At 40.7% G+C, this 144179-nt stretch overlaps 1 protein-coding gene and 3 non-coding genes across 5 annotated transcripts; 2 read left to right on the top strand and 2 right to left on the bottom strand.

The window, feature by feature from the left end:
• Positions 1–60732: 60732 nt before the first annotated feature.
• LOC136883227 (uncharacterized) lies at positions 60733–117533 on the bottom strand. 2 transcript variants are annotated; one of them, XM_067155426.2, is made up of 6 exons: positions 117456–117533; positions 87467–87626; positions 84405–84474; positions 77042–77148; positions 68305–68458; positions 60733–62733 (listed from the first exon to the last, which is right to left on the bottom strand). In XM_067155426.2, the coding sequence occupies exons 2-6, from the start codon at positions 87623–87625 to the stop codon at positions 62582–62584; spliced, it is 642 nt and encodes a 213-aa protein (XP_067011527.1). In that variant the 5' UTR covers position 87626; positions 117456–117533; the 3' UTR covers positions 60733–62581. The 2 variants fall into 2 exon arrangements, with proteins under 2 accessions (XP_067011527.1, XP_067011528.1); XM_067155427.2 differs by lacking the exon at positions 117456–117533 and adding an exon at positions 117147–117284.
• On the bottom strand, positions 90216–90286 carry TRNAG-GCC (transfer RNA glycine (anticodon GCC)). The gene has a single exon. It is a non-coding gene; the product is annotated as a tRNA-Gly (tRNA).
• TRNAG-GCC (transfer RNA glycine (anticodon GCC)) lies at positions 90569–90639 on the top strand. The gene has a single exon. It is a non-coding gene; the product is annotated as a tRNA-Gly (tRNA).
• On the top strand, positions 91565–91635 carry TRNAG-GCC (transfer RNA glycine (anticodon GCC)). Its single transcript has one exon. It is a non-coding gene; the product is annotated as a tRNA-Gly (tRNA).
• Positions 117534–144179: the final 26646 nt, after the last annotated feature.

Here is a 144179-nt window from a genome sequence, read left to right as displayed (position 1 = left end):
TTCAGAAATTCAACTTCTATAAACCTAAAGACTTCACTTCACCTCCAACAACAAAATTTTGGAACCGAATTAAGAAATTTCTCAAATACTTCTGCAAGTTATCTTAATATCAACATCAAAACTTGGAACTTATTTTCAAACAAAAGTTTATGTTCTTCTGTGTTACCCCGTGGAGGAACTTTTGGGGGGGGAGGTCTGTACCGGGCGGTACACCTCCACACCGTTTATTTAAAAGTTGCGCCAGTTGAAACTCCTCTTCTGGGGATGTCTGAACTTTATCTACGGTCTTAATTTCCAAATTTCTCAGAAGATGTCACTACCTGGAAAATTTTGAGTTTGTGAACTGTGTCATTTTCGACGTACTTTTGTCTTGCTTGTATTAAGAAGTGTGAACTTTCTCTTCTAGAGGACACTACTGAAGATCAACAATAGTGCACCCTAGTGCGGAGTCAAAGAACTATTTTGTTGGAGAAAATTTAATTTCAGGAGTTTGTTCTTTGTTAAATTTCTTTCTGTCATTGTTTAAGTTGGCAATATTTACCCCTTTCTTCCCCTTGTTTTGAATGTATCCAATCACGAATTTTTTCTATTTATTTCTGACCAATCTGGTGTATCTTTCCCCAACTTGAATCTGTTGCGGGGTCCTACCCAATAAAATCTTTGTGGGAGGGTGTTTTCTTTCCCCTAACGCCTAGAACTTTCTGCGAGAGTATTTAAACTGCTGATTTTAGGGTCTCCGGGCCACTTCTGTTCCATCTTTCAGTGTATTAAGTACATAGCAGGAGGCGGGAAGCGCCTCTTTCCTCGGCTGCGGTCTACTACCAGGTAATGGCCTATTAATAACTTCTTTTCTTGCTAAGTCGGCAGTTTAACTCTCGCGGCGGGTTCGAAGCGTTTTCCATCATGTAACCTTTTCCCAATATGTAACTACTCTTTTCATCTTTTCTTGTAAAGCTACGTATGGGGATAGAGAGTGCTTAACCCTCTCGAGCTCCCACTCACATTGTTTGAGGTGAACTTATTTTTCGCAACCTATTCTTCAGTAATGTAAGTTAGTGGTTTCTTAAGTCACCTCAGTAGTATGGGATTAGCCCTTGTATTATCGGCCTAGTGCCAAGTAGGTCTTAAACAAAGTGTATTAGGAGTGCAAGTTCGCCTCCTCTCAAATTGTGATTTTAGAGGTCATGTATTAACTTTCTTGTCATTTAACAGACCTCAGTAGATTGGGTATTTTGCCCCTGTGTATATGTCCTTTGAGGACGGCTTAAAGGTGGAGTTCGGAGTGGCCTATGATAGGCTTGTATTTTAAGGGGAAGTTGCCCTTTTTGAAAATTGTGTTTCTGCCTCAAGGAGGCTTTTGGATGTAATTGGAAGCCGGTGTTTCTGGCATGTTTGGGGGTTTTCGGCCCCTTTGTTGTATGGTGTTCATTGTAAGGTTGGGCTCATGGCTCAAGAATTATGTTTCTGACTTTTTGAAGCCCCAAATGGGGTACCTATGTAAATGTATTTGTCAATCGTGTTTCGGCTACTAAGTACCTGTTCTATTTGTTGTTACCTAATTTTGAAAAGAAAATATAACCTTGTTAAATTTTAAAATTAATTTCACTTTAGTAGCTTGAGACCCCTTCACCACCCAGCACCTTCTTTCATGTATAACTACCACCAAAACACGGTAACAATTATTATTATTATTATTATTATTATTATTATTATTATTATTATTATTATTATTATTATTATTTGAATAGAATTGAATGTACTGAATTATTAACTCTGTTGCACACCATACAAAATAAAGCCATATATGTACATGCATAATATGTAGGTACATAACAGATTTAGTTCATTGCAAAATGTTCCTGCATTGACTTCTAGAGCCCGGGTTCTTATCCAGTTACATATTCCATTCCTTCACTTGTAGACAACTGCAAATAAAAATGCCGGTGAATTGTGGTTGTGATGTGGTTATACCCGTGTTTCATGTTACATATTTTTACATATTACGTGAAGAATGTAACAAAAAATTACATATCTTGGTAATTATTCGAACAAATTTAAAAATTGTGTCAGCTCGTTTAATTTTCATACTGTAGTATTTTTTTTATGCTAGTGGCTTTACGTCGCACCGACACAGATAGGTCTTATGGCGACGATGGGATAGGAAAAGCCTAGGAGTTGGAAGGAAGCGGCCGTGGCCTTAATTAAGGTACAGCCCCAGCATTTGCCTGGTGTGAAAATGGGAAACCACGGAAAACCATCTTCAGGGCTGCCGACAGTGGGATTCGAACTTACTATCTCCTGGATGCAAGCTCACAGCCGAGCGCCTCTACGCGCACGGCCAACTCGCCCGGTAGTAAAATAATTGGCGAATTTCATCTAGTATAGAATTGGTTTTAAAATGCCTTTAAAATTGGGATTTCTAACCCTTTTTCTGTGAAATACAATAGGTCCGAGTGGCTGAATTGCATACAATAGCACTAACCCTTTCTCAGAATCTGGGATGGCTGGGTGCCTTTCATTAGTCAGAGTTTCTAACAAACTCCTTGCAGACTTGAGACGATATCTGTATGCAAGATCATCAGTGGTGAACAAGAAGAGCCCCCCGAAGATATTTCACCCAGCCAGTTCTATTTTTTTTAGTAAGCGTTGGTTACTTCCTGCGATTTTGAACGGTCCCTCTCAGTCTACAAATGAATTTTAACGGATCGGCGCCACAATGCAAAACATGGAGAAGTACTTGGTGACACACTGCGCATGACGATATACAAAAAACGTTACCGTGCTATGTATGTAACTTAATAGGAATTTAAAGAGAGATTCCATATTAACTTTATTTAGTAACATTTATTTGTTTCATTTTCAGGGCATGAGGACAGCAGGAAATTAACTACAGAAATGCATTGTGCAACATACTCTGCCATTCACAGTGCATCATAATATTATTTTTAAATATTTAAAGTATTTTCATCGTGCTTTTTAATTTGCTAATTTAATACTGTCAAAATAATGTAAATTATATAAACCAACAATCACCAACGACGACTTTGTCATAACATATGAAGGCATTTAAAACAATTTTCTTGTCTCATAACAATCAGTCAATACTGGTGTATATTTACGGCAGTCGCCCAGGTGGCAGATCCTCTATCTGTTGTATTCCTAGACTTTGCTTAAATGATTGCTAAGAAATTGGAAATTTATTGAACATCTTCCTTGGTAAGTTATACCAAACCCTAACTACCCTTCCTATAAACGAATATTTGCCCCAATTTTGTCCTCTTGAATTCCAACTTTATCTTCATATTGTGATATTTCCTACTTTTAAACACACTACTCAAACCTATTCGTCTACTAATGTCATTCCACGCCATCTCTCCACTGACAGCTCGGAACATACCATTTAGTCGAGCAGCTCGTCTCCTTTCTCCCAAGTCTTCCCAGCCCAAACTTTGCAACATTTTTGTAACGCTACTCTTTTGTCGGAAATCACCCAGAACAAATCGGGCTGCTTTTCTTTGGATTTTTTCCAGTTCTTGAATCAAGTAATCCTGGTGAGGGTCCCATACACTGGAACCATACTCTAGTTGGGGTCTTACCAGAGACTTTTATGCCCTCTCCTTTACATCCTTATTACAACCCCTAAATACCATCATAACCATGTGAGTTATCTGTACCCTTTATTTACAATCCCATTTATGTGATTACCCCAATGAAGATCTTTCCTTATATTAACACATAGGTGTGCCTTTGCTGGCAGGACCTAGTGTTTACAGTGCACTCTTCTGGTATGGGCTAGAGCAATTTTGTTACTTTCATTGATCTGTGTCTGTCTTATCCTTGGCTTTGACAATATGAAAGTGACTGAGGTATGAGCGATGCTAGTAATGCCATTCCTTGTGCAGCCAGTTCCTGCTACGAATGGTGTGAAAATGTTGCTCATAGGGTCGGTTGGTGCATGCATTCCAGTGGGCTTCGCAGACTGACATGTAATAGCAACTTCTGGTGGCTCGGTGAGGAAAGCAACGGGAAACAACCTCACTCCTCATTTCCCTAGTACGCCTCTTCAGTGATACCTAGGCCATCTATGACAGCTGATGGCAGAGCTTTTGAGGATCCAACCAGCCTTAGGGCTGAAAAATGAACATACATACATACATACAACACCCTCTAGGTGCTTACAATGATTCCCATCTTTCATAAAACTATAAGGCATAACAAAAGAAACATACGAACAGTTTTGCAAATTTAGTGCATTAATACTATTACATATTTTATTAATATTACATATTTCACTGTCGCTTTTCTGTATTACATAAAACTTCGGTTCCTACAAATAAGGATACATGATTAATATTTCGTATTGAATGGGCGTTCTTTTACTGAACATTTCTGAACGAACGATGCAATGGCTTAAATCTGTCATTGGTAGCCTATAACGAGATACATCGACTTGTTAACTGACCTGATATTATATTCGTAAACATCACTTCTGGGTTTGATTTCATCGGCCCCCTTATGTAATTTAAGAAGTACATCTATATATATAAAATAAGAATTTTGTCTGTACTTTGCTCAGAATTTAAAAAGGATGGTATTTCTGTATCGGCCGTACTCACAGTAACAAGGAAATGCACTTTTTACTTTTCCGTAATGTCTGTCTGTCTGTCTGTCTGTCTGTCTGTCTGTCTGTCTGTCTGTCTGTCTGTCTGTCTGTCTGTCTGTCTGTCTGTCTGTCTATACACGCATCACGAGAAAATGGCTGAAGAGAATTTAATGAAAATCGATATACAAAGTCGGGGAATAAGTCGCTATCATCTAGGCCATAAATAATTTTACTCGCGCTAAGTGAAATGGTAGTTTAGGGGAAGGCCTAAAATGTAATTAAATATTTGTTATTTAAGGTCGTAACTTAACGAAAATCGGTAGGGGAAGTCGAGTAATAAGTCGCTACAATCTAGGCCATAAATAATTATATTAACGCTGAGAAAATGGTAGTTTAGGGGAAGGCCTACAATGGAATTCTCAAATCTTTGTGTTATTAGTGGTCCTATCTTAATAAAAATCGGTATGCAAAGTCAAGGAATAAGTTGCTATAATCTAGGCCATAAACAGTTTCATTCTCGCTGAATGACATGGAAGTTTAGGGGTAGGCCTAAAATTCAATTCCGAAATAATTATGTTATTAGTGGTCGTATCGATAAATACTACATAACTAAAGTTATATAGTATTATATTTCCGATCATTTATGTCTTATACGTTGTTACTATACCGGCTATGATCAGGGATATTCATTAATTTGGATTTTTGTTCCTAAGTCCTTACCAGCGCCGAGTCGCGAGAAAATGGGTAGACAGGATTTAATTAAAATCGGTAGGTAAATTTGGAGAATAAGGAACTACAGTCTACTCTAGAAATAATTTTATAAAACGCCCTAAGATCACGGAGTCTAAAGAAAACTAAATGTGAAGGCCTACAATATAGAAAGCTCATAAAATTGATCAACAATAGCATTATATTGACCATTGTGTGTTGTGATGTGCTTTGTCTTTTGTTGCCACTCATCTCCGATAGATAGGATTACTGCTGCGTACCGAGTGTTTCTTTTTAATTTACCTTACGTCGCACCGACACAGTTAGGTCTTCCGGCGACGATGGGATAGGAAAGGGCTATGAGTGTGAAGGAAGCTGCCTTGGCCTTAATTAAGGTATAGCCCTGGGAATCCACGGAATAACAAGGCTGCCGACAGTGGGGTTCGAATCTACTATCTCCCGAATGCAAGCTCACAGCTGCGCGCCCCTAAACCGCATGACCAACTCGCCCAGTCATACGAGTGTAACAGTTTGCCTAAATATTGGCGGGAAGTAGCTGGAGAGTTAAGTAACTTTCTTCTTAAGCATGCCATTCCTCTGTTTCATAAATTTTCCGATACTACTGGTGCGTAACACACTGGTTCATCATAGCATTCGAGCTATTCAATCCCTACTCTAAGGCACTGATTGTAATGAGAAGTGTGCATCTTTAACGGAATAATGGCAGAAAAGTGTTCACGGCTGTCTGCGGCCTGGTCATTCCAGCTCTGGAACTTTGGACTGTTAGATCGGCAGCGTAGTACTGTTCGTTAAAGGTGAGAAAATGTGCAGTTCTTCATTTGATCGAGTGTTTTATATGATAACATTGCTTTTAAACGCTACATTCATACTGACGTTTTTGTAATGGCCTATACTAACTTCAGTTAGAAAAACCACGAAGTCAGTCTTTCTGAGAATCCCGTAGCGAAGCACGGGTACATCAGCTACTTATAAATATAGGCTATGTTTTCACATAGTTCAGGACGGACACTTTAACAGAAAGAGGCCTACCGAGCAAGTGGCTGAGTGGTTTGCGTCGCGTAGCTGTCAGCGTGCACTTGGGAGATAGTGGGCTCGAACCCCCAGTGTCGGCAGCCCTGAAGGAAGTTTTCCACGGTTTCTCGTTTTAACACTATAGTTAAGGCCACAGTCGCTTCCTTCCCAGTCCCAGCCCTTTTCTATTCCATTGTCTGTGCTATTTTTAACGAGTAAAAAATAAAAATAAAAGGACCTACGACAGAAACTTGCGGTACTCCATGTGAATGTGAAGTTAGGTCGATCGAACTCCTCCCACTTCTACCGCTTACTTTTCATTACTCAGATAAAAAAATAAAACGGTAAACTACTCATCCTTAACACCGTAGTATTCAGTTTAAATTAACAATTAATGGGAGGTCCAATTAAAGAACCCCCTGTAGGTGGGGAACGCGGACGAATAATGCACCTACGGTATCCCCTGCCTGTCGTAAGAGGTGACTAAAAGGGGTGGCCAAGGGATAATTGTATTAGAACCATGAAACTACTTGTGATTAGTACCATCACGCCGGAAACACCATGAGTTGCCTTTATTTGCGAGTAGTGCCACTATGTTAGGTACACAATAGGTTTGTGATTAGTACCACTCTGTGGGTAACACCACGGGAATTCCGGCGCTCGTGATTAGTACACCCGAACACTATGGGTTTGCGTTGCCTATGTATGGCACGATTATGTGAGCAATATCACAGGTCTGCTTTACCTGTGCGAAGTACGATACTCGTGAGTAGTGCCATAATGTGTGGAACACCGTGAGTCTACGCTACTTTTGATTAGAACCGCAACATGACAAATACCATGGTTCTACTTTATTACCACTAAGTACCATTATAAGGGGCCGTTGACCTGGATTTTGGACCCCTTTAGACATCAAGCATCATCGATTCTGGATTGTGCTTTGGATTTGCAAGCAGTCCCTTCGTCAGTAACACTATTGTTTTAAGATAGTATCTGGGAAGGTGGGGCATTGCGGGTTGGATCCACTGACTGTTTTTAAATTCATATTCATCCATTCATTCTTCACAATCACGTTTTGAATTCTGTCAGTGGACGATTTTGGACGTTTACATTGTCGTTATATTTCGTCCCGTTAGGGGTCGATATCCTAAATGTTAAACCCCTTTAAGCAATAAGCATCATCATCACCACCATCAACACCAATTAAAGACTTTGCTGATCATAACTTCCTTATTTGCTAAAGCTGAAATTGCATGTTGTAAAATAGGTTATTTAACAATCGATTTACTTTCGCAATAGCCAAATTGGTTCCAGCACAGAGGGCCAAAAAATATCTCCATAGTGTAGTATTCGAAAGATAGATCCATTCTTTGATCTCAAAAACATCATATACCGTACTAATTCGCCTACAAAGATAACTATTATTATTATTATTATTATTATTATTATTATTATTATTATTATTATTATTATTATTATTATTATTATTATTATTATTATTATTATTTCTATGTTATAAATTTAGAATACTTTCACTGCTCCACAGGTCATTATGGTCTGAAATGGAGGTGGATTTCATTTACCTTCCTTTGTTCTTATATTCCCCGAGACAAAGTTTTACTTAATGAATAACTCTGAAGTTTGTTCCTAGCGTTCTCCTCTGTGGCGCCAGACCTCGACCCACATTGAGACTCAAGTAGTACACGTCAGAGGAGACAATGTGTTCCCATTCCCATAATTGCTACAGTTGTGAAGTTTATTGGATGACTGAAGATGTGCTAACGATATCGAGCGCCCTGAGCCAAACATTGCAAATGCACCTTGAGCTGGACTTGGAGTACAGACTCATCAAAACGCTGTCATGCTATCAAAAATGAAAACCCATTATGCTTAGACCTATCTACGCAATACTTACGATCATTTGCTTTTCCTCGGAAACGGAATGTTTTTTTCGTGACACTCTTAGTTTAAGCGTTATTATTTATTTAGCGTATGATGCTTCCAAGACAATAAGGATAGAAAGGTCTACAATCCTTCTAATTCCTTCTGGAGATGCTGAGTGTAGTTCATCCAAGAAACCGGGATATGCACGTAGATGGCACTCCTGCACAGTATGCTTGATGGTTTGCAATTCAAAACCGTGACTCAAAATGATAAGTCTCCCGGTCATGGCCATCCGTCAACGGCTGCTGATTTCAGATGGCATAGCTGCACGGTTGCTAGGTAACATTGTCTGAACCGTCCCTCCATACCTTACATCACTGCCTGCACGGTTGCTAGGTAACATTGTCTCAACCGTCCCTCCATACCTTACATCATCGCCTGCACGGTTGTTAGGTAACATTGTCGGAACTGTCCCTCCATACCTTACATCACTGCCTGCACGGTTGCTAGGTAACATTGTCGGAATTGTCCCTCCATACCTTACATCACTGCCTGCACGGTTGCTAGGTAGCATTGTCTGAACCATCTCTCCATACCTTACATCATCGCCTGCACGGTTGCTAGGTAACATTGTCTGAACCATCTCTCCATACCTTACATCATCGCCTGCACGGTTGCTAGGTAACATTGTCTGAACCATCTCTCCATACCTTACATCATCGCCTGCACGGTTGCTAGGTAACATTGTCTGAACCATCCCTCCATACCTTACATCATCGCCTGCACGGTTGCTAGGTAACATTATCGGAACTGTCCCTCCATACCTTACATCACTGCCTGCACGGTTGCTAGGTAGCATTGTTTGAACCGTCCCTCCATACCTTACATCACTGCCTGCACGGTTGCTAGGTAGCATTGTCGGAACTGTCCCTCCATACCTTACATCACTGCCTGCACGGTTGCTAGGTAGCATTGTCTGAACCATCTCTCTATACCTTACATCATCGCCTGCACGGTTGCTAGGTAGCATTGTCGGAACTGTCCCTCCATACCTTACATCACTGCCTGCACGGTTGCTAGGTAGCATTGTTTGAACCGTCCCTCCATACCTTACATCACTGCCTGCACGGTTGCTAGGTAGCATTGTCGGAACTGTCCCTCCATACCTTACATCACTGCCTGCACGGTTGCTAGGTAGCATTGTTTGAACCGGCCCTCCATACCTTATATCACTGCCTGCACGGTTGCTAGGTAGCATTGTCGGAACTGTCCCTCCATACCTTACATCACTGCCTGCACGGTTGCTAGGTAGCATTGTTTGAACCGTCCGTCCATACCTTACATCATCGCCTGCACGTTTGCTTTGGTTACAGTTCTGTCACATTTCGTCGCGTTGCGTTACACAAATTTCCGGATGAACCCCAGCCATATGGCGTATTTATTCCAAAATAAATTTGAGAACACTGCCATGAATCTTACGTAGTAAGGTAGAATAACGTATATTTGGTTGACTTAATTCGTTCTGTTCCAGATGAAGCATAGGACCTTCGAGAATGATTTTCATGTATCCCTGTTTGTTGTTATATTCTTTATTTCCATCTAAGATCGTGCAAACTTTCAAACTTCCTCTTCAGTGATACTTTCTTGTCTTCGAGATTCTTGCGGATTACAATCTAGTGATTGGTTTCCACAACATCTGTCCAGTCGAGTTCCATTTCCTCTGTTGAATTTGTAGTTCGGTATGTGGATGATCCCTTCCTTTCTTCAACTCTTCGTCGGATAACTTATCTCTCTATCAAGAGCTTGGTGTCATTATGTGTTGACGGTACAAGCTGCATCTCTCCAGAACTGTCGCTTTTATACATTCTGTGCTCATTCAGTGGTCTCAGCTGGTCTGCCCAACGATTTGAACATCTCCCTTTTGGACATTTTGCCTTGAAAGTTTTCAGGACCATTGTTTCGTGTAGAAATGTACACAAAACATCGGAGAAATACCGATTTTCTTGGATATACGTGTTGTGATTTGCACTTGATTTGAAACTGATACACAAGTCTGTTACTGGGTCCATTGTATTGTTCTGAGCATTCGTCCATACATCTACATTTCCAAGTTAGCTATTTTTTCTGTGACGTGAGGTTCATGTTCCATATTTCTGAGCCACACATGGCAATTATCAGTGTTGTCATTAAGTTTAATGTATAATTTTGAAATATTGCTGAATCTTTCCACATTCTAGTTAGTCTGGTAGTTTCATTTTGAGCGGTACTAATTCTTCGTTTCTTCTCCTTGTCCGAGCATCCATTGTTTGTTGTTAGTGATCCAAAGTACACACATTTTTCTAACTACTTCAAGACTCATCACTTCCTTGCTGTTCAAAGGAGCACGGTCAGTTATCATTACCTTAGTCTTACGTTTGTTGATTAGTAGTCCATAATCCCTGCTTACCGAATTCAGTGTTCTCATGATATTCCGAAGATCTGTATAGCTGGATGCTATAGTAAGTGTATTGTCAGAATATCTAATGACTTTAGGCGATCTTAAATTCAAGATCCAGTGCAAGCAGCGGTTGACTAAGACTTCCAGTTGTTGGCTGATGAAAATTATGCTTTTCCAAGTTTGATATTAATGAAATGAAGTTGATTTCACATTGGTAATGAAAGGAAGAAACTCGCATCAAGTAGGCTATAAGAATGTTATTAATTAATAAAGAAACTTCATGTTGTATACGTGTAGATCGTCCAGCTTCAACTTTGCAACTTGCTCCTCTGCATAACCATATTTTCTTGCACTATGAGATTTTCAAGCATATTTTGTTTTTTGCATAACGTGACATTATCGGTCCAGAAGATGAATGGAACTTAAGGATTCGAAATCAAATAATGCTCTTGTTTGCATCGAAAAGGATGCAATCCCTACACTCATATAGAAGTGACCTGGGAAACTGTCACAAACGATATCAGGCAGAACTAATTTGAAGTTTCAGGCTCACGTGCTTCCCGAGTGAATGGTACTCAATGATTCAACAACTTTAGTCTGTACGAAACAGCACCTTGTTAATTAAGGAAGGAAGCGGGTGGAAATGGTATAACTTGTGGAGGAAGGTGGAGTTCACTTGAGTCAAGACTCCCCTTCTTACACCCTCACTCGTTATTTATTGAATGAGAAAAGGGAGGGGTGCGGTCACCATAGCAACACTGCTCTCAAAACACGTACACGCACGACATAGCCCGGGACTGTCTGTTGTTTTAACAGATAAAACAATGGAATTATCGCCCTCCATATTCCGTATTAATATAGAAATGATGCCCTCATTCACGATTATACTTGCATCAGTATATGTTAAAAGTATGAGTATCATAATACCAATCAGCATTTTTGCTTAAAATTAAATGTAGGAACACGTGGAGCAATTCTGACTTTACGTCTAATCTTAGAGGATCGAATTAAGAAGCACAAGCGCATGACATTCATACATCCAGAAAAGGGATTCAATAACGTTGATTGGACCAAGCAATTTGAGATTCTAAAGATACGGAGAATGAATGAATGAATGAATAGGAGTACGCCCATCCCCTAGTTCCGGATTATCCGGAATTAAAGGAGAGAGCACTCTTTTATTGCAATCTGTTCAATTTTGACACATGCCTTACATTTTCCTCTTATATTAGTTTAACTATACTACATATAATTTGTTTTGTCCTAGACGTTAGCAATGCTATATTGTCTAGGACAGCATGTATCTTACCTTAACTTATTTACACACTTAACTTAAAGCACAAATAATCATTATCAAACATACAATATAACTCCTCACCTCGCGACAAACTAACAAAAAACACACACTTCTACTTCTCAGCAGAATTAATTTACATCATTATAAATACCCACTTTCCAGCAGATACTACATATTACGTCAAACCTTTTCAGGCAAGACACCAAAGCGCCTCCACAGACATTTAAAAAACCTTTTCAGGCGTGTCACACTATTCCAATGCTTGCTTAAATGTCACCCTGTATCTTAGCTATACTATTTTTGGCGAAAGTATTATTTTAACATTAACAGTACTTTTAGTTAGTGCTAATCTCTTTTGATTTCTTTCTGCCATATACTTTTTAAAATACAAAAATAATTTTGCTATTCTTCCTGGAGTGATCCATTATTTATTTAGCAATTTAGCTATTGTATAGAATTCTTTCTCTCTTCCTACTTTTAATTGATATTCATCACCAAAATATTTAGTTCTCAGTGCATTAGTTCCGCTACATACTCTCAGTAGATGAGCCTCTTCCATTATTTCTCCACAGAATAAACAGTGATTTTCATTATGGTTCTCTCTCAGCTTCTTATGTTTATATATCCCCAAGATAAGGAGAAAGAAGGGTTATCAACAACCTATACAAAAGTCAGTCTACAGTGATAAGAATCGAGGGCTATGAAAAAGAAGCATCAATCCAGAAATGAGCTCCAGTCTGTCCCCTCTTCTTTTCATTGTTTGTATAGAGCAAGTGGTAAAGGAAATCGAAGAGTAATGTGGAAATGGAATCAGAATTCAAGGAGAGGAAATCAAACATCTGAGATTTGCCAATGATATTGTTATTTTATGTGAGACTGTAGGTCTGGAGAAACTGCTAAATAGTATGGGCGCAGTCTTCGAGAAAGAATTCCAGATGAAAATAAATCAAAACCGAGAGTAATGCAGTGGAGTCGAACGAATTCAGGTGATCCAGATAGTAGATGGAGGAGTGTTACTTGGATAGTAAAATGGAAGAAATAAGGAGGACATACAATGCATAGTAGCAGAGGCAAGGAAAGAAATTTGCACACTTCGAACATTGATATAGGAATTAGAAAGATGTTTTTGAAGACTCTCGTATAGAGCGTGGCATTGTATGGAAGTGAAACATGGACGATAACTAGCTCAGAAAGAAAGAGAATAGAAGCTTTTGAAACGTGGTGTTACAGAAAAAGATGGGTATATCGAGTCACGGATGAAGAGATACTGAATCGAATTTTTGAGAGAAGAACGATTTGGCGAAATTCGACCAGAAGAAGAGATACAATGATGGAACATATATTAAGACACCCAGATCTTGTTCAGTTAGTTTTTGAGGGAAGTGTAAACGGTAAGAACTGTAGAGGTAGGCCAAGAAATGAATATGACACACGAATTAGAGCAAATGTAGGATGTAGTAGTTACATAGAAATTAAAAAGTTAGCACACGATAGTGTGAGATGGAGAGCTGCATCAGTTAAGTATATGGAGTGATGGTCCAAACAACAGTACAAATCAGACTCGGCTTGTATCGTTGTCTGTCGTACTGCACCTCCCTGGCTGAATGGTCAGCGTACTAACCTTCGGTTGAGACTCGAGCATCTCGTCTCCTTACTCCCAAGTCTTCCCAGCCCGAAGTTTGCAACATTTTCGTAACACTACTCCTTTGTCGGAAATCACTGAGAATAAATCGTGCTGTTTTCCTTTCGATCTTTTTCATTTCTCGTATCAATTAGTCCTGGTGAGGTCCCACACACTGGAACCATACTCTTATTGGGGTCTTACCAGAGACTAATATGCCCTCTCCTTTAGATCATTACTACAACCCCTAAATAGCCTCATAACCATATGAAGAGATATGCAACATTTCTCTACAACCTCGTTAATGTGATTTCCTCGCATTTACAGTGGTTTCCATGAGGTGCGATCACTCAAGTTCACTCCCTTACTCCAAAAAGGAATATCGGGAATTCCAGCTGCAAAGGCCGGACGTAGGATTAACCATTCCACCCCTCCTAGGGCCTTCATGACTTTACTTTGCTATTCACTGGTTTACTAGTACATTCCTTCTGGTCACCCTGGTTGGCTCTGAGTGCAAATAATGTGTTACTAATTAGTTGTTGAAACGTTGTTACCTTTTATACAATTGCAGCAATAATTCCATCTAGCGGAGATGATAGGCAACAGAAGAGACGGACCACACCCCAACTAACAACAGTCAGAGTAATGTTATTATTAATCAGTTTTATGGTCTTTGGTCATTGTAGGCGATTACACTTACTTTTCTTCCCGGTTGGTGGTATTAGAGATCCGAGGTAATTTCTCCTCCTTCCGCGACTCCCTTTCTCTTATTATTCTTGTTCACGGTTTCCTCTTCACATTTAGTATCTTCCTGATCAATATGGGCTGATGCGCACGCACTTTCGCATCACATGAAAACAATCACGATGACAACAACGCCCATTATCGCCGGCTAACTCGTTACAATGAAGATTGAATCAGCCAGCCAATCACCAATAATCTGCATTTAGAGCTGTCGGCCAGGTGGTTGATACCCTATTACCTAGAATTGTCTTAAGTAATTTCAAAGTAACTGAATTTGTTGGTAAATTATTTCAATCTCTAATTCTTCTTCATATAAACGAATATTTTCCCCAATTGGCCTTCTTGAATTCCAACTTTATCTTCATATTATGATCTTCTAACCTAGCCCAACCCCATGACACTACACCCCTGAAGGGCCTTGGCCTACCAAGCGACCGCTGCTCAGCCCGAAGGCCTGCAGATTACGAGGTGTCGTGTGGTCAGCCCAATGAATCCTCTCGGCCGTTATTCTTGGCTTTCTAGACCTGGGTCGCTATCTCACCGTCAGATAGCTCCTCAATTCTAATCACATAGGCTGAGTGGACCTCCAACCAGCCCACAGATCCAGGTAAATCGAGCCCGGGGCCTCCGGGTAAGAGGAAGGTACGCTACCCCTGCACCATGGGGTCGGCATTATGATCTTCCCCAACGTTGAACACTCCAGTCAAGCTTATCCCTCAGTTAATATCATTCGTCGACATCTCTTCATCGACAGCTCGTAACACATGCTTTAGTCGAGCAACCCAGCTACAAACAGATCGAGACTGGAGAAACCTCGCTTAGCAATAATCATCTCGCAAATCGTGATAGCACTAGCGACATGTTGTCTTTTGCAGCACTGCTTTCTGTCTGGCCAACGTACACTCGAAATCTTTTGTATGTCGTGGCCAAACATATTCATTTCAAGCAAGAAATCAGAACAGCCCTCAGAACCACCCAGTACCTGCTTACACACTCTCTCTCATTGGTCACAACCATCAGACGGGTTAACACATGCACACATCTGAAGCGTGAGAGGAGGTGGAGAAAACGAACTACGACGATATCTAGCATGAACGAAACACACGCAGAGGGGAAGGTAGCAAGATACTTGCTTCCCCGCCTGCCCACACGTTCCACTGGCTCGACAATGAAGGGGGGAGGGGAATGAAGGGAGGAACCACACACCACCTTCAAAGCAACAGACGTAATGTATATGTCAACTCACTGAGGATCAAATTCTCCACTTTCTTTGTAATTCTTGTGTGCGAAGTCTGGCTGAAATGTTAGCGGTCTCCACTGTGATTTCGTGATCAAATGGCATCGCGCTCAACCACTGTAAGAAAGAATGACCCTTATTTTCGTCAATATAGGCCCTGTTAAATACTGCTACTACTATTACTAACAATAATAATATTTTTTTCCCTCAAAAACCAAAGGAAAAATAACCTAGCATTAAATAATTGTGATTATTAGAGACGCAAGCGCGTTTGGAAAACAGTTCCTATGAAGTTATTGTCAGCGCTGATCAAACAATTAAATGCTATATATTGGGGTGGGATTACATCGTGCACACTTCATCGCTATTAAATTACAGTTAATTGTTTTGCTTGATTAGGAAAAGTTAGTATAGCCAGAATATTTAACCATAGAAACATCTTAATCAGGTCCCGAAAAAAAATGAGTGCGCAATGTCGCAAGCCACACCTCTTGGAAGACGAACACATGTGACGTTGCCTTGGTTACTTCTTCTTCATCCTCAGGGTTAGCCAAAATCTTCGCCCAAACGTGACCTGTTTCCCTTTCCACCCGAAATTCTTGTGATCGCGATTGTACCAGCGCAGCTCAACGCTGCTTTCCTGCTTCCTCTCGCTTGTTACAGCTCCAAGCTTAAACCTGCTTTCTGTGGGGCCGCAGCCTTACTCCCAAGTCTTCCCAGCCCAAAGTTAGCAACGCAATGCTACTCTTGTCGGAAATCACCCAGAACAAATCGCGCTGCTTTCCTTTAGGTCTTTTTCCATTTCTCGTATCAAGTCATCCTGGTGTGGGTCCCATACACTAGAACCATACTCTAATGGGAGTTGTACGAGTGACTTATATACGCCCTATCCTTTACATCCTTACTACAACACCTAAATACCCTCATAAACACATGAAGACAGCCTCCGTGGCTCAGACGGCAGCGCGTCGGCCTCTCACCGCTGGATACCGTGGTTCAAATCCCGGTCACTCCATGTGAGATTTGTGCTGGACAAAGCGGAGGTGGGACAGGTTTTTCTCCGGGTACTCCGATTTTCTCTGTCATCTTTCATTCCAGCAACACTCGCCATTATCATTTCATAGCATCTATCAGTCATTAATAAATCACTTTGGGAGTGGCGACCCCATCGTACTAACAGCCTATAACTGATTCATCATTACATCCCTGACCCGTTCAATGATAGGAAAACAGGTTGTAGGTTTTCATTTTCAAACACATGAAGAGATCTGTAACCATGGGTCTACATTACATAGGAACAGTACCATTATGTGAGGAACACTACGGATCTGGGCGTTGCATGTGATACCATCGTTTGTATTCCACCGGTGGGTTCCACTGTGTTCCGAATGGGGTCTGCGTTGCCTGAGAGTAGAGCCATTATGCGAGAAACACCATGAGTCTACGTTAAGTGTGATTAGTACCACTATGGGAAAAACGCCATAATTCTGCTTTACCAGTGATTAATACCATTATGAGGTGCCGGTGACCTGGATTTTTTTTTTACTACAGGCGACGAAAAGAAATAAATTAACACGTTGGTTGTAATAATTTTACCCTGTATTCCTGGAAATATAATAATGTGTTTTTTGAATCATCAGTCCATAGACTGGCTTTCTGCATCAAGTAACTACTTCATCTTACATCCGCTCTAATTTGCTTGTCATATTCATACCTTGGTCTAGCCCTACCGTTCTTGCCACCTGCACTTCCCTCAAAAACTAAGTGAACAAGTCCTGGGTGTCTTAATATGTGTCCTATCATTCTATCTCTTCTTCTCGTCAAATGTAGCCAAGTCGATCTCCTCTCAGTAATTCGATTTAGAATCCCTTCATTCTTGATTTGATCCATCCATCTCACCTTCAGCAATCTTCTGGAACACCACATTTCAAGAGCTTCTATTCTGTTTCGTTCTGAGCTGTTTATTGTTCATGTTTCACTTCCATACAATGCCAGACGAAAGTCTTCAAAAGCATCTCTGTAATTCCTATATCGATGTTCGAGGTGAACGAATTTCTTTTCCCAAGAAAGGCCTTCCTTGCTTGTGCTAGTCTGCATTTTATGTCCTCCTTACTCCTGCCATCGTTAGTTATTTTACTACCCAAGTAAAAGTAAGAATGTACTTCCTTCATTTCCTAATCTAATATTTCCTGCATCACCTGCTTTCGTTCGACTGGACTCAATTACTTTTGTTTTGGACTTATTTATCTTCTTTTTGAACTCCTTCCCCAAGTCTCTGTCCGTACCATTCAGCAATTTCTCCAAATATTCTGCAGACTAAGATAAAATAACAACATCATCGGTAAATATCAGGGTTTTGATTTACTCTCCTTGGATTGTGATTCCTTTTCCAAATTCCTCTTTGATTTCCTTTACCGCCTGTTCTACATAAACATTGAAAAGGAGGGGGACAAACTGCACCCTTGACTCACTCCTTTCTGGATTGCTGCTTCTTTTTACAAAGCCCTCGATTTTTATCGCTTGCTACCTTTAAAGCTTTTCGGAGTCGCCGAAATGGTGGAAAAGTTATGCTGTAGGAGTTCTGCGTGACAGTAAATCAGCTGACACGGGGATGGTGTACTGTCAGACACCACTGGACCGAGCCGGGGTCGAACCCACCAACTTGGACTCAGAAAGCGAGCGCTCTACCATCTGAGCCATTCAGCTCGGCAGAGGATATACTAAACATTAATCTCGCATTCGCGCCGTTCTGATTGTATCCAAGAAAATTTCGTATTCCCAGTTCCTGTTGCGGACGGTTTAATTGTAACTTTCAGAAGAATGTATAAAGTTAGTCATACTTGAAACTGATGTTACAAGTTGATGCCATCAAGACCTGATTTCCCACCACTTTTCGCAGAGTGAAGGCCACTTGTATAAACACCTCACTTCGTAACATCTGGCGTAAATGTTTAGAGTGAGGAATACACCATCTGGAGCACCACGCGGTAGGTGCTTTGGAGTCAGGGACCTCCTTGCCGTTCGTAAACAGAACGATTAAGTACTCAAGCTAATTCAATAATACTCGTACAAAGCCTTATATCAGTCCCAGTCAGCGAAATAACGGCTAAATCTATTAAAAAACAAATGAAAAACTTTTCCCTTTGCGAAAATTAAATCACCATAAATATATGTCTCGGTTATGGACATCCATCAACGGCTGCTAATTTCAGATGGCAACATGGATGAAAGGAGAAAACACAGAACTACAGATCACATTCAGTAAAAAACCCTAAACAAAGCTGTACGCAGAAAGCGCAGACAAGCCCGAGTATTATGGATAGCAGACAGGTGTAAAGAAATTGAGATACTTCAAGAGAAGCACGACTATTTAAACTTGCATAACAAAGTGAAATAACGGAGACGATATGGTCAAATTTTGAGAGATGCCAATAATGAAATTTTCTTGGGTGTGGAAGGGAAACTCAAATGATGGAAAGAATATATAGAAAATCTCTTCAAAGATGACAGAAATGATCCTCCTTCACCTGACGAGAGAATAAATGAAAATAGCCCTGAAATAACAAAAAGTGAAGTTGTACATGCCGTATATATATTAACGGGAAGATCATCAACAACATCAGATATGCAGATGATACTGTTGTCATAGCTGATGCATGGTAAACTCCTTAGCTCAGCACAGTGAAGAGTTTGGATTATATGCTAACCCCTAAAAGACGAAACTGATAGTGTTCTATAAAAAGACAATTAATACAAATCTCACAATAAACGATAAAATAGTTGAGCAAGTGTCTTCTTTAAAATATCTGGATACTATCTTGGACGACCAATGTAACTCCAAACGGGAGATAATATCTAGAATTGAGCAGGCCAGGAAACAATTCATTACCATGAAGAAATTCTTTGTGAGGTCAGATCTCAGTCCCCAGCTACGAATTCGTATGATACGCTGCTATATATTTTCTGTTCTCCTATATGGATGTGAAAGCTGTACTCTGAATCCAATCATAGAAAAATGTATTGATGCCTTTGAAATGTACCTGTATCGCCGTCTCTTGCGGATATCCTGGGTGATGACAATTTCAAATGCCGAGGTCCTTCGTCGGATGAAAAAGCCAAAACAACTACTGCTCACCAAAAAACAGAGGGAAAAACAATACCTAGGACATATCATGAGAGGTGAGAGGTATCAGTTATTACAGCTTTTTATCGAAGGAAAGTCCGGCTCCATGGCTAAATGGTTAGCGTGCTGGCCTTTGGTCACAGGGGTCCTGGGTTCGATTCCCGGCAGGGTCGGGAATTTTAACCTTAACTGGTTAATTTCGCTGGCACGGGGGCTGGGTGTATGTGTCGTCTTCATCATCATTTCATCCTCATCACGACGCGCAGGTCACCTACGGGTGTCAAATCAAAAGACCTGCATCTGGCGAGCCGAACATGTCCTCGGACACTCCCGGCACTAAAAGCCATACGCCATTTCATTTCATTTCATCGAAGAAAAGATACAGGGAAAGAGATCTGTTGGGAGAAGAAGAAATTCATGGCTGAAAGACCTTCGAAGATGGCACTGCTGTACTTCAGAAGTGGTATTCCATTCTGCACTGTCAATATCAGAGCCAACCTCCGGTCGGAGATGGCGTCTTAAGAAGAAGAACCATTCAGAAGACATAGCCTGCACGGTTGCTAGGTAACAATACTTTACATCACAGCCTACACGGCTGTAGGCTTTGTTACATGACACTATTTCGTTACACAAATTTTCGGATGACCCACAGCCATAAGAAATATTTATTTCAACAACAACAACAACAATAATAATAATAATAATAATAATAATAATAATAATAATAATAATAATAATAATAATAATAATAATAATCGAGAATCGAAAATATCACCACCGTTATGTTGAACCGAAGATTAACTTTTATGGTCACCTGAAGAGAATGAACTCGGAGAGATTGGCGCACAAATGGCTCACTTTAGAGGAAAAGTGGAAATCTCATCCCCGCTGGCTGAAGGAGGTGCACTAAGAAATGCGGGTAAATGATATAAGACCAGAAGACATAATGGAGAGGACGATGTTTAGGAAGAACGTTGCGGGGTTGAGGGATGATGTAGAGAAAGAACCTGCTGAACCGCGGACTATCTCGGCGGAAGAACGGCTGAAAGGAGCGTGAGGTTGAAAAACCTTTGGTTGTTATGTAAACAAAAAGTGTAAGTCTAAGAAAGAGAGGCAGGTAGTTTTTGTAACCGTAGTCCACAGTTGGCTGTATCGATGTTAATTAACTAATTAATTAATAATAATAAAAATCATTATCATTCATCTCGTTTCGGCCATCGTTCTCGGTGTTGTTCCTTTCTCTCTTGTATCCATGCCTTTCCTGTTTTCAGCTTCGGCTTTTCCTGGAGATCATGGCATGCCTGAAGTTTCTTCTTGAAAGCGACACGCTCCAAGATGTCATTAAGTGTGACCTCCATTTCTTCAAGATCGCTTTCTTCCTGTATGCTGGTCATTTTGCAACTTTCTTGGACCCAATATTTTTCTGTCGATTCTTCTTTCTCTTTTTCCAGGGTCTGAGTCTGGCACCGTTGCCAGTATTTCCGTTCCATAAAGGCACACCGTTGTGACCACTGTGTAATCATGTTTTAATCTGGCTTGAATGGAGATGGACATGTATGTGTCATGGCATGGTCTGAAGGCCATCTGCATCCTCCTTGCTCTATCATGCAATGTCTCCTTTTCATTTCTCTCCCAGGTACTTAAATATATGAATGCGATGGATGTCCCCAAAGTGACACCTGCTTTGTCTGAGTCTATGAATGACGTTTTCTGAAAAGAAATTCTTAATCCTGCAACATTTTGTAGTTCTTCCACTTGCTTCTTGGCTGTGTGGGGGTTGTCTATCATCAGAACGTCGTCATCTGAGGAGGCTAGACAGACCAACATGAGGGCATTCTTCCCACAACCTATCTTTACCTCATTCTGAGTTTTATCTTCAGTCATTCTCACTCGCCATTCCTTGATGACCTTTTCTAGAAGGCAATTAAAGAGGAGTGGAGATAGGTTATATCTTTGATGATGATGATGACGATGATGATTCATTCATTCATGGATACGGCCATCTGTGGACCATGTTTACACAATCTACCTGCCCTTCTCTTTGCACTCTCGCCAAAGATCCTTACGTCTTTGGCTTCACCTTTATCTTTCTTCCGCCGAGATCTTCCGTAGCTTTTAGACTGCATCCCTCACTCCCGCAAACTTTTTCCTAAATGTTATCTGTCCTTTATCTCTTCCTCCTTGACACCTACTTCAGCCAGGTCTTTGTGCACCTGTGTAAGCCCCTCAGGCTGCGTTTTCCACTTTTCTTGTAGAAGGAGTATTTTGTTGGCAAACCTCTCTTGATTCATCCTGTAAATGTGTCCATAAAAGGCCAGTCTTCTCTTCTTCATCATAGACTTCGTAATTTTTTCGATAGTTTATAGAGTTCCTGGTTCGATCTCAACTGGAAAGTATGTTCATCATTTTGTGACTTCTTTGGACCCCAGATTTTTCGAAGGATTATTATTATTATTATTATTATTATTATTATTATTATTATTATTATTCCGCCTATGTGGTTTAGTGGTTAACGTGATTAGCTGCCACCGCCGGAGGCCCGGGTTCGATTCCCAGCTTTGCCACGAAATTTGAAATGTTGTACGAGGGCTGGAACGGGGTCCACTCAGCCTCGGAAGGTCAGCTGAGTAGATGTGGGTTCGATTCCCAGCTCAACCATCCTCGAAGTGGTTTGCCGTGGTTTCCCGCTTCTCCTCCTGGTAAATGCCGGGATGGTACCTAACTTAAGGCCACGGCCGCTTCCTTCCCTCTTCCTTGTCTATCCCTTCCAATCTTCCCATCCCTTCACAAGGCCCCTGCATAGCACGTGAGACCACCTGGGCAAAGTACTAGACCTCCTTCCCAGTTGTATCCCCGCGACCCAACGTCTCGCGCTCCAGGACACTGCCCTTGAGGCGGTAGAGGTGGGATGCCTCGCTGAGTCCGAGGGAAAAACCAACCCTGGAGGGTAAACAGATTAAGAAAGAAAGAAAGAAAGAAAGAAAGAAAGAGAAAGAAAGAAAGAAAGAAAGAAAGAAAGATTATTATTATTATTATTATTATTATTATTATTATTATTATTATTATTATTATTATTATTATTATTATTATTATTATTATTATTATTATTATTATTATCAGTAAACATCCACAGGTTTTGAGGAGAAGAACAAGTGAAATACAAAGTTTACCTTGGACAGGTTCTGACAGATCTTTGTTGCAAAATTAGAATTTAGAAGCTGCATAGCCATGTATAATAAAAAAAGTTCTGATGTGTCAATGCAACAAGTCCCTCAGTTTAAGGAAGAAGCCTGTAAAGATGTACGTGTGGCCAGTTGGGATATAATGTGGTGAAACCTTGACATAGAACAAAGGTGACATAAAATGATTAGAAGCCTTTGAGATATGCTGGCTACCTTCGGAAAAAAATAACGGTGGGGCGCAGTGTGTGAGATGTTAGCTTAATCATTGAAATACTTGAAAGCAATATACCTGGTAAACGCCCTCGTGGGAGTCAAAGAAACACATTTATGAAGACGTTCATCAGTTGTACTGGTGTAAAAAAAAAGTTACTAAATTTCCCTCTGGGAACATTAAATGATCATAATATGTCTTTCGATAAAATGTGTCACAGGATGTTACCTAGCAACCGTACAGGCTGTGATGTGAACTATTAATGGATGGCCATGACTAGACGCCAGATTTTTTAAGCAGGAATAGGTTAGAATGCGAACTAATTTGGTTATTAAGAAGTGTCGACTGGGCCGCTCTTCAGTATTGTAGTGAGAGTAACATAAATTGTAGGGGTTATCATGGGCCGAACCCCTAATGTTTATGCAAAACTCATAGCATAACAGTTGTGCAGATTACACTATACTTGTTACTGCCGAAATATCCGGGCTCTAACCATGACATACAGATCCACTGCCTGAACAGCTCTCAAGGTATCGTTGCTCGGTAACATCGCGTAAAAATTTTTGTTACATGACACATGTTCGAATGACCCCCAGTTTTAAGACATATTGCGTAAAAAAGAAAAATGAAGAAGCTAAAAGAACAGCCCAAGATGAGTTCACTTGGAGAACTAATCGTTAAGACAAATCGGTAGCAAGACTGAATACATGATTATTATTATTATTATTATTATTATTATTATTATTATTATTATTATTATTATTATTATTATGCACTTTTCTTTGTGGAAGATATGAAAAACGCTTGCCTTCAGATATATCAGCAGTGACTCATCCGATCATAAAATTTTCATAATCTTTCAATAGGGCCAACGACCGCGCGGCTTTGCACGACAACAATCACCACTTAGTTCGTTACCATGACGACTGAACAATATTTCCACGTCAGCGATACCCGGCGTTGACGGATTTGTAATAAGAATCTATATGCGTGAAAGTTTCCGCTATAATGGCTCATACGGTAAAAATATCACATACGAAAGGTTAAAAATTGTATTTTTTAAACAATTTTTGTTTTATGTTACATTTTTTTAGATAGAACAAATATGACCTAGCTGAGCCGTCGAGCGTGTTAATTCGCTGCGGCTGTGAAGCCAAGCTCTGCATTTGGGAGACGAATGGGTTTGATCACCACCGTCGGCTGTCCTGAGAATGGTTTTCTGTGGTTTCCCATTTTCACAGTTCCTATTCATAGCAGACCATTTCCAACTTCTTACTCAATTTCATTCAGCATCATTTCACCTTCCGGCCGTAAAATCGTGTCATAGAGACTACATTTACCTCACTTCACCACTTATCATGCAACAGGAGTACGCTAAGATGTATGTAAGTATGTGAAGAATGAAATTATCACCAGTATTTCTGTTATTACTCCTTGTAGGGTATAAATATATGTTATGCTGAGTATTCAGTCCGAAGACTGGTTGGATCCTCAACAACTCCGCATTAGCTGAAAAGGCATACCGGTGAAATGAGAGGTAGCTTCCCGTTGCTTTCCTCACCGATCCAGAAGTTGCTGTTACATATCAGTCTCCCAATCCCACTGAAATGCGTGCAGTAACCGACCCTATGAGCAACATTTTCACACCATTCATAGCAGGGACTGGCCACACAAGGAATGGCATTGCTAGCTTTGCTCAAGCTTCAGTCACTTTCATATTGTAACAGTCAAGGATAAGAATGAGAGAGGTGAGAAAGTCGACAAAATGTTCCAGCCCATACCTGAAGATACAGTCCAGCAAAGGCAACGTGTGAAACATTTTACATAACCTTTATAATGTACAATTTTTTCCATACAGCTAAAACTATCGGAGAAACTTGACATGTCCTGTTTTGGTCTCCACTGTATACTATCAAAAATATTATAAGTCTAGTCTACAACCCAGATATCCGTGTGAATTTAAATAGAAATTATATTGAGCCATTTGCTCGCGACAGCTAAACAAACAAACAGATAAACAAACAAATATACTTAGAAGCAGACAGACAGACAGACAGACAGACAGACAAACAAGTAAACAGATATACCCAAGCAAACAAACAAAGAAACAAACAACAGGCAAGGAAACAGACAAACAACTATACAAACAAAAACAGACGGACAGACAAGCAAATAGACAAACATACACCGAACGAATTGGCCGCGCGGTTCGATTCGCGTAGCTGTGAAGTTGTATTCGGGAGATGGTGTGTTCGAACCCTGAAAGTGATTTTCCGCAGCTCCCATTCTCATACCACGCAAATGTTGGGGCTGTACCTTAATTAAGGCCATAGTCCTCTCATTCCTTGCGTCTCCAAATATCCAGTAGTAAATGCACAAGATACAGAGACAAAAGTTGAACTAAACCTACTTTCGACTCTTGTATACGTAATCTGAGAGAAAACAAATTACAGCGTGAGACAAATCTGAAGAGTACAGTCAAAATTGTCATTTTATATATATAGATAAATGTGGCCTAAAATTAAAGCATCGTGCAGGAATATCTGTACCTTAGAGGTCAAGAACTTCAGTGATTATGAGCTTCGGACATAGGAGAAATACAGTATTAAGTCCCAGCATTATTCATAACTACACCTCGGATTTGTAGGTGGTAATAGTTTAGAATGCAATAATTTGGTTTGTAGGAAGTGTCATGCAACCCGTTGTACCATAATGTAGGAAGAGTAGCATAAATTCAAGGAGTTCTATAGACTGTACCCCTAATATCTATGCAAATTTCATAGCACAACCGTTGTACAGTGTAGGGTATACTTGTTACTGGCTTAAGTAAGTTTGCATTCTAATCTGTCAGCACCTAATAATCCGGACTCTATCCATAACCATTAGAGGTTTGTAGAAAGTAAGTCGTATCTCCCATATCGTTTAGTAGAATAAAAGAAATACCAATTGATACTTGACAAATGAAATATTAAAAATGAATAAAATATTAAAGGAATAAGTAAATAAGTGTAAAATAGTCCTAACAACTCTCAATGAAATGATTTTCTCCTCTCATGAAATATAGGAGAATTGCGACTAAGGACTGTCGACCTCTGAGATACAGTAATTTTTAAACCAATTCAGTTCATCCTACTGTATCACTCACTCTTCGATTTAATGGAAAGGAATTCTAAGTCAACGTAAACAAACACGAGACAATTAACAAGACACAGTGTTTAGTAATAAATCTTTTTTAAAGAGAGCACGTGGGTGTCTGTCATGCAGCGCACTTACCCGGCAGTTAGATGGTCAGGAGAAGGCGGTCGAGAAACGACTGGCGTCTTCTTCGTCCGGCGCCATGCGGCATCGAGCCTCTGTCCGCAGTGGGTCGATAACTGACGCAGTCCACAGTATTCCCTCGGTGGTACGGAGTGAAATGTTAACACCTATGTAAAGATCACTCCGTGAAACTTCCGCTGCTTGGCATTAACCTCTCTGTACAGCCACGAGAGTTTTCTTCTGATGAACTTATCTGTTTACACTCGGGCTCTAGAGCTACTGTGCCCTCTGGGGTAACAAGATGAACAGTGGTGGCTGGAAAAGCTACAAGTAATTAAAAATAATTTAAAACATTCTTGAAAATGACATTGAAACTACACAAACAACATGTAAAAGATTATTTTTCTTTTAGCTTACTACTTAGGCTGCTGAAATGTGGTTTTGGAGAAGAATTACAAAACAAGTTGGAGGTACAAAAAACAAATTACTTTGTTTTAAAGAACGTAAAAGAGGATCTATGAAGTGAAATGAAACGTCGTATGACTTTTAGTACCGGGATATCCTAGGACGGGTTCGGCTCGCCAGGTGCAGGTCTTTCTATTTGACTCCCGTAGACGACCTGCGCGTCGTGATGAGGATGAAATGATGATGAAGACAACGCATACACCCAACCCCCGTGCCATTGGAATTAACCAATTAAGGTTAAAATCCCCGACGCGGCCGGGAATCGAACCCGTGACCCTCTGAACCGAAGGAAGGCCAGTACGCTCACCGTTCAGCCAACGAATCGGACAGAGGATTGATGTTAATTAAATACGATAAAGAAGAGGAAAACAAAGTTCCTTGCACACGTACTAAGACATGACTCTCTTCTCCAAACATCATTGAAGCTAAAGTACTGTGAAAGAGACCCAGGGGACGACCAAAGATGCCATACATCAAGAACTGGCATGTGGTTCATATAGCAACATGAAGAGGCTAGCAGAAGGTAGTCAGATGTGGCTACAGCGACAGACATTGCCTTTAGTATATGATGATGATGATGATGATGATGACGGTGGTGGTGATGAGGAGCTTAATATATTACTACGTATCCTACTTTGTTTCCTGGTTGAATGACCAACGAAAAAACCTCCTATTCAGTGGTCCCCGGGATTTGAACAGCACTTGGTTTATTCCTTTGCTGGACCCGCGGTCTAGAGGTAGCGTGCCTGCCTTTCACCTACAGACCCCTGATTCGATTCCCGTCCAGGTCGGGGATTTTTATTTGGACCTCAGGGTTCGTTCATGGTCCACTTAGCCTACGTGCTTACAATTGAGGAACTATCTGACGGTGAAATATCGGTCCCGGTCTAGAAAACCAAGAATAACGGTCGAGAGGATTCGTTGCACTGACCGTGCCTCATCTCTTAATCTGTAGACTTCCCAATGAGCTGCAGTCGCTCTCTAGGCCAAGCCCTACTAGGGCTGTAGATAGATGATGTATTTTAACTAAGTTAAGGACACATGGCCCTGTCTTACATTTAACCAGTGGATACATGAGAAACATAAAATAAACTAACTGCTATACTACTGTGCTATCTTACTGCACATAAAATATCTAATATAGTAGAGAAATATACACAATTTACTTCGTAATTAGAATAATAAAATACGTACAAAGAAATCAAAATACAATAAATTACAATAATAATCTTGATAGTCATACTATTATTTACAATTCAATGTTCACACATTGAGAAAAGTTTGAGTAACGATGTTACAAATGTGGGAGAAAAAAATATAAAATAGGGATCGGGATAAGGATTACTTAAACTGGGACTGCAACTGAGTATTACCACTACTCTACTGCTTACTTTTAATAAGAGCAACGATGATGTTATGAAAATTATTCATTATTATTATTATTATTATTATTATTATTATTATTAGAAGAAGAAGAAGAAGAACTGCTGTCATTCAACAAGCTCATCCCGTGGAGATATTTTCAGCATACTCGTTTAAAGCTTCCGTAGTTTGGTATCCCTCTGACCTCTTGGGGAATGAGGATCGATCAATCAATCAATCAATCAATCAATCAATCTGCATTTAGGGCTACCGTTCCGGTGGCAGATTGTCCATCGATTGTCTACCAAGCCTTTTCTTAAATGTTTTCAAATAACTTGCAAATTTATCGAACATTTCCCTAACTCCTCGCCCTATAAATGAATGTTTGCCCCAATTTGTCCTCTTGAATTCCAGCTTTATCTCATATTATGATCTTTGCTACTTTTGAAACACCCGCTCAAGTTTATTCGTCTACTAATGTCATCCCATGTTATCTCTCCAATGACAGCTCGGAACATACCACTTAGTTGACCAGCTCGTCTCCTTAATCCCGAGTCTTCCCAGCCCAAAGTTTGCAAAATTTTCGTAACACTGCTCCTTTGTCGGAAATTATCCAGAACAAATCGTGCTGCTTTTCCTTTGGATATTTTCCAGTTCTCGTATCGAGAAATCCTTAAGTGGGTCCCATACACTAGAAACATATTCTAGTTGGGGTCTTACCAGAGACTTACTACAACACCTACTACACCCTCATAATCAGGTGAAGAGATCTGTGACCTTTCTTTAAAAGCTCTTTAACCTCGTAAGAAGCAAAAAGTACACACGCAATGCTATTAACTGTATAAACTGTTTCTCAAAAGTAATATCGAACCGCGGATGGTGCTACGGTCATGTTTGTCAACAAATGTTTTTCTACACCTATTGAAGTCCAAGAATTTAGGAATTGTTCCCCGGGCTCCCACCATCGAGCCTCTGACTGATAAATTGTACAGTCCATACTTTTCTTTATAACACGAGACTGTAGGTTCATCTCTAAATGCAAACAGCCTTGTCTGTGATTCCAATTCTTTACTCATATGTCTCCATTCACGGCTCGCCACAACAGTGAAGGAATTGTTGTAGCGCCATGGGGTTTGTCTGTTTACTTTTGTCTGGTTAATCCCTAATACCATCGAGGTCAGAAGAGAGTAAGAGTTAACCAGAAGAGGTCAGACAGGAAAAGATGGAACTGAAAAGTTCTTCACAAGTAAGTTGAATTAATACCAGGCTCAGCTAGGATACTAATACTAATTCAGTCACCGAATAGAGAGTCCCAAAGTGATTCTGTGCAACCATTGACATATTTAAATACGAGTGTGTTTTTACCGCAACTTATTTCAATTCAGGAACTTTTCCTTATGCAGCGTGAAGGTGTGATGTCAACGCAAAGGTACTGACGTTCCTGTCAAACTCTCGCCATGTAGAAGTCCGAGGATGACTTTGAATAAAGTAGAAACTTATGTTCCTAAAGTGGAGTAATTCATGGTAAAAACTACATCCCATACTTATCATAACGAGTAAATACTACAGCATCCTTCCTACAACCATTAAATATTTAAATAAGAGTACTTCGGTTCTTGGATAGCACATGAATTTGAACCCAGACCTGGAAATAGGAGCCGAATAGAAATTGCAATTTGACCAATCAAGAAAATAAAGACGTTATTGTGTTATGAATGATTTATATTTTAAATTTTGGCAGCGTTTGGTTAAATGTTACGTTTGGTCCTACTCTGCTCCTTGAAATGGAAGTTTTAAAACAGGTCACCACCACCAAACGACTGGAAGCTCTAGAAGTATAGCTTCATAAAATAATACTCGGAGTCTCGTGGCTTGAACATGCCACTAATGAATACATATAACGGAAAGGAAATTGCTGACCACTATCAAATGCAAAAACATTTTATTTGGGTTGTAGGTCAACCGCTGTTGTACCATCATGTTCTGCTCAGAGACAGCTTCCCGGCCAATAGAATTTAGTATATGACGGTCAGATCACTGTCGTAACCTGCAAGGAAAAGGTTTACTTTTTGTCATACAGTCCCTATGTGTGTTTATTATCTATGTTTGTTGGTTATTGCTGGAGGCGTGCTGATTTTTTCGCAATAACGATAATCGCGACAAACAATATTTGAAGCGATTTTAATTATCATAACAAATCATATGATTCTGGTTAAGAAAATGGTAAATTTTACTTTCACGCATTAAAAGGATTTAAAGCGATAAGATCAATTTAAATCGAAATTCACTCATTTTGCAGAAAGTGCGAAATTTCAGCCAAGTTCCTGGAAAATAACGAGCATGAAATTGTATTCAAAAGTTACGTGTGAGAAGATATGGTATGATTGTAAAGAGTATGAAAAGTCAGCTTGTAAATTTAACCGAGGAGAAAGGTCTTCATTGAAGTACTCCTCCCCACCCACCTTTTTGTCTTACGTCTAGGAGCGGGAACGAAGCAGCCGTGGCCTTAAATTAAGGTACAGGCCCAACGTTTTCCTGGTGTGAAAATGGGAAACTACGGGAAACCATCTTCAGGGCTGCCGACAGTGGGGTTTGAACCTACTTTTTCCTAAATGCAAGCTCACAGATGCGCGACCCTAACCGCACGGTCAACTTGGTTGGTAATCACATTAATGAGGGCGTAAGTAAAGATTACGGGTCTCTTCGTAAAGTTATGAGGGTATTTAGGATTTGTAGTAAGGTTGTAAAAGGATGTATAAGTCTTTGGTAAGACTGGAGTTTGAGTATGGTTCTGTTATATAGGACTCTCACCAGGACTACTTGATGCGAGAACGGGAAACGATTCAAAGGAAAGTAGCACGATTTGTTCTGGCTGATTACCGGAAAAAGAGTAGTGTTATGGGCTGGGAAGACTTGGGAGTAAGGAGACGAGCTGCTCGACTATGCGGTATGTTCCTAGATGGCGTGGTATAACATTAATAGACGGATAAGCTTGAGTGGAGCTTCCAAAGGTAGGAAATATAATATGAAGATAAAACTGGAATTAAACAGGACAGATTGAGGCAAATATTAATTTATAGGAAGAGGAATTAGGGATTGGAATACGTAAATTTTCATTGAAATAATCTAAGAAAATACTGGGTTAACAGGGAATCTGCTACCTGGGCGACCGCCCTAAATGTAGATCAACGATTGATTGATTGATTGATTGATTGATTGATTGATTGATTGATTGATTGATTGATTGATTGATTGATTGATTGATTGATTGATTGATTGATTGATTGATTGATTGATTGATTGATTGATTGATTGATTGATTGATTGATTGATTGATTGATTGATTGATTGATTGATTGATTGATTGATTGATTGATTGATTGATTGATTGATTGATTGATTGATTGATTGATTGATTGATTGATTGATTGATTGATTGATTGATTGATTGATTGATTGATTGATTGATTGATTGATTGATTGATTGATTGATTGATTGATTGATTGATTGATTGATTGATTGATTGATTGATTGATTGATTGAAGAGAGAACAAGTATATCTCAATTCGACAAAATACCTGTTCGCTTTAATATTCTAAGAATCCCTCAACATGGCATGATCATACAAAGTATTGGGGGAAAGGGTTAGGGTGGGCTCTTTTCTAACTAATATCAATACAAATGCTGTCCACGACCCTTGACCTCTTGTCAAGTGAAGTGTTTATAATGTTGTCCTTATCATAGCTGTGACGTGTCACCTCGCCCCACAAAAGCCAAAATTCTCGGAAATCCGTAATGACACCTATTACCAGATGTACTCCCATCGTTCGATTTCCTTCCATTGTCTGTGTATACGAAGGGTTGATGGATTTATTTCAGCATTCTTGTTCAAGTAGAAACAAATAAAGTAACCATATAATCAATCAATTCAAAGATGGGGTGAACGACGACTCTCGCGATGCTATGTTATCGTTCACAAAGTAAAGAATGAATACGATCGCGCAATCGTTATTATCACGTAATTTGCTATGTAATTTTAATTAGGACTATAATAAAGGAATTATTAATTATTATTAGTATTGTTGCTATTTACATATTTGCCTTCACATTAATAATGGTCCGGCTCCATGCCTAAATGGTTAACATGCTGGCCTTTGGCCCAGGGGGTCCCGGGTTTGATTCCCGACCGGGTCGGGGATTTTAACCTTCATTGGTTAATTCCGATGGCTCGGGGACTGGGCTTGTGTGCTGTTTTCATTATTAGCATTCATCACATGTAGGGCGTTAACTCGAAAACCTGCACCAGGCCTCTTCGGAAGACACACGCTACAAACGAACATAAATAGTTTACAAGCGAAATTAAAAGGATGAGGCAAGATCTACTTCACGAAATATAACCACAACGTGTCTCCTTTCCGCGAAATCGTCTATCAGTTTATGCGGAAAAAAATCCTGTCTCTATTTAATTAATTAGTTATTCTGTTTACACAGAAATTGACATCAGAACGTCTCCAATCAGATGTGCCGTTCGTTGCAGTGGGTCGAAGGGAACTGAACCACTGAAAATCAGAGGTTCGCGATGCAGCTCCCGCCGCAGTGTGATGACGTCAGCGTGATAAGATTATCTGTGAAGCATGTAGTCGAAGTACTGAACTATGTAATGATATATTTACCTACTGCTTATTCTCTAAGAATAATTCCACGGACCCAAGAGCAACATTTCGTATTGCCTACTTTACGACTTGTAAGACTTCGTCACGTCAGCGAAGAACTACATCGCGTTACTGAAGATCAAAGAGCATCCTTGTCAAGTCCGGGAGATCGAGCTGAAGAAGAAGAAGAAGAAGAAGACGGAGAAGGGAAAAGACTGACAAGTATTTACTCAGGACTATCTTCTGATTTATTGGCACACATTTCTCTACGGGTGTCACAGACAAAAGACCTTTTTCCCTGCCGTCTGGTAGAGAAAAACGGTATATCGACATTGACACGCAAGCAGCCTAAATAGCGCCAGCTAAAATTGCCTCCACGTGGTAGCTGAACCTATACCAGTTTATTATTATTGTTGTTGTTACCGTGTTTTCGTGGAGCAGAGAGAGGTGAAAGAAGGTGCTGGGTGGAATGGGTCTATCTACTATATCAAAGATTAACTTAAAACTTTTGAAATGAAGGTTATATTTCTTTTCAAATCGCAAACTTAACAACAATTTATCAGGTACAATGACAGTTTTGATATAAAAGTAGAAACCCCAGAATAGGGAATTTAACACATTGGGCTTCAAGCCCCTATTTTGTGACTTTACAATATCGCCAATAATTAGCGTTTACATAGACAAGGAGAGAAATCTCCCAAAACAGAGCACCTTGCTCCAACCGATACAAATGTTACAGCCTTCCAGAGGCAGCCCTTAATATTACAGTAAAGAGCTTACATGCTCTCCAACTTTAACTAAGGAGACTGCGCGGCGCTCCCAATTTCCTACAGCCTACTCAAGGCAACATTGCACAAAATTTAACACTTTCCGGCCTCTTAGGTCCAACCTAATATTTACAATTGTACACAGGGGTATTTATTACCCAAACTACTGAGGTGACTCGAATGAACAAATCACTTGGAAATTTACAGGAAAAAAAACGATTACAAAATCGTAGTCCCCTCAAGATAAATTGAAGGGGAACTCGAGAGGGTAACGCACTCTCTATCCCCGATTTACAAATTAAAGATTTTATGAAATTTTTACATTCGCCGAAAGAAGGTTTACATTTTAGAAAACAGGAGGTTGCATAGTTAGAAATTAGAACCTTCCCCTCGTGTAGATCTGCGGAGAGATATGACTAGTGGTCATTACCTTAGCTATTGAACTGCCTGGCGAAGAATGGGGCGCCCCGCCTCCTGTCTTAACACATACACTCTCAGAAATTCGGCGATCAAAAGACAAGGTAGCCTGAAAAGCCGCAGTTTTTATACCCGAGGGGACGGTTCGAGAGGGTTCTGAACTAAATCCGGACACACCTTCTCATTTTTATTGGCCGAATTCAAAAGGTACAAGAACCCTATTATTGGCTGAAAAATAATTACAGAAAATTCACGGTTGGCCGGATTCAAAAACTGGCGGAATGAGAAAGAAGTGTTGCAAACCTTGAAATAACAAAATAAATGAACATTAATTTAGTTGAGAAAACATAAGAACACGAAACTTCTTTAAATCACTAATTTTTTTTACCTTGCACTAGAGTGCATTACCTCAGTTTTTGTAATGACATCTATGGAGAAAAGTTTAAACTTCTTGAAGTAAACAAACACAAAACAAATAAATCCAGTCAGTTTAGGCAACTTCACAATAACACATTACTCAATAATCCAATGGTGACATCTTCTGGTGTCAATGTCCCAACTTTCTGCCGTAGCTGTTTCACGTTTGTTAGAGAGATAGCGTTCCTTAAGGCGGTTCTTTTAAAATTACGGGGTTGAGGTGTACCTCCCGGTATAATAATAATAATAATAATAATAATAATAAACTATTAAATATTAAATAATAATAAACTACTGAGGTGACTCGGATGAACAATTACTTGGAAATTTACAAGAGAAAAACGATTACAAAATCGTAGTCACCTCAAGATAAATTGAAGGGAAACTCGAGAGGGTAAAGCACTCTCTATGCCCGATTTACAAATTAAAGTATTTATGAAAATTTTACATTAGCCGAAAGAAGGTTTACATTATTATTATTATTATTATTAGTATTATTATTATTATTATTATTATTATTATTATTATTATTATTATTATTATTATTATTATTTCAGCTCCCGCCGAGTTGGAATGTTTGTGGTACCTTTCCATTTTCCTCTATCTGACCACCACTGTTCCTCCTTAACTGTGCCCGGAATATTATGATAGTCACGACGCCTCAGTCATGAGGCAAAACGAAGAAGAATAATCCAGCTTTCTTCTAATTGCACTATGCTTAATAGTTTTAAACTACCTTAATCCAACTCTCCCTCTTACCCTCTTTCCTTCTATCTGAGTACCCATCAACCGCTTTGGTATCGTTCTTCCATCCTCCTAACATGTTCAACACCAGGCAAATGCTGGAACTGTACCTTAATTAAGGCCAAGGCCGCTTCCTTTCCACTCCTGTCCCATCGTCGCCATAAAACCTATCTGTGTCGGTGCGACGTAAAGCAAATTGTAAAATAAAAATATAAATAAACAAATAAAAACAAGCATGTACACACCATTTAAGTTTGTCGTAAGGCTTTTCCACTCCGAATTTCTTCCTGATATCCTGATTTCTTACTCCGTCTTTCTTATCATAAATGTCATTCTTATTATTATTTTCACTTGTAGGTTGGCTACTTAAAATATACATCTTTTCTTTTACTTGCTTTACGTCACACCAACGTCGCGACGATGGGATAGGAAAGGGCTAGGAGTGGGGAGGAAGCTACGGTGGCCTTAATTAAGATATAGCCCAGCATTTTCCCGGTGTAAAAATCGGAAACCACGGAAAACCACCTTCAGGGCTGCCGACGGTGGGGTTCGAACCCACCATCTCCCGAATGGAAGCTGACAAACCGCGCAGTCACTCACTCGATGAAACTAAACTTCCACTTTTTACTGAAACGCTCAAAGTATTGTGTAAAGTACTGTATTAGCTTTGGAACTGAAGTTCGTTTACTTGAAGGTTAGCCTTCACCCTGGTAATCTGCATGCCCGCCACGCAGTAAGGTTAGAGTGGTTGCCAAGACTTGTCTCGACTTTGTCTTTCGCCTGCAATTACACGATTGAGTATGATGTGATTTTGATTATTGTTTTAAGAGGGAGTACAAATAGGCAGCCATTCTCTATTGACACTGATCAGAAGGAAGTGACGGACGTGACTTAAAATCCTCGCACGTTTGCGTAAGATGAATCTATCTATATAAATTAAATTTTGCCATGAGTGGTTGCATTGGCCCCGGTCTAGAAAGCCAAGAATAACGGCCGAGAGGATTCGTCGTGCTGACCACACGACACCTCGTACTCTGCAGGTCTTCGGGCTGAGCAGCGGTCGCTTGGTAGGCCAAGGCCCTTCAAGGGCTGTAGTGCCATGGGGTTGGGTTGGGTTTGGTTTGGTTTGGTTTGGTTTGGTTTGGTTTGGGTTGGGTTGGGTTGGGTTGGGTTGGGTTGGGTTGGGTTGGGTTGGGTTGGGTTGGGTTGGGTTGGGTTGGGTTGGGTTGGGTTGGGTTGGGTTGGGTTGGGTTGGGTTGGTTGCATTGGCAATAGTAATAAGATCAGTTCTCCTCTACCCACCAGACAGTATTTTTCAAAAAGCCTAACTGAGTGAATCACTGCAGCAAATTCTTGAGGCGCTTGCCACAAGTCTAATGTAAACCAGCGAATTCGAGGATGTTGTGGTTTGAGTCATCAATCCATAGCCTGGTTTAATACAGCTCTCTATGCTACCCTATCCTGTGCTATCCTTTTCATTTCTACATACCCCTGCCATTTTCACCGCCCACACTCCCCTCAAAAACCAAGTGAACAAGTCTGGGATGTCTTAAGGTGTGATATATCATTCTCTCTCTTCTCCTGGCCAAATTTCGTTCTCCTCTCGCCAACTCTCTTCATTCGCCATTTGATCAGTCCATTTTACCTTCAATATTCTTCTGTAATAGCACATTTCTTTTTCTTTCTGAGCTAGTTGTTGTCCATATTTCACTTCCGTACAACGCAACGCTCCAGACGAAAGTCTTTTAAAAACGTCTTTCTAATTCCTATATCAACTAGCAGTTTCCCGCTGGCTCCGCCCGCAATGTAGGCTACAACGTATGGTGTTGTTCGTTAATATCCTCACGGATGTATTTGCAAAGTTTCGAGTTAATGAAATAATGTCAACAAAACACTTGAAAATACATCACACAAAGAACTTAAATTAAACGTTCCTTGGAACAAAACTACGCGCCTAACTGTTAAAAATTTCTTCAAAGATCTTCGTCATGGACACAAATGTACTCATAACTTTTCTCAGAATATACCAATTTAAGTCGTCATTACCTCAAAGGAAAGCGCTTGGTTCACTGAGTGTTCTTAGGCCAAAACGAACTCCGTATCTCAATTAGAACCAAAGATATGATTGCTTCAAAAAATTGAAAAATCAAATAATTTGAGGAAGGCGGAAGTTAAGTGATTTATAGTACCTGATGACTAGAGCCCGGATTTTGATGCATTAATAGGTTAGAATGCAAACTTACTGACGTGAGTAGCATGCATAGTCGACCTTCACAACGATTGTGCTATGGGGTTTGCATAACCTTTAGGGGTACAGCCCGTCAGAACCCCTATAATTTATGTTACTCCTACTACATATTGGAAGAGCGGGTGGCCGACACTTCCTACCAACCAAACTAGTTTGCAATCTAACCTGTTACTGCATAAAAATCCGGGCTTTACTGATGACAAATCTGTGCATGAATACCGTTCAGTTAAAAAAAATGAAGGAAATCGACCGGATAGAATGGCTGGACTGACTGACTTTAGTTTTCATATTATTTTTAATACATAGATTTTCGAAGAGAGAAAATGTATTCTCTCAAGAAAGTCCTTCCTTGCTCCTGCTAGTCTGCATTTTACGTCCTCCTTACTTCTGCCATCATGAGTTATTCTTACTACCCAAGTAACAATATTCATTTACTTCCTTTAAGACTTCATTTCCTAGTCTAATATTTGCTGCATCACCTTAATGCTTCACCTCTGAAATTGTAGGATACTGTTCCTATGGCTGATCACTCTACTCCATAGCACAGAGGACCAGTCCATGTTTTCTTGTTAAAGGCCAGTATTCTAATCCATAGAGAGTAACTGGTCTTATCACTGTTTTGTAAATTTGGGCATCTGTACTCGACACAGAGCAGCGAGGAGGCAAACCATCTCAGAATTTTTCTTTGAGTTTTTTTACGTATTTCATTATCGTTCTTTCGTCAAAAATGTTCCACATTTCGATTTGGTAAGCCGTACTTTTAAAAGTAGCTTAAATTTCCATATATGTAGAAATCAGAACCCTTCCCTATCGCGCCACAACCAGTTTTTAACGTTTTCGCATCCTGACCGAAAGTCACATGCAGGCAGCGTAAATGCACACAGGAGCTTTTTCTAAAATTCCGTGTGGGTATTGCAAGACCGGTGCACCCCTTGTAAGGGAGACCCTCCAGCGAGGGTGGGTAGCACCTGCCGTGTGTAGGAAACTGCGTGTTATTGTGGTGGAGGATAGTGTTGTGTGTGAGTTGCAGGGATATTGGGGACAGTACAAACTCCCAGTCCCCGAGCCAAGGAGGTTAATTATTTAACTCTCTGATCCGGCCGGGAATCGAACCTGACCCAAAGAGCACTGCTCTGACCATTCAGCCAAGGTTCCGGACACGGTAGCTGAGGCCATACGATTGTTAGGTTGTATTCAACACGTCAATGTTCCAGCATATGGTCTTGATCATGCGAAAAACGAAAAATCCTTTTCAACACAGTCAAAATTGTATTCATGTATTCGTCCGTGCACGGCTTTCCAACTAACTCACCATCGATCGTTGATAGTCGGAAGTAGTCCACGGTTTAAAACATGTACCGCCGAGTGGTACGTTTCAGTGACATGCACACGAAAACTAAATCACTGTCTCCTGACGTTTGCTTGTTTCTTCCGCGGTATTTTATTAGATAAGTTAGGTTATGAACAGGGCTGTAGTCGAGGCTATACGCAAGTATACGCCGTATGCTCTGTGCTTAACCCCACTCATTACAGTATGCCTTCTACTTTCGTTTCTTTTCAATTTCGTCATTCTGTCAGTAAGTTTTAGCTCTCCAACTACGTTCGTAATTGCGAACATCGAAGGTTCAGCTTGATTAATAACATCATCAGTCTTCACTATTCGGTACTTACATCACCAGTCGTATGTTCCTTCATTTATGCAAATGCCCCCCACTCAAGAGTTTGTCAGTTTGTTCCAGTGAGAAGTGTGATGTTAAGTCAAAAGAGGCATTTTGGAGTGATCTTTAGTAAGACAAAGAGCTCAAAGTAGCTCCAGTAGAAGACTACTATGTAAGCAAAATAAGGTTCTTCAACTCGTGCATTAATCATGGATTTCTTCTTAAAATGTATTACTACCCCGTACGAGGGGAACCCGCCGCGTGTTACAACCCGATTTCCCAGAAACTTCGTTGAGTGAAAGAGGGGATGAAATAAGCGAACACATGTTTCGGCTTATCCGTAGATACTCGACCGTTTGATGATGATCATGCTTGTTGTTTACAGAGACCTAACATCTAGGTCATCGGCCCCTATGGTATGAAATGAGACGAAATGCAATTACTATTTAAAACTACAAAATTCATCCACTGACCAGAATTCAAAACGTGATGATGAGGAATGAATTGATGAATATGAATTTAAAACAATCAGTGGATCTGACGCGAAATGCCTCACATTCCCAGAAACAGTATTAGTGACCAAGGGACTGCGTCCAAAGCCCAATCCTGAATCGATGATGATTGTCTAAAGGGTTCAATATCCCGCATAATGGCACTTATCGCTAGTAAAAGAGAACCATGGTATTTCTCAAGTTGCGGTACTAATCAAAGGTAGCGTAAACTCACGGTGTTCCAAACATGATGGTACTACTCACAAGTATTGGACGTCGTACAGGTAACGCAGACCTATGGTGTTTCTCACATAATGGCACCACACATAGGCAACGCAAACCGATGGTGTTCCTCGCCTAGGTGTACTAATCACGGGCGCCGGTATTCCCGTGGTGTTCCTCACATAGTGGGTACTAAGCGCAGGCAACGCAGACCCACGGTGCCGCTCATATAGTGGTACTAATCACTAGCAACGCCCAGACCCGTGGTGTTGCTCACAAGGGTACGACGCACGGGTACTGGAAACCCACAGTGATCCACTCTCTGCTGCTACTAATCACAAACCTATTTCGTACCTAATATAGTGGTACTACTCGCAAGTAAAGGCAACCAATGATGATCCCCGCATGATGGCACTAATCAAAAGTAGTTTCATGGTTCTAATACAATCATCCCTTGGTCGCCCCTATTAGTCGCCTTTTACGACAGGCAGAGGATACCGTGGGTGTATTTTTCGTTTGCGTCCCCCACCCACAGGGGGTAGTGTGTTTGGTCCGCGAGAGGTATTTTATTTCCCTCAAGTCCGCCTGTAAGCCGGTTAGGACCCCCCTATCCGCACGCTGGTACGCGCCACGTGGGAGTATCACCTCTCCCACCGCTGCGCCAGCGTAGTATGTTCGTGGACTCGACCGTTTAGCAGGAAATGATTGACCGGCCGAGTTGGCTGTGCGGTTAGGGGCGAGCAGCTGTGAGCTTGCATCCGGGAGATAGTGGGTTCGAACCCCACTGTCGGTAGCCCTGAAGATGGTTTTCCGTGGATTCTCATTTTTACATCAGGCAAATGCGGGGAATGTACCTTAATTAAGGCCACGGCCGATTCCTTCCCACTCCCAGGCCTTTCCTCTCCCATTGTCGCCATAAGACCTATCTGTGTCGGTACGATGCAAAGCAAATTGAAAAAAAAAATTGTCGAAGTTCCCGATGTGTTTTATGTGCCTGTCAGCGCGTAGTAAGTTCAACAGACGTTGTGGCGTAGCGGCTACCGCCGCGGCTTCATATTTTCGCGCCCCGTGTTCAAATCCTGATGTGTTTTTTCATTTATCTACGTTTGTCTATTAACGATTACTAGACGAATGCTTCTTATCAAGTAAGTGGGTACAAGGGCATTAATTTGACTGTAAAATTACAACTGGGTTTTACAATAAGTGTTAAATATTTATTATGTATAAATGGTATTTTTCAGGGATTACAATGATTTGTAATTTCAGTCTTGAGACACGGTGCATTTCCTTGGATGATACCGATCGTACAAACACTCGAAACAAAGAAATTTCGCTCACCACCATCATCGCGCGGAGGCAGGTTTGCCACAATTCTGGAAGGGAATATCACTCTGGAAAGAAACGTCGTTAACATTACTGAAAATTTCGCGTGTTGGTAATAAGTTTGTGACAAATCACGCATAACGGATCATTTTTCCGAAAACTAACGCTTGCAACTGATTATGAATCAATGAGTGGATTTTTATTGCATTGCATGTAGTCGTGATATTCCACTGGTGTGCAATGAGTGTAAAACAATAATTGATGTTCAAAAATTCATTTACCAGACAGAACATTAATAGTTGAAACAGGACAATATTTCAAAATGCAGTACACTGAACAAAACTAATATTGTAATCATTAGAGCCCGGATTTTTATGCATTAATAAGACCTATCTGTGTCGGTACGATGTAAAGCAAATTTAAAAAGAAAAATTGTCGAAGTTTCCGATTTGTTTTATGTGCCTATCAGCGCGTAGTAAGTTCAACAGACGCTGTGGCGCAGCGGCTACCACCGCAGCTTCATACTTTCGCGCCCTGTGTTCAAATCCCGATGTGGTTTTTTTTCATTTATCTACGTTTGTCTATTAACGATTACTAGACGAATGCTTCTTATCAAGTAAGTGGATACAAGGGCATTAATTTGACTGTAAAATTACAGAAGCGAGTTACAAGTATAGTCTACCTTTACAACCGTTGTGCTATGGGGATTGTATAGACATTAGGGGTAAGATCCATCAAAACCCCTGTAATTTATGTTACTCTTACAACGCTATGGCAGAGCGGGTGGCCGACACTTCCTACTAACCAAATTAGTTTGCAATCTAACCTATTACTGCATAAATATCCGGGCTTTAGTAATCATCAATGGACAAAAGTAAATAAATGAAACAAAAAGCCCCACAATTCATCGGAAATTTGATCAGGGGACGCAAAAGTGTGAGGTCGTGGCGAAACCCACTGCGCCACCACGTCGGTTGAACTTGCTAACAGATACGTAAAGCACGTCGGACACTTCGAAAGCGATCGTGTGTTCGTATTTCACTGACCGAAGTTTCTGACAAATCTGGTTGTTAAACTTGGCGGATTCCCCTCATCAGATAAGTGCTCAGTAATCTTGTCCACACACAGCGATCTTGAGGAATATTATGCAAGTTTACTCCGGCGATCTTTTAGATGTCCTTATCCCAACGATCTGGTGGCCTTCCTCTTGGTCTCAATTCAAGAACAACCTTGGTCCATCTACCGTCCTTTCTTCAGACTACCTGCCCTGCCCATTGCCATTTCAAGGTGGACACGCTGTTTTATTTTCTTACAATTAGCTTTACGTCGCACCGACACAGAGAGGTCTTATGGCGACAGTGGGGTAGGAAATTGCTAGGGATGGGAAGGAACCGACCGTGGCCTTATTTAAGGTACAGCCCGAGCATTTGTCTGGTGTGGAAAAGGGAAATCACGGAAATCCATCTTCACGGCTGCCGACAGTGGAGTTCGAATCCACAATCTCCCGGATGCAAGCTCACAGCTGCGCGTCCCTAACCGCACGACCAACTCGCCCGGTCGTCCTCTTATATCATCAGCCCTCTTTCTATCCTTTCTTGTACATCTGAGCATAGACCTTTCCATGACTCTTTGGGCTGTTCTTATTGCTTCCACAATTCCCGCTAGTACAACGTGGCCATGTGAATGGTTTCTGTGTCTCCATAGAAGAATTTCCTAAAGTAGGCCTATGTGCAATCCTGTTGGATTATCGAATAATAAAATTACTATTATTTATAGTGAAAATGTATCATTTAAAGCATTAAGTAAGGTTTCAGCATTATTTAATGACTTGGAGATTCCTTTCCTCCATACGACGATTACATAAAGGCATTTACATAGATATAACCAATGTGGTTTCTTACTTTTTTGCCACTTACATGGCCAGTTATACCTGCAGAATCATAGTTCTTAATTTCCGTTTGATAAATTCATTCACTGGTCAGGTCTCATGGCCATTGGTCATTACAGGGAGAATACACTCATCATGAAGTTGTTCCTTCAGACGATGATGATGATGATGATGATGATGATGATGATGGTGCTTGTTTAAAGGGGCCTAACATTTAGGTCATCGGCCTTATTTCTTTAAATTTACTGGTATGTTGGACTTGAAGATGGTGGAATATCTCCTAGTTACTTGCCATCCTAATTCAATTCTTTGGAATACATTACATAATAATACCAGGTAAAATCTGGTGTATAAACAAAGTTCGGTGTAGACATAGCAGCAGACTGCATTGATGATGTATGTCACAGAAGATCACTGGGATAATCACATTAATGAAATTGTAAATTAAGGTTACAGATCTCTTCAAATGGTTGTCATAAGGATGTAAAGGAGGGGGCATAGAAGTCACTGGTAAGACCCCAATTACACTATTGTTCCAGTGTATGGGACTCTCACCAGGATTGCTTGATTTGAGAATTGGAAAAGATTCAAAGGAACGCAACAAAATTTGTTCTGGGCGATTTCTGACAAAAACTTAGTGTCCATAATTGAAATCGCTCTTAAATATGTAAGTTCTGCCTAGTCAATATTATAAAAATTTATTTTATTTTTATCACTAAACGTCACACGTATTTTAAGAACCTTGTTCGTTCTCTTCTTCAGCGGCTTACAAATCACCATACAGAGCCTTGGAGTGGGTTGCCAAACCAACTTATGAGCCCAAATGGCACGTCTGGGAGAAACTCTGCAAATGCACACAACATAACCACCCAAAAGCTGGTTCTATTCCTGAGATTTGAAGATCTGCGGCCGTGAAAGCCAATTTTGAAATCACCGTACACTTCTTGGACTTGATCTATCATTAGTCTATAATTTGAAATTAACATATGATATTTTAAAATTCATATAGAAGACTTTATAATGTGCAATACTTATGTGATATTGAACAGCATTATGTAATGATAGATCAAGTCCAAGACGTGCATGGTGATTTGTAAGCCGCTGAGGAACAGAACGAACAAGGTTCTTGAAACATGTACTGCATTTAATGATATGATATAGATATTGATTCCCGTAGGGAATCTGATATATTTGCCCCGAATGAGTAAATTTATAATACCAATATAAATGGTCCGTTATTGGACATTATAAAATTTCCAGCTAACTCATTCCTGGTTGCCAGCGTTCCGCCCCCGTGTGCTAGGTTGGGCTCATCAGTTGGTACCTGGCACACCTACCAGAGAATGCAGAGAATTTTGTAAGAAGGATGTCAGCTCCCAGACAAAACTATCTTTACATTGGTCCGTTTTCAGACCAACTTTGCTTTACGGCAGTAAGTACTCGGTGGACTCAGAATATCTTACTCATAAGTAAGAAGTAACAGACATGAAAGTAGTGATAATGATGCGTCTTGGTAGGTGTGCTAGGCACCAACTGATGAGCCCAACCTAGCACACGGGGGGCAAAACGCTGGCAACCAGGAATGAGTTAGCTGGAAAATTTATAATGTCCAATAATGGACCATTTATATTGATATTTAATGATATACCATATATAAAACAAATTTTAATGTTATTGACTAGGTGGAACTTACATATTTAACAGTGATTTCAGTGTGGATGGATTTAAGTCAATACAGACCATAAACAAATAAAACCATAATGGTCAAAATAATAAATATTGTACCAAAATAGTGGTGCTACAAAAATGTTGCAAGCTTTCGGCTGGGAAGACATGGGAGTAAGGAGACGAGCTGCTCGACTAAGCAGTATGCTCTGAGCTATCAGTGGAGAGATGTGATGGAATAACATTAGTAGATGAATAACCTTGAGTTGAGGCTTAAAAGGTAGAAAAGATCATAATATGAGGATAAAGTGTGAATACAAGAGGACAAATTGGGCATATATATATATATTTTTTTTTTTTTTTTTTTTTTATGCAGAGAATTTTGTAAGAAGGATGTCAGCTCCCAGATGAAACTATCTTTACATTGGTCTGTTTTCAGGCCAACTTTGCTTTACGGCAGCAAGTACTCGGTGGACTCAGAATATCTTATTCATAAGTAAGAAGTAACAGACACGAAAGTAGCGATAATGATTGCTGGTACAAACAGGTGGGATCAATGGCAGGACTGTACTCGGAATGAGATAAACGATAAGTTAGGAATGAACTCGATGAATGAAGCTGTACGTATAAACTGGCTTCGATGGTGGGGTCACGTGAGGCGAATGGAGGAGGATAGGTTACCTAGGAATAATGGACTCTGAATAAGAGAGAGTAGGAGAAGTAGAGTGAGACCAAGACGATGATTCCTAAACTCAGTTTCTAATTATGTAAAGAGATATAGAATTAAAACAAGGTTATAGAACTAGTTATCAATAGATGATTGTGAGGGCAGTTGGTAAATTCTTAGAGGCTTGCAGACTGAATGCTGAAAGGCAACAATGAAGATGTATGTATGTTCGGTAATGTTGCAAGATGGACAGTAGGCAATGGTATGATGATAAATGGAATTAAAAGTCAGGTTGTGAGTTTCACAAATAGGAAAAGTGCTCACAATTTTAATTACTGCATTGATGGAGTGAAACTTCCTTTTGGGGATCATTGTAAGTACCTAGGTGTTAATAAAAGGGAAGATCTTCATTGGGGTAATCACATAAATGGGATTGTAAATAAAAGGTACAGATCTCTGCACTTGGTTATGAAGGTACTTAGGGGTAGTACTAAGGATGTAAAGGAGAGGGCATATAAGTCTCTGGTAAGAACCCAACTAGGGTACGGTTTCAGTGTATAGCGTGGAATGACATTAGTAGACAAATAAGTTTGAGTGGTGTCTTTAAAAGTAGGAAAGATCATAATATGAAAATAAAGTTGGAATTCAAGAGGACAAATTGGGGCAAATATTTGTTTATAGGAAGGAAGATGTTCAATTAATTTCCAATTTCTTTGCAATCATTTAAGAAAAGGCTAGGAAAACAACAGATAGGGAACCTGTCACCTGGGCAGCTGTCGTAAATGCAGATCAGTAATGACTGATTGTATGTATGTTTTCTTTTTTTATATAACCGTTTATTCACAGCATGCCCCATTACATGACAGTAATACTACATGCTTGAGTAATGATATTACAAATTAAACTTAATTATCTAATTACATCTGAGATACATTCTTAATATGATGGCTTTTGTGATGTACATGTGTGTCTGTCAAGTCATCAGCCCAAGGCTGGTTGGATCCCCAAATAGCACCACCAAAGGTTATGCAGTTATAAGGAAACCCCAAAAACCAATGGTAGAAACTAAATGGGGCGTACTAGGCAGATGAGGAGCGAGGTAGTTTGCCATTGCTTTCCGCACCGGATCAGAAAGTACTATTGCAGCAAGACTGACCCTATGAACAGCACCTTTCATAAACTCAGGTGCACTAGTCGTGCTCTGCATGTCAGTGCTCAGCACTATCCATACCCCAGCAGCTTCCATACTGTCACAGCCATGGGTGTTGACTGGGACTTGGGTGGAAGCTACACTTTACTCTGGCCTGTGCAAAAAGATGGACGCAAAAGTACTGTATCCATCAAGAAATGACAGCAGGCAGGTGATGTACATACATAAACAACATGATAATGTAAACAAAACTATATCCTTTTTTAAAAAGTTTTTCAAATACAATTGAGTTTGTGAAATGTAAGAACTGTTTGAAATATTGTTTTACTAAGCTACTTTTGCTCACTGGCCATGACTCTGTACCTAAAATATCTTTAATTAAAATACTTCTTTCTCTCTCAAGTAATTCACAACGAAATAATAAATTGTCAACAGTTTTATCACTGGCATTGCATGGACATTTTAAAACAATGAAAATAAGCTCTTAATTTTCCATGACCCGTTACCATTGCTGTGAAACTTGGCGTTAAATAAATATGTTGGGAAAGTCTGTCTATTACACTGGGATTTTTTAAATTTTTTTTTACTGAACCCTTCGTCATTTGATCCCATTCACTCTGCCATTTTCTTAGGCTCTCATTTCTCAATTCCTTAATCAAAACACTTTTAAGAATTTTGATGTAACACACTCTAATTTCACTGTCGTGTCCTGCTTTCTTGGCCAGATGATCCGTGAGTTTGGTACCATAGTTCTCAGCGTGAGCCTTAATCCAGGTGAACTCAATTTTCCACTCGTTACTTGCAAGAATCTTCGCTTTCACCTTGATTTGGTGAATAAGGTTCTTGTAGTTATTATATTTTAGTGATTCTATTGTTATTTTACTGTCAGTAAATATCTTGGCTTTCCACAATATATTTTCCTTTAATACCAATGTTTCAATAGATTCGAGTGCTTTCAGAATTGTCAACTGTTCTGCTTGATTATTCAAACATCTTTCATCCAGTTTAAATTTTAACTGTCATATAAGTTTATGTTCTAGAAATATAGCTGCTCCTGAACCCACCCCGATATCACTCTTGCTTCCATCTGTGAATATTTGAAGGGCGTCATTTTCAGATAGTTGATCTCACTAATTACTATGTTTTCTGCTAGATGTAATCTGTGTTCAATTCCCACTGCAAAATCTATTAAATTATTTCATCTCATTTCTTTCAAAACAGTGTTAATATTGCACTCTCTTCTGCTTTAATAACAATAGGTGTCAATCCTGTAATGATACACAGTGCTTCGTTACATATAGTCTGAAACCCTTTTGCGATTTTGATGTTAATAAGCCTTTGCACTCTTACGTAAATTTTCCTGGTGCATTCCTCTTCCGTAGCTCCAATCCACACAGGTGCTCCGTACAACAGCAGAGGTTGTATTGCTCCTTCATATATTACCTTAAGAGCCTAATGTTGAAGCCCCCAACATATTTTTGCTTATTTTGACAATGCATGAATTAATTTTGTATACTTCTCAGCTGCATGATATATATGGTGCTTAAAGTTAAGCTTGTGATCAAATATTATCCCCAGATATTTCATCCTGTCGACTTGCTGCAAGGTATTATTAAGGAGGTAGGTTATTGTATCTGTTTCTTCTCGTCGTTTTCTTCTCGTTATGAACATAGGTATGTATGTATGTAGAGGAATTAAGGATTGGAAGCATTTAAGAAAAGGCTAAATAAACAATTGATAGGATATCTGCCACCTTGGCGACAGCCCAAAATGCAGGTCAGTAATGATTGATTCTGCAACAGATTCAGAATCAGCAAAGATGTCATCCATCAGGATATTGGGACATCACTTACATTCATCTCTAATCTGTTACAAATCACAAAACTTTATTTTTGTATTTTTATTTCATTTCTTTATTCATAACTGCTGTAGGATATTAATTTATAAATTAGTTCTAACATATTCTGGAACCTTGTGGTCACATGTAATTTCAGGCAGATTAAAAAATACAAATATATTTACTGTATCTATTAATAATTACTGTTTTTCTTTTGCTATATTTGCAAAATAAATAGATTGATTCGCAATTGAATATCACCATAGGAAAATACAAGGCAGTAGGATAAAAGCTCTAATACATATAATCAAACTACAATAATCTTAGCTTAGAAGGAATAACATCCACTTCAACCCTCATCAGAGAAGTAGAAAATAATATTATCAAAATTTTGGATCAATGTGATGTTTCTTTTTCTGCGTGAGAGCCACAGATCATATTCCGAATCTCTTCTTCATCTATTTTCTCATCTGTCTGGTATTCCCTTCCTTTATTTATAAAGGACTAATAAACAACCCTAGCACACTACAACTACAGGCTGGGCTAAATAAAACTAGCCCCAAAAAAATATTTTAAGACTGACGTAGTATTGACCCTTGTTAATGTATAGGAGAACTGTCCACACAGGAAATGGTGGAAACCATGATTTTGATGCACCAATCATTTGGTGTCACATGTCTGCTCGTGCACATCTCCCGAGTAGGTCACTGTGTCATTACGAGTGACAGAGAGGAGCAGATGTGTTAAGTGACCAGTTGAATGCAATACAAAATGGTGCTCACGATAAAACTGCACGTGTTCGTTGTCGAGTGTTATGTGAAGCAATACCTGTGAGGAACTGTTTGTGCAAGAGTTTGAGACCGGAAGTGTTCTGGCAGAACCTCCAGCAAAGTCTGCAATGCAAAACTTAGTGGCAAAATGGCACAAAACAGGCTCTGTAGCGAATAAAAGCCATAACTCTCCAAAGAAAGTGTTTGAACACCAGAAAACCTTGCTCGAGTGAAGGAAAGCCTGGAACAAAGTCTGACAAAATCTCAACACCGTCCATCTGTGCAAGTGGGAATTAAGAAATTCGTCGTGTTGAAACAGTATAAAAAAAAACCTGCATCTCTATCATTAAAAATTTACTGTTGTCCATACATTAACCCATTCCGGTCTGGGCCTGAATATCTTTAACAAACGTTCTGGACTGGGCATTTCAAAGGATTTGAAAAAGATTATATCTCTGTACCTGTAGGAGATATTTGCACGATTATTTTTTCTTTGTGCTTGTTTGAGCATCTAGTTTTTTTAAAATGTTGTTTGTTACACATTAGCTATCATGAGATTTTAAACCATATTTCACAGATGAAAAAAAAAGTCTGGCGGATTATTAAGTAAGCACAGTATTCTAAAATACTGTTATATTTTCCCTAGATTGATCAGGTAAAATGTGCATTACAATTATACACTGACTGACAGAGCAAATACAACACCAAGGAGGAGTGGTTCGAAAGGGATGAAAGTTGGGGAAAAAACAGAGACGGCACGGACGAATAATTGATGTTTATTTCAAACCGATATGCAGGTTACACAATGCGCACGGCATCGACTCAGTAGGTTGTAGGACCACCGCGAGCGGCGATGCACGCAGAAACACGTCGAGGTACAGAGTCAATAAGAGTGCGGATGGTGTCCTGAGGGATGGTTCTCCATTCTCTGTCAACCATTTGCCACAGTTGGTCGTCCGTACGAGGCTGGGGCAGAGTTTGCAAACGGCGTCCAATGAGATCCCACACGTGTTCGATTGGTGAGAGATCCGGAGAGTACGCTGGCCACGGAAGCATCTGTACACCCCGTAGAGCCTGTTGGGAGATGCGAGCAGTGTGTGGGCGGGCAATATCCTGCTGAAACAGAGCATTGGGCAGCCCCTGAAGGTACGGGAGTGCCACCGGCCGCAGCACATGCTGCACGTAGCGATGGGCATTTAACGTGCCTTGAATACGCACTAGAGGTGACGTGGGATCATACGCAATAGCGCCCCAAACCATGATGCCGCATTGTCTAGCGGTAGGGCGCTCCACAGTTACGGCTGGATTTTACCTTTCTCCACGCCGACGCCACACGCGTCTGCGGTGACTATCACTGACAGAACAGAAGCGTGACTCAACGGAGAACACGACGTTCCGCCATTCCCTCATCCAAGTCGCTCTAGCCCGGCACCATGCCAGGCGTGCACGTCTATGCTGTGGAGTCAATGGTAGTCTTCTGAGCGGCCGCCGGGAGTGCAGGCCTCCTTCAACCAATCGACTGAAAATTGTTCTGGTCGATATTGGAACAGCCAGGGTGTCTTGCACATGCTGAAGAATGGCGGTTGACGTGGCGTGCGGGGCTGCCACCGCCTGGCGGCGGATGCGCCGATCCTCGCGTGCTGACGTCTCTCGGGCTGCGCCTGGACCCCTCGCACGTGCCACATGTCCCTGCGCCAACCATCTTCGCCACAGGCGCTGCACCGTGGACACATCCCTATGGGTATCGGCTGCGATTTGACGAAGCGACCAACCTGCCCTTCTCAGCCCGATCACCATACCCCTCGTAAAGTCGTCTGTCTGCTGGAAATGCCTCCGTTGACGCCGGCCTGGCATTCTTAGCTATACACGTGTCCTGTGGTACACGACAGCACGTTCTACAATGACTGTCGGCTGAGAAATCACGGTACGAAGTGGGCCATTCGCCAACGCCGTGTCCCATTTATCGTTCGCTACGTGCGCAGCACAGCGGCGCATTTCACATCATGAGCATACCTCAGTGACGTCAGTCTACCCTGCAATTGGCATAAAGTTCTGACCACTCCATCTTGGTGTTGCATTTGCTCTGTCAGTCAGTGTAAAACAACAATAATAATGAAAATGATATAAAATAATAACTGTTCAATAATAACAGTAATATGAACAACGAAAATGGGAGCTCTTATGAAATTTTATTTATATATTTTGATGTGACAATTCTGGCTCGGAAGGTGATGTTAGCAAAGATGATATTGAAGGCAAGTAATTGTAATTTTATTCACAAATAGAAATATTGACATCCATATAGGAATTCGAAACAACATCTTGCATTTCATTATGATTGGAATTCATTTTACAGTTTACCACATGTTCCCACGTGTTTCATAACTGCGCGAATACATAAGAATATCTACATATTAGTAAAGTTTTCTGCTTTTAGACGTGAGGGATTATAAATACATAAAATATCTAAAATATAACTTCTATCAAGCACTTGCTTGCCGCGAAACGCCATGTTTTAGAGCACAATGAGTGACAACGCCTACTAATGCACACCCGTCAATAATATTGTAAATTCTCTCAATTAGACAATACTGCCATCTGTTGAAATACTCTCGTAAGTAACACATAAAGAAACATGATGCAGTCGGCAGAATGTGTGCAAAGCTCGTTCTCGATTTTTAGCGAATTGTCAAATCTTACAACGGGCTATGCTCGCAGAGCGGCGTGAACGTAATTTTGGCTGCTGATAGCTCGCAGTTAGACCGGAAAGAGTTAAAAGTATCCAGACGAACCTTTGTGTGTTCATTTCTACCAGTAGTTTCTGAGTGAAGTGGAGTCATTTCCAGCATCGTCTGTGATGTTCATTAACAAGCCTCAATCTTGCGTCAGTAGTAATAGCAAATATTTTCTGGGCCCGGATTATTCTGCCACCCAGTGAAATGACAATGACCAGTCAATGAGTATGTTAAAAAAACAGAAACATGTATTAAGTAACATTAACATACGGTATAAACAGTACAAAGATCTAAAATATAAATATTTATAACTTCAAAAAATAGACATGGCAGTAACATTATATGTAAAATTTCTAAAATATCATATAAGGCTCAGAAAGGGATCACAACGCAATCACAATAAAAAAAATTGTCAGACTAAGTTTTGATCTAGATTTCAGCAGTGAATGACCAATATTCAATTACAGGACCGAGAACGTTCAGTTCGTTTGGATCATCTCTTTTAGATCATTCTTTCATTGCATTGTGATCTCCTTGAGTACGTCTACAAAGATGTCAAGAATGAGGTACAGTATATTAGAAAAATAAACACTATATGGATGATTAAGGAGAATCAGAGAGAGCATTTGTTTTTAATGAAACAACTGGTCTTTTGCTAAGAGACTAGTTCATAACAGGCCATCCCATCTCCAAATCAAGGTTTCAAGGATTTGATCAGTCTTGTTCAATATTCTCCTTTGTACTTATCATTAATAATAATAATAATAATAATAATAATAATAACAATAATAATAATAATAATAATAATAATAATAATAATAATAAACTTCAAGTACTGATTGCAAGCCACATGGGTGATTTTTTAATTATCTTACCAGATAACATATCTTAGCCAATGGTGCAATCAATGTATAGACAAGAAATTTATAAACAATAAAATGGTGCAATCAGTAATAGCCTACTTGTAACAAAACCAAGAACCCTTTATACACTGGCAGAAATAAATATCCGAACACCAAGAAGGGGTTGTGCTAGATTAACAAACATTGGTAGGCGTGTTTATACATCTGAAAGATGACGTTGATTCAAATTTCCCGCAAATCGCATTAGCGTGGCGCTAGTAGCGGCCGCATGACATTCCACATCAGGTTCGCTTTAAATACAGTCTGTACTGTGTGAAAGCATTAAGTTACCTGTGAGATTGGACGGAGTGACTGAGTGAGTCAAGAATGCCTTTACGACGACGAAGAGGCCAGTATCAACAGATCACTGCGGCTGAACGAGGCTGCATAATAGGGCTACGTGAAGGTGGATTTTCCTTCCGCACTACTGCAGAACGACTTGGCAGGAATGTCTCCACTTTGCATGCGTGCTGGCCGCAGCGGTCACGAGAAGATACGCTCGCAAGAAGACCGGACTCCGGACGTCCCGATGGCCCTACCGAGAGGGAGGACTGCCATATTTGGCGTATGGCTATGGCAGAGCAGACTGCGCTTGCAGCAACAATTCAAGCGGCAGTTGGCACCACAGTGATGCAACAAACTGTTCGTAATTGGTTACTTCAAGGAAAGATCCATGCCAGACGGCCTGCGGTATGCATTCCACTTACCCCAAACCACCGCCGTCTGTGATTTCAGTGGTGTCAAACGAGAGCTCATTGGAGGATGGAGTCGAGGTCCATTATGTTTTCCGATGAAAGCCGGTTCTGCGTTGGTACCAGTGATGGCCGTGTGTTGGTTAGGATGAGGCCAGGTGAGCTCCTGAATTCCACCTGTCTGCAGCATCGGCACACTGGACCTACACCAGGAGTTCTGGTCTGGGGAGCAATTTCCTATGACAGCAGGAGCACTCTTGTGGTTATCCCATGCACCCTGACTGCAGTCGTGTATGTCCTGCGATTTGACCTGTTGTACTGCCATAGACGAACAGCATTCCCGGAGGTATCTTCCAATAGGATAATGCACGCCCCCATACCGCTGTTGTAACCCAACGTGCTATACAGAGTGTCGACAGGTTGGCTTGGCCTGCTCGATCCCCTGATCTGTCCCCATTCGTACACGTATGGGACACCATTGGACGACAACTCCAGCGTCATCCACAATCGGCATTAACCGTCTCTCTATTGACCAACCAAGTTCAACAGGCATGGAACTCTATCCCACAAGCTGACATCTGGCACCTGTACAACACAATGCATGCATGTTTGCATGCCTGCATTCAACAGTCAGGCGATTACACAGGCAAGGCACATTTGCAATTGCTTTCCTCGCGCAGATATTAACCTGTAGTCTTGTACCTTTAATCAATTAAATATGTTACCTCGACAAATATATTGCCAAAAATTTCCGTATTAAACATTCCTTATTTCATCGTGTTTGGATATTTTTTCCGCCAGTGTAGATGGATATCCAGGTGTAGCTTTTCCATATGCTGAAAGCAACATAGGGATCAATAGATTTTTCTATATGTGACCAATTTGTTAGCAAGCTAGCATTTTATACCTAAATTTGCAGACTCAAATCTTGGACGATACTTTGAAGACTGATAAATACATACAGTTCTTCCGTACACAGCTTGACCACTCGGTCCTGATCACTTTGGGATGTGGAATACAGGCTGCAGTACTGCCTCAGAGAATTTTCCATGTATTACAGGGAAAAGTACCTTAAGCCAAATCCTAGGAGAACACAAGTAATCACACAGCAAATCAAAGTTAAGATCAGTTGGGAAGGAAGGCAACTTCAGCTCATCCCTGTCGCCATGTGGAAAATATGCACCTTTACAGGTTCTATTTACTTGTATTTTTATTCTGCCGAGGTTGGTAACAGAATGTATTTCTCATCATTCCTGGGAATGGCATCGCATTTCATTTTACGTTGGCCAATAGCAATGCAGTAGCTACTTCAGCAATGGAAAGTGCCGTGCACTGCTCTTCATCTATCTATATATACGTAGGTGGATCAAAAGGTTAGTTGCACCAACGCGCCGCAGCAGCGCGCTGTGTGTCGCAAACTTGGGCACAGCGGAGAAATGGACAGACACCGCCCACACGTCTGTTAGGCAGGTCGCTGTGGTGTCTTGTCTAGTACTGTGTGAATAGCAGCCAAATGCAATGGCGCGTCAACTGGACGTTCACTCCAAATATGAGGTGCGTGCGACAATCCGATTCCTATGGACCAAAAGGAAGAATTGCAAGGACATTCATCGTGAAATTAGTGCTGTGTATAGGGAGCGGGCCATTTCCCGGCAAGGTATCGTAAAGTGGTGTCAGCAATTCAAAGCCGAACACACGGATATCACGGACAACCATCGCAAAGGCAGGCCTGCAACGTTCAGGACCCGTGCAAAGGTCAACAGTGTGAATGCGATCATTAGACAGAACCGGCGCATTAAACTGAAAGAAATTGCAACGCAGCTGAACATGTTGTATGGCAGTGTGTTCGCCATTGTTCACGAGGACCTTGGATATCATAAGCTGTGTCAAAGATGGGTCCCACGTATTCTCACCGATGAGCACAAGAGACAACGTTTCCAATCCTCCCTGGCATTTTTGCAACACTATGCCACAGATGGCAAACGGTTTCTGCGGCGAATCGTCACAGGCGACGAAACATGGGTCCACCGTTTCACCCCCCGAAACGAAGTGAACATCAATGGAATGGGTGCACCCCTCATCACCACAACGAAAGAAGGCCAAGGTTCAACCTTCAGCTGGTTAGGTTATGGCGACAGTGTTCTTTGACATGGAGGGTTTGCTGCACGTGGAATTCATGCCGAAAGGAACGACGATCAATGTGGCATCGTATTGTCAAACGTTGCACCGGTTGCGTAAAGCGATTAAAGAGAAGCGCCGGGGGAAATTGAGCGCCGGTGTGATTTTGTTGCACGATAAAGCAACACCTCACAAGGCCTGCCAAACGAGAGAACTACTGCAGCGTTTCAAGTGGGAGGTCTGGCAACATCCACCCTACAGTCTCGACTTAGCGCCATGTGACTTTCATCTGTTCGGTAAGCTCAAAACGGAGCTCGGTGGTCAATGTTTCCAGATCGATGAGGACGTGAAGGCCACTGTCCCCGAGTGGTTGCAGAACGCTGGAGAATATTTCTATGCATCCAGCATCAACAAGTTGGTTGTGCGTTCCCAGAAATGTTTGGAGTATCTTGGAAACTATGTGGAAAAGTGACATTACAGTGTATGTCGTTATAGTCGTGTTGCTGTTGTATAGGTGGTGTAATAAATGGCGATAAGTGGGAACTGCAACTTATTTTCTGATCTGCCCTCGTATATATATATATAAAAGAACATGTCCTGACTGACTGACTGACTGACTGACTGACTGACTGACTGACTGACTGACAGATTCATCATCGCCGAGCCCAAACTACTGGACATAAAGAAATGAAATTTTGAGGATACATTTATATTACAATGTAGGTGCTCGCTAAGGGAGGACTTTTGGATATTCTGTCTGTAAGGGGGTGAAAAGGGGAGTGAATTTTTAAAATGAGTGTATCTATATCTCAAAACTTTAAAATTAAGAATCTTTTTTTTTTAAACACCAATTTTTTGTTTTTGGAAAATCCCACTAGGAGGGGTGAAAAAGGGTGGAAAAAGGGTTGAATGCCTTTAATGAGGATACTTATATCTCAGAAACTGAAGATATTACAAACATGAAAATTGGTATTTGGAATCTCCTGTAAAAGTAAAGAAGCATAGGTGATTTGTTTTCAGAAACTCCACTTAAGGGGAACTAAAAACGGGGTGAAATTGTAAAATGAGCATGTCTACAGTATATCTCAAAAACTTAACATGTTACAGAAGTGAAAAACAGTATTTTTTAAAATCTTTATTAAAAGTAAAGAAACATGTATTTCTTGTTTTTGGGAAAACCACTTGGGTGGGGGTAAAAATGACTGAAAATGGGGTTGAATTCTTTTTATTAGGATACTGATATCTCAAAAACTGAAGATGTTACAGATGTGAAATTTGGTATTTGGAATCTGCTTTAAAAGTAATGAAATGTGTGTTCCTTTAATTTCGGGAAATCCAATGAAGGGGTGGGGGGTGAAAGAATTGAAAAATTAATTGAATTTAATTGTATGAGGATACTTACATCTAATAAAAACTAAAGTTGTTACAGACATGAAAATTTGGATTTGGATCTCCTTTAAAAACAAAGAAAAACACATTTTTGGGGGGAAAATCATCTTGGGCGGGCAGGGGTGAAAAGGAGTTGAATTCCTTTTATGAGGACACATATCTAAAAAACTGAAGAGGTTACAGCCGTGATGATTGGTATTTAGAAGATCCTATACTAATAAACAAATACTTTTTTCTTGAAAATTCACTTAAGGAGGGGAGGGGGGTGTGTGTGAAAGGAAGTGAAAAAAAAGTGAGTTCTTTTTATGGGGATACTTATATCTCAAAACTGAAGGTAACAGACGTGAACACTGGTATTTGGAATCACCTTTAAACATAAAGAAACATGCCTCCTTTCTTTTTTTTTTTTTTGCGGGGGTGGGAATCAACTTAACGACGATGGGGTGAAAAGGGAGTTGAGACCAATTGATTTTACTGTTCATAGTGTACTTGATTCTGATCATAAACAGATAATTTTTAATCTTTCCTGGGTTCGTTTTCAAGATCCATCTTTTCCTTTGGAGAACTTAAAGTTAGATTACAGTAGATTCTCCTAGCAAATAAATAAAAATGTAAACACATTTGAAATAAACTATAGGAATGATATTGACCGTACAATTGTTCACCTCTATAATAAGGTCAATAATGCATGGAAGTATATCGTTCGTATCGCCAGAAATCCCGCGCTTTGCCTACGTGCGACAGTGGTGCTGGTCACATTGACAGCAATGACAATGGCAGCAGATGTAATTTACCACCAAGTTGTGGTCTTGCATCTTGCTGCGAGGTCCAGAACATCAATAAAAATTATAATAACCTAAATTCAACTAATATCACCCACCCTCATAATAATAATAATAATAATAATAATAATAATAATAATAATAATAATAATAATATTAACAACATTCTGGACCATCGTCAAAATGTGCGGACCGCGCTGGAATTGGGTCCTGGCCAGACGACTACAAATGCAGTCTGGTCGCCAAGGCACCCAAGACGACACCACGCTAGATCTGCTCAAGGATTTGATCCATATTAAAAATGCTTATAGGAAAAGATGGTAAAGATTTAGGGACCCAAATGACCGGGCAGAATACCTGGAGCTAACCCGGGAAATACGAAATCCATTGCTGGAAAGAAAGATTGAAAAAGGGAGGAACTCTGTGTAATCTCTCAGAAAACGAGTTAGATCACGAATTTTGGCGCCCTAAGTGTCAATTATCGTATACTTCAAAACATTTCTCACGTACAAACTTTGTTGTATATGGAGGTTGGTCTTCTTGAGCTAGATGTTACCTAAGAAAACATTCTCCACTTCTAATACTGTTTGATGTACAAATCATTATTTCGCAGGTTTATCACTACTGTGTCCTAGATGTTAACCAACATAGGGTTTAAATCATTCCCATTCTAAGCCACTTAGGGGAGAATAATCATCCCTTCAAAACCGTTTGATGTACAAACTGAGTATATACTGTATTTCATGGACCCAGCTGACAGTAAACTTTCCAAAATGTTAAGCATTCAATTCTAAATTTCAGTATAATACCATAGCAAAGCCACGGGTATCCTGCTAGTTAGCTTATAAAAGTAAATGTACTTCTGGGAGTAGGCTGGTGGGTCCCTGGACATTGCAGTGAACACATCTCTTCTCTGAAAGGAATTAATAATAATATTTGCTTTTACGCCCCCACTAAATACATTCTTACGGTTCTCAGAGATACCGAGGTGCCGGAATTTAGTCTCGTAGGAGTTCATTTAAGTGCCAGTAAATCTACTGACATGAGGCTGGCGTATTTAAGCACCTTCAAATACCACCAGATTGAGCCAGGATCGAATCTGCCAAGTTGGGGTCAGAAGGGAAGCGCCTCAACCGTCTGAGCCACTCAGCCTGGCTGAAAGGAATTCCACGTAAGATCGGCATAATTTCTACTTCCTTATAACACTGCACTTGCAGTGTGTGGTGTACATTTTTACCCAACAAAATTATTAAAACTCAATCTTTACAAATGTACACTTGTTTATAATTTGCCAGGCTGAGTGGCTCAGACAGTTGAGGCGCTGGCCTTCTGACCCCAACTTGGCAGGTTCAATCCTGGCTCAGTCCGGTGGCATTTGAAGGTGCTCAAATACGTCAGCCTTGTGTTGGTAGATTTACTGGCACGTAAAAGAACTCCTGCGGGACAAAATTCTGGCACTTTGGCTTCTCTGAAAACCATAAAAGTAGTTAGTGAGATGTAAAGCCAATAACATTATTATTATTATTATTTATAATTTAAAACCACATGTGTATCATTGCGAGTGGTTTCTGTCATCAATGACAAAGTTCAATCAACCCTCACCATGTGTTCTTTACAGACAAAGCATGATCCTACATAACTGGGCATAACAATACTCGGAAGCCATACTATCGGTGCTCTGAGAATCCACATTGTATAAAGAAAATCCATCTTTATGATAGGAAAATGGTATTTTGGTGTGCCATTAGCACAACACGCATAATTGGTCTGATTTTACAAGGATACAGTAGTTAATGGAAACCGGTACCGAAATGCCATTCTCATTCCATTCTTCAATCAACTAACGGAAGAAAAACAATCATGGATACAATTACAGAAGTGTTTGAAGATAGGGTGATTGGTGCTGGTTTGTGGCCGTCCAGTTCCCAAGATCTAAACAGCCTGTGATTTTTATTTGTGGGATGTCCGACTCGTTGGCTGAATGGTCAGTGTACTGGCCTTTGGTTCAGAGAGTCCCGGGTTCAATTCTCGGCCGGGTCGGGGATTTTAACCTTAATTGGTTAATTCCAATGGCCCGGGGACTGGGTGTTTGTGCTGTCCCCAACATCCCTGCAACTCACACACCACACTTAACACTATCCTCCACCACAATAGCACGCAGTTACCTACACATGGCAGATGCCGCCCAGCCACACAAAATAAAAAAATAAAATTTTTTTTGGGATACCGGTAACCTGAAGGGCAAAAAGTACCAAACAAACCCACGCACAATGGAGGAAGTTGAGAAAACATTGCAGTTTTCTGTGGTTTCCCATTTTTACAGCAGACAAATGCTGGGGCTGTACCTTAATTAAGGCCATTCCTAAGCCTTTCCTATCCCAATGTCATCATAAGACCTATCTGTTCCGGTGCAGCGTAAAGCAGATTGAAAGCAAATAATGTCACTAAATGGAGAGCGGTACCAAAATGCCATTCTCACCACTTTTTTCAATCAGCTAATGGAAGAACAACAATCATATTCTTCATTTCAACAAGATTCTGCAACTCCACATACAGCAGAGGAGTCCATGGATGCAAACACACCGAGCAAGTTGGGCATGCAGTTAAGGGTGCACAGCTGTGAGCTTGCACTCAGGAGGTAGCGGATTAGAACCTCACTGTCGGCAGCCCTGAAAATGGTTTTCTGTGGTTTCCTATTTTGACATCAGCCAAATATCAACATCAATACTCGACCATCAACAATACTGCCAAAATTTTGCATCAATAAAAAAACAGGAGGGTGAATTTTCAACTCAAGTGAGGTAAGATTAGCCTCTTCTTTCCTGTGTTTTAATTGCCGGATATGTTTCAATTTTTATAAGAATATAGTTTATTACTTGATGATAATAGAATTCTTCTCCTTATTTCTGAAAGCTTGTCACATAAAAATGTGACATTTAAAATGTCGGTGCAACACCCAGTTTCAGAACCCACCATCCACCACTAAACTACACTAAATGAAATAACTTCAGGGATATGTAATTTGATTAAAAATACATCTGAATTTTACAATTTAAAAAATGATTAAAGACAAACACTGCATTAAAAATTCCTATGTATCTCGACATGAAATCACGTAATCAAAAGTTTTCCACACCGATTAATCAAAGGTTTTTTCTTTTTCCTGAAATGTCCTGCGTCTCGACTGTGGGAGCAAGTCAGTTGAGAGCTGGACTCCGTAGTCTCAGAACACGGGTGATACAAGCGGGCCACGTAACACTAGAAATCAGACGGTTCAATTTCAATAGCAGCTTACGTATATCGGCCGATATCTGAACGTAACAACTAAGCCAACAGTTTACAGATACTAGATGAACTACACCAAGAGATAACAAACACATTGAAACAAAAAGGCCTCCAGTTCAAAACTGTTTTAACAATCACCAGATCACAGTTTGTAATTTTTATCATGCTTTTTAAGAAAATAAATTTTTAACTAACATTTCATTTTGTGTGTCTGATGATTTTAATTCATTATATATGTCTTACTGAGGAGGACCCTATGCCAGGTTGAAACATGTCTATGTCAAGTTTCGTCTTAATTGGATATAAAATATTATAGTATTGACCAGGAGGATATCAACATCATTTTGTAGAATTTTGTAAGAAGTTCAATCATCAATACAGATCCAACTTGAAATTCATAGTCTGTAAAGGTATTTTATATGTTTCAAAATGCATGTCTTCTTTGGAAGTGTTTGGAGTAGTGCCTTTTCACAGTTGAAAACATGATTTTGAACTCGGCAGCATTTTCTAGAAAACCAGCTTGCAGTATTTATTTGTTTCATTGGATATTTCTTGTATAAGAACAGGTGAAAATAATAACTGAAAAATATCCTAAGCTGTTGTTTCGTCCTGTAACAGATCCAGACTAATAACACTATTTACATCATCAAAATCGTGCACAACTGGACTAAACACATTATCCTGCCCTTGCAACTTTTTTTTTCCTCTGGCTTTGCACACTTTGTTGGTCAAAATCAGCATTTTCATTATAATCAGTATCATTACTTTCATCATTAGTCTCAAAATCACTAAAATCAGATTATTCATCTCCCGATTTTAACGTGGATAAAACCCTTATAGTCCCAGATTCGGCAAGATCACGCTCCTTGCTGATGGACAACAGCTTACTGAACCCTGGTGTAGCCCCTCTGCCAGCATGTAGCTGCACATCTCACAGCCAATAAAGCAGAATGTCATATCTTTAGTAATAATCCATGGATGACTCAACAGATAATCATTACATAACTTTCTATCCACTGCAGACAGAGAGATGGCTGTATATGCCCATGGAGTTTGAATGGTTTTTGATGTCAACGTTGCAAGCATTGCATAGTTATAATCTGATGTCTGTCTCACTCGTACTGTTTCAGACTAAGCAGAGCAGCAGGCATTCTCTGCATGAGGACAGCAATGTATAAGGCCAAACTTTGTGCTTACTTCATTGATAATCTGCACTTATGATCCTAAATCTGAGTCTGTAATCTTAAGTATAAAATGCTAACTTGGTGACAAACTCACTTAGCGACAAAACAGCTCCTCTTCACACAAACATAAATGGGGGCTTTAAAACTTCTGAAAACTTCTAGATAGTAACGTTCATAAACATGTTTAGCTGTTCTTATTCTTGCAGCTTTTTCAAAAAGTTAGAAAAATATCTTGCTGAATATAAAAATAATAAAAAATCATAAATTATAGTACATTATTCATTCATCCATTAGCAACCACATTTTCTAGCACATTCAAAGTAAAATTACAGCAACCACTGATATCACATTCTTCACGTTATTTTAGAAAAGATGGTACAGACTTTCTAGTCTGAGTTAAAAGCTTGAAAACATTAAACTACTTGTGCAAGGTTTGCATCAACAGGCACAGTGCGACTCTTCTTCATGAAGTCCATGAAGCTTTCACGCCCTACATCAACTGGGCCTTCTCGCCTCAGTTGGCGGTAGTAGCTGTAGACAAGCAGCAGGAACCAAACACCCAATCCTGCAAACAGAAAACATACCAACACGTATTTTTATTATACTACTATATCTGAGAAAATCCTGAAAGCTATCAAAGGATGCTTCTTGGCTGGACAATGAGAAACTGAGATCTCAGACCATTAATGGCATGCCAAGTATGAGAATAACACTGCTGTATGTATGCCTTCCTACACCAAAGCTACTCTTGTAAAACCTCAATTATTAGGTTTAATATACTTTAATCATCTTTTATTAAATTTTAATTAAGACTAATATATGAGTTCCCCGTAAATATGTATCGTAAGTTCGTATAACCTCAAAATCTATTCAGTTGAAAGCTGTAGAAAACTTTGTAATATTTGTATAATTGACTATTGTTCTGATGCATATGGAGATTTCTGGAAGCTTACCGTGATGTTTCATTATCCGGAATATGTGTGGAAACCTTAGGAATTTTGTAGACTTCGTAACTCTGGATTCTTTACTGTAATCAAACATTCACACTCAATCTATACAGGAGTACCCCAATTGAATGGTCAGCCTGTGCAGGATCATTTCTAGAAGTTGGGAATTTCTGAACTGTTTGTCAAACGGTATATATATCGAGCTGACAGGCCGAGAGGCCAATGAGTTGGTGAATAATGAGTCTGGCCTTGTGATCATGAAGTGAACGATCAGTGCGATGATTTGGTTGATATCAGTATTTAAGTAATAATAATAATAATAACTTAAATGTTTCCACCTTTTCAATACAATATATTCACAAAATTACAAAATTATATGGTACTAGTTTCGACCCATCTAGGGGTCATCATCAGCCGTATTGGAGCAAAGATCATTTGTGGCGAAATCCTAAGACAATATTATAAAAAATAAAATTATAAAATATTATAAAAAAAATAAATAAAAAAAAAATAAAAAAAATAATATTGTCTTAGGATTTCGCCACAAATGATCTTTGCTCCAATACGGCTGATGATGACCCCTAGATGGGTCGAAACTAGTACCATATAATTTTGTAATTTTGTGAATATATTGTATTGAAAAGGTGGAAACATTTAAGTTATTATTATTATTATTACTTATATATTGTTCACTACGGACCAAAAACATGAAATTCATAACCATCAATGATATCAGTATTTGTCAGAATAAACTGTAAATTGCTTCAGTGTGTTCCTGTTAACAGTGTTGCACCGTTGTGTATAATTGTGTATCACTGTGTAGTCGTTAAGCAAACTGAGTGGGAATTGTGTGTTGTCAGGAATAGACTCGGCGACAATAAAGTGCTTTTACAATGAAGAAGTGAATGTACCTCGTGTGATATTTATTTACACAAATAAAATTGAACGATAACACCTGAGAGTGGTATGAAACTAGTTGATTTTAAAGGTAATCAAGTCACAGTACAGCCTCTGTGAATGGTAAACAGCAAAAGTTAAATAATTAAAAAAAAAAAAAAAAGTTCAAAGTTGGTGAAAGTGTATGAATAAGCAAACTTAAAGGGCAAGTTTCAAAAGACTGTAAACCTAATCAGACAACTGAATTATTTAAAATGTATCAAATTCAAGATACATAGCCGGGAACATCTTCCATGCGATTATAAACATCAACCCATTTTTGGAGCTTTGTACAAGCAGGAAATAAAAATCATCCCAACATCTACCTTGTGCATAAAGTAGGGTTCTCTGTAAGAGAGGAGAAAATGTCTACGTTTCTTGGTTAGGCTCTGATTCTGCTTACAAATCCTGGATTCCAAAGAAAATAATCTAATATCATCATGGAATAGCAAATAATTTTTTGCATTATTAATATACCAATTTTTGAAAGCATGGTTAGCAATGATCTAAATATTCTAATAGCTTGTCTTTCTTTTTCATATCTATGTAATGCAAAGAACACAGAAAGCTATTAACAGCTCTAGTGTGATCATCTAGATTCATCCTTAAATGTTCTAAACCCAAACAATTCAGCAAGTTTTGTATTTCAAAATGTAAACTAATTTAGAAAAACTTCATACTATCTTTGGAACAATAACCACAGCATATTTATTTTCCAAACTTTCACATTACATTTAAAATTGATTTTAACATACGGTACATAACTAGAAATGAAAATTGCTATGCTACCATTGTAATTTCGTGGTGGTATAGGCACAAGGGTTGCCATAGGTTAACTGAAAGTTATAGGGGAAAGGTACATAGAGAAGATAGCAAAATATATGTAGTCTTTACAGACTTACTGTCTTACTAATAAACGGCATATAACTTTTATACCAGATTTATACACTGTTCATGTGCAATTTGTTACTAATAAACTGTATATAAGCCTCCTATGTATACATCTGTTATATTTATTCACTGAATTGTTTATACAGACCAGGACTCTTATATAAGCATTGTATAGCAGAGTGTGACAAAAAAAGAAACGATGAGTAATCAGTTTATTTTAGCAGTATTTAATGTCTGCAAGAGTGTGACAAAAAAGAAACGACGAGTAATCAGTTTATTTTAGCAGTATTTAATGTCTGCAAGAATATCCATCTTGCAGAGAGATTAGTAATTGTGCTGGCTGCTGAAGCCTGTCGCACTCCTCTGGGGCGATGATTAATGACTGACAGATGAAATGATACTGGAGAATGTTGCTGGAATGAAAGATGACAGGGATAACTGGAGTACCCGGAGAAAACCTTATCCCGCCTCCACTTTGTCCAGCACAAATCTCGCATGGAGTAACCGGGATTTGAACCACGGAACCCAGCGGTGAGAGGCCGATGCGCTGCCGCCTGAGCCACGGAGGCTTTCCACAGATGTTAACTAACAGGAAAGATGAACGGTGAAGATGAAAGGCAGGTTAGAGCTACAAACTATTGGTCTGGTCAAGACCGTTGGTCTGCACCAGTTAGGTCCTGCTAGTGACAAGAGCATAGGGACAAAGAAAATGTTGGTACTGTTTAGTTCCAGGCCGTCTCTGCTTGAATTCTTCTATATAAGTGAGAATACCTATTTTGGGGTGGGCAAGTTGGTCTATTAATAGAAAAATAAAGTTGAGTGTTGTTTTTAAAAGTAGGAAAGACCACAATATGAAGATAAAGTTGGAAATCAAGAGGATAAATCACTTATGGGAAGAGGGGTTAGGGTTTGGAATAATTTATCAAGGGAGATGATCAATAAATTTCAAACTCCTTTGAAATTATTTAAGAAAAGTCTAGGTAAACAACTGATAGAGAATCTGTCACCTGGACAACTGCGCTATATGCAGATCAGTGGTGACTGACTGATTTTTAATCTCACATCTCAAATCCTCAATGACCATGAAACATTTGTCCAGTCTAGAGGTCTCAACTTCTGCCCCTCTAATAAATCTGTTCCATCCCAAATTCTCGCTGATGCTCACTCCTTTGTAAGAAAATTTGCCAGACATTTCCATTACTAAGGAAGACATTCACCACTGAATGATATCTTGCTGTCCTTTAACTTCCTTTAAAAGCCCAGCCAGGACTGAACCTTCGCCCCTACCACCTGAACATCACCTTCAAATAGTGTCTAATTTCCTCCAAACCAGTCTACCTGACCAAACATTCCTAGACACTCTCCCTACTCTGACGAATTCCTTAACGGCTTTGTAAGGAAAGTTTAAAAATCCTAGCTATAAAAGTGTTTCTTGTGGAATTAAAAATTGCACTGTTTTTCTGAGCCCAAGTTGGCAGGTTCGATCCAGGCTCAGTATGGTGGTATTTGATGGTGCTCAAATACGTCAGCCCTGTATCAGTAGACTTACTGGCACATAAAAGAACTCTGGCATTACAAAATTCTGGCACCTAGGCATCTCTGAAAACCGTAAAAATAGTTACCGTGACGTAAAAACAAATAACATTATTTATAACTTTTTCGAATACCACTATCCACTTCGATACACTCACCTAGATGCTTACTGAGGTGCACATTGACTATCTTTGATTTTAAAGCACATTTTACCTCCTGCGGGTGGGGGGCGCAGACGAAGAATACACCCACAGTATCCCCTGCCTGTCGTAAGAGGCGACTAAAAGGGACGACCAAGGGATGATTATATTAGAACCATGAAACTCCTTGTGATTAGTACCACCACATGGGGAACACCATGGGTCGCTTTTCCTTGCGTGTAGTATCACTATGTTAGGTACCAAATAGGTTTGTGATTAGTGATTAGTAGCAAACGAGAACGCGACGGCTTTTACAGTACCTGTGATTAGTAGCGCTATATGAGCGACACCATGAAATGACGGAACCCATGGTTCTGGCTTGCCTATGATTAGTACCCACTACATGAGGAACACCACACGATAGTACGAGTCCCTGTGATTAGTACACTTAGGTGACGAACACCACAGGTTTGTGTTGCCTGCCAATGGCGCCGCGATGTGTGAAATACAGAAGGTCTGTAATACATGTGCGAATTTCATTACCTGTGACTAGTGCCATAATGTGTGGAATACCACGAGTCTACGCTACTCTTGATTAGTAATACCAATATAAATGGTCCGTTATTGGACATTATAAATTTTCCAGCTAACTCATTCTTGGTTGCCAGCGTTTCACCCTCGTGTGCTAGGGTGGGCTCATCAGTTGGTACCTAGCACACCTACCAATATGCTGGCTAGTGCATACCGTGGAGGCCACTGCGTAGGCTAACTGGAGCCACCGGCAGTGCCAATGCACTACGAGACTTTGTCTCATCACTAAAAATTGATGCCTGCTTGGCCATCAGATGATATAGATGTTGATTCCCATAGGGAATCTGAAATATTTGTCCTGAATGAGTAAATTTATAATACCAATATAAATGGTCCGTTATTGGACATTATAAATTTTCCAGCTAACTCATTCTTGGTTGCCAGTGTTTCGCCCTCGTGTGCTAGGGTGGGCTCATCAGTTGGTACCTAGCACACTAGGTAAGCAACCAAGAATGAGTTAGCTGGAAAATTTATAATGTCCAATAACGGACCATTTATATTGGTATTATAAATTTACTCATTCAGGACAAATATTTCAGATCCGTCCGTCTGTCCATCCATCCATCCATCCATTCATCCATCCATCCATCCATCCATCCATCCATCCATCCATCCATCCATCCATCCATCCATCCATCCATCCATCCATCCATCCATCCATCCATCCATCCATCGTCCTCACGTTTTGAATTGTGGTCAGAGGAGGATTTCGGGTTTTCAATTTGTCATTTCATTTCGTCTCATTTCGTACCATTAGGGGCTGATGACCTAGATGTTAGGCCCCTTTAAACAACAAGCATCAATCAATCAGCATCGAAACACATTTTAATCTTCAGAACATGCGCCAATTGAATACAGGATCATTACTGAAAAGTACATTAAACCTTATTTTACTGTTCAAAGAAGATGAACTGAAGATAAATACGTTTTTCGAATAACTTTCATATATTGTAATCAACAAGAACTGAGAACTGGATTCAAGTTTATAGGACATTTTTTAAATTTTTTGGATTACCCACGCATTATCCTCTGGGATGAGGAAAATACAAACTCTATCAATCAGTCGTTTCCTACACCACGTAAACAGTATTATCTCACCTGCAACAATGATGGCATATATCACTTCGATGACTCCCATTAAGATCTCTCCAATAAGGAACATGACGATAGCGATTCCTGTATGGACGAGACACAGCACGGGAACCAACACGACGTAGACCATTAAGAAGGGATATAGGCATTTATAATTTTGCTGTAAATAGATACACAAACTTCAGTCAGTACCAAGAAATGGATGCATTCTTCACTCGATCTCAATACATATTTCATAGAGCAAGTGTAACAAAATTCAGAACTCAAAACTTCTCGAGATGATACAAACACATTTTACTAAATAATCACAGGTCAGAAATTGAATAGTGACATACTTTTGTATGTGATTGAGAAAAAATACTATTACAGCAAATTACAGTAAGTAAATTATGTCTCAGTCTGGCGAGTATAAGTGGCATCTGAGTATCAAAAGAGAACCCCTGAGTACTTTCAGCCCCCCAGTCGATGAACTTCTTGGTACTGATGTTAAAGGTCTTCATCAGTTCTATCGTCTTCTTAGGGACTGTCCCTCTCGCACCGATCTTGAGACCCCTCACTTCTATGTCGTCCAGTTCGTATTTATTCTTATAATACGGCACTGTAGGCAGGTCGATAGACTTCTTTTCTCGGTCCACTTCGTCTGGTTGGTCGGAGTGTGTTTCGAATCTTACTGTGGGGTCTAATATATATCCTTGTGCATGGGCGTTGCATTCATTTAAAACCTGCCCCTCGTGTTGTTCCCGCTCCAATGAGCGAGGGAAAACTGTTCAAATCTAGTAGCAGGTAGGGACCCTTTTCAGAGACAGCCCTACCCAGAGGGTGGTGTCCCTGCCTATGTGAGTCCCAGAGCACACTGACCTGGTGTGTACACCTGGTAAGGGTCCCAGCTCAGGGTTACGGGTGAAGACCTCAATGGAATCTATGTCAAGTGGTACGGTGGACATGGCAGAAAAGGCAGCCCTGGACTCGGGTTAAATATGAGTACAATCTAACGAGGCAAACGGATTCAGGTGGATGAGGCTCTTTGGAACGGCTGATGGCCCCTTGGTGGGGAGTAATACCACAGAAGCCCATCTAGCAGCATCAGCATTCCATGTTAAGAGCAGCTGAAAAAGGCGTCTGTTTCCCTATCTTAGGGGCAACCTGAAAAAATCCTAGGTGTAGGTATAAAATACCTTTGAGTGTGGCAAGCGTATCATACTAATAGCATATAAAATGATTGAGAGTTAATCGAGGCCTCGGAAACAGTTAGGGAGTCCCGCAAAAGCGACACGCAGAAGGAAGGAAGGAAGGAAGGAAGGAAGGAAGGTGGTGAGATAGAAAACTGTGGAGGTTCTTCATTCACAACCAGAAGAAGAAGAAGAAGCTGTTCAAAATTGTGGCATCCGGCTGCAATACAAGCTCTTTCTCCCGACCTCACCCATTTGATTCTACTGACACTTTTAGACCCTTGTGTATGAGACTTCAACTAAATCGGTGGGAAAGCTCGTCCAATGCTTGCAGATGATATTATACTGTACAGACTACCAAATAAGTTACAGGATTCTGAACAACTACAAGAAGACCTTGACAATGTTGTGAGATGGACAGCAGACAATGGTGTGATGGTACACGGGGTAAAAAGTGAGGTTGTGAGATTCACCAAGAGGAGAAGTCAGTTTTAATTACTGTGTTAATAATTTAATTTCGTGTGGCTATTTCTAGCCGAGTGCAGCCCTTGTAAGGCAGACCCTCCGATGAGGGTGGGCGGCATCTGCCATGTGTAGGTAACTGCGTGTTATTGTGGTGGAGGATAGTGTTATGTGTGGTGTGTGAATTGCAGGGATGTTGGGGACAGCACGAACACCCAGCCCCTGGGCCATTGGAATTAACCAATGAAGGTTAAAATCCACGACCCGGCCGGGAATCGAACCCGGGACCCTCTGAACCGAAGGCCAGTACGCTGAGCATTCAGCCAACGAGTCGGACAATTACTGTGTTGATGGCATGACAATAACTCATGGGGATTACTGTAAGTAGCTAGCTAGATATCTTAATTGGGGTAATCACATAAAAAAAAAAAAGATTGTACAAAGGGCACTAGGAAAGTTTTGCAATACGCAAAAACAGTTGGCTGGACAACCCTGTTAAGGTGAGGGATGAAAAGAGGGGTGATAACCGGTCTAGAAGACAGCAAGGCGCGATCTTCACACCAGTTGTTACCAAGCAGTGGGATTGAAAGCAAGTTAAGATGTCGGTGTGGTCTAGAGGTGAATATCGCGCATACAATTTTGCTCGTGGATTAATTGTTGACCAGTGCCTGGAGGAAATGACTCCTGTGCTGAGACTGTCCACATCGGACAACAATTTTCCGCTGGTACAAAGAGTTCCAGAGGGGAAATTTTGGGGTTGAAGACGATCCTCGTTCTGGGCGACTGAATCAGTGACTGAGGAAAACATTGAAGGTGTGACAAAAATATTGCAGCAAGAGAGGCGGTTTACATATCGGCAGGTAGAGGAGACCCTCCACATCCCTGCACCAGCATTCAATTCTACACCACCATCTCCATGTTAAAAAGGTTTGTTACCTTTGGGTGCCCCATTCACTTTCAGAGGAACAAAGGGCACATCAAGTGAAATGGTGCCGAAAAATGCTAAAACAGTTTGAAAATGGGACTTTGCATAACGTCACTAGCATTGTTACAGCTGACGAAACTTGGCTTTATTATTACGATGTCCCAACATAATCACAGAACAAGATGTGGCTGTTTGAAGATGAGGGAACTCTTGTGACAGTGCGAAAGTCAAGGTCAGTGAAGAAAAGGACGATTGCAGTATTCTTCACTAAACGGGGCATCTTGACTCGGGTTGTGCTAGAAACAAAAAGGACAGTTACTGCGAAGTGGTACAGTGAGACTTGTCTGCCTCAGGTCATCCAGGCTCTTAAGCAGCTCCGTCCAAGGTCACGGCTCAACAGTTGGCTCTTGCATCACGACAATGCTCCAGCACATTGTGCTAATCTAACAATCAATTTTCGTGCCAGATCAGGATTGACTGTGCTTGATCACCCTCCATACAGTCCTGATCTTGCCCCATGTGAATTCGCACTCTTCCCAGAAGTGAAAATGAAGCTGAAACGGCAGCGTTTTGCATCTGACGAGGAGCTTCTGGCAGCATGGGATCAAGAGCGTGAAAATGTAACCGAAGAAAAGTGGCAGAGTTTGTTCAGGGACTGGTTTTGACGTATGGAGAAGTGTATTGAGTGTGGTAGAAATTATTTTGGAAAAGTCTAAAGCATTCACTCACATTGCAAAACTTTCCTAGTCCCCTTTGTATATAAGCGTTACAGATCTCTTCATATGATTATGAGGGTATTTAGGGGTTGCAGTAAGGATCTAATTGAGAAGCATATACTGTAAGTCACTGGTAAGACCACAATTACTGTATAGTAGTCCGACTCATTGGCTGAACGGTCAGCGTACTGGACTTCGGTTCAGCGGGTCCCGGGTTCGATTCCCGGCCGGGTCGGGGATTTTCACCTTAATTGGTTAATTCCAATGGCACGGGGGCTGGGTGTATGTGTTGTCTTCATCATCATTTCATCCTCATCTCGACGCGCAGGTCACCTACGGGTGTCAAATAGAAAGACCTGCACCTGGCGAGCCGAACCCGTCCTGGGATATCCCGGCACTAAAAGCCATACGACATTTCATTTCATTACTGTATAGTATACTTCCAGTGTCTGCTCACCAGTATTACTTCACTCGAGATCTGGAAAAAATTAAATAAATAAAAAAAAGTGGCACAATTTGTTCTGGGAAGAGTTGGCAATAAGGAGACAAGCTGCTCGACTATGCAGTTATGTTCCAAGGTATCAGTGGAGAAATGACATGTTTTATTGCTCAAAGTCTGGCAGTCATTTGAATTATTGCTGATGTTTTTATGAAAATATATACAATAAAATCATTAATTTCAGTAATAAATCATATGTGTTCTACATTTCCCTCATTATTTTATAATGAAAGAATCCCTCCCGGGTAATTTTAGTGGGGGGGAACCTTTGAGATGAAATCATTGGTTGGGGGGGGGGGATTTACCCCCCCCCCGCGATTTCGCACCCTGAGGCCAAAGATACAGACCACTGGGGTCCCTGCAGAAAGTTGGGTACATCTGGGGTCACACATTTTTATGATCATTAAACACCTGCCATAAATAAAAATGAATATCCACAGCCTATCTGAAGTCATTCGACAGGGTCAAGAAATGGGATGAATGAAGCCTCATCTAGCAGCAAGGATAGAAATTGTGCCAGCTGCCGAAGCCTGCCGCACTCCTCTAGGACAATGTTTAACCCTTACCCCTCATCTGTCAGGAGAGCCCCGGCATTATGATATTCCCCTTTCGGTCGCGTCAGGTGAGGCCTGACATGGCATTGTATCGCCCACTGCTCGTCTTCTGTCTCTTAGTCAACAAAATACAAGATGCTATACTGTACTGCCATCTTTTGGTTCAGCGTGGAACTTTGTAAAATCCAGATACTATTTCATAGTGAGTCAAAAATCTATTATTTAGATAGTAGTGTAGCCGTTAGCTGTGTCCAGTCCACTCACGCACACGAAGGCTCGGGCGAACAAACATGGTCGACATGTACTCTCTTATATAAGTAATAATAATAACAACGTAAACGTTTCCACCTTTTCAATACTAAAATATATTCACAAAATTTATTCTTTAAAATAACATTTTCTTAGGATTTCGCCAAAAGTGATCTTTGCTCCAATACGGCTGATGATGACCCCTAGATGGGTTGAAACTAGTACCGTGTAATTTATAATTTTGTGAATATATTTTAGTATTGAAAAGGCGGAAACGTTTACGTTGTTATTATTATTACTTATATATTATTCTCAGTTCAATACGGACCAAAAACATGAAATTCATAACCATTAATGTACTCTCTTAAGCATACAGAGTGCACTGTTCAATGTTGTATATGTGAGGTAATTGTGCAAAACCCCAGTATTTTCGCACCTCTACTCCTTCCTTGTACCCTAATGAATATATTTGATAGCATTTGACGGCGCCTACAAGTGAACTGGCCAGTGGAGCTGGTGCGGAAAATCAGTTATGTGCTGTAACCCATCCCCCCCTCCAAAAAATAAAAATATTTAGAAATATACCGGTATGTGGTTTTCAAGAGGTTCTCCACTGAGTTTTCCACACTGAACATACACGCAAACAACCCCAACACATATACACATTCCTCATTAAAAATACTATAAAACTATATAATTAAACACAGAATAACACCTGCAAAGGCAACATATTCGTGAACTCAAACGCTTGGCGTGAACGCGCAAAAACAGAACTTCTCAATGTATTGAAATAAAACCAGAAATGTTGTAATGCAAAACTGAATGTTATGTTTTTATAGTGCCATTTATAAACTAGGCATTTTTTAATTAAAGAAAATCACAATATCATATCCTTATTTTGACAACATTAAAAAAAATTTTTTTTTAGTTCATCGATTTACAAATGTGGCTATGGAATAGGCAAGTTGGTAGTATTCTATCCTCTTTGGTATTAAAAGACCTGGTGGGAACAGCTCTACAGTATTTTGTTTTCCTGTTTGCTTTGAGCAATCCGCTCTTATATACTACCACCGAGTCAAGATGGTGCAACCTGCCACGTTCTCATTTCGGTCGTAATGCATGTGTAACTAGTGCTGTCTCTCTGTGGTCGAATGAAGAATCGCTGTCTTGGTGGTCTTGGCTGTTGTTTCCACAGCCTATCGGAAAAGTTGGGCACATGTGCGCAAAAGGCAGAGTTCCTGGTTTCTGGCAAAAAGCTTAGAAATTCTCGCTGAGCTCTGATCGCACAGCCACCCGCACGAGTAGTTACCTGGTTGTGAAGGGAGTTGAATACTTTCCTATTCTTTGGCTGACATCTTTTTCAATGCAATGTATTTGATTATACATAATATTTTTAAAGTAATGTATTTTTCAAATAGGCAATGTGATGCAGCACTTCAACATATAAGATACGGCCGCCGCTGGAACTGGCGGTGGACGGCTTCTGTACCGTAACCAGCTCTTCGCCAGCGTCAAGTGAAATCTGATGGCCAGATATGGAATGTAGATATTTCTGCAGGATGCACTGTGAGGAGTTAACATTTCAATTTTAGCGGACTGTTTCCGTGACATCAAATAAGGTGTTTATGAGATAACATAGAAGGTTTCAGGCTACAAACCACTGCAAGGTATGAAACCACAGACTGAATCAGAGTATTTCAATTGTTTTTTACCGATAATTTGTTCAGTGAAATTACTAACAAAACCAATCGGTATGTGATAATGACAGTAGTAATAATAATAATAATAATAATAATAATAATAATAATAATAATAATAATGAGGATGCAGGATTTGAGACTTCTGAAACAACACAATCTCGTCTCAAAAAAAAAAAAAATTCACCACAACAGGATGTAAATGGATCAGAGAAGTAAAAGAGGCCCAGGCGAGTTGGCCGTGCAGTTAGGGGCGCGCATCCGAGAGATAGTGGGTTCGAATCCCACTGTCGGCAGTACCGGTACCTTAATTAAGGCCATGACGCTTCCTTCCCATTTCTAGGCCGTTCCTGTCCCATCGTCGCCATAAGACCTATCTGTGTCAGTGCGACGTAAAGCAAATAGCAAAAAAAAATTTTAAAAAATAAGAGAGGATCTAAAGGAAATAGGCCTTACAACAGAAGACACCACAAATAAGACAAAATTGAAACAAAACTCAAGACTATCGTCGCCATAAGACCTATCTGTGTCGGTGCGACGTAAAGCAACTAGCAAAATAAAAAACTCAAGAATACAAACCTCCGCGGGTACTCGGAATGAGGAGATAAAGGCTAATTTAGGAATGAACTCGATGGATGAAGCTGTACGCATAAACCGGCTTCGGTGGTGGGGTCATGTGAGGCGAATGGAGGAGGATAGGTTACCTAGGAGAATAATGGACTCTGTTATGGAGGGTAAGAGAAGTAGAGGGAGACCAAGACGATGATGGTTAGACTCTGTTTCTAACGATTTAAAGATAAGAGGTATAGAACTAAATGAGGCCACAACACTAGTTGCAAATCGAGGATTGTGGCAACGTTTAGTAAATTCTCAGAGGCTTGCAGACTGAACGCTGAAAGGCATAACAGTCTATAATGATAAAGTATGTATGTACAAACCTCCGCTTTGCCTTTAAACGAAACAAACAAACAACATGCATATTTTCAACCTAGGAAAGGGCACGAAGATCGGAGCGTCTAACGAAGTACTAGTAGGACCGCAAAGCCCGAACAATCCCTTCAAAGAGACCTGAACAATGGACTGACTAAAGTGATCCTATGCGGTCATAAAATAAGAAGAAGAAGAAGAAGAAGAAGAAGAATGTAAAATAATATGTCTTAAATTGTACATATTGCTTTTAATTGCTTCAGTATATCTTGCTGTAAATGTTTATAGGCCTAAATACATCATTTAAGAGCAAGTGTTATCTCCAAAATCATGAATGATGAATACAGGTCATATAAGATAGAAATTCACATTTAAAATATGAGTAGTAGAGGCAACACACACAATTTTAATTCGAGGGGTACGAGTTAATGACTGACAGATGAAATAAAACTTATTGCATATTGTTGCTAGAATCAAAGATGACCAGTGAAAACCGGAGTACCCTCTCCCGCCTCTGCTTTCTCTAGCACAAATCTCACATGGAGGACCTGGATTTGAACCACGAAACCCAGCGGTGAGAGGCAAGCGCACTGCTGCCTGGGCCATACATAGAAATGCCACCCCAAAACAATTACATAAAAGCAAGCAACTGCATACAACATTTATTTATTTATTTATTTATTTATTTATTTATTTATTTATTTATTTATTTATTTATTTATTTATTTATATAGTGCACGTGCTGTCTTGCCAACTGTTGAATAATGAATGACCCAAAAATCTAAAATTAAAGTATTTCCTATAAATGAGAGGGAAATTAATCTGGACTGCTGGTCCCAGTAGAACCTTTTTTATGTCAGGAGCATGGGTCCCTAGGGACCGCTATTAATATTGTCAGAAAAATATTTTTTTCATTCAATTTATATGTATTTTTATTTTAGCCCACAGTTTTCTACATCTGAGAAGAGATTCATACAAAATAATACGGTCCAATGGGAAGGTTTTAATAAAATTCATTGGGTGCTCAATGTGACAAGGGTGATTAATTATGTACTGAGTGGTATGCATGGGCGCCCATGCCCGGGGACAAGGTGAGGACGTGCCCCCCCCCCCCGCTCCCCTAGCTTTCAGGGAAAGGAAAAGTTCTAATTATAGTCAGGTGTTTTTCTTTCAAGAAAATGATTTAAAAATCGGTATTACGTAGAAGTGGTATGGGATACCGCGTGTGGTATTCTACCGTGGAATACAAGCCGTCATTCATCTTCCAAAATATTAAAAATACTACATACCCCCAAGTCTAGCCTCCCCCTACAAAGTATCCTATGGGCACCCATGGTGGTATGTTTATTGCAAAACATAAAACATAAAAAAATAATTCAATTCCATCCAGAGTGCTACAACAGTTTTAAAATATTTGTTAAATTAAGAGAAACAGCACTTAAATAACCTCATGCATCCACTGAATGTGAACAATTTAAATCCACCTGCTCTGAAAGGTTGAATTTACAAAAAACAGCCTTTGCATATCTACGAGAATTTACTCACATGCCTTGCTCCACAGAAGAGCACAATGACGACGACACCCTCAATGGCGTAAAGAACAATCAGACCGAGCAGGAACCAGGACACGTACTCCAGCTCCTCTGCCTCACCTACAACAGCACATCAAGTGTAAACATTCCAGAAACTCAGTTAGTTTCACAGAAATACAGGGAGCAAGAATAAATATTTTAATAATTCAGTTATTATTATTATTATTATTATTATTATTATTATTATTATTATTATTATTATTATTATTATTATTATTATTATTATTTACTGTACATGCCCTCTGCATGCTCCACTACATAAGTATTACTACATGTACTTACAATACATTTCCTTACAAATGCACAAACATAAATTACATTTGAATAATTAAATTTCTAGATGACTGTTAATCTTACCAATATCAATCAATATCAGTCTTCCTTTTACCTGACAGCTCAAAAGTCCAGAGCATTAACAAATTTGGAAAATTCCTTTTAAATACTTTTTTAATAGCACAGATTTCTGTATTGGCCAATTATCATCTCTATTAACACTATTCATCAAGAACTGCCTAATATTTTTCACTTCACTGCACATGAAAATTATATGTCTGAGGGCTACTGTTACAGGAGTTTCATATAATTTTAAGTCTGTATAAGTACGAAGCAATATTTCCATGTCCACTCAGTATTGTAGTCATATTTGGAGTTGAGTTGATTTTGGATTTTAATCTGCCTGCAACTGTTGGAAAGAATTCCTTTGTAAGTGTGCCTTTTGAAGTTTGTTCCTATTTTTGCTGCCGTTCATGAATTGATTCTTCTCTGAGATTTTTCTTTAATGTAGAGATGGGTAGTCTATCGAAACAGGTTTCACTTAATTTTGCAGCCTCCTTTGCAATTTCATCAGCCAGTTCATTGCCTTCAACACCTACATGTGCCTTAACCCATTCTAATTATATTCTCCAATTATTTCTTTTTAGAATAGCTGTAGTCTTTCTTATATTCTCAATGAGTTGGTTATGATTTCTGAAGTCCGCAATGGAGTCAATTCCTATCTTACTATCTGTGTAAATAATTGCTTTCTTATCTTTGCCATTCTCTGTCCTAGTAGTTACTAAGAATTCCAGGGATTTTAATGTGGCTAATTGCTCCGCCTGATTATTCGAACAGTTGTGTTGCAGTTTAAATTTCAATTGGTCTATTAATTCATGAGATCTGTATATAGCTATGCCAGCTCCCACTCCTTCACTTTTGCTTCCATCTGTGTAAATTTTCCATGGGATATATTAATTTAATGCTATTCTTTGGTCTTCGGTACCAGGAAACTTGGCTGGGTGAGTCATCTCATAGGTTTTTCTGGGTGATCAATGACATAATTCATAGGTATTTTTCCTGATTTGATATTGTATAAAGTAACAACCTCTCTTGCCTTGATATCTATTGGAGTAATTCCTGTGATGATGCACAGTGCCTCATGAGATACAGCGCAGCGTGATCTTGCTATTCTCAATAGAATAAGTCTTTGCACTCTCACGTATTTAATCAGATTGCATTTCTTTTCCAGGGATTCTATCCAGATCAGTGCAGCATACATCAGCATTGGTAATATTGCTCCTTTATATATTATTTCCAAAGCCTGGTGTTTTAGACCCCATCCTATTCTTGCCAATTTTGATAATGCGTTTATTAATTTAATACATTTTTCACTGACTGTACTGATGTGGTCATTGAACTTGAAGCAAGAGTCTATAGATATTCCATCTTGTCTACTTGTTCAAGATGTTTCCAATTCATAAAGATGTCAATTGTCTTCTTTGCTTTTCTTCTTCTTGATATTAACGTAACTTTCGACTTACTTTCATTGAAACGGATTTTGTTGTCTGCTGAACACTTAGTAACTTTTCGTAATTCCATATTCACAATATTTTCTGCTTCAATTTCGGTTTCAGCCCTGACTGCAATTATAAAGTCATCAGCAAATGCTGTAGCTTTGCTGTTTTTCCCGTATTCCAAACTGAGCAGTGCATTATACTGTACATTCCAGTAACTCGGTCCACAACATGAACCGTGAGAACATCCTTTATTAACTACTGTTTCGACTTGGATACCATTGGAATTCACGAACGCCGTTCTATCCTTGAAGTAGCTCTTAGTAAGGTAGTACAAATTTCTCGGGCATTCAAAATTTTTAGGGCCTTTAGGACACATGGCCACCATGCAGAGTCAAAAGCTCCTTTTACATCAAGACTAACAATAACAGCAATTTAACCATTGTTGAACACCTCAGTTATAAATTCCTTAAGGTAAGATCAGAGGCCAAATTTTCAAAATATTGAAAAAAATAATTTTTGCATTATATAATTATTTGGACTTTTCTGAATATTTTGGTGTACTATCTATCATAAAAATCTAATTATAAATATTTTATACAGATTTTTTAAAATTATGTGACATGGTTGCAAATATGGCCTCTGGGCATCACACTGGAAAACTGTTAATCTACAGAATATTATTTGATCTAGAAGGCTGTGGTTTGGATTATTTCTTTGTGGATTGTTCTGCTATTTATTCCTTGGAGTTCTAGTGATTGTCCTTTGTTTATCTTCAGTCTGGGAGCATGACTCCGTCAACTGAAAAGCAAACCGCGCGGCACGAAATTATCTGATGGCAAAAGCATAAAAAATGCTGGTAGGCTTACCGATATGGTCATAGATGAATTCCAGGAGTACTATGGAAAAGCTATCAGAGAAAATACCCATGATTTGGAATCAATGAAAGAGCTGTGTGGGCAACCTACTTCCATAGATTGTCTACAAATACACTGACTGACAGAGCAAATGCAACACCAAGGAGGAGTGGTTCGAAAGGGATGAAAGATGGGGAAAAAACAGAGACGGCATGGACGAATAATTGATGTTTATTTCAAACCGATATGCAGGTTACACAATGCGCACGGCATCGACTCAGTAGGATGTAGGACCACCGCGAGCGGCGATGCACGCAGAAACACGTCGAGGTACAGAGTCAATAAGAGTGCGGATGGTGTCCTGAGGGATGGTTCTCCATTCTCTGTCAACCATTTGCCACAGTTGGTCGTCCGTACGAGGCTGGGGCAGAGTTTGCAAACGGCGTCCAATGAGATCCCACACGTGTTCGATTGGTGAGAGATCCGGAGAGTACGCTGGCCACGGAAGCATCTGTACACCTCGTAGAGCCTGTTGGGAGATGCGAGCTGTGTGGGCGGGCATTATCCTGCTGAAACAGAGCATTGGGCAGCCCCTGAAGGTACAGAAGTGCCACCGGCCGCAGCACATGCTGCACGTAGCGGTGGGCATTTAACGTGCCTTGAATACGCACTAGAGGTGACGTGGAATCATACGCAATAGCGCCCCAAACCATGATGCCGCGTTGTCTAGCGGTAGGGCGCTCCACAGTTACTGCCGGATTTGACCTTTCTCCACACCGACGCCACACTCGTCTGCGGTGACTATCACTGACAGAACAGAAGCGTGACTCATCGGAGAACACGACGTTCCGCCATTCCCTCATCCAAGTCGCTCTAGCCCGGCACCATGCCAGGCGTGCACGTCTATGCTGTGGAGTCAATGGTAGTCTTCTGAGCGGCCGCCGGGAGTGCAGGCCTCCTTCAACCAATCGACGGGAAATTGTTCTGGTCGATATTGGAACAGCCAGGGTGTCTTGCACATGCTGAAGAATGGCGGTTGACGTGGCGTGCGGGGCTGCCACCACTTGGCGGCGGATGCGCCGATCCTCGCGTGCTGACGTCACTCGGGCTGCGCCTGGACCCCTCGCATGTGCCACATTTCCCTGCGCCAACCATCTTCGCCACAGGCGCTGCACCGTGGACACATCCCTATGGGTATCGGCTGCGATTTGACGAAGCGACCAACCTGCCCTTCTCAGCCCGATCACCATACCCCTCGTAAAGTCGTCTGTCTGCCGGAAATGCCTCCGTTGACGGCGGCCTGGCATTCTTAGCTATACATGTGTCCTGTGGCACACGACAACACGTTCTACAATGACTGTCGGCTGAGAAATCACGGTACGAAGTGGGCCATTCGCCAACGCCATGTCCCATTTATCGTTCGCTACGTGCGCAGCACAGCGGCGCATTTCACATCATGAGCATACCTCAGTGACGTCAGTCTACCCTGCAATTGGCATAAAGTTCTGACCACTCCTTCTTGGTGTTGCATTTGCTCTGTCAGTCAGTGTAAGAACCCAGTTCACCACCTGTGCCCACCTGCACCAAACACATGGTGTAAGTACATAAAAGCACAGGCAGCTGGCACACTGAATGAGTTCCAGCATAAAAACTCCATTCCTGAGGCAGTAATGGCGGCAGTGAAACCAGTTTTCAGAGATTTAGCACACCCTAACTTACTAAAAAAGTGTCTTCACGGGCGGACACAGAATGTCAACGAGGCATTCAACAATATTATCTAGTCTCCAATACCAAAAATTAACTTTGTTGGCATAAAAACATTGAGGCTGGGTGTATCAGATGCTGTAATCACCTTCAATGATGGCAATAAGGGTAGGATCAAGGTCCTCCATAAGCTGGGAGTGAAGATAGGATGTAACACGGAAAGAGCCCTGCTGCACCTTGACAAATTACGAGTGCGCAAAGCTGAAATTGCTGCTGAACAAATGACCAAGGTGGCAAGAAAGAAGAGAAGAAGGAAGAAATTAGGTATCAGGGATGAAGAAGAAGGCTCAGACTATGAAGCAGGATGCTATTAGCAGTAGGGCATCAACAAACAATAGGCATGTTGACATCATGAAACTTTAACTCAGTTTTTCTCAGTTTAGTTTTTTCCTGCACATTTGTCCCATTTTCTCAGAAATGAGACAGAACAGAAATATAATTTTTACACATATTATTCAATATAAGGTACTGCATATATAGATTTACACTCAGCTGTATTTCACCGTTAGAACTCATTTTATGACGAGAAATATGTAAACATTTTCTTAAAAAATAATAACAATTTTTTAAAAAATACATTTTTTTTCCTAATCATCTGATCTGCTTGAATCTAGATCAGTAAACTGTCACATGTTCTATGTAAAACTGATGAAAATTACAGCTTTCTATCTTGAATAGTTCCTGAGATAATGGGTCACCAATGTAGAATATTTAACATTGTCAGTATAGGGCATTTAATCTTACTTTAAGTGCCATAGCTGCACCAGTAGTACACTTTTGAGCTGTGAAGCTATACTGATTTTCATTCAGTAGTTTACTGATATAGAGGTGGTGATTAATTCTATTTATTAGAAGTTTCTCTAATACTTGGCCCGCCACACTTAGCAGGCTTATTGGTCGGAATTTGGATGGATCCTGAAGCTTCTCTTTCCCTGGCTTTGTGATCGGTATGATTCTCGCATTTTTCCATCGCTTCAGGAAACAAGCATTCTTCAAGCAAACATTATATAATGATGTCATAGTTTTAGAGATACTTTCATAAGTCCACCATAATATATTGCTAGTGATTCCATTTTCACCTGGTGTCTTTTTAAGACCTATATCTTTGATTGCAGATTTTATTTCTTCTTCTGTAAATTTGCAGTCGTCCGGAGTGTCTATTGGTTTCTCTACTTCCTTCCTGATTTGCTTTTGCTGAACAGTATCTTCCATTTCATCATCTTTCTTGCGGTGTTTTTACTCTTGGAAACCAAAGCAGTTGTAGGCAGGCGTGCACATAGTTCTTGACCTTGAGCGTGCACATGTTCGACCTGGGATCAATAGCCACTCTGAATCACAGCTGTTAATATGGTGAGACAGTTATCATTGCAACACAGTATTTCCGTAAGTAAAAATTATTTTAAGTACGGCTCGGCTCGACAGGTGCGCGATGCATTTGTTCAGCAATTTCCTGGTGAAGTGAATTGGAAACTACTGGCTCTGTGCTCAATAAAAAACATACGTGCACACAAACAGTTTTAACAGAAGAAAAGCTAGATGATATTGGTGTGAATCTTGAATGGTCACCGAATAAATTACTCAAAAAATTAGCACAAGTAGGGGTCTTGGTTTTTCTGTACACAGAGCTATAAAGCTGTTACACATCAAACTGTACAGGTTTCCACAGGCCCATTGATTTAATGCTGCTGATCCAGCCACACGAGTGAGATATCAAATGGTCATGCGAACAGTCATCACTCACACTATTGGTGTACAGAAAATCATAACGGTGTGTATGAAGTCCCTCATTATGACACTTCCAGCATTTTTTATAAGGTAGGATTTCATGCAAGATTGTATACACTCTTAACGCAGGGCGGTCCGTAAGTTGGGCCGAGGCAGCTGCCGTAGTGCAGAATACAAGCACCGTGCGTTTGGTCTGGATTTATAAGAGAGATCCTGTATGTGTGTCGGTGCGGTGTAAAGCGACATCACGGCGACTTCACATATTCATCATCAGCCTGAACATTAACCAAGGAACTGAAATGATGTTTCTGAGAAACATCACAAGATACCCCAGACGAGACAGGGTAAGGCAATGAAGTGACAGGACAGAGAATTGGTATTGGTAGATTGTAGGGCAGGACTGATTCAGTGATAGGAATGTCAGGAGACAGGCATATAAGGAAATGATGACAGGGAATAAAGTCAGAGGCCAGCCCAGAACTAGATAGAGGGGTACAGTGAGGGACTGCATTAACCCTGACAGTAACACCATATGTTTTTCTGACGTATTGTGCAAATGAATGCCATCTGTTTCTCTTAAGGAGGGGAGAGTTATCCCCTCCACCACCTCTATTCCTTGTTCATTCCATCTGGTAACTTTAATGTAACTTTAAATAATAGGCATTGAGTGACACATCTTCGAAATGTGTGGTGTAACTAAAGTGATATTTATAGACGTGTTACTGTCAGGGTTAAGCACAGAGAAATCAACGTTGACAGAGGAATGGTGAAAGGGCAGATTGAAGTGGAGCACTTTAGTACGCTATCCCACCCAGAAAGAACTTGAACACGGAACAGACGATCAGAGGATGCTTTTTTTTTTTTGCTAGGGGCTTTACGTCGCACCAACACAGATAGGTCTTATGTTGACGATGGAATAGAAAAGGTCTAGGAGTTGGAAAGAAGTGGCCTTAATTAATTAAGGTACAGCCCCAGCATTTGCCTGGTGTGAAAATGGGAAACCACGGAAAACCATCTTCAGGGCTGCCGACAGCAGGATTTGAACCCGCTATCTCCCGGATGCAAGCTCACAGCCACGCACCCCTAAACGCACGGCCAACTTGCCCGGTAAACAGATGATGATGACGCTGTATTAATGTAATATTACCAAGTGATTAACTAAATGAAAAATATGAATAAAGGCTCAAAATGTCAATCTCACCTTTGGTTTTCATCTCTTTAAACTCTCTTGATTCTCGCAGCAGACCTAACACTCGCCCCAGCACAAGAAACTGTAAATAAGAAAACATGTTTAACAGCAAGCACCTTAACAAATATGCTTCAAAAGATAAATAGGACCACATCACCAAGATCTAACTGTTTCATAAAGTAATGTCAGTACCTCTAAGTGATAAAGTAAGATTAGGGGTTGGTGATAATGTGTTTAATAAAACTAAGAGACTCAAAGGAAAAATAAAAAGTTCTTAATCCTCAAAAATTCAGAATCCTTGGACTTTGAAAGACAATGTGATAATGAGTTAACACATTGAAGACGGGGCCCTGACCGGAGGCTGCTGCTACTACATGTAGACTGCATAGCTAAAGCCTCCAACAAAGAAATCACACTGCTGCACTCAAACTACTGTAACTCAAAAAGTATTCAAGATATCGACCTCAAACTCTGAAACATGTACTCACAGGGTTGCTGACTAGTCTGTGCGGTGTGATACCTTTCAAAGCAGTACCGTTTGAGGCTCCACTTAATAGTCTTTCTAAGCACAGTGTTGGAGGAATGCCTTGTTTGCACCTTTCGTGTACTTGTCAAGCATGCAACGATTTCTCTTTACGATTACTCCCCATTTAGTGTTAGCCATTAATCAATAGAAATATTCAACTCACTGTCACTCAGTACCAATGATAACCGTTCTGCGTATAATTAATCTCAAATATCGGTATCCGTCAGCAACTGAATGCGCCGCGCCATGTTGATATCTGCACTGGTGGTCCAGGGAATAGCTCTACATATCCAATATTATTTTGTTAAATACATGAAAGTTTAAAGAAAGAAAGATGCAGCAATAGCAATTGTTTATATGCCATAACTACACTGTTTGGAATTCATAATCTTGCCCATAATTGTATCAATGATCAAGGAAATCCAAGGTTGATAAAAGCGAGAATTCTCATAGCTCATCACCAACCATCAGCTGAGAAACTACAAGAATTCTCATGGCTTGTCACCCACATGGCACATCAGATAATGAATCTGCATATAAATGTTGAAATACTTTGTCATCACACAAGGCACGTTGCCATGAATGCACGATCTTGACAATTGTCTCTAGGAGCGCGCATAACATCACCCGTGTTTTCATGGTTAGAATTACTGTAAAAGACGGGGGGGAAAAAATCGGCACTAACATCAGGGATCCTACTACTCCATGATATGATGGCAAATAGTTCAAACTCTAGCTAACAGACAGCACAACAAGGTGAAAACTAAGCCAGTATGTAAAAACGGAGATTTCCAGGGGCCGTCCACAGCCGCTGGCAGCAGTAATACGAAGAGCTCCAGGTCCGGTCCTAAGTGTGTTAAAATGCTGTAGTAGCAGGACAGAATAGAGAGGGCCAGAACAACAGGATTATCAGCTGTAGCACCAATGATATTAGGAAGAAGAAGTTTGACTCAACAAAGAATGAAAGTACCAGCTAAGGCAATGGGAAGAAAATATAATTTAATGATGTGACTACAGACATTATACAGTGTGTGGCAAGTGACTGAATGGGTGGTTAAAATTCTAGAAAATCAAACTCGCAGGATTAGAGCAGGTGAAGCATTGTTTGATACTGTAGTGATTAAGAGGGGGGTCCCACAAGGCAGTGTAATTGGACCTTTTTGTTTTTCCTTATATATATAAATGATATGAGTAAAGAGGTGGAATCAAAGGTAATGCTTTTTGCAGATGATGCTGTACTGCATGGAGTAATAAGTAAGTCACAGGATTGTGAGCGGCTGCAAAAATGACCTCGACAAAGTTGTGAAATGGACAGCAGACAATGGTACAATCAATCAATCAATCAATCAATCAATCAATCAATCAATCAATCAATCAATCAATCAATCAATTAAATCAATCAGTCACTACTGATCTGCATTTAGGACACTTACTGAGGTGGCAGATACCCTATCTGTTGTTTACCTAAACTTTTCTTCAATAAATTTCCTATTTCTTTGCAATTTTTTTAACATCTCCCTTGGTAAGATATTCAAATCCCTAACTCCCCTTCCTATAAACAAATATTTGCCCCAGTTTGTCCTCTTGAATTCCAACTTTATCTTCATATTGTGAACGCTCCTACTTTTAAAAATACCACCCAAACTTATTTGTCTACTAATGTCATTCCATGCCATCTCTCCACTGACAACTCAGAACATACCACTTATAATACCAATATAGTTGAGCCGTTATTGGACATGATAAATTTTCCAGTTAACTCATTTCTGGTTGCCAGCATTTTGCCCCTGTGTGCTAAGTTGGGCTCATCAGTTGGTAAATAGCACACCTACCAAGACGCATGGCTAGTGCATACCGTGGAGGTCACTGCGTAGGCTACTTGGAGCCACCGGCAGTGCCAATGCACTACGAGAGACTTTGTCTCATTTTCAAAAATTGATGTCTGCCTGGCCATCAGATGATATAGATGTTGATTCCCGTAGGGAACCTGAAATACTTGTTCCGTATGTCCAATAATGGATCAACTATACTGGTATTATAAATTTACTCATTCGGAAACTCATATTGCATTTTATTATGATATTTTAAGCGCACATAAATTTAGCAGTATGTCTTTGTAATTTTATTGGTAACCCACTGAAGATGGCTCAAAATGATCTGAAACATGTTTGGGTGAAGTAACTCCATCTTAATAGATGATAATGTGTACTGAATAGGAGGATTGTTAATAAAGTCATTTTGTTGAAGTACATTTCTGTATAACGATACGATATCGATGACGCCGTCGCATATGAAGAACATTTGTAAAAACAAAATAGTAGAAAAGATTACCCCAAAATAAGCAGATTCACTAAAAAGGGAGGACATTTTGGTTTCTTTTAATGATCCACTTGGATCCCGGGCAATGGTCTAGAAAGGAGGACATGTCTGAATGTCCGGTCACCCTATTTTAAAGGAAGCATATGCTGTAATCTTTCCGTACTTTCTGAAATTCTTTCATGTATAGCCTAGTTCTAAACAGTTACCAGCAAGGACAAGTTTTACTAACACAGCAGACAAAAGAGATGCAGCGTGTAGAGGCACGGAGATCCATGTTGAGACATCCTGACAACCTCGGCAGCCGGCTAGAGCCGACACTAGGAGATCGAGGAGCTCCAGAACCCAGCGGCTCCATCTCGGCTGCAGAAACATTTGTGCGGTGTTCCATCCTGCAACAAAAAAGTTATCATTAGTATCAACTATATTTGTTTTACTTTCATTTTACATTTTCACATGTTGATTTTTGAAAAGGAAAATGTTAATTACATACTATGAGTTTCATATTAGTTCCACCAAAGCCTAGACTGAAATCTAGGAGGAGCTCCCTACAGTCAACATCCCCACTAAATACATCTCCGAAGAAAGCCAGAGAAAAATTGTGGACAGCTATAACAAGTTATCTTCAAACATGGACAAAACCAGCTGATTGCTTACCAACGGGACACAACTTGACTGGATCACATGGAGATCACTGAACAGGTTAAGAACAGGTGTTGGAAACTCTAAGGACAACCTAGTGAAATGGGGATATTTGGATGTATCACCACTATGTGAATGTGGAGAGGTGGAGACTACTAAGCATTCAGACGGACTCAGCTTCAGGAAAAAATAGTGTTTTAATCCAAGAATTGATTTAGCACCTGTGGAAGCAATATTCTCTAAATTTAGCCTTCTCTGTCACAATGAATAAGTTACCAGCATAAACATTAGGCCATCTACATACGGAGCTACTCATTAGTAACTGATTGGTAACTGAAGTTTTCGGCCGCGTATTTGAGTGACACTTCCTGTGTATTTCAATGGAAAGCCACCAGTTAGTAACTAGTTTGTAATCAGTTCCAGGTGACTCGTGGAGCCAGTCACCAGCGAGTTTAGTTTCTCAGTTCCCAGTGATCAAGTGCCTTTTTACGATGGTGAGCGAACAAGTTTTCAACGTAAAGTTAGTGGGAGTATGAAAAACACCTCGTACTGTACAATTGTACGCTGAAGGATTACACAAGAAAGGACATTACGGAGAAAGCATAGAATTATTTTCTAAGCTTTTTTTTTTTTTTTTTTTTTTTTTTTGTAAAAAATGAAGTTCACTTTTCTTACCTGAGAGTTATTAGCACACTTTCCTCAGCACTCACACATTCTCTCACATTTGTATTTCGCTGTCGAATGGCACCACCGGGCGAGTTGGCCAGGCAGTTAGAGTCGCGCAGCTGTGAGCTTGCATCCGGCAGATAGTGGGTTCGAATCCCACTGTCAGTAATCCTGAAGATGGTTTTCCGTGGTTTACCATTTTCACACTCGAGGTGCCGTAATTTTGTCCCACGGGAGTTCTTTCACGTGCCAACAATTTATAGCGCCACACACGTTTCCATAATATGCTGACTGCATTTTAATCAGTGCAGTGGTTCTACTTCAGATACTGACAACACGAACACTGTTCACGTAGTGAACCACTATAAAGATATTATGTTTCCGTGATCCGATATCCTATGTACCTCAAATGCTAAGTTTATATAGTGATTAAGTTCATTATTGACGTGATATACTCAGGGGCGAAGCGTCAGGGGAGACAGGGTAGACAGCGTGTACCCTTAACATTTTGTGATTTTTAGAACATTAGTTATTTTCACATTCATGACATTATCATATTCCCCGCTTTACTTATTTCCGTCTCACTTCGGCAATGTCAGGGCTCGCGTCAGTTACACGAAGCACGAAGGCGAAAGTAGACGCTGTCCATTCTGTGTATGATCCCTTTGATTTCAGATGAGCAACACTAACGCTATCTGTAGGTGCTGACTGTGGAACTATGACTTTCCTACAGCGAGATTTCTCCGCCCAGTAGACAGACTTGCCAGCGTCTCTTCTTGCTCTCTGGCTAGTATTTGGATCTCAAGTATAAAGGTGCTCTTATTGGCTATCATCTCAGACATGCTTTTAATGTAGTTAATTTGAATTTATTTTATTATAAGACAGTCTAAAATAAAATAATCATATTCAAATACGAAATATAGCAAACTTGCACCTAATAAATGAATGACAGCATGAAAACCCTTCAAGTAAATGCATTTCCTTGCCCGCCATTATTAGTTAAGGTATTATAACCCCCACAACTACTGGCTTACATTCTGAATAATGAACTCCAGTGTGTGCACACGGAAAAAACAAAATTGCTTAACTAGATGCCATATATTCCGTTAACGTCAGTTTCTAGTGAACGCGCTATTAATGCCTTGAAACGAATTAAAACCTATTTAAGGAATTCGGTGACCAACCAGAGACTTCAAGTCGAGGGTAATAGATACATTTGCTGAAATGAAGGACAGGTGGATTGAACTCATTTACAAGAATATTGTTTAAGGTGACTTGTACGAAAATCTATTTCTTATTTCTCTTATTAAATCTACATAACAATATATGACAACTCCCAATGCCCATTTAGTCTATATTTAAAAATAAAACGAGTGCATGTAGGATTATAGGTTGTTATAGGATTTGCCTTAGTTTCAGTCATTAATATAATATTGAATGTAGATCTGTATGCGTCAAAAACAAAATTTCATATATACACTAATGTGATTAAAATAGTTTACATTTTTAAAAAATCTCTGTCTCCCCCCTTACCTAGTTCACGCTTCGCCGCTGGATATACTACGTTTTGATAAGTGGCAATCGTGGTACAATTACGAAAATCTGACCCATGAAGGTACAAGTATTATTCAGGAGGAAGAAAACTGCAAGTTATTGTACAGTTAAAAAATCTATGCATCGGCCGGGAATCGAACCCGGGCCGCCCGCGTGGCAGGCGAGCATTCTACCACTGAACCACCGATGCTTCAAAGATGAGCTGTGATTACTTTCTTACTCATACTGCAAGCGGCACACAGTTGCACTGTTTGTTCGCGATGAGTGGAGAAAGCTCAGGTTCCGTCCACAGCCTGCTGATTACCTGTCCTAGCTACAAGCCAGCTTTCATCTCATATTAATCAAAGCCTCAGTCAGTGCCCAGTGGAGGCCACACGCACACAGCACCTCGATTTGCTTTTCTTTCCTGAAACCTTATAAACTGCAGCGGCATATTTTAAGATGGACATTATGTTTTTGGACAATACCAGGAGCATCGGTGGTTCAGTGGTAGAATGCTCGCCTGCCACGCGGGCGGCCCGGGTTCGATTCCCGGCCGATGCATTAGAACTTTTAATTGTAAACTGACGAGAAGTTCTGTCCACCTTACGTGGTCCACTCAGCCTCGGGAGGTCAAATGAGTAGAAGAGGGTTCTACTCTCATTAGGTTCAATGATGCAACAACAATCCACATAAAAATCTTTCTTTTTTGAACAAGTTGCTTTACGTCGCACCGACGGTAAGGAAGTGCCCGTAGCCTTAATAAAGGTACAGCCCCAGCATTTGCCTGGTGTGAAAATGGGAAACCACGGAAAACCATTTTCAGTGGGGTTCGAACCCGCTATCTCCAGAATACTGGACACTGGCCGCACTTAAGCGACTGCAGCTATCGAGCTCGGTCATAAAAATCTTTAAATTATTATTATTATTATTATTATTATTATTATTATTATTATTATTATTGTTATTATTATTATTATTATTAATCTGCTTACCCTCCAGGGTCAGTTTTTCCCTCGGACTCAGCGAGAGATCCCACCTCTACCGCCTCAAGGGCAGTGTCCTGGAGCTTCAGACTCTGGGTCGGGGGATACAACTGGGGAGGATGAACAGTACCTCGCCCAGAGGCCTTGCGGGGGGATGGGAAGATTGGAAGGGATAGACAAGAAAGAGGGAAGGAAGCGGCCGTGGCTTTAAGGGGTACCACCCCGGGATTTGCCTGGAGGAGAAGTGGGAAACCACGGAAAACCATTTCCAGGATGGCTGAGGTGGGAATTTGCAAATAAAGAGATTTTGATTTGATTTGATTTGAATCGAACCCACCTCTACTCAGTTGACCTCCCGAGGCTGAGCAGACCCCGTTCCAGCCCTCGTACCAGAGCCGGGAATCGAACCCGGGCCTCGGGTCGTGGCAGCTAATCACACTAACCACTACACCACCGAGGCGGACATCTTTAAAATCTTTTTTTTAAATCTTAAGAACTTGGAAGCATCGGTGGTTCAGTGGTAGAATGCTCGCCTGCCACGCGGGCGGCCCGGGTTCGATTACCGGCCGATGCATCGAATTTTTAACTGTACAATGACTTGGAGTTTTCTTCCTCCTGAATAATACTTGTACCTTCATAGGTCAGATTCTCGTAAATGTATCACGATTGACACTTATCAGCACTTAGTATATCACGTCAATAATAAACATAATTAGAATAGTTCTGATATTAGGTCATTGGACTAGTTTACATACGAAATTATGTTTTTATCCACTTGTTTTTTGTGAGGATTTGATATGTAATTTTATATATTTCTTAACGTAAATATAATATTAGAATAGTTTAGATATTAGGTTATAAGACTGATTGAAACATTTAAAAAAAACACGTGTAAACATTTGCCACTGTAAGTGGGATTAGAAATCCTGCAGTGTGCAGTAAATAAATAAATAAATAAATAAATAAATAAATAAAATAAATAAATAATCGTCCGTGTGATTAGCTGCCACCCCCGGAGGCTCGGAGATGTGAAGATTGACATTTTGGTGCGGCAATAAGTTTCTTCTTCTTCAGATTTTGATTCAATACTATACACTAAAACTTTCACCAAACGAACAATTACACACGATTACAATTACACAGAAGTTCGGCGTGATTATACAATTAAAAAGTAATTTAGTTTTTGACTACACACTAAGAAACTAACATACGCTAAAGAGACTGTGTCAGACTGACGAATGCGCGCGGCAAGCGGGTTCTTCGATGTGTATGGCACTACATCTTGATGGATTAAAATGTTCAATCTTCTTTCATTTAACAATACACGAACCAAACACTCATGAGGTAGGGCAATAACAAAGTGGATAGCAGGGAACCTTCTCTTCTTTGTAGTGGAGTTCACACGGGAAATATAAAACGAGAATTCTTGCCAAGAACAGCAAACGTAGGTGTAGGATACAAAACTTGTGGGATGTTTAAACTACACTGCGCCGCGCTGTCAACTTGGGAGTTGCCATAGGAAACCAAACCCCATGAATTTGATCTGAAGCCGGCAGCATTTATGGGTCCATTACGAAGCATTAGTACATCGAATGACCACAGGTGGTTGATTTTAATATATTTTAGAATATATGTTAGATTTATTAAACTAAACGTTTTGAAGACAACAAATTAAGTGTAAAATTTTTGGGAATTGTGCAGCACCGAAACAATACCGCGCACCGCCCCTGCAATAATAATAATAGGGAAGTGATAGACGAATGATATGGCGACTAGCTTCTCGCTCGGGCGGTAGAACGCAGGCCTTCTGATCTCAAGTTGGGGGGTTCGATCCCAGCTCAGTTCGGTGGTATTTTAAAGTGCTTAAATACCTCAGCCTCGTATCGGTAGCTTTATCAGGACGTACAAGAACTCCTACCGAACAAATAATGTCGAGCACCATTGCCTCTCTGAAAACCGTAAACGCAGTTTGTTGTTACATTCAGTAGCAATAATTAGGAGGGAGAATTTTTGGAGAAAACGTTACATTTTATTCCATTTTTCGTTCGTTCGTAATTGGTTTTTCCTCGAACTCAGCGAGGGATCCCACCTCTACCGCCTCAAGGGCAGTGTCCAGGAGCTTCAGACTCTGGGTCGGCGGATACAACTGGGGAGGATGTCCAGTACTTCGCCCAGACGGCTTCACCTGCTATGCTGATCAGGGGCCTTGCGGGGGGGATGGGAAGTTTAGAAGGGAAAGACAAGGAAGAAGGAAGGAAGCGGCCATGGCCTGAAATTTGGTATCATCCCGGCATTTGCCTGGAGGAGAAGTGGTAAACCACGGAAAACCACTTCCAGGATGGCTGAGGTGGGAATCGAACCCACCTCTACTCAGTTGACCTCCCGAGGCTGAGTGGACACCGTTTCAGCCCTCGTACCACTTTTCAAATTTCGTAGCAGAGCCGGAAATCGGGGGTGGCAGCTAATCACACTAACAACTACAGCACAGAGGAGGACTTATTATGTAATTATTTTCTTTAATTGAGTCGCCTAGTTGCAAAACCAGCTAAATGCACTTTTTTTAAATGTTGGGAAAACAGCAAAAACCGTTTTAGAGCTGTTTAAAAGGGGTACGAATAAGATTCTTTTTAAAAAAAAAACTGAGAAAAAATAGTGGATTACCTTAGAGTGAGCAATCGTGCATTTGTTCTTTAGTCGTATTTTACACTTAAAATTTGCACTTAGCTGGTTTTGCAACCGAACGTCACATTTAGCAGATTTTGCAAACGTTTGAAAGATCCAAGCTAGGAATTCGAACAACCTAAAATGCGAGTTGTGAGACGTGAAATAGGTGTAGAAGTATTTGGGCAGAGCGGTTCTTACATTATAAGATACTGAACGAACATTAATTATTAATAATAATTGCGATGATGGTCGAAGTCATATTTTTTCAGAACTAAAATTGGGAAATGAATTCACTTTGTCAATATTATCAAATCAAAACATTGTTAAGCTTCTGTTTAATACATAGAGTACGTCACTGCCACAATCAGACTGTTACAGACTCTTAGTTTTTAACGACACACTCTCCGTCAGCGACGTCGAGTAGTTCGAAAACTTCATCTGCTTGATCAACTACTCTGCAGGGCTCTGCAGTAAAGCTTTCCTGTTGAGTGAACACGTCCTTAAAGAAACTTAAGGTTTCATCTTGGTCCCATTGATCTCCGTAGTGGAGAGCCAAACGTCTCTTCACGTCATCGAGTTTAGCTTTTTTCACGACTTTACCTTTTGGGATGACGTCAGGGAGATCGTTCGTAAACGTTTTGCCTTTATTAGTAAGACTTCGGCTGGCACGCTTCAAAATTATAAAAAGACTCTCCTTGTACAAAGTACACTTTTTTAGTCAAGCTATTCGTAAAAATCAGCTTCTTGGCCTTCTGGAACTGCAAGTGCCATGTTCCTGGGGTTTTCAGGATGCTCTCGGAGTAAGTCTTCCAATCATGTACATTGCAATCATCTCCCAAAAGAATCAGCATGAAAAATTTCTTGATGATTTCGACGTATTTAGTAGGATTCTCAACAACAGAAAGCTTCCGGAGTTGTCGTTCTAAGTTACCGAAAACTCGGTCTGGTGGAATAAATGAATGTCCGACGATAGGAAACCATAAAATGATTCTCTCGAATGTATTCGGAGCTTCATGCAGAAACCATCGGATGATCATGCCCATCATAGTGGTATTTTTATTTTGTCCGCGGCAGTCGTCGCCGAAAATTCGCAATGTGATTTGGTTGGTCAGGTCTAAGTTGAGAAGTTTGTGATGCACCGTGGAGTCAATCTGATTAGAACCTTTCGGAAATTCGCTTTCAAGCCACACGTAGGCAGTAACGTTGTCTAAGGTTCTACTTCTGCGACGCTATCGATATTCTATAAAATAATAATCGATAAACGGTACAATGCGGAACACAGCAACAGTTGGCAGGTTTTGCATCCGTACGGTGCGAAGCGTGCAATCGATATACTCAACTCAGCTGGTTTTGCAACCGTTTGCCACTTGGCTGGTTCTGCATCCGAACAAGCATGACACTTAGCTGGTTTTGCACCCCGAACGCTTGTTTCTAAGCTCATTTTGAGAACGTTGTAACTGGTTTTGCACCATGAGTCTTTCACTAATCGCTAGAGGATGCAAAAACATATCCAATGGCTCTAAAAGCTCATTTTTCACATTTTTGTCAGTTACCTGGTTTTGCAACTAGGCGACTCAATTGTTAACTGAATTATTAGCGGAAATAAGCAACAAATGTCGTTCGTCCCGGCTAACCGATTTGTATAGGGCCACAACAAGTAATGAACACTTACCATGTACTGTGGGGAAGGGTAGCAGGGGTATATAATTTTTTTTGCCAAAGTCATCGACAATGAGGTACGATTCACCCGCCTGCCGCGCGCATTCGTCAGTCTGACACAGTCTCTTTAGTGTGTTAGTTTCTTAGTGTGTAGTCAAAAACTAAATTATTTTTAATTGTATAATCATGCCGTACTTCTGTGTGATTGTAATACGCGTGTAAATTTTCGTTTGGTGAAAGTTTTAGTGTATAGTATTGAATCAAAATCTGAACAAAAAAAAACTATTATTACCACACTAAAGTTGGTAAACTGTCAACCTTCACCTCTCTGTCGAAATTCGCTCGGAGAGCATAAAAAACTACCACTTAGAAGTTTTTTTCTTTCCAGTTTTGATGTATATATCCCCCTTCCCCGCTATAACCCACAAACCCGGGTACTTTCCGTTGTCTACATTCTTTTGCCCCCTTCACCTCACTTCTAATTCGCAATCGCCGCTAACGGTTATATTTTTACGTGATGTCCCTGTGGTTAGCAACCCGCGCTGGAACTGTCGTGAGCCCCCGAAGCTATGATGAAGCTCGTTTTTATAACAAAGGGCAATGGGGTGCCTATGCGGAACTGCACTCGGAAGGATAAATGTGGAGATACGCTCTGTAACTTCTGACGAGACAGAGAGAGAGAGTGATCTGTGATACAGTGGCTAGGCAGGAGCGTAATGAATGTGATACGGATCCGCCCGCAAAACTTAAAATTCGGGCTCTCTCAAATATTATGTGAAATCGATTAATAAAACCAAACTCTATAGCGCAACAGACCCGAAGGGCCATGCCGTACCAAGCGACAGCAAACCCATGAATAACTAACACAAATCCAAATACAGCACGAAGAAGTGATGCGATATATTGTCAATTTGTTTAAACAAATGGATTATTCATTATTGTAAGATTTCAAATAATGCTCAGCGTTGAGCCCTTCGGTTCAGAGGGTCCCGAGTTCAATTCCCGGCCGGATCGGGGATTTTAATCGCGTCTGATTAATTATTGTGGCCTGGAGACTGGGTATTTGTGTTTGTCCCAACACTTTCCCCTTCATATTCAGACAACACACTACACTACCAACCACCACAGAAACACGCAATAGTAATTACATCTCTCCCTATAGGGTTGGCGTCGGGAAGGGCATCCGACCGTAAAACATGGTCAAATCCACATGTGCTACACAGTTCGTACCCGCGACCCCACAGATGTGGGAACAGTGGAGGAAGAAGAAAAAGTAAGATTTCAAAGGAAAATATTCAATGGGTCTTATAATTGCATGCGAGCTTAGAGTTGATGCCGTCATGATCGGAACATCCAAATGTCATCAACTCATCATTAACATTGCAGGGAAATTAAATTAAAATTACCAATCTCTGTTCTCTGACAGGCTCAAAAGGAACTGTGTGCGCGGGACGATCGCTCTCTGATAAGCCTTCCAAAAATAATATGAACTCATGCTCAGCATGTGTGAATGAGTCATGCACTCAAATGCTATTACTTAGGAAACACAGATTAATATATTACATCACGCGATTACGCGAAGCGCACTGCTACTGTTTACTTGACTCGCCTAATTTATCAAGTCATTAATTAAAATCCACCAGAATTATATATTGTTGTTGGTGGTGTTGTTGAATTTGATTTCTGTATTGAAAAAAAAAAACAGTATTACTGACCAAGGGGCTGCTTACAAGGCACAATTCTGAATCGATGATTCTTGTTGTCCAAAGGGGTCCAAAATCCAGGTCAACGGCCCCTCATAATGGTACTTATCGCTAGTAAAGTAGAACCACGGTATTTCTGAAGTTGCGGTACTAATCAAGAGTAGCGTAGACTCACGGTGTTCCACACATTATGGTACTACTGTACTCACAAGTATTGTACGTTGCACAGGTAACGCAGACCTATGGTGTTTCTCACATAATGGCGCCACTCGTAGGCAACGCAAACCCATGGTGTTCCTCAGATAGGTGTACTGTGGTGTGGGTTCATTCCACAGCCGAGCAGAACGAATAGAGAGCCACTTTGATCGGAAAGGTAGTTCAGCTGTAAGCAGTTAAAATGGTTGATGTGAATGTTGCCTGCGAGGGATTTTCTCAGGAAAAGCAATGTCTATTTGTTTACAGATAGCTGTTATGGGGGGGAAGTGACCTGGCTGTATTTAAATGACACTGTTGAGCAATTAGTCGTTCTGCTCGGCGTTCAACTCTCTCTAGTTTCGTCACGTTCTCTGCTGTGGAGGAAGGAGGCTCGTACAATAATACTGGCCGCACTAATGTCAAGTACGCCGCGTGAATTGCTTTCTTTCTAGCTCCCAGTAGATATCTGCGGATTAATCCCATGACTGTATGCTTTGCACCTGATTTCCTCCACATCCTTGTTCCATTTTAAATTGTTGCAAATATGAATGCCAAGGAAGCCTCCGTGGCTCAGGCAGCAGAGCGCCGGCCTCTCACCGCTGCTGGGTTCTATGGTTCAAATCCCGGTCACTCCATGTGAGATTTGTGCTGGACAAAGGGGAGGCGGAACAGGTTTTCCTCCGGATATTCCGGTTTTCACTGTCATCTTTGATTCCAGCAACACTCTCCAATAAATTTCATCTGTCAGTTATTAATCATTGCCCCAGGAGTGCGACAGGCTTCGGCAGTTTTTAAAGACTGGAAGTAGGGTGTGGATTTTCATTTTCATGAATGCCAAGCAATTTTATTGAGCTGCAAGGCGTCAGGTTTTTACCATACAGTGAAATTCGGTGTTGGAACGGTGTTCTTTCTATACTTACGCGGATATATTTAAACATCTGTACATTTATAGACATTCTATTTAAACTGCACCACAGAGCCACATTATCAAGATCTGAATATAAGCTATTTACGTCGTTCTCATTTCCAGTAGCTCTGTAAAGGATGGTGTCATCAGCGTACTGCGGCCATATTATACGACACACAACCTAGTAGATCCAGCGTATGTCCTAAGGGCTGCATGGCAACAGTTGTGGTGCCATCATGAAGGGCTTAGAGACAGCTTCCTACTGACGGCGGGGGTAGGGGAAGTCAGAATTGATATTTCCACGGCCAAACCGCTGATTTGGCTTGCAAAAATAAAGTTTGTTTCGGTTAGAAAGTCGCTAGCTGTGCTTGTTGGTTATTTTATGAGTTAGCCTCTTTGTTTACGTGGAAACTGGCCTCAGAATTGCTCCAATCAGATGAGCCATTCGCTCGTCATACTTCTCGTCTGAATGGTCAGCGTTGAGGCCTTCAGTGCAGAGGATCCCGGGTTCGATTCCCGGTCGAGTTGGGGATTTTAATCGCGTGTAATTAATTCTTCTGGCTCGGGGCTGGTTGATTGTGTTTGTCCCAACACTCACCTCTTCATATACAACACACCACAGAAACACGCAATAGTGATTGCTTCCTCCAGATATAGTTAGCACCAGGAAGGGCATCGGGCTGTAAAACAGGACCAAATCCCCATGTGCTACACAATTCGAACCCGCGACTCTACAAGATGTGGGAAAAGCGGTGGAAGAATAAGAAGAAGATTAAATATGACAAGTGGCGACAGTTATCTGGACGATGACAGTCTGTTCGTAGAAACCATCGTGAAGTGCTCCGGAATGGACTCGCGAAGAAATTACGATATTCTGCCTGTAATAAGAAAATCGTTCTACTCATTTGTGTGGGCGGCACAGTCTAGGGCTACGGAGCCTGCCTCTCACCCCGAGGCCCCGAGTTCGACTCCCGGCTAGATCAGACATTTTTACCTGGATCTGACCTGGCGAGTTGGCCGTGTGGTTAGGGGCCCGCAGCTGTGAGCTTGCATCCAGGAGATAGTGGGTTCGAATCCCACTGTCGGCAGCCCTCAAGATGATTTTCTGCGGTTTCCCATTTTCACACCAGGCAAATGCTGGTGCTGTACCTTAATTAAGGCCACGGCCACTTCCTTCCCACTCCTAGGCTTTTCCTATCCCATCGTCGTCATAAGACCTATCTGTGTCGGTGCAACGTAAAGCAAATTTTTTAAAAATGTATGTATTTATACGTTCCGCTATAGACATGATGACCACGATTCCAGCTGCCATTGAGACTGTTACTAATCAGCTAAGCGAACCTAAAAACTGTACCTGAATCCTCTCGACAAAGCACGAGTCCACGACTGACCGCTCAATTACAATGTGTACACCACAGCAAAAAGATGTCTTACCAGACGGCGCCTGCAAGTGCACCCTTTAGAATTCCCGCCACGACATGGCCAGCAGTGGACCAGCATGTGGCCTTGAAGTACTGGCGAGCGCTTTGGCCAATCAGAATGTTATATTTTCTTTAATAATTAAAAATATATGCCAAAAAATATTTATGCTTTTAAAAACAGTCTGCAATCTACAGGCCAAGAGCTTTCGTCAGAATGCTTTCAATGTCAATCGGTTGAGGTGTTCTCACAAACTCCCGGTAACAAATGTCAGCCTAGTGTTTGAAATATATAGATTATTATTATTATTATTATTATTATTATTATTATTATTATTATTATTATGTTTAATCTATAGACTGAAGCTGCCATTAAAATTTGTAAGTCAAAAACACTTCGAATAAAGCTAAATGGGGCAACTATGCATTGTGTTATATTTGCTGAGGATAATGCACTTTGGGTTGACAGCCAAAAGAATATGCAGATTGTGCTGAATAAACTAACAACCATACTTAAAAAAGTTAAACTGAATATTAATGTAAAAAACGTTATAGTTGTAAGCAAATCGAAATAAAAGACAGCAACGCATCTCAAAATTGTAAAAAGCACAATACAGCAAGTACAGTACATAAGTTCTGCTACCGAGGGTCAGTTGTATAGGATGACGACAGATGTGCTGCAGAAATAAAAAGAAGAATTAGCATTTTCTAAAAAGGCCTGTCAAGACAGGAAACAGCTCTTGGGGAAAACACTGAGCATTGAACAAAAGAAAACAAGTTCATTAAGACATTCATGTGGAGTGTGCTACTCTACGGCTATGAAAGCTGGACATACTCGAAGAAAGGTGAGGAACGGCTACAGGTGGCAGAAATGTGGCTATGTAGAAGGAAAACAAGAACCAGTTGGACCGATAGGAAAACCTATATGCTTAAAGAAATAAACACTCCGCGGTTCCTTCTGACAACTGTAAAGAAGAGGAAAAGATGGGTATTTGGTCATCATATCCGGCACAACAATTTCCTGCAATAAACAGTCTTAGAGAATTTACTGCTTGTTGTTTTAAGGCTCTTCGTAGTTCATACTTGTCAAGTTTAGTTACCTAGGGAAACATCACCGTGGATCGAGTGGGAGTAGATGAATCACCTTGTTGAAGATTACTACAATGTATTCGGAATATCGGCAACTTGTACAAAGGCACATGGAACAATGACACATACCAATGCGGAATAAGAACGCTATTGTACTTCAACAAACCATGGATGATTCAATTCAAATAAGCTTAAAACGAATGTGTGTGTTGCGCGTAAGTATTTTAACAAGTCACAGGCGTATGTAAGAAAAATTGCCTGAAGTACAAGCAGATACTGTCCCGCAATACATGGTTGCAGAATATTCTGCTTATAATGTGTTGCGGGTCAATATAATCACTCGTCAGATCGTTGGCTGGCCTTTGGTTCAGAGAGCCCTGGATTCGAATCCTGGCCGCACCTGGAAATTTAGCCACTAGCTCGGGGGCTGGTTGTTTGTTACCGTTAAGGAGCGGATTTTCATAACATGTCATTTTTGTTCTAAGAGCTTTATTTTGATTTCTAACTGCATGTAAAAACATGTGTATACGTCTTTTGAAGGAAATTGCGGTGTATTTATTTCGTCTTAAAAGTCGTATTTTGAACCTTTCTGTAATGCTGGTCATATTTCTGCTTTATTCTACATGAAGTCATATCCCATAGAATTTTATATTACCGGTACGTGAGTTTCTGTGGCCTATTTCCCAATGTTCAACAGGTAAGTGGAGTCTTTCTGTGGAAGGAATATTTCTCAGCTTTAGTCTATTTTTAGCAGGCAGCAGTAAAAGCGAGGACAAAGGAGGCTTACTGGAAATTTCTAATGAGCACAACCTTGACAGTGAAATACAGTATTCACCGAGCTCGATAGCTGCAGTCGCTTAAGTGTGGCCAGAATCCTGTATTTGAGAGATATTGGGTTCGAACCCCACTGTCGGCAGCCCTGGAGATGGTTCTCCGTGGTTTCCCATTTTCACACCAGGCAAATGCTGGGGCTGTACCTTACTTAAGACCACGGCCGTTTTCGTCCCACTCCTAGTCCTTCCCTGTCACATCGTCTCCAAAAGACATAGGCTATCTGTGTCAGTGCGACGTAAGCAAGTTGTAAAAAAAAACAGTATTTTGAATAAAGCAGCTTAACTTGGGACGTCTTAATCTCATCCATAGCTGAATGGTTCCGCTGCCAGGATTTTCCCGCAACTGAACTAACCTCCACTCCATCCTTCAACTGTTCCTGGTTTGAGATCACATTTCGATCTTTCAGTATGATTTCAACATGCCTAAAGGGAAGAAAGTGCGAACCTGAGGCAATTTATTCAAGAATTTGGGGAACAGATTGTAAGCAGTGATCAGTAGCGGCGATTGGGAATTAAAAGTGGGGGGGGGGGGCAAAATGTACAGAAAACAAAAAGTACATGGGTTAGTGGGATATAGCGGGCGGGGGGGAGGGGGCTGCGAGGGAGGAAGGCGGCGTGGTCTATGCATATAAACTGATAAAAAAACCTCTGAAGTGGGAATTATTTATGCTCTCTGAGCTAATTTCCACAGAGAGGTAAATGTTTTACCAACTTAAGTGTGATAATAATTTGAGATTCTGATTCAATAATAATTTCACCATAGGAACAATATATACATCTATTACAATTAAACAGAAGTACGGCGTGGTTATGCAGTTAAAATCGTTTAGTATTTGACTAGGCCTATACACTAACAAACTAATAGACAGTAAAGAGACTGCTAGACGGGCGAATGTGCGCGGCAAGTCGGTGAATCATACTTCACCGCCCATGATCGTGGCAAAAAATTATACCCCTGGTACCCTTTCTCACAGCATGTGCAAAGTCCCCACTACTTGTTGTGGCGCTATGCAAATCAGTTAGCCGCGATATTTTGTGCGTATTTCCGCTAATAATTAACGAAAATAAAGTATAGAATTAGCTGATAAGAAAACAGCGCTTGTACAAAGCGCTTTTATAAAATAAATTACTCCTATATTCCTAGTTTCAGATGGCTAAAATGGAATAATATTTTCTCCGTAAAGTGGGGGGGGGGCAACTGCTCCCCCTCGCCCCCCTTTGTCGCCAGTACTGGTAGTGATGGTATTATTGTATACTGTAAACACAAGTTATGGCAACGGCTCAAAAACGTTTCAAGATGCAACAACAATGCGATACCGGTAAACATAAAAGGTGTTTAAAGAAGATTTTCCGCCGCGGAGAACAGGCAGCGTCTGCTTTTTGAGGGTGCTTCTTCAAATATTGTATCGTTACATAACACAGCGAACTTTTATAAAGATCTCTGCATGATGATGGATACTTCCAATATTTCATAAAAATTAAATTTTGTCGGCTTTAGATTCTTCTTAGAAAAGTACATCAGTCATATAATTCCAAATGAATAAACTCTTATAAAAATCTTATATATTCTGCTATGAAGACGTGCTAAAGAAGATACGATCTACACTTCTCAGTAATAAGATATGGGTTTCAGTGGACGAAACAACCAATGTAGATGGGAGATACGAAGACAACGTTATTATTGGTGTAATGGAAGAGGTATTGAAGTGTTTTATTTTAACATGTGAAGTTCTGGAGAACATACACTGACTGAGTAAATGTCATGGGATAGCGGAGCACTGATGCGCAGGTGTGGTGTCTACGCACCACACGCCTCTAGTAACAATTAGAGCGATGTGGAGACGCCTAGCTTATTCGATTCTCGGTCACTTTTCTGCAGGAAGGTTTCCCTAGAGCCATTTTTCCCAACACATATTTTCCCTTACACCTTTTCCGCTCACCACCACTTTTCCACAAATATATTTGTTTTTCAGTCTGTCGAAGCATGAAATACAAAATGTGTAGAACATATTAATGACATATTTGCAGATGTGTTACAAATTCATATTTGTACCCCTTCAGTCCTCTTCAGGTTCCCCACGGCTGAGAAACACTAGTTTAAGCAACCCAGTCCGACTTTGTTAGTACTGTAGCGGCATTTCGAGTAATTCGTTTGTCAGCACTGACAATGACCCTAGAGTCACTTTGGAGCCGGGAGCTGTAAGTACTATACAATACATCCGATGCAACGATGACGTAATACGGGCACGCAGACAAACAAACCGTCCACAATTCCTCTGGGTAATGTTCTCGTATAACAGCGTTATTTCATTTCATGGGCTATGACATCGCTGTCAAGAACTCGGCGTATTCATTGCCAGCCAACTTAGGTTGTTCATGATTTCGATGACAAGTCATTATTTTATTCTGGTTCTTCTTACAAACACAAATTAAATTCATCCCATTTCGATATTTTGTGAATATGATTACTCGTATTTTATTGCTCATACAAAATGCATATTTTACTATACTTTATCATTAAGTCGTATTGACCAAAATGGTTTTAAATAAGTATTTTTGGTCGTATTAAAATAGTTTCAGCCGTTATACCCAGTGATTTTGTTTGCGTTTTGGTTTTAATTTTGAAAATATTTTAGCAGATAAAGTAGGGGTCCCTATACTACAAAAGACGTAAAATTAAGCAATTTCCTCAATTGTGCCGAAAGTTGAAAGGCTAAAGGGCCGGGAAAGGTTTCAAATTGAGAGTCTTAGATATCTCTATCAATATAAAAACAAATTTCGAAAATCACTTCCGGCCTAAATGCAGTTTCGGAAAAACAGCCTAAAATCGCTTGTTTCTTTACTCGTTTTCTTTTTTTATTCAAATCCTAGTCAAATAAACTTATTTATTTAATTCTTCCTGTAATGTGTTCCTTGGTTCAATACCCTCAGGGCTTAAGTGAAACTGCGCTGACTCACACTAGCGCTCATAGTGGTGCTCAATGCATTGTCTCACACTAGCGCTCGTAGTGGTAGAAAAAGGCAAACTGCTAATCTAATCGACCGGATACAGATCATTAAGAAGAGGATTGCAATGTTTAGGAATAAATAAATAAATAATATATTCTCATGCTTTATTATATTTCATTTACCTAAAATTCCTAGCTCATATTCCTAGGATGTTCTCAACATTGAGTTTCTTGCCTGAAGGGATAGAACACTGGATTTTTTTAGATTTTGAAATATTCTGTTGTATTGTTGAAGCTTTAGAACTATGGATAGGGGCCTCGAATTTCCTGCCGGATATTCAAGATTATGATGAATCGGGCCTGGTTATTATCGCTAAGAGCAGGAATTCTAATGACCTGAAAACTCTGGAAATATGCATGCAAGTATGTCCTTCAGAATACCGAAGTATGACATAAAAACTCTGAAATATGACGCAAAAGGAATTAGATATTGGCCAAATTTTGCTTTGGAAATATGTTATAGTTAAATGAAGTGAGCAGTAAATTGTCAAAACAGAAAGGGTGTTTGGAATGTGGTCAACCTACTTTGGTTTTCAAAGGAAATTTTGGACAATATTCCATTTCTTTAGCGTCATACGTCTAAGTTTTTATGTCATACTTTGGTATTTTATAGGGGATTCATGCATGCATATTTCCTGAGATATTAGGTCTTCGAAATTCGAGTTCCTAGTAATCACAGTAAAGCCCAATTCTATATCATCTTGAATCTCCAGCAGGAAGAAAATATGTGAGGCCCCTTACCAAATATCTAGGTCCTTAGTAGTACAGCAGAAAATTTCGAAAAGAAATACGCACTGGAGGAAGTCTCTCTATCCTTGGCTTAAGGATCGGCAGCCGCGGAACTATTCCAAGGACATTTCAAAATGTTTGCAAGTTATTTTCGACTTGTAAACAATTAAACCAAGAAGTGGCCGTTCTCGTGGATATCGATAAATTCTATTTATCACATAGTTATAACTTATTGCATATGGTATTCTTTGTCTAATGGCAATCTGCAGTGGCAGAAAGAAATTTAAGTAAATAAAAATAATAACTTTCGCCGTCATTATTCATGAGAAGGCGATATTCAAAACAAAAAGAGCACAGTAACTCATCCTTCCTACAGCAAAACTAACCATATACAGCGACTTTTCTACATTTTGATGTGTCAAAATCATCTATTACGTCATCATTGTTTCCAGTTTCGCATTGCTGTTGGTAGTCAACAATCATCCGAAGGCCAGACAAGAAGATTCTTTGTTGCGGCATTTCACCACATGAAATTTGTTCGAGATTTTAATTTATGTTCTGTTGTATTTTGCAGCACTCGAAAAAGAAATGTACTGGCGTTATATTGGTTTTGGTGCAGAAAACTTTTGCACATAAACATTAACATTGGTCAGAACCCCATACCTGTCAACACAGGAAGTACTAAATCACTAAATCAGGTGTTGGTTCTTTCTTCGCTATCTTCTGCAAAAAAAAAAAAAAAAAAAAAAAAAAAAAAAAAAAAACATATGTAAGTTAACAAGTTTACAGCGAAGGAATATACCAGTACGTGCACTGGATATTTTATTTGAAATTGAATACATATAGCGTATTTTGATGTAGAATATTAAGTATACAAATAAGGAACATGTAGACAATAACATTGCCCCACTTCACTGACCACAATGAGTCCAGTTCTAAGCCCTTGCTCCTAGGCACCGCGAATGTACAGAAAGGCTTACATTCCCTCAATTTTAGAGACCAATCCATCTCACATCAGTACACACGATGTACACTAGTGTCCAAAAGTTGAGCATAATCACTAAACGAGGCCATACCGCTCGACAGGAATGTCAGACGGAAGCTGAATCACACAACTTGTCCAAAAAATAGTGTCAGAAAGGTTCTGATAGCTAAGGTACACATCTGACAACAACTAACAAAATTTGGCAGTGTCTTCCACAACAAAATATGCTGTTAATAGGGTGTATGGTTACCCCTAACGGCCACACATGCTTCGCAGCGAAGTGGCATGCTCTCTATCAGATGGTCCAAGAGCTCTTGTGGCAGTCGATCCCATTCCTCCGAAAGGGGTATGCGAAGGTCTTTGAGGGTCCTTGGCGGAGGCTGACGGGATGCAATTCGCCTCCCAATGCATCCCAGGCATGTTCTATAGGATTCAGATCCGCAGACCTCACTGGCCAGTTCATGCGATGAATGTCTTCCCCAGCCAGAAATTTATCCACCAGAGCAGCGCGGTGCGGTAGGGCATTATCGTCCGTTAAGAGGAAGTCTGGACCCCTCAGTACCTCATTCCTGTATCTACGAGCGTTAACAGCGTTCCCCGGACCACCCATGAAGATGTTCAGGTCCGTACGGCCATTCAACATGATGCCGCTCCACACCATGACGCCGCCACCACCACCATACTGGTCCCATTCCACGACGTTCCTGTGGCTGTTCTCTCCAGATTAATGTGCGACGGGAATCGTTCTGCATAGTGATGCGGGATTCATCTGTGAAGAGCACATGCCTGCATTCATTCATGGTCCAGTTTCGATGTTGACAGCTCCACAGTAAACGGGCCCGTCTCTGTGCTGGAGTGAGCGGGACGCACACCGCTGGACGTCGGGCAAACAGCCTGCTGTTCTGAACCTGCGATAGACAGTTTGCCGGGAAACGGCAACCCCTGAGACGGCTGCAAGCTCCACCGACAAATGTCTTGCAGGTGCACTCCGATTTCGTCGGGCGGTTAAGGCCACATATCGGTCCTGCTGTGGGGTGGTTACCCTTGGTCGACCTGGTACTGGCCTACGACTAACATCTCCTGTGTCTCGAAATAGTCTCAAAAGCCTGGAAATTACACTTTGTGGCACATTCAAGGATACGGCGACTTCGGTCTGTGTCTGGCCTGCTTCCAGGCGGCCGAGTATTCTACCCTGCAAAACGGGGTCCAAATGGCGTCGTTGTGCCATTATGTTTTCACGTTTACCACGAGGCTACACTCCGCACAATATAATAGGGCAAACACCACTGAGGGAATATGGGGCGCAGGCACTGGATGTGTTTACCTTGCAGTTACGCCGCTAGTCAAAGCAGGGAACACTCCTTTCCTATACAGAGCGAAGACGTAAGGTTGGTAGATGCATATGTCATGCGATTTGCGGTCTATTTCCTGCTGCCCTGCTTACTCGTAACTTATGCTTAACTTTTGGACTCTAGTGTGCATTATGGGCATATATTGTAGTTTCTCTGTAGGAATGGCAATTCACACGACACACGTTGAACATACATAATATTCCTTGGCTGTACACTTGCTACAAATGGGTTCGAGTGTTGACCGGAGTTTGAAGACGGTAACCGCTAACGCTAAATTACAGTAAACTAAGCTGTTTGGTCATAGCATTTTATAAGCAATTTGTATCAAGTTATATTATGGTTATGTACTATTTAACCAACCCACATCGGGCATAAAAATTGTGTTTGCATTCCATGTTCTTAAAAAGTAAGAGAATGGGGCTCTGGCAACCGCTAGACTCCTCCAGTCATCATGTCGACGTTTGTGCCTTAAAAAGAACATTTGCGGCTCGCATTGCTTTTCTTACGTACTCAAAAGATGACGGCTGTGGAAAGTCATCGTTTGCTGGTATTGAACACGCTCCATCGATTAGAACATGTGAGACAAGGTTTCGACAATTTAAACGTGGTGATGATAGTGCGCTCTCTGGTAGACCACATAAGTGCCAAGACGAGCAAATGCAGGCGTTACTGGATGATGACCCAACTTAAACTCAACAGCAATTGGTACAAGCATTAAATGTGTCACAAGAACAATCAGCAGACGTTTACGAGCAATGGGGAAGATCAATAAACTCGGTAAATGGGTCCCACACGATTTGAATGAACGGCAAATGAAAAATCGCAAACTCTTGAAGCCCAGCGAAACTGTTAATGCACAACGCTATCGCCAACAAAATAATGATTAATTTAAATCACGCATTGATCGAAAGGCGACCGGAATAGGCCAGAAGACACGACAATACGCCGTTTCACAGAACAAAACCAGTGAAAGGCACCTTGAAATCGCTTGGATGGGACACCCTTCCACACCCGCCGTACTTCCCCAACCTGGCGCTTCTGACTGTCACCTCTACGCATCAATGGGGCACGCGCTTGCATAGCAGCACTACAGCAATTTCGAGGAGGTTGGAAAATGGCTTGACGAATGGTTTGCCGCAAAAGACAAGCAGTTTTCCTGCCATGGTATTCATAATTTACCTGAAAGATGGGCGAAGTGTGTAGAAGCCGATGGCCAATATTTTGAATAAACAAAACATGAATTTCCCTTGAAAATTACGTGTTTTCTTTACCACAAAACCCCCGGCAAAACTTGGCAAGATGTCCTAGTGCCGGTTTTGGCCATCTCCCAAAAAAGTCTTTGATAATCATGATAGTGTTAGAACAAAGCTCTATGTCTACAATCCTGTTACAATTCCAACACTTATCTACGACTGCGAAAATTGGAATACGTATAGAAGACACCTAAAATGTCGGGAAAGATACTTGCGGAGGATATTGAAAATTAAATGGCAAGATCATCGGACGAACATCAGTACCCTCGAGGAATCCAACATTACAAAGATAATCAGGAATCAACTACGCTGGTCTGGATATATCGTTCGCATGCCAGAAACACGCCTTCCAAAGCAAATCATGTACTGTATCCAATGGTCTGCGTAATCATGGAGGGCAGCTAAGACAATGTATGGTTATTTCAGTCGTCCGACTCCTTGGCTGATGGTCAGCGTTGAGGTCTTCGTTTGAGAGTGTCCCGGTTCGATTCCCGATCCAACCACCATAGAAACACACAATAGTGATCACATTCCTCCACATCGGGTTGGTGTCAGTAGGGCATCCGGCAGCAAAACGGGACCAAATCTACATGTGCTACGCAGTTCGCAACCGCGACCCCACGAGGTTTGGGAAAAGCAGCAGAAGAACTGGGAAACTATAGCCAAAGGTAAGGCAAAACGGCGCCAAGTATATGAGGGAGTTTACATTTTTGAACAAAATAGAAAAAGATTAAAATCTGAGGGACGGAATCGCAGGAAAGAACAAGCAAGAACGAAGAATGGTGCTCTCTTACGACTCTCTGTTGCTACAACTAGTGTGTGTGCTATCACTGTGAGAGAGTCTGTAGGTCCAGAATTGGACTAATCAGCCACTTGAGGAGACACAATTGATGTTCCAAAAGACACATTTAAATTCGTTTGACGAATAAAATAATGTCTATGAAAATATCACCACCTACACGGTTGCTAGGTAACATCGCGTCACACATTCTATTGGAATACATATTTATGATCACTTGATTTTCCCAAAGCCCGCCCCCCGCCACTGACAAGTATTAAGAGAGGCCGGCTCATTATTTTGCCCCTTAAGGCAAGAATTACAGCCACCACAAAGTGTGGGTGTAATGTAGAGGTAATAATGACGTGCGGCCTGCGGAGAAGCTTCGTGAAAAGTCAAGTTGTAAGTTTCGCCAAGAGGAGAAGTCTTTTTGTAATTTGTTTTACGTCGCACCGTCACAGACAGGTCTTATGGCCACCATGGGATAGGGAACGCTTACGAGTTGGAAGGAAGCGGCCGTGGCCTTAATTAAGTTACTCCCCGTGTGGGTGCGGGAGGTAGAATAACACCCACGGTATCCCCTGCCTGTCGTAAGAGGAGACTAAAGGGGGCCCCAGGGGCTATGAACTTTGGAGCGTGGGCTGGCGACTACGGGGCCCTTAGCTGAGTCCTGGCATTGCTTCCACTTACTTGTGCCAGGCTCCTCACTTTCATCTATCATATCCGACCTCTCTTGGTGAACTCTTGTTCTTTTCTGACCCCGACGCTATTAGGTTTGCGAGGGCTAGGGAGTCTTTCATTTTCACGCCCTTCGTGGTCCTTGTCTTTCTCTGACCGATATCTTCATTGTTCGAAGTGTCGGATCCCTTCCATTTTTCCCTCTGATTAGTGTTATATAGAGGATGGTTGCCTAGTTGTACTTCCTCTTAAAACAATAATCACCACCACCACCACCTTAACTAAGTTACAGACCCAGCATTTACCTGGTGTGAAAATGGGAAATCTTCAGGGCTGCCGACAGTGGGGCTCGAACTCACTATCTCTCGGATGCAAGCTCACAGCTGTGCGCCCCTAACCGCACGGCCAACTCGCCCGGTAAGAGAAGTCCTCGCAGTTTTAATTACTGGGTTGGTTGGTAGAGCCCTGCACGGATGCACATATCCGCTAAGTTAGTGTCTTGGCGAATGCAATCTGTATAGCAGTGAGGATAATTTTGCTGATAATTTTGTAAATAATTAAGTTTATTGATTTTCACTCGGGTATATTCTTATTTTTGCTTGTAGTTAGACGACCCCTGACAGTGGTATGGGAGAAGGGTGATATATAACGAGCCTTGAGACCATAAAGTCGTGAATCTGACCGTATCCCAACTGACTCGTTCCTGCAATTAATGGAAGGAACAAAACTCAATGTATCACTAGTTGTCGCTAGAGAAAATCTCTCATAAACATGTGACTGGCGGGGGCTCTGGTACCAGGTATCAAGCCTATTAACAGATCTATCAATTTCAATACATTGAGTGTAATATTTACAATATCCGCGGATGACCATTCAAGGGTGCGGATATTTTGTATATCCGCGCAGGGCTCAATAGATGGGGTTAACTGGAGTAACCATATTAACGAGATTGTTAAGAAAGGTTACAGATCTCTTCACATTGTTATGAGGGTATTTAGCGGTTGTAGTAAGAATGTAAAGGAGAGGGCGTATAAGTCTCTGGTAAGACCCAAACTAGAGTATGGGACCCTCACCAGGACTACTTGATACGAGAATTGAAAAAGATTCAAAGAAAAACAACACGATTCTTCTGTGTGGTTTCCGACAAAGAAGTAGTGTTACGAAAATGTTGCAAACTTCGGGCTGGGAAGACTTGGGAGTAAGGAGACGAGATGTTCGACTATGTGGTATGTTTCGAGCTGTCAGTGGAGAGTTGGCGTGGAATGACATTCAGTGGAGCTTCTAAAGGTAGGAAATAAAATATGAAGATACAACTGGAATTCAAGAGGACAAATTGGGACAATATCCATTTATAGGAGAGCCTCCGTGGCTCAGGAGGCAGAGCGCCGGCCTCTCACCGCTGGGTTCCGTGGTTCAAATCCCGGTCATTCTATGTGAGATTCGTGCTGGACAAAGCAGAGGTGGGGCAGGTTTTTCTCCGTGTACTCCGCTTTTCCCTGTCATGTTTCATTCCAGCAACACTCTCCAATATCATTTCCTTTCATCTGTCAATCATTATTAATCATTACTGCAGAGGAGTGCGACAGGCTTCGGCAGCCGGCACAATTCTCATAGTCGCCGCTAGATGAGGGCTTCATTCATTCCATTCCTGACCCGGTCGAATGACTGGAAACAGGCTGTGGATTTTCATTCATTTATTTATAGGACGAGGAGTATGGGATTGGAATAGATTACCAAGGGAAATGTTTGATAAATTTCCAAGCTCTGTGAAAACCTTTAAGAAAAAGCTACGTAAACAGTTAACAGGGAATCTGCCGCCTGGGCGAAAGCCCTAAATGCAGAGCACTGATTGGCTCATTAATTAATTGATGCATTCCTCCCGGAGTTTATTAATTTAAGAATCAGTTATTCAACTAAGGTACTGTATGTAGTGTAAACATACAAACTAGAGTGAAATTCAATCCAGTGAGACAAACAAAACAGAATTAATTCCTCCCGGAGTTTAACTAAACAAAGAGATCATAAACTCAGCACAAATTGCGCCCAGTACAGTACATTCAGTTCACCCTCAAATATGTTGAAAAGTGACGTCCGTGAAAGTGCAGACGGAGTCGTGCTCGCCGTGCAGCTCTTGGAATGTCAGACCCCTTTAAGACCTACGCACAGTAAACAAAGCCCTTTCCTGCCGCATTCAACTGTGCTAGCGGAGTGTGCAAACGAATGTATGTATGTTCAGTCTTCAGCCCTAAGGCTGGTTGGATCCTCAACAGCTCTGCCATCCGCTGTCATAGATGGCCTAGGCATCACTGAAGAGACGTACTAGGGAAATGAGGAGTGAGGTAGTTTCCCGTTGCTTTCCTCACCGAGCCAGAAGTTGCTATTACATATCAGTCTGCCAAGCCCACTGAAATGCATGCACCAACCGACCTTATGAGCAACATTTTCACACCATTCATAGCAGGGACTGGCTGCACAAGGAATGGCATTACTAGCAGCACTCATACCTCAGTCACTTTCATATTGTCTAAGCCAAGGATAAGGCAGAGACAGATCAATGAAAGTAACAAAATTGCTCTAACCCATACCAGAAGACATAGTGCACTGTAAACACTAGGTCCTGCCAAAGGAGCAAACCATACATCTACTGTACTGCAGTCGCCAGTGAACAAAACAAACTCTTTAACAACTCTATATAAACAATGGTAGAACTTAAGGAAATTTACAGGATTTTAATTATGTTACATGAAATCTGGTCCTGCAAGAATTATATACTACTGTATAAGCCACGCGAAGATCAAGTTTTCTCTTAATTCTGTCAATTCTGAATCGCTATGTAGGCGGCGAAAATGACACCTCCCTAGCAAGAGAGGCCATTATGCATCATAACTTTGTAATATAGCACTTTCGGATACAGACGGATATAGCATTTTAGTCTTATTTTTACCTCTAAATTACACTCACAAAGTTTGTAGTGACTTATGAATCACCCTGTACTATAGTACTAGGCACGTAAGGCTCTACACTAGAAGACAAATATAGCTGCCGTATTCTCTTTTTTTTTTTTTTAATGGCTCATCGCTGCTGCTAATTTTACTAGTTACGTATTGAAATCATGAGACATAAGCATCAACCTCAATGTAAGTATGAATAATCGAAGCCCGGCTGTGTGGCTAAATGGTTAGCGTGCTGGCCTTTAGCCACATAATTGGTTAATTCTCCCTGGCACGGGGACTGGGTATCAAAAGACACTTGTCCTCGGACACAACTTGGCACTAAAAGCCATACGGCATTTCATTTCATCGAGGTTCTCTTACCCAAGTATATGATAAATAGAATATCATCATCTTATATAAATAAAATTGAAAAGGTTCAAAAGAGATTCTTACAGTTTATTTATTACAAGAAGCATAATCAGTCAGCATATAGGTTGAGAATAGCATATCGTCACTTATTAGAAGACTTTAGCTACAATTCATTAAGCGCTCGCCAAGAATTATGCCAACAACTGTTTCTACACAAAATTATAAATGGCGTTATAGATAGTGGTGATCTACTGGCCAGAATACATTTTAACGTTAGCAAAGCTAACTTGCGTAACCGGACGTACTTTTACAATCCCTTACCCAACATATTAATTCATAAAAATTCGCCATTAGTAAGGATGTGCAGTACATTTAATGACTTGTTCAGAAACCACGACACAGATCTCTCAATGTCCCTAACAGACTTCAAAAAATATCTAGTGATTTTCTTTAGTGAATATACTCAAACAATCTTAACAAATAGCATCCTATGAAAAGAAAATAGAATTCATTACACTATCTCTTTATCAATAACCCAAATGGAGTTTAATTGTCTATAAACTCCGAGATATTATTTTTACACTCTTAATCATGCACCTGACCTGTTCGCATATGTGTGTGCTTGCACATAAAGTTTTAGCTCTTCCTACTTATGTAATCAGGAGCCAGTAATTGCAGCACTATCTAATCCTGATCTGTATATAGTCTATAGTTGTTTTTGTCATTTTTTCTTCTAAATTTGTTTATTATAATTTTTCAAAATCTGTTGTTAATTTTTCGTGATCTTTTTCTGTTTTGCAATGTATATTATTGTACTATATTTTGTAATGTCCGTTGTAATTGGAGTGCAACTCTGTTACAGACATGTGTCATAAATAAATAGGTAAGGTAAGGGTTATTCTGCCTGAAGGCAGGTCCGAACCTCCGCAGAGGTGTTCCTGAGCCGGAGTTCACGTACGGTAGGGTGGACAGTTCCTTTCCGCTCCTCCATACCCTTACCCCCACCAACAGCTTGTGGCAACCCATCCAAATCTTGACCACGTCAACTGTTGCTTAACTTCGGACATCTCACGGGATCCGGCGTTTCAACACACTACGGCCGTTGGCATCTCGTTCCTAGGGCCAAATACTTTACAACTCAACCGTCCATCGTAGGCCTACTTCGTTACACTGACTGCCGAGAGTTATAAACAGGCTCGAAACTTTAGTATTTAGAGTTTTGATAAGGAGGATGTGTCTGTTATCGCATCTTCGCTGACTACTGGGTTCTCAGAACTGGCTAATTACTTCAAAAGCCTTGTTGATGGCAGCAAGGGGTGGTTATTATTGGAACATGTTGGGAAACCCACATGACGAAAGAAGCTCTGCACTACGACGGCCTAAGTTTTGAATAACCATGTGTAATACAAATAATACTGTGTTGTGTGCTGTTGCTTTATCAGTATGTAAAATCACTCTTCAGCTACTGAAGTAAGAAACAGCCATGCCCCTCCCCCCACCCTACCCCGCGGGGTCTATGGGGTCCTTATCGCCGCCACTGAATCGTTTCTTTACAAACATTTTTTTCTCATGTTTACAATCACCTTCACAATCTTCCTTGATATGGACCTCGCGGTCTTATAACTCAACACAATCATCACGAAATCCGTCGCCATTGGAGCGATATTTCCATATTAGCAATGCTTGGCGTTTGTATGGACTAAGCAACCGGTACCGTAAGTTGGAAATTGTACTCTCTATAACTTTTGATATGTAGTACTTTTCGACAGGACCATTAACATAGGTGCGAAAAAAAATAATTTTAGACGCCTTCCCCTGAACTACCATTTCAACCAGCGTGAATAAAATGATAGCTTAAACTGTAGTGCCTTATTGTCTCATTTTACATACCGATTTTCAAGTTCCCTTCAGCCATTTTCTTGTGATGCGCATATGCATGCATACATACATAGACAACGGAAAATTCGAAAGTGCATTTCCTTGTTACTGTGGACACGACCCATAGAGAAAAACCATTCTTTTTTTTCTGAGCAATGCACAGACAAAACTGTTATTTTATACAGAGGGTTATTCAGCTAAGTTGTCCACCTCAAATATCTTCTGACCCGATAAAAATAGACGTCCCTATTTTCAAATTCTTAAATTGTATTAAGGTCGTCTTCATCTCATACGTAATTACCGAGAAACCGGTAGCAACTGTTTTTTTATGCGACTATACCAATATCACCCAATAAAACAACTAAGAATCGAGCGACAGTTTCACTGATGTGCTTATATTGCAAATCCGACGAGTACTTTAAGGAATAATAAAAGGTTTCATATGTGTAGGAATTGGCCAGGCACATTAACTATCTCTCTTGGTTTACATGTTCCTGAAAAACAACGCGTGTTCGAATATGCTTGAGAAAGATAAAATACCATGCACTCAACCACTTTTTCAATGACTCCCTGCGCGATAGCAGTGGCCAGTGGTTGAAAAGGGGGGAAATGACACAGCGGTGTAAGCTAGCATAGGTACCAGCAGAAATTTATTCCCAACTGCCTGTTGCGAAGGTAGGCCCTACATCGATCGATCTAACATGTTCGCGTTTAGGAGAACCAAAGAGCACAATAATATTGTTCGCTTTACGTCCCACCAACTACTTTTACGGTTTTCGGAGACGCCGAGGTGCCAGCATTAAGTCCCGCAAGAGTTGTTTTACGTGCCAGTAAATATATATCGGCATGGGGCTGACGTATTTGAGCACCTTAAAATACCACCGGACTGAGCCAGGATCGAACCTGCGAAGCTCAGGTCAGATGGCCAGCGTCTCAACCGTCTGAGCCACTCAGCCCGGTACACAAAAATAACGTTCTCCGATAATTTTTACATCCTTTTTTTTTTAATGACCGTGTCATTCATTGGATTTTGCAGTTGTTGGTTTCATTTCACGTACCGTGTACTCATGCGAAAGACTTAAGGCACTCGAAGTATTACAGTTTCAGTGTGTTATGTCGTCCCTTTCCGAGTCAACATCAATGAGAGAAAGGTTTGGAACTCCGAAATGCTGAACATCATACTGTTGTTTCTCCGGGCCCGCTCCTGATAACGGCGAGGTATGCGAGTTCAATCAACACGGCGTGAGTCACGTATAAATGTCCTATATATCACAGCGAGTGGCGTATTGCTTTCGACCTACAGGTAAGAAACACTGTAATATCTCCAAGAGTACTCGTCGGATTTGCAAAATAAGCACATCGCTGAACGCGTCGTTCAATTCTTAGTTGCTCCAATGCGTGAAATTAGTATAGTCCCATTAAACAAAAAAATACAAAATTGCTGCCGGTTTCTCGGTAATTACGTATGTGGTGGAGACAAACTGGGCAGTTTTATGAGCCCCTTACTACAATATAAGTATTTGAAAACATAATTCGATATCTTTAACGGATCAGACAATACTTGAGGTGGACAACGTGGCTGTACTGTGCATATGTTTTTCAAATAATTCAAATATTTAAACCTTCTACTACAAGAAGTATAAAAGGTACCCACCAACAGGTTCAGCAAAACAACTCGTTGCAAACTGGATTCTTGGATGTTGTGGACAACGTTTAAGCAAGAAGAGATGAACATGGACTCATTTCATTTTAAAAAAAAAATGACAGTGCTTCATAATTTTTCTGTTTCTCCCTCTGTAATTCAAGCTCTAAGTCTGGCGCACACACACAAATGAAGGTCGAAGCAATTACTTCACACTTCCAGAAATAACACCTCATGCTTCACTTGTCATTCACTTCACTTATTCTATAATAATATGAAGAAAAACAGAATGAAAGAGTAATATTGACTAGTGACACGTACCTGCGTTAGTTTACCAGTTGTTTACAAGCAGATCCAAGACGCCAAACACAGAGTAGCTCCCCCTCTACGAAGTTCACGCGGCCTTGGCTAGCACGGCCTAGCGCGTCAGTCTGAACTTGAAGGGCGTGGTGTAGCTAACAGGAGGGGGGCGAACCTCTCTGCCCTTCTCGTAATTCCATTCATTGCAAAGTGTGAGCCAGGGTCATAACTAGGGTGGGAATTTCTATGTCATTTTTTTCTAACTATGTATCAATAAGGTGCATGCTCGTTGCTTTACGTCGCACCGACACAGATAGGTCTTATGGCGACGATGGGCTAGGAATGGGAAGGAAGCGGCCATGGTCTTAATTAAGATACAGCCCCAGTATTTGCCTGGTGTGAAAAAGAGGAACATTCTTTGTGATATATGCACTGTGGTGGATTGTAGGATATTCATTTTTGAAGTGTCTTGACATATTACTAATATTTCCTCCTTTTACACTAATTTCTGCTTTGCAGTATCGACATATGCCTTTATTTCCGGTATAGTTGAAATGAAGCCACACAGCATTTCTTCGGTTGGACATTTTCACCTGTTACAAAGAAATAAAGGTCTAAGCTTTGAAACGTTAGTAGTAAGAGCTATAGCGGTACTGGGCCATGGCTTCAGCGTTTTTTCTGCTGAGTCAGCACCCGAGGTCATTGATCCCGGCCAAGGTCATTGACCCCATGACGTCAAGGTCGTTACGGCACGACCACGTGGTCTTATTTGTAAACAATGCCACGTGCATTTGACAGCTGTCAAGATGACAGCTGCCATCTTGACAGGTCCATTGAGCACATGGGCGCGGAATTTAAACAAGTGAACGCAGCTAACCTCACTGCTGCCACCTTAACTACGCAGGGGGGCGCGGAATTTGAAATCCACGTGCTTTTGACAGCTGTTAAGATAACAGACCGTAACCACGTGCACTTGTTGAACAAGTGAATGCAGCTAACCTGACTGCTGCCATCTTGACAGACCCTAACCTCACTGCTGCCACCTTGACCATGTGGGGCCACGGAATTTGAACAGCTGTCATCTTGCCATCCTTAACCACGTGCACTTGTTTTGAACGTGGCTAACCTCACTGCTGTTATCTTGACAGGTCCTAACCACGTGCACTTGTTTTGCCGCGGAATTTTGAAAAAGTGAACGATCCCTATAACCTCACTGCTATCACCTAGACAACAACAACAACACTTACCCACGTGCAGGCGCGGAATTTTTTAAAAAGGGAACGATCCCAACGGAACATAGCCATGGGAAGGACCTAACCACAGAGGATTAAGGCTAGCTGCCCTTCTCGACATGCTCCTTCCCGTTACCATCTTGGAGGGGGCCTAACTACAGTGGATTAAGGCTAGCTGCCCTGCTCGACACCATCTTAGAGAGGTGACCTAACCTCACAGGATTAAGGCTAGCTGTCCTTCTCGACATGCCCTTTCGCAGACACCATCTTCCTCCTCCTCCTCACGCGTTACGGAGGTCAGCTCAATCCCTCCCCCTCCTCAAAGAGACGGAGGTCAGCTCATTCCCTCCTCCTCCTCCTCCTCGCAGTTACGGAGGTCAGCTGAATCCCTCCTCCTCCTTACAGTTATGGAGGCCAGCTCAATCCCTCCTACTCCTCCTCACAGTTATGAAGGTCAGCACAATCCCTCCTCCACAGCGATTACATCGTTATGGTTATGCATGTTCAGTCATGTTCGTTATTAAGGTTACTCTCTAGTCAACTCAAGCAATTACGATAGGTGTAAAAGGGGATTCAATAAGTAGAACATTTTAAATTTAATAAAATATTTATTTACAATCTACTATTGGTTTTTAATCCTATTTCTACACGTGATGTCACCGTCTACAGCGGTAGGTGCAATGAGTTCGTTGTTGTTGTTGTTGCCTTTATAGCTATTACACAATAATACGCCTACGGCGTAATTCGTCTTCTATTTCTTGAATCTCTCGTTCACTGTGTATCCAGCTTCTTGATAAGCTCTTAGGAGTTGTAATCGTTCAACGAGTAAGTTAACGTCTTTACAGTATCTTACATCTAGCTTGTCTTTATGAGATGATTGCACAACTATAGAACATGTAGTCGGCTTAGAAAATAAAGTAGAATGATAAAGCTCTGATGGAAAATAAATGCTAAGTTCTTCTTCTCCTTACTTACGCACCTCCTCTTCTTGCTTCTCTTTATCTAGTGGTTGAGGTTAGTAACAGAACTTGTAGTAAGCTGACACGATGTTGTATCACGCCTTTTATTGCGCTTTCGACATTTAATCAAAGTTTCTAAGCGCTCTACTGGTAGATTACTTAAACAAATGTGTTTAGAATTTACATGTCATGTGAGATTATCACGTCTGTTAAATGTAGCAGTACACTGTTTACATGAAAATATTCTGAAGTTATAACTTACAGCTTTATGACGTTGAAGATTGTCAAGTCTTGAAAAAATCACAATACAATTATCACACATAAACATAATAGATGTTTTACTATTAATGTGCACACTTAGGTTTATAAGATATATAGTTTTACACTGCAAATAACAACTGTCTATCTGTAAAAACTTCGCCTAATAAGGAGGAGGAGGGAAGGGGTATCTGACGATAAAACTAGATAAGGAGGAGCAGGAGGCATAGCTGCGTTCCTCCTCTTCCTCCTCCGACGGGACACAGCCGCATTCCTCCTCATCGTCCGACGGGGCTTATCTGCATTCCTCCTCACAGTTTTACAGACAGATGCCCTCCTACGCTGGATGGTCCTCCTCCCCCTTTACTATCTACACCGTCGCTAAGGCTTTACGTCACTATCCGATGCGTAACCTGAACAAGATAGAACATGATAACAATCTATACAGGGTCAATCCCGTTACAGAGGACATACAGCATACATAGACTGTTATCTTACAGTAAAGGTTTGAAGAGTCAGCATACATTCCCTATCGTGTTCTGATCAGAAAAAAACTTACCTAGATAATAAACAATATTTTTTTGTATAATGCTTACACACCAGATGCGTGCGTTTAATTCACGGTTCTTAACAGAACAAGACCGGTGAATACTCACCTACAAATTAAATTTCCTACACCGTGAGACAATGGGTTTAAAACATTTACTGTAGGCATATCTATAACATAATTCATTAATGTTGTTTCCTATCCTCCTATAGCAGGTAAGAGCGAGGTACTGGGCAAACGCTCTAGTTGTATTCCAGCGGACAGAGGCTGGTGCGCTTCAGGCAGGGGATACCGTGTGTACTCACAAGTTGAGAGCCCGTGGTTGCCCCTTTTAGTCGCCTCTTACGACAGGCAGAGGATATTGTAAGTGCTCCCAAGATTAAGACCTCATGGATGCTCTTTTAGTTATCTCTTACATCAGACAGGGGATACCGTGTGTACTCTCAAGTTGAGAGACCATGGATGCACCTTTTAGCTGCCTCTTACGACACGCAGGGGAGCGGTTAGGTGAGAGCGAGGTACTGGGCATTCTCTCTAGTTGTATTCTAGTGATCAGGTGCCGGTGCACTGCCGCATTCAATGATATTACACATAAGGTAACGGGGAGTTGGCCATGCGGTTACGAGCGCGTAGCTGTAAGCTTGCATCCGGGTGATGATGGGTTCTCTTGTCCAGTTTTACCTAAAAAATACGTGATACTGTAGGCAAATTTATAACAGAGTTCATTCATTTTGTTTCCTATCCTTGTACACACCCTCTGTTCTGCATAGCAGGTGAGAGCGAGGTACTGGGCATTATCTCTGGTTGTATTCCAGCAGTAAGAGGCCGGTGCGTTGCCGCCTAAGCCACCATCCGGGAGATGCAGCTCGGGTATCGATCTTCAAGTTTAAAAGCGTATGCTAATAGACTGATGTTTTTTTGTCATGTCTGTCAAAATAATAAAGGAATGATATATTTATGTCGCATAGCCTGGATTATTGTTGCACCGACATGGTAAAGTCTTAAAATAGTAAAGGCAGACATTGCGCTCAAGATAGGGAAACTGTAACATTTTAAATCATATCACATATTTTATTTCGCTATAAACTTCAGTACTATATAAAAACTGCATGTACTGTATTAAGAAGCAGAACAGTGTTCATGCTTGTATATTCCGCTGACATACGTCCGGTCAAAGTATCATTATGTGTGCAGTCTCAGCGAGCCTGTTTGCCCACTTCCGATGAACATCGTGCTAAGAGCAGAACTCTCTCTCCCCTTATACACTGAATGTAAATCAATTTTAAACAAGATTAATTACCTTTATTTTTTATATGGAAGAGTTGATAATCTCAGGTAAGCTAATAAATGTGAATAATGTGTACACTTGTGTGTGTAATTTCAATATCGAAGTTTTTACTGTGCAGAGTGATAGTAGTGGTGGTGATTATTGTTATTTAAGAATGTGATAGATTTACCGCCACATAAAAGAACTCACGTTGAAAAAAATGCCAACAGCTCAACGTCTTCGAAAACCGTGTAAGCAGTTTGTGCGAACGTAAAGCCATTATTATTATTATTATTATTATTATTATTATCCGACTCGCTGGCTGAACGGTCAGCGTACTGGCCTTCGGTTCAGAGGGTCCCGGGTTCGATTCCAGGCCGGGTCGGGGATTATAACCTTAATTGGTAAATTCCAATGGCACGGGGACTTGGTGTATGTGTTGTCTTCATCATCATTTCATCCTCATCACGACGCGCAGGTAGCCTACGGGAGTCAAATAGAAAGACCTGCACCTGGCGAGCCGAACCTGTCCTGTGATATCCCGGCACTAAAAGCCATACGACATTTCATTTTTCATTATTATTATTATTATTATTATTATTATTATTATTATTATTATCGATGTTTGCTAAACGTGACTGCAAGCAGAAATACGACAGTTACGGTTTCATCCTATTATGCAGTTTTTATTTAGCTTTTCGTGAAACGTATGATTTGCTGAAAATGTAAAACCTCGGAGGACTTTGCCTACTATAGTCCATCTTCGTAGTAAGCGTCTTTCTGGACGACCGGAGGTGTGGGGGAAGAACTTCAACCTTTCCTCCAGATTTTTTTTTTTTTTTACGGGGGGCCCCCGTAGCCCGCTCCCCCGCCGTGATCATCGACTCAATCTACATGGCCTTCGACATGCTATTAATTTCTAAGTAGAAAAGAGATAGCTGGGTAGAGTGGGAAGTGATACAAGGAGTATCTGCCTGTTTCCATGTCAGACACGTTACCAGGCGAGATTGTGTTAGGTATATGGTGTTGAAGTATGGTATTGAAGGGTTAAGGAGAAACCACATAGGCAGAAAGAAGAAAGAGCCTACATGTAAAACCTGACTTCTTTTGATAGCACATGCAAGGATGTGGGCTGGAGATAGGCCAGAGGTTGTGTTAGTTAGGAATGTGTGTCATGCAAACATAACCATTTCCTTGCCATTTTCTGTTATTATGGGGGTCAGTCCTTCTTGTCACTGCCTGGTGCGACTCTGGTTTGCTAGCGTCTGGGCTCTGGGCCACAGGTTCGTCCCATTGCCCAGCTGCCAGCAGTCCTTGGTGCCAAGTCTCTTTTTGGAGAGGGGGGAGTTAAAGCCAAGCCTTACATGATGCAAGGGGCTATCTTCTTCCGCCTGTCGATGTCCCTCTGTGCGGCGTTGTTCGAACACACTTGTCTCTGCAACAATATGCATTTAAACTTTAGAGTGCGGGCCGCTCTCTTCCGCTCTCGTGTCCTGTAAAACAAGTAAATCATATAATGAAAAGATATTAAATGATATTATCAGGGGTGCGTTATCTGTCCACTCCCCTGTCGTTGGCAGGGGGCGGGGGTGGATTGGGTCGTCCCTTATTATGGCTGAGGTGCCTTCGTCATGATGTATTTCTTCTCTCAATCCTCCCTCGCTTGATTCCCTGTGGTGGTTATATCTGCAACATAACAACATAACAGCATAAAAATAGTAATAGTACGGTGAACATAATCTAGGATAGAGGTAGACATATGTACATATACATACAGTGCTTGCAGTGTGGTTTGTGTGTGTAGTATTCAGTGGAGCGGTGTAGTGAGTTGGTGTCAGCTTAAGAGCGAGGGCAGTTTTGGCCCCCCGGCCTCCTACCTCTGTGGCTGAACAGAATGTGTTTCGGCGTGGGGTATTTTGTGTATAGGTCGACGTCATAGCGTCCGATTCCACTGACAAGTGGGTTGACTTACTACCCCATGACTTCGTGTACATTCGGAGTGTTTGTTTTCGTATGTGTTGCCTTATCGAGCTGACTTTCGCAATAGAGCGTAGTTGGCGTATTGGCGTGTCGTACGGGAGTCTAGCCGCTGCTCGAATGCATTTGTTTTGTATTAGTTCCAGCTTATCCAGATTCGTCATAGCAGTGTAGCCCCAGGCGGGGGCTGCGTACGTTATTATTGGCCTAATTAGGGCCTTGTACATGTTGATTGCTACCCTCTTGTTAATACTGGATATTTTATTCAGTATGAGATAGAGCTGTGACAGTCGTCCGTGTGTTTTCCGCTGGATCTCTTTAATGTGATATAGCATGGTTAGTTTTCTATCTAGGACTACTCCTAGATATGTGACCTTGTCGTGCCATGCTATATCTCGATTAAATAGTTTGAGCGGTTTTATATTGGCTGGCCTGTGTGTGCGTCTGTTCTTCCTAGTGAACATCACAGCTTGGCATTTGTCAACGTTGACCTTGATGCGCCATTTGGTTAGCCAGGGCTCGAGGGTTCGCAGTGCTACTTGTAGTCTCTTTCGGGTGCATGCTAGCTGAGGGTGTTGTACTGTGATAGCAGTGTCATCCGCGTAGAGGTGCGTGTTAGTGAGTTCCGCTGTCGGCATGTCATTCGTAAATAGAATGAACAGGATTGGCCCTATTAGTGACCCTTGGGCTACTCCCGCCCTGATCGGTCTCGTGCTTGACAGTGTGTTATGAAAGTCTACTTGGAACTCTCGGCCTTCCAGGTATGATTTAATTAATCTTATGTACCCTGGGTGGAATTCGAGGTCTATTAATTTCGCTAATAGGCCTTCGTGCCAGACTTTATCGAATGCCTTCTGGATATCAAGGAATACCGTGCCTGTGTCCCTCCGTTTGTTTAGTCCGATGGTCGCTTGTCCGCTGACACAGTCGAGTTCAGGCAGCGGACGTAGCCCTGGGAACTGACTGAAATAGTGTGGAAAGCTTAGGCGCGAAACGTTCCCGAGTCGGGGTGGTCATTATGCAATGGCTCATCGGTGTACATACATCACACTAACTCAAAGGTGTAGGAATTACTTAATATGATAAACTAGTGAAAATAAAATAGTACCGTACATTGTAAAAATCGAGTCTTACATTTCGATTGTCTGCGTTAAACCTTGTCAATTAACTACACAGGCCTTTGAGCTTAACATTCTAACATTTCAGTTTTATTCTAGTACGGAAATACTTCGTAACTTTCGTAGTAAATGTTGGTGACATCAAGAAATCAGAGGGTCATGTGTCTAAAAGAATTCATATCGGATGATGCTTTCGATGCAACGTGAAATAAATCTCAGTGTATAGTAAAAGAGGAGGTCAATATTATGGCACTCTGTAGCCTTTAATTTATTATTGTGTCATTTATTATTATACATTCTTACGAATATAAAATCTGTTGTATAAAATTGAAAGGTTTGAACCATTTAGTAGAAAACCAATTGAACATAAGACAGTAACTTGCAACTGGTAATACTGCGAATACAGGAAGTTCGTTTGAAACTGTACTGTATACCAAGGAAAGGCGCATCGGTACGCGCTATCAGTTCATCAATCGCCTAACGAATAGGAGGAAGTTGTTTCCACTGACAGCCTGGAGACATAATCTACTTAACGTGATTTCTAGTGAAATAAGTATAAAAGAAAATTAATTAATGCGAATTTGTCAGGAAAACGCAGAGAAGAAGCATTAGTAGAAATACTTCAGCTACTTTCATAATAACATTAACAATGTCTACTTTTCTTGTCCATCAGAAAAAATATAATAATATATAATACTCTTGAAAGAACAGGTCTCTTACAACAACAACAACAACAACAACAACAACAACAACAACAACAACGAAAACAGCAACAAAATGCTCCGGAACAATAGACAATACAAATCTGTCTCATAAAATCAGAGCAAAAATATTATCGAACTTCGTACGTGTTCTATGATCACGTTTGTTTAATATTCGGAGTTCAGGGATCTTATTTACAAATTATTCAGAATGATCTTCACTCTCGTCTGAGGTTGATGTCGGACTGGTCTAATTCTAATTCCTTATGCATGGTGTTGTCACGCTCCCAGTATTCCTGCTCAATGTCTTTTACGTGGTCGCAACATTTTTCCCGTTTGTCTTCCGAATACTGTGCATGCAATATCCGCAAAGAGCTTCCTTTTTGTCGAGTGTGTCTGCTGTCAAGTCACGGGTGATCTATAAGACAGAGAAATATTTCGTACAGAATAATCATTTTTATTTATACTTAGAATAGGAGCGCCTCATTTATGAACAGTGAAGGCATTAGAGATGCTATGGCACACATTTTTATGCTAAAAAAACTAATTATGCTGTATTACTATTAATTGAAATATATTCTTTTCAAAATATTATCTATTTTGTATATCTTCTCACGAGTCCCAACAATTAAGCCTTGGTCATACTTGGATCAAACTTAATTCCTTTCTTCTGCAGCTATTCCTGTAGATACTTATTCAGAAGGGTAGAATTAGTCTTCTTGTCTTCCTGAACACAATGATAGACTGCATTGTCCATTATTACTACGCTCCGTGGGGTTACATTTGGAGCAAGCCGCTCATTTATCCACTCAGAAGTATTATTATAATTCATGTCATAATGATGGTCCCCAGTCTTTAGGTGAGACTTATAAATTAAAAGGGCATTGGGAACAAAACCATTCTCTCCTCCACCGTGTACTATAATTAATCTGTTACCCCTTTCCTATGGAACTAAGTACCCCCAGTTCTTCAGATCCTTGCCAGCACCGCGAAACAACATGCAAAGCACGAAGATAGGTTTCGTCTATAAATATAATGTTTCTGCCTTCATTTCGGAAAATCTGCAACTGTCGCAGGTATTTCACTCGCCATTCCACAATTTCTGCTCTCTCAACTAAAATCTTACCCTTCGACTGGCATTTCCTCCAACGAAATTCCAAGTCAGGCATTATTTTATGCAGATGTGAGGGACTACACTGCACTACGGCATCCTCTTTCAAAGCTTCAGAAAGGTTTTTTAATGTGGGCATTTCATTTCTCACGGCGTAATATTCATGAATCTTTCTCCTCATAGCTGCTTTTACGAAATCACCAACTGGAAATCTCTTCTTTCTTTCACCTTGTTTTCCTGTTGGAGTGCCTAACTTAAGTTCACTTTCTTTCATTATCTTCTTCACCAGTGTTGTTTCGACTCTTGTCGCTTCTGAAACTGTCTGTACAGTATTCAATTTCAAGGAGCGCCTCATTTATGAACAGTGAAGGCATTAGAGATGCTATGGCACACATTTTTATGCTAAAAAACTAATTATGCTGTATTACTATTAATTGAAATATATTCTTATCACGGACCTCTCCTTTGATATCTCCCCAAACCGACTCAGTGTGATTGAGATCTGGATGATATGTTTCATTTGTTCACTCATTGTATAAACACTTTCACGTGCCTAGCCTCGCAGTGGTCTCCCAGATTTAGAAGAGGACCTAGAAGCCATGCTCGTCACTTCAGTAATTTCAACTTGGCCCGCACGTAACAACACGCGCCGCTTGAGAGACGTTTTCACTTCAGCGCTAGCCTGGCGACTGGACCTGCTGTAGGAGTGGGGGGACGATAGCTCCCACCACTGCATGCGCAACCATTTCTCGCGCAGGACGCTTTCAACCAAAATGGACTTAAGCTCCTGCTGCTCAGCCCCCTAAAGACCTGCAAATTACGAGGTAATGTGTGGTCAGCGTACATCGCTTCGCACCGGTCCTCATCACGACACGCTACACGTGTATAACCGCACGAGCAACTTGACTATTAATTTCATAGTACCGGGGCCAGTTGGCCGTGCGGTTAGGAGCTTACGGCTTGTAAGGCTGCATTCGGAAAATAGTAGGTTCGAATCCCACTGTCAACAGCGCAAAAAGTGTATGTGTACAGACCCCTTTCGTCAAAAAATCGTTAACCTCCCCGCGTAAGAGATAAGCATTATTATGTGTGGCTTACAGTCCCCCGAAGGCACATAGCCTACCAAGCGACTGCTGCTCAGCCCCCAAAGGCCTGCAGATTACGAGGTAATGTGTGTGGTCAGCATGATAAATCCTTATGGCTAATATTCCCTTGACCGGGGGGCCGGTATCTTTGCATTCTTTAATTTGTAATTACGCAGGCTGAGTAGTCCTCATCCAGGAGACAGTAGGTTTCGAATCCCACTGTCGCTAGCGCTAATGCGACCGCTGCTCAGACGGTACATGCTCAGCCCCGAAGGTCTGCAGATAATAAGGTGTGGTCAGCATGATGCTCAGCCCCGAAGGCCTGCTGATTATAAGGTAATGTGTGGTCAGCCTCGAAGGCCTGCAGATTATGAGGTGATGTGTGGTCAGCATTATAAATCCTTATGACTGTTATTCACTAGAACGCTGCACAGAGGGTACATAGTATTTTGAATAGTCATCATCTAGGAGATAGAGGGTTCGAGTCCCACTGTCGCTAGCGCTAAAGCGACCGCTGCTCAGAGGGTACATGCTCAGTCCCGAAGGCCTGTAGATTATGAGGTAATGTCTGGTCAGCACGATGCTCAGCCCAAAGGCCTGCAGATTATAAGGTAATGTGTGGTCAGCATGATAAATCCTTACGACTGTTATTCACTAGATCGCTGCTCAGAGGGTACATAGTATATTGTGTAGTCCTCATCCGGGAGAGAGTGGGTTCGAATCTTACTGTCGCTAGCCCTGAAGCAACCGAGGATCGAATATGTTAAGTTAGCGTGGCCAGGAATGGGCTGCTGACGAACTTACTATCTCCCGGATGTAAGCTTACGTTTTTCTCTCCGTTTATTGCCTAGGGAGCGAGTACTATTCCGTGCGGTTAGGGATACCCGCTATCTTTTCCCCCGGGCGCCCTAGCACTAGGAAGTTGCATATAGCCGCCATCTTGCTCATTACTCCCTAGGCCGTCAAAGTAGAAAAATAATTTTGAATACGCCAGGATCGAATATGCAAAGTTGTAGACAGATAACGTTGAGGTAACGGAATTTTGTCCCGCAGGCCCAGTAGGTAATAATTTCAACTCAGTGGAACAATATTTTATCTCATTAAATTTTATAATTCTACTTTCTAATGTATTTATGTCAAGAGAGACACGACGAACGAAACAGTGGACAGTGCGTAAGCAGAAAATTGACACCGTTTCCTGTTGTGAGACACGTGAGCCAGCTCGAGCGGGCCGCACACATTCACTTGATACGATAACACACACAAGACTATCTCAATGCAGTGATTACATTTATTATTCCAATTCATGAATAAATCCAATAAGGTATGTGCAAAAAAGTGAACGTACGGAATTAAAACACATACAGAAAAGCTGTGAAAATGTGCGTGTAATTTTTCCATTCGTATCTTCACTACGTTAGAAGATAGTGTTGTGTGTGCTATATATAATGTGTGTGTTTTCTTCAAAGGGAGCTTAAGGTTCTGTGATTGAGATTTTAGCTCAGTGGCTTTGTAATTGCGTAGTCGAAAGAGATAGGTCCGTAACATCGCTAATCATTTTACCGAGAAGACAGGATCAATACTGTTGGAGTGATGCGTCATATAGTCCTAGCATTTGCTTTGTATTTTCCAATTTTTTCAGTCAGTCAATACTGATCTGCATTTAGGACAGTCACCCAGGTGGCAGATTACCTATCTGTTGTTTTCCTAGCCTTTTCTTAAATGATTTCAATGAAATTGGAAATGTTTGAACATCTTCCTTGGTAAGTTATTCCAATCTAACTCCCCTTCCTATAAATGAATATTTGCCCCAATTTGTCCTCTTGAATTCCAACTTTATCTTCATATTGTGATGTTTCCTACTTTTATAAACGCCACTCAAATTTATTCGTCTACTAATGTCATTCCACGCCATCTCTCCGCTGACAGCTCGGAACATACCACTTAGTCGAGCAGCTCTCCTTCTTTCTCTCAGTTCTTCCCAGCCCAAACTTTGCAACATTTTTGTAACGCTACTCTTTTGTCAGAAATCACCCAGAACAAATTGAGTTGCTTTTCTTTGAATTTTTTCCAGTTATTGAATCAGGTAATCCTGGTGAGGGTCCCATACACTGGAACCATACTCTAGTTAGGGCCTTACCAGAGACTTAGGTGCTCTCTCCTTTACATCCTTACTACAACCCCTAAACACCCTCATAACCATGTGCAGAGATCTGTACCCTTTATTTACAATCCCATTTATGTGATTACCCCAATTAAGATCTTCCCTTATATTAACACCTAGATACTTACAATGATCCCCAAAAGGAACTTTCAACCCATCAACACAGTAATTAAAACTGAGAGGACTTTTCCTATTTGTGAAACTCACAACCTGACTTTTAACCCCGTTTATCAACATACCATTGCCTGCTGTCCATCTCACAACATTATCCCACCTCGGCATGTGGGGAAATCCGTAAAAAAGTTAGTGGAATGAAAAGCCAATAACATTATTATTATTGTTACGGAGTTTCTGTGGAGCAGAAAGAGGTGAATGAAGGTGCTGGTTGGAATGGGTCTATCTACTATATCAAAGATTAAATTAAACTTTAAAAATAAAGGTTATATTTCTCTTTAAATCACAAATTTTACAACTTTTCACAGGTACAATGACAATTTCAAGAATTGGAAAACCCAGGAATAGAAAAATTTAACAATTTTTGGGCTTCATGCCCCTAGTTTACAAATGTACAATTTTGCAAATGTGGTATTATTTAGACAGGGACAGAAATCTCCCAATTCAAGAGCACTTTGCTCCAAAGATTACAAATCTATGGCCTTCCAGAGGCACCCCTCAATGTTACAGAAATCTCAGAAAAGAGCTTACATGCTCTCAAGCATTAATCAAGGAGACGGCGCTCCCAATTTCTTACCGCCTACTCAGGGCAATATTACACAAAATCTAACACCTTCCGGCCTCTCTAGGCCCAACCTAACATTTACAATTTGTACACAGAGGTATCTTTTAGCCAGCTACTGGGCCTTCGTGGAAAGAAGAACAGGTTAAATTACTGGCCCGAATACAAAATGAATGGAGGCGTACGCTTGCACTCCTAGAAAATTAAAAAACCCTAATTGGGCTCTCAGCCCGATGATGCAGAGGCTAATCCCAAGCTACTGAGGTGACTAGAATGGAGGTTAATTTAACACTTTACAGAAAATAGAAAAGGTTACAAAATCATAGTCGCCTCAAACTAAGTTGAAGGGGATCTCGAGAGGGTAACCTTTCTCTATCCCCGATTTCCAGTTTAAGATTTTATGAAATTTTACATTAGCCGAAAGAGGGTTTACATTTTAACAAACAGGAGGTTACATAGTTAGAAATTAGAACATTTTCCTCGTGTAAGTCTGCGGAGGGAGCTACAGAAAAAATAAGATAGGTGGCCATTACCTTGGCGGTTGAACTACCTGGCAAAGAATGCTGACTTAACACACACACTCTTAGAAATTTGACGATCCAAAGACAAGGTAGCCTGAAAGACAGTAGCTTATATACCCGAGGGCACGGTTCTAGAGGGTTCTGGACTAATCCGGACACACCCTCTCAATTTTATTGGCAGAATCAAAAGTTACACCCAAATACTATCAAGAAGCCTGTGAAAGGCTGAAAAATAATTACAGAAACATTTTGACTGGCCAGACGTCCTTAGGCGACCTGCATGTCGTGATGAGGATGAAATGATGATGAAGACGACATATATACCCAGCCCCCGTGCCAGTAAAATTCCCGACCCTGCCGGGAATCGAACCCGGGACCCCTGTGACCAAAGGCCAGCACACTAACCATTTAGCCATAGGGCCGGAAGGTAATATATGGTATTAGTGATCACGAAGCTGTTTTTGTCGTAGTTAAAAATAAATGTGATAGAAATGAAATGGTGTATGGCTTTCAGTACCGGGAGTGTCCAAGGACATGTTCGGCTTGCCAGGTGCAGGTCTTTTGATTTGACTCCTGTAGGCGACCTGAGCGTCGTGATGAGGATGAAATGATAATGAAGACGGCGGCACGCACACCCAGTCCCCATGCCAGGGGAATTAACCAATTATGGTTAAAATTCCCGACCCTGTCGGGAATCGAACCCGGGAACCCTGTGACCAAATGCCAGCATGCTAACCATTTAGCCATGGAGTCGGACAGTGCAAAATGGAAGGGTATGTATAGGTACTTTAAGGCAGAAATAGGTTCCCAGAAGGGCATTCCAGGAATCATTAATGAACAAGGAGAGTGTGTATGCAAGGATCTTCAAAAGGAGGAAGTATTCATCAGCAGTATGTAAAGATAGTTGTTTACAAGAATAATGTCCAGACAGACGAGGTGACTAACACTAAAGAAGTATTCAAATTTGCCTATGATAATGACATTTACAAAAAGATACAAAAGTTCAAAACTGGAAAAGCAGCTGGAATTGGTAAGATTTTGGGGGACATACTATAGAAAATGGGCTAAAATATAGTACCATATCTGAAGTACTTATTTGATTATTGTTTGCATGAAAGAGCTATACCAAATGAATGGAGAGTTGCTATAGGATGCCCTGTGTACAAAAAGGGTGATAAGACATAAAGCTGAAAATTACAGGCCAGTCAGTTTGACATGCATTGCATGTAAGCTTTGGGAAAGCATACTTTCTGATAATATTAGACATGTTTGCAAAATTAATAACTGGTTCGATAGAAGGCAGTTTGGGTTTAGGAAACGTTATTCCACTGAAGCTCAAGTTGCAGGATTCCAGCAAGATATAACAGATATCTTGGATTCAGGAGGTTAAATGGACTGTATCGCAACTGACCTATCTAAGGCACTTGATAGGGTAGATCATGGGAGACTACCGGCAAAAACGAGTGCAATTGGACTAGACAAGAGTGACTGAATGGGTGATTATATTTCTAGAAATTAGATCTCCGTGAATTAGAGTAGGCAAAGCTTTATCTGAATCTGTAATAATTAAGAGGGGAATTCCCCAAGGTAATATTATTGGACCTTTATGTTTTCTTATATATATATATATATATAAACTAGCGAATGTACCCGTGCTTCGCTACGGTATTCTACATTGTATTCGGTTATCGAAGTAAATAGTGTACATGCAGTAAATAAGATTGTTTTAAAATTGCATGTCTCTTAGCGTTATCCGAGAAAGAGCATGGGGAGTTCCCCGTACGTTGTTTCCAATGTAAAGTGTTTGTTACGGATTTGTGATATAGCGGCAGACTCACTTGCCTACTGCCATTCACAATCGAGTTGGGATGATTACGTAATAATTGCAGGCCCCATTGCCTACTACGCGGACAGAATCGATTTGGGGAGTTTTCGTTAATATGGCAGCCCCCTTCCTACTTCCAGACAGATTTCAGGTGAGGAGTTTTTATTATAATGGCAGGCAATTACCCTACTATCACTCGAAATTGAGTTGTGCAGTTATCATTATAATGCCAGGCCCATTTTCCTACTGCCAGCCAGCTTACTGCCAGTCACACCAAGTTGGTGAGTTTCCATCAAAATAGCAGGCCACTATGCCTAATGCCAGTCACATTTTAGATGAGGACATTTCTTTATAATGATAGGCACCCTTGCCTACTGCCAAACACAATCGGGTAGGGGAGTTTTAAACAAAACTGCATGCTCACTTGCCTTCTGCAAGTCAAATCGAGAAAGGAACTATTCATTATAATTGTAGGCTTTCCTTACTAATGACAGTTACACAGGAGTTGGAGAAGGAACCCTTTCCTACTGCCAGTCAAAGTCGGTGTGGGGAGTACTTATTACAATAGCAGACCCACCCTTTCTCGATCGCTAAAAATCGACATCAGTGAATATATATAGATCGACATACGAAAGTATATGCGTATTTACAATATTGAAGACCTTCATTTACAGATTAACTGCTACTAAACGTACGTCATATCGACAAAGGATTATACCATAAGACACGCCGGATTTAGTGGCCTAAATGGCTGGTCCTATGTGTCATCTATTCTTGGGTCAGATTGAGTTAGAAACGTAGAACAGTGTAAAGGTTTTGTAAGATTATCTCACATTACATTACTTTTCGGATACATACATAGCATTTGGCTCACATATGGCTACTGGGTGGGCCAATTTTCGTGAAGAGTTTAATGATTCTGTATTTCATATAAGTAATTGAAAGTACGAATTATGCATGTGAAAATTCCAAATTGACTTAACATCGATTAAAGAGAAAAATCAAACGTAAAAGGGATACAGATACGGCAAAAAGTCATAAGACCACGGTTGTAGATCATTCCAAATTGAACGGAGATTGTGCAATCCGTTATAGGATAGGAATTTCCGAAGGTCTGCACCATCATTAAAATTGCCTGCGTATTTCGATATTCTTCGGGGATTCAAAGTGAAAAATTTAATGATCTAGGAAGTTTTCCGTTCGTTACAGGCTTAAACGTATAATTTTGTCAAATTTCAATTATCTTCTTTTTCTTCTGGCAGATTATGGCGCAATTTGGATTTTGGGCGAGGCGGGTAAAAATTAGTACTTTCAGGAAACTAAACCAAAAATTATGGAGATGGTCATTATTACCCCTTAAACGGAAAGCTGTACGAAAATTTCGCCAAAATAGTCAGTGTAGAGGCACACAGTCGTTACGATTTGATTTATATAGATAAGGAATCTCCTCCATGTAAAACACCTTTTGGGCTATGTCCGCTGGACTTAACCTGCAAAAGTGACCATTCATGATATCTCCCTTAGTAATCCTCCTGACGAAAGAATGCACATGAAAAAAAGGTTTAGAGGTGGAATTCCATCACGTTTGGTCGATTTCCAGTCAGGTTGGTCTTGTTCTGTATATGTTGTGGAAGAGTAAAATCACCATTTCGGTTCCCTATAAACCGCCAGTCCATTCCGGAACATGAAATGTTATTTAGGTTTAAAACCTACCTTTGGACAGGTGGATGCTAAATATAAATTTTGGTTCGAATGTCTTCAGTAGTTTTCAAATTGTAAGGAGTACGCTTTACACGCACCCGCTCGGGAGTTAAGTCCGATGGGACTTGTACAGAAAAACGGTCCGTTAATGATATCTCCCTTATTAATCCTCGTATCGAAATGATGCACATGAGAAAAAAGGTTTAGAAATTATTATCTACCAAGGTAGGTAGATTTCCATTAAGTTTGGTTGTGTATATTTTGTGGAAGTGCAAAATCACTGTTTCGGTTTCGTATAAACCCCCAGTCAGTTCAGGGATTTAGAAACAATATTTGCCCAAAACCTATCAAGGACAGGTGTATTCTAAATATGAGTCTTGGTGGAAATACATCCAGTAGTTTGTAGCACTCGCGTACATACGGCGTAATTAAGGAAGAAATAATACAGTTAAGAAAGTTGAAAGTAATAGAAAATGGATTATAACTGCGGACAGCCGGATAACGACAAATATGTAAATGCCAAGTGAATGTATTGGAAAATCAAATGCCCCTCAATAAATTATGCTAGTGTGAGTAATGGATATAATAAAGCGGTAACAGAGGAGAAATTTAGGTCAGTGATTCTTAGGTAAACAAATAATAAGAAGATGACTAATGGTGTTATTACTTAATCTATTCGAGGGCGGTTATAATATCCAACGATATTCCGCCAATATCCCGCAGATAGGCCGATTGACGCCTCTCTTGCCTTCTACCCAAGGAACAACCACGAATTTAAAAGCATGATGAGGAAAATGGCAATACGTTACTTCCCTGCTGGCATGCAGTCAGAGACGTTGCCATGGTAACCTGTAGTTTCGTTGTCGGTCTGTCGGTCACTCAATGCAGAGCATGATACCAGCGGAAAATTGTAAATTTCTCCGTCATGTGAAGAGTAAGGTAAATTATGAACATAACGAAAGTTGTTTATAATGAGGAGACGTTTCACGTACGGTAAACGAAGTTTACAGAAAACCAATAGTATAAGAGAAAATGGAGGAAACCCATTCTGGTTTTCCTATAAACCACCCGTCTATTCGACGATTGTAAAATAATATGTATATAGAAACCTTCCCCGAGATGAGTATTCTCTAAATATGAAGTTTGGTTGAGATCTATCCAGCCGTTTCGAAGTGATGGTGGAAAAACCATTCAGGTTTTCCTATAAACCCCCGTCTATTGAAAGATTTTAAAATGATATGCATATCGAAACCTTCCCCGGGATGAGTATACTCTAAATATGAAGTTTGGTTGAGATCTATTCAGCCGTTTCGAAGTGATGGTGGAAAAACCATTCTGGTTTTCCTATAAACCCCCGGTCTATTCAAAGATTTTAAAATAATATGCATATCGAAACCTTCCCCGAGATGAGTATACTCTAGATATGAAGTTTAGTTGAGATCTATCCAGCCGTTTCAACGTGATGGTGGAAAAACCATTCTGGTTTTCCTATAAACCCCCCGAGTATTGAAAGATTTTAAAATTATATGCATATCGAAACCATCCCCGGGATGAGTTTACTCTAAATATGAAGTTTGGTTGAGATCTATCCAGCCGTTTCGACGTGATGGTGGAACAGACAAACAAACAAACAGACAGACAAACAGACAAACAAACAGACACGAAACGTAAAAACCACCGATTTGGTCTTGAGTTGACCTAAAACGGATAAATATCTGAAAAATTGGCAAAACAAAAGAAATTACAGACAGCGGACCCCCTACAATTTTATTTATATAGATGATATAAGTACCGTAAAGGTTACCGTAGTGGTTATGGCAGCATGGCGACAAGTAGCAGCTTGCATCGTAAGGTCAATGGCAGGAAGTACAGGAGCAAGGACATGTTTTTTTGGTTCAGACAATTGTAATTTTGTTTTAATTATCACAAATTTGGTACCAGCTGAAAATGAAGAACTAGACGGTTAAAAAAGGCTTGCATGGTCGGACAGGATTAAGAGGAGAAATTCCGATTTATATGAAAGGTGTAAATAAGGATTTAAGGAAAGGAGAAATTTCAAGAACAGAGGAGAAAGCAGTTTAAATTTTAGTATATAGCGACTAACTTAATAGGTTTTATTCATTTTATGATTTGAAAATTATTCTTTTCAAGTTTTTACTAAATGACATAGTAAATGAAGAGTTTAGACACAAAATTAAATATTTTAACGATTTCAAGATTTATGTATAATTTGTTTTGTTGATGACTATTGTACAAATGTGTCAACTACAAGGATTTTGTTTGATGTTTTTGCACCGCTGAGGAAGAGAGCAGTGGCTCTCGAAACATGTATGGTAGATAATTATAATAAAATGTAAAGTACTGACAATGCGGAAAAGTGTTTAATAGAAATTAAGTGGTACATTCCGAGCTGTCAGTGGAGAGATGGCATGGAATGACATTAGTAGACGAATAAGTCTGAGTAGTGTCTTTAAAAGTAGGAAAATTCACAAAATGAAGATAAAGTTAGAATTCAAGACAAATTGGGACAAATATTCATTTAGAGAAAGGGGAGTTAGGGATTGGAATAACTTACCAAGGGAGATGTTCAATAAATTTCCAATTTCTTTGCAGTCATTTAAGAAAAGGCAAGGAAAACAACAGATAGGGAATCTGCCACCTGGGCAACTGCCCTAAATGCAGATCAGTGCGACTGATTGAAGGCATGTGGGCGATATGGCAGGACCCATCGAAGTTGACTTTTAATAATTGATGCCTCACTGCTGGTGATACTGGCGTCTTCCTGGACACGGACGTTCGCTCGATGTCCTCGAGTTTTATTCCGTACACAGTAAAGTGCTGCTTGCTTGATATTAATTTGCTGTGGTACAGATATTCCACTAGTTTTGTGTTCTGTTCTTGTCTCTTCACAGATCAAAATAATATCTACATACTCGTGATAACTGAACACCATCTTAGTCTCGACAGGAAGCCCCTCCCCACCTCCATACACCCTGAGGGGATACGAGAGTAATCCAAGGGGGCGTGGCTATGATCAAAATTTGTAATTTGGTGTGCTTTCAGGATATTGTTTAGTTCAAGTAGAAATTCTGAATTGCTATGTTCTTTTTCAAGTGCATCATTTTAATTTTTATGATCCTAAATCTACAAACATTAATTTTGGTCTCTTAGGACTACAGTTCACTTTTGTCAGCCTTCCTGTATTTCCAGTACTCCTTCACATTATTACTATTAAACAGAAATCCTCTACTGCTTTTCTCAGGTATTTCTGAGGAAGGAAGGAAGGAAGGAAGGAAGGAAGGAAGGAAGGAAGGAAGGAAGGAAGGAAGGAAGGAAGGGAGGGGCACTAGAAATGTTGTGTTCCAGAAGGAGTGTACAACATAAAAATTTAGCAGACCACTGGTCTAGGCCAAACTTTTATATTCTAATCACATTATGTTTGCAACATCTCCTTATTATACTGAACTGGAATGTCTCGATGTTACATTTTATGTGAAAAACTACATACAAAACCAGGTTTCCTGTGCTGGATAATAAATACGAGGTGCAAAGCTGTCCACACACTTCTGTATCTCATTAGTGACCACAGAATTTCATAGTAGAGTCTAGGAATCAAACCTACAACTTCCCATTTTCAAATCAAACTTTTTCTCTTATACAGAAATTTGTCCCACATGAGTTCTTTTACATGCCAGTAAATCAACTGGCATGAGGCTGGCGTATTTGAGCACCTTCAAATACCACCAGGCTACACTTGAACTCAAAACGCCAGGGTTCTACCATCTGAGCTACTCAGCTCGGCAACTGGGTAACCATCCTCTCTCAACAATAATCGGACGGGGGGTAGGCAGAATTCCAATACTTCAAGAAATGAACATATTAACAAAAGAAAGGGAAGGATCGCAAAGGACGTGAAGATAAAAGACTGTCTAAACCTTGCAAACCTTTGGAGTTGGAAGAGAAGAAGAGTTGACCAATGATCATTGTATTTTAATTCCACTTTACATCAGTATTTTTAATTTGTTTGTGTAATGTAATAATTGAACTTCTACTGAGATGGCCTTTCGATTAGGCCGAAACATGTACAGATATAGTCCCATCTAATATAGATGGTTGTTTTGTATTGAAAAGGAGGATCATATACATACTTTTTATTTTTAGTCAGCAGTGACAGTCCGTCGCCGTTTATTACGGTCTGAGTTACCGGCATGTCGTCCACTTCTCCGCCTACCTTTGACTAATGTACATAAAAATGCTAGACTGCAATGGTGTATGGAACAATGTCGCTGGGGACAGGAATGGCAGCAGATAGAGTTATCGGACGAATCCACGTTCTGCTTGTTTGAAAATGATTGCCACATTTTGGTTCGCCGCAGACGGGGGGAGAAGCATCACACTGATTGCATTCGCACAAGACACACAGCGCCAACTCACGGCCTTATGGTGTGGGGTGCTATTGGGTAAAACCACAAATCACAGTTGGTGCGTGTCCAGGGCACTGCGATCAGTTTGATCTACGTGAATGATATCTTGCGTTCTGTAGCCATACCCTTTCTGCACGACACCCCAGACGCCATTTTTCAGCAGGACAATGCGCAACCACATGTTGATGCACGAACACGTGCCTTCTTGTTGTCACAGGATGTCAGACTGTTGCCCTGGCCTACCCGATCACTGGACTTGTCGCCAATTGAAAATGTGTGCGACATGGTGAAACGACGGGTGCGGCACTGTGACCCAATGCCAACCACCAAAGATGATAGTGATGATGCTTGTTGTTTAAAAGGAGTCTAACATCTAGGTCATCAGCTCCTAATGGTACAAAATGATACTAAATATAATGATAATTTAAAATTCCAAAGTCATCCACTGACCATAATTCAAAACGTGATGATGAAGAATGAATAGATGAATAAGAATTTAAAACAATAAATATATCCGTCTCGCAACACCCCATATTCCCATAAACTATAGTACTGACCAAGGGACTGCTTTTAAAGCACAATCCTGAATCAATGATGTTTGTTGTCTAAAGGGTTCCAAAATTCAGGTCATCGGCCCCTCATAATGGTACTTATCGCTAGTAAAGTAGAACCATGGTATTTGTCATGTTGCGGTACTAATCGAAAGTAGCGTAGACTCGCGGTATTCCACACATTATGGAACTACTCACAGGTAATGTAATACACACATGTAACACAGACCTATGGTGTTTCTCACATTGCGGCGCCACTTACAGGCAAAGTAAACCTATGGTGTTCCTCACATAGCTGTACTAATCACAGGGACTCGTACTAACCCATAGTGATCCTCAAATAGTGGGTACTAATCAGACAACACAGACCCGCGGTGACCCGTCATATAGTGGTACTAATCACAGGCAACGTAAGCCCATGGTGTTCCGCATGTAGTGGTACTAATCACAGGGACTCGTACTAACCCATAGTGATCCTCAAATAGTCGGTACTAATCAGACAACGCAGACCCGCGGTGACGCTCATATAGTGGTACTAACAACGCCCAGACCCGTGGTGTTTCTCACATAATGATACTAATTACAGGCAACGTAAGCCCGTGGTGTTCTGCATGTAGTGGTACTAATCACAGGTGATGTAAAACCCACCCTGATTCACACATTGTTGCTACTAATCACAAACCTATTGTGTACCAAACATAGTAGTACTACTCGCAGGTAAAGGCGACCCATGGTGTCCACCGCATGATGGTACTAATTACAAGTAGTCTCATGGTCCTATTTCGATCATCCCTTGGTCGCCTCTTACGGCAGGCAGGGGATACCGTGGGTGTATTCTTCGTTTGCGTCCCCAACCCACAGAGGACCATCAAAGATGAACTGTGGAACCAGGTGAATGCAGCATGGATGGCTATACCCCAGGACGCCATTTGCGCTTTATACGCGTCAATGCCATCACGCATGGAACAAGTTATCAGTGCCCATGAAGGATCCAGTGCCTACTAGGAAACAGGACATGCTGAACCTAGGTGACTGAAATGCTAATCATTTCTGCAAAACATACTAATGAACATGTCCTGTGAATATGAACTTCTTATCGCTAGCCTTCCAAGATGTTCTGTTTTTTATGAACATGAGTACAAAACTGTACAAACACATCTAATGACTAAAACAAATGTATAAACATACACAAATGACGTTAAAAGTTGTTAAAAGCATCTGGGATGAACTATGTGCACAACACACAAAATATATGATGAAATTAAAATAGACATAGGAACTTTTCAGCATTATTCAAGATATTCTAACTGGAAGCACTAATGAAACATTTTAACATGATGCAATGCGTCTAAGGATTTTAGAGCCTTATTTTAATTCCATCATATATTTTACGTGTTGTGCACATAGTCCATCCCAGATGCATTTAACACCTTTCAACGTTATTTGTGTATGTTTATACATTTGTTTTAATCATTAGATGTGTTTGTACAGTTTTGTATTATGGTTGATGATGGCCAGCCAAGGCCGAAACTAGTTCCTAGATTTAAAATGTAATGTAAAATATAGTATTGAAAAGGTGGACCACCATTACAACATAAGTTTAGTTATTATTGTGATCACAATTCAATATGGATCATGATCTATATGTGAAAGGAAAGGTGTTCCTACAATTCAAAAACTACTGCCTGTGATAAAAGGTAAAATCAATTTTCCTCGGTCACACACTCCATCATGGAAGGTAGTAAAACAACTCTGTTTCCAGTGGAAAAAAAATCTCAAAATCAAAAGGAGATCTAGTGAGAATTAAACAACTCAGGCAATGTAGGCAACAAATAATTTACCTTCACGAAACTTAGATAGATAGCAATTAAACTTTTGGGAAGTGCTGGCAAAATAAAGTATTTGTAGAACAAGCTAACGCGAATTCAGGCAATAGGTTCATAGTGGTCCATGCAGGGGGTATGAACATTTCTAGAAAATGCTCTCCTCATCTGCAAAGCCGGTGCAGCAAATGAGGATAATCACAGGCAGATGTACAGTGTGAATTTCATTAAGTGGGTCACCGAGAAACCAGATATATCGTGGTTACAGAACAAAAGTGTTAGTTGCAACGAATCCATGAGGAAAGAAGAATTAATAAATTAGTGGTTAAACTAAAATTGTTGAAAATTGACTTACATTTGCAATCTTTGGGACATACTGTGGTCTGCCTTTCCCCTTACAAGTGTTATCTGAGTGTCATCGAATTAGCTTCGGCCAAAGTGAAGCTTGTGAGGCGCAAAGGAAACGTGACCTTCAGAAGTCAAGATATTACTCTTAAAACGATAAGATGTGACCAAGACTGACTGGAAGTGCAATGTAGCCATGTTCAGAAAATAGAGGATGAATACGGGGAAAAGGACAGTACTGTCGTATATATCATTGACAGTATTGTAATAAGTCTAGATGATAGTAGCGATTCCTCTAGTGGACCTGAAGAGTAGAGTTCGCAAAGTGAGGCAGAAGAAGAGCACGATTCTCCATTAAATACACTGCTACTTAAGGTGAGTACATGTTTTTGCATAGTATAGTACAGTCCTACATCGTTTATCATAGAAGAAGTGCTACCGTCATCCTGGTCAACAGGCATTACTGTGCCTATTTGGAAGGGCAAGGGTGACGTCAATGATTGGGCAAACCATCGGCCTATTCACCTATGTCATGCCATGAAACTCTTTGAACGCATTATAGATCAGTGCCTACAGAGTTTTGTCATCACCACTCCAAACCAATGTGAATTTGTGAAATGATGTGGAACAATTGATTCCATTCATGCAGTTTGGTCACGTATGGAAAGACACCAGGAAAAGAACAACAATCCACTCCCCATTACCTTCCTGGATCTGGAAAAGTCCTTTGACCGCGTTCCTCATGAACTAATTTGGCATGCACTTAGATCACACGGCGTCCCTAAGGAGTATGTCCGTTGGATAAATTTGCTCTATTAAAGCTCTACCAGCGCCGTCCGATGCCCTGCTGGAATTTCACCGCCATTCGCCATTCAAGTTGGTGTCCACCAGGGATCAGCCCAGTCACGCTTCTCTTCATTTTGTGTATGGACATAAGTCACCTCCGATATCCAGTCATAACCCCCAGGGTCACTCCTGTATGCTGACAATGTCCTACTGGCTTCTGAGGAGCGTCAACAGATTCAAGAGTAGGTTAAGAAGTGGGGGGGGGGGGAACTACGAGCATATGGACTTCGACTCAATACCAAGAAAAGTGAATACATGGAGTGCGGTCCGCAGACAAATGGAACCATTCAGATAGACGGCCAAGATCTCGATAAAGTAGAACAGTTGAAGTAACTTGGTTCTTTGGTTAACATTGAGTGTAATACTATTTCACACGCCCGTGCACAATTAAATGTGACCTGGACGAAGTGGCGGCAAACTACTGGTGCTCTCTGCAATCGTCTGATACCAATCCACCTGAAGTCCTAGGTTTGCAGGACTGTTGTTCGCCCAGCTGCTCTGTACGCTGGCCGGCAACAGTAAAGCATGAGCAAGCATTTCAGGTCTTGGAGATCTGCATGCTTCGCTGGTCACTTGGACTGACCCAGCTAGATCATGTCACTAACCTAGAAATCGGGAAAATCATGGGATGATGCAGATGTTGATTCCCATAGGGAATGGCCAGGCAGGCATCTATTTTTGGAAATGAGACATAGCTCTCATAGTGCATTGGCACTGCTGGTGGCTTCAAATAGCCTATGCAGTGGTCTCCACGGTATGCACTAGCCTTGCGTCTTGGGTGGTGTGCTAAGTCCCAATTGACGAGCCTAACTTAGCACACGAGGGCGAAACGCAGGCAACCAAGAATGAGTTAGCTGGAAAATTTATAATGTCCAATAACAGACCATTATATTGGTATTATAAAATCATGGGAGTCGCCCCAATCATAGACAAGATGCGTGATGAGAGAGGACTTTGGTAGTATGGCCACGTAATACGTAGAGAAGGTTCATCTATTGTACAGACAGCAGTTCGCATCACACCATATGGAAATAGCCCACGTGATCAGCACAAGAACGCTGGCTTGACCGCCTTAGCTAAAAGGTTTCCACCTATTTAGCTTTTGTTTTATATTATATATTGCTCTTTAATATGGAATAAAATGAAATTTATTACCTACGATTCAAAAAGACATGTGCCTTGTTCATCTTGTTCTAAATGATGCTCTTAATAGAACTAAGTGGAGACTGGCTTGGAAAACAGCGGATCCTGCTCCACTGAGGGGAAAACGCTAAGAAGATGAGTACAGTCCTACATCATCATCAGCTTGCTCGCTCCACCCCACATTCCAGTTAGGTCGTAACAACTGGCACGGAGATGGTAATATTGACAGCACTAGTCTAAATTTCTTGATAACCAAGTTTCTTGTTGGTCACAACAGAAATTATCAGTTCCATATTAAATAACAGCCACGTAATAAGCATTTTAAAATGCTACTGAACTTGGATATTATACTTACAGCTGGACGGGCAGGCCACACATTTAATTCACTTTTATCTCAGCCCGGTTCACTTT

The sequence above is a fragment of the Anabrus simplex genome, chromosome 11 (genome assembly GCF_040414725.1).
Source record: "Anabrus simplex isolate iqAnaSimp1 chromosome 11, ASM4041472v1, whole genome shotgun sequence".
NCBI classification, from domain to species: Eukaryota; Metazoa; Arthropoda; class Insecta; order Orthoptera; family Tettigoniidae; genus Anabrus; species Anabrus simplex.
Note: the sequence above shows the minus strand (reverse complement) of the source record. Positions and strands in the feature narration are given on the sequence as shown.

Bases quoted from the DNA above. Each gene is read 5' to 3' on its own strand.
- LOC136883227 (XM_067155426.2), bottom strand. From the start codon at position 87,625: ATGGAACACCGCACAAATGTTTCTGCAGCCGAGATGGAGCCGCTGGGT. The intron at 84,475-87,466 runs GTTAGTAAAACT...TCTTATTTACAG, and splicing joins GCATCTCTTTTGTCTGCTGT to TTTCTTGTGCTGGGGCGAGT. The intron at 77,149-84,404 runs GTGAGATTGACA...GTGCTGTTGTAG, and splicing joins TAAAGAGATGAAAACCAAAG to GTGAGGCAGAGGAGCTGGAG.